We start from the raw sequence: 107,898 nt of genomic DNA, 5'->3' as shown, positions 1-107,898 counted from the left end.
AGCCAGATAAGAGCTCACTCCAAGAGACCTAGCTCACGCTCCGGAGAACATAATTTCATAAAATTTTTTTTCCCTGATTGGTGCGGTCAATACCTATCTAATAAAGCTCAAACAGACGAAATATGTTCAAATGTGGCGGACCTACAAGCAAAAACTGCTTGCCGCCCTGTGCCTGTTCCACACCAAGGGGTCTAACTCACGAGTCGGTCATCCGATTTCCATAAACTTTTTTTTTGTCGATCGGTATTGTAAATAGGGTACGGACCCCAGTATTCGGCATAGTTTAGAATATCGGCCACAACAATGGGTTTCATTGGGTTTCATTGTTCTAAACAATAGATGGCCGATATTCTAAACTATGCCGAATACTGGGGTCCGTACCCTACCTTTTATTTGACGTATCACTTACAAGTTTAACGTTTAAATGTCCGGAGATATCTTCGAAAAACCGTGAAGCACTTATTGGGCCACAGCTCGGGAGGGGTCGATCCAAAATCACTCATCTTCGAACTTAGCCTGTCTTTTGACATTACCAAACGGGGAAAAAAAGAATTTTCAAAATCGGATGCGTTTTACTCAAGTTATCGTGCAGACAGACGGACAGACGGACAGACGGACATTTTTTTTTTCGCGGATTTGGCATCTCTAGACAACCACAATAGGTTTCCCCTTACTCAGGGAGTCCAATTCGACGTGTTACAAACGTATGCGTAAACCTATAAGACCCCAGTACTTCGTACGGGTCTAAAAAAAATTCAGAATTTCTTTCGGAATTATTTGAACTTTTTCTGTTAGAATTTTCTTAGAATTAAAATTCACAAAAAACAACATCTATCATTACTATTTTAGTTGTCCTTCCTTTTCTAACTCGTGATCCTTCTGTGTAAACTTCGTCTTTACTAGAGTAAATGACGACAGCCTCATTTAAATTCAATAAATTGATTTGCAAGCTTTAATTATTTTCTACTCTACAGGCAGCCGTATTTATACATGTATAAACTATCAACAATGTAACTAAGGCGACAACTCTACTTATTGTGATTGACACGATGAACTTTTCAAAATTATTACACAAAAACTGACGAAGTTAAAGTTTACTGCAGATGATCCGTTGATATGAAAATTACCAGTCAGTCCTGACGGAATTAAACACATTTTTTATTTCAAACTAGAAAATGTGCATAGTCATTTCTGTTAACTTCTGAGTAGAATAGAATAGAATACAATGTATGCTACGGACGAATATTGCGCAAATGCAACTGGAGAAGTGCAAAAATCGGGCATATCCTCTGCTTCACAACAACAACAGCCAATCTAATTATGTCATATATTTCGAATTAAATTCCATAAATATGACTGTGCGGTACATGTTTCGTTTATGTTCAGCTTCAATTTATAATTATTACAATTATTGTCACAGTTGTTTGCTACCGTTGTGGAATACGGTATATAGTAATCCATATTCCGGGCTATAATGAGACGTAGTAATTGGATATTCGTGTGCAAGTTTTGTGTCATAAACTCTCCATTGCAAATGTAAACAGCCACAGTGTTTCCAATTTTTTTGAATTTTTAAAATAATTATTCCATAGCGTGTGCTTGTGGGCAGTTCATGCGACGTACTTAGTGTGCTCGTTGTATTTAGTGTGCTATAATTAACATATTGTTGCTGGTTTTCGGTTATAAGATACACAGTCCTTGTGGCCGATATGAAAAAAAAAATCATTTTATACTTCGATGCCATCATTCAAACGAAGTGTAATAATTCATGAAACACGGAGAGGTCGATCTGATTCGAAAATGTTGGTTTGTCATTCGGAAGTTCGATTTAATGAAGTAATTCATAGCAATGCGCTATCACACAGTACAGTACGTGAGAATTTTTCATTTGACTTTGTTGTATTGGTAATAAGAAAATTATTTATTACAAAAGTTAAAATTCAGAAAACTTATTGAATTCGGATTCCCTAAACACCCGACGCGAATAGAAAATCAACGAACTGTTGTTTTGTTTTTTTGTCACGGATTTCTATTTTAAATTTAACGAATAGAATTTCGCCATGAATATTGGATGAGCTAGATTACAAATATGTTAATTTAGAAATGCCCGTTATTATGTTACATGTTTGCCGGTAATTACAAGCAATTATACGATTTACTGCAGAATATTATTTTTATTCAGAATAATAATTTGTATCGATTGAGTCTGGGTGGAAAAAAATGTTTGATTATCCCTTTTTGATATCGAAAGCGCAACATTTTTATATTCTCAATATTAGGCGTCGTTTAATTTTAATAAGTTTGGCGTCCGGTGTGAAAGCAAAGACTCCATGTATTATTATAACGTTCGTACAGTGCCTTAGGAAGACATTGAGTTGTAATTTAACTTTCATTAGGAACTTGTTTTTAAGGCTTATTTACATTTACGTTTAACATACGGTTTGAGATCAGGTAATCGAGAGTTCATCGCTTTTTTTTGTCGATTATGTGGGTCTCAACGTAGCGGACAAAGTGTCAATTATTGCGCAAAGTCAATACACAAATTCCAATGTTTTTTTTTTTTTAACTTGCAGAACAGCATGTTGTTTTGTTGCAGACAGTTTAAAAAAAAACATTGGAATTTGTGGTTATCTGAATAACATATTTTAATAGAAATTACTTTACTAGTGAGAGAATGTGGCCATTCCCTCACAAGTGAAAAGTCTTTCTCTCGCTCGTAAAGTAAAACGCCATACTGTACACGTGAAGGAATTTGATATCTCGTATCACGATGAGTAAAAGTACCTCGGGCTGACGCCCTCGGATACCTCGGTTGTAGATTTATGCAAAGTCAACAAAATAAATCACAATATAATAATGTGGTAAACTACGCCCTCTATTAAATGTAAAATAGTTATTTATGCGACCGAGTGATGAATCGTGCGTTGCGACTGACACGCACAATATGACGGATTGTGATGTAGGTTGGAAATTCGATAAGTGGTTGTCTGTTGTAGTTGCCAATTGCAGAAGGTATAGTGCGCAAGTCGATCTTTGTAACACTTCTCCTCAATTTAGGATTACTGCTACAACAATTGACTTTGAACAACAGGGTCCACATGGTGTGTGTGCCTAAACTTTTCGTCACTGAGTTGAGAAAGAAACGAAAAACTCGTGTCTTACCTCTTGTAATTATCATTTAACATTTTATTCTTTCGATGAAGCAAGGACTGATTAGACAGTAATTTCAACCAGTACTATTCATACATGCTATGCTATAACACTCCATACGATTTACGTCAAACACTTTGAATCCTTTGATGCATAAGAGTTCTTTCCGTTAAAATGATATTTAAAAAAAAAATTCCAGATATGTACTCGAGCGTGCCATCCAACGATTGGTAGTATATAGCGAATCGTAGATACAGCCTAAAATGTAAACATGTTGCTAATCTCCTCTTGTATTCGAAAAATTCCCACACGTGAAAGGTTATGTATGTGCTATAAATAGCGATATCGAGTATTTCTGACTATAATTCAATGTAACACAAAGCAATGATTTTCATCATGTATACCGAAATAACGGATACACACATATATATACAGTATACGTTGTTATATTGGACCGAGCCAATCCCACATCTTAATATGTGAACCACCTAAATCTATTATTCTATTTATAATAAAGCTCACACTGCCATATATTCGAATACAATTTCAACGATATAACTATGTAAGTATTTCAGGATATTCACAGAAAAAAAGAAGGCCAAAAACATCGACTTATTGAATAGTTTTCGGTTCAAAACGAGCATAATTCTCAGGAAATTTTCCACAGTAACGTGGCAGTAAACTATTAAGAAACTGTAATAATATCCGAGCTGAAAGTGGTTAAGGAATCTTTATAAGTGTTTTAGATTGTAATGAAACTTTAGAGCACCATTGTTCGGCCATATACTTTTTTAACGGCATTTGTATCTAGTCCGGTATACACACCGCTACATGCACATAATCAAAACACGTAAAACGAAACTATGTAAAATGTTACGGAAGCCTTGTTCAGATAATTTTGCTCGAGCTTCTTAAACTTTTGGTACATGTACGACATGAAACAATTTCTGACGCTGAACGAAAACTTGGTGTTATTAATTATCCCAACAATGTTTTCTTGTTTAACAATTAACCGCAACCTGGATCAATAGAACGATAACCTGTTGAACTTATTTAAATGAATCGCGAAATATTTGTGACGCGAAATATTACGGAAAGCCGGAATAGATCTCCGTTTTAGACACGGTCCTAGCACAAAAATTTGGACAGAAGAGAAGGAAAATAATAATTCATATATCATATATCATAAAACTATGATCACTATGATCGATTTTGTAAAATGTATGAAATGTTAACAAAAAACGGAAAATACTGAAATGTATGGAACGCTTGATAGCACGATAACTTGAGTAAATTCTGAACCGATTTTCAAAAATTTAGTTTCAACCGACGAGGAATTAAATTCCTGAGGTCAAGTTCATAGATGGTCAATATCGACCTACTGATCTGGGAGTTAGTCCAAAAAGAGTTTTTTCTGGTTTCTTGATAGCACGATAACTTGAGTAAATCTAAACCGATTTTGGAAATTTTGGTTTTATTTAATATAGTCTTTGGTCGTACATCCCTCTATCTATGCTTCTAGGCTCCTTTCTATTTCATTATTTTACGGACAGTAGGACATACAAATTCTAACAACGAAGCGAGATCGGCAGATCACTCGAATCTGATGTTGTGGTCACATTTTACGGAAATCTGTGAGGAATCATTCATAAATGACTTAACGCTTTTTCAGTGCTGTCATCAAAATTAAAACTGAGAAGCTTAAACTATGTTAAACCCCTCAATATACCCAAATGGTGGTATAGAGCATAGTTTTAACTTCACCGAGCGCTTATTTATCGAGTTATTTAGGACTTAATTTTGATGACAGTACTGAAAAAGCGTTAAGTCATTTTTGAATGATCCCTTCCTGTTATTGTCATGGACTGCGAATATTTTTGGGAAATCATTTACCCATATTTTCATTAAGGACATGCTTGGAACTTTATAGCCTCTGCCTGCCTCCGCTATCAACATTTTTTTACTGGCGGAAACAGATTTGTTAAACAGTTTTTCCTGCTCTATCCATCCTCGTTTCTGCCCGTGAAGAAATGTTACAGACATCCGCCCCTTGTAATAGTATTGCGTGGCCAGTTAACTGCGATCAGTTTGAGGGAATAGAGATTGTATCATACAATTGAGAGATGTAGGTTGTATGAAACTCGGTGCAACGTACTATATTAGGTACACGACCACGTGTGGCAATAACAAATCGAGTACATAGTACTGTATTAGGATCTAGATGTGTAATTATGACACGATGCGGATCTTGTTTTTTTCTTTCTTTTTGTATTAAACAAAAAATAAACAAAAGAAACATTTTCATTCTTTGGGGTTTCCTTTGTTTTTAGTTTTGTTTTTCTGTTTTTTGTTTCAATTTTCTGTTTTTGGGTTTTTACTTTTGTTTTTTCTTTGTTTTTTGTATCTAAACAATTTTAATTTTATTTTTTATTTTCTTTGTTTTCTCCTCTTTCTGATTTTGATGAGTCGTAGGTCTAAGTAGCGATAATGTTTTGCATTAATAAGTTGTCTCAGAGTCTGAATTGTTCAGTTTTACAGCATGAACTATTTGCTCTGAAACATGAGTACCGTCTGTGCTTTCTAGTTTTCATGGTAGACTAATTTTAATGAATGTTTCATTAAATACATACCTCCGCTATTTAATAATCAGTAAAAGTGTGATTTGATTGACACAAACCGGAAAAACTTTTCAATAAATCATTTCCCAGATTAAACAATATTAAATATTCATAACGTTCTACAAAATTATGTACATATATAATGCGTTTAATTCATCGCATAAACATAATATTGATTGTACATGGCCCGATATATGTATGTAGATTATCGTTCCCCATACGAGCATACACAAACCATTCTATATGTTCATTCTCATACGCCATATTTACACTCATTGCTAAACTGCTAGAGATTATTTGAAACAGATCGTAAAGCCAAAAACAAAAAATAACCGAATTTCCGAAAGTCATATAAACAAGCGAGAGATATTGATACATATGAATGAAGAACAGTGCATGCATCCCTTCACAAACATATTTACTGAAAAACATACACCAGCTAAGGTATTGTGTATATATGTTGGAGAATACAGATTTTCTACGTATATTTTGTACCAATATTTCTCGTAATGACATAATAAATAATTAATGGATCATCGAAAATATCATCCACCACCGGCCAGTCACCATATATAACCAACCGTCCACGAAAATACATATACGAATTGTGTAGTAAATAGTATAGCCCGTATATCGAAAGCTATTGTAATAAAACTAAAGGGCATGCATTTAATATATATATGTACGTATATATAGATGTGATGGAGCATGGGTCGACCCATTCCCGATCGTCCTTGCGATTACATTAGACGATTTTGTAGGTTTAATTAAATATCCATCAAACATTTTAACGATCTTTTTGTTTTCTTCGATGTTGGTATGCATAGCCTACATATTGCAATTTAATGCACTAATGTCTGTTACATGCACTAATTCAAAAATCGATTTCGATTGTTTACACAGACGTTTTAAAATTCAATAGACATTTTGTTACAAATAAATTGAAATTATTTTTTTTGTTCTCATGGAAAGGAAATGGAAAGGCCGTTAGCCTTGTGACTGTAAAGAGAATTAATTAATTTTCATGATGATGCCACATGTTTCGTTTTTGTTCTTTTTGCCACTTTATCGCTTTTACCGGCATTCGATGTACATTTCGAGTAAAAAAAGAATGATAAAACTTGGTATCGCAGGTTATTGGCAAATTTGAATCGAAATTGCCATTTGTTTATTAAAACTCGATACATAAAATTTGAAGACGAAGGAAGAGGAAAAAAATGTCGTTTTCACGCAACATTTCTAGATTTTTAACGGAGCCTATATCGTCTTTATCTCCATTCTGAATTTTTTACAATATTCGCTAACAAAATAATGAGATAAAAACTTTTTAATAACAAGATTTGCTTGAGTGATTCTGTTTTCATCGTCGCTTTATTTCCATTCTTCTTCTTTTTTATTTTCATTTTTTTTTTCGTAGATGATTTTTTGCAACAAATAATTTCAAACGTTATTATCATCGTTGGTAGATGACAAATCGATAGGGTACAGAATATTTTCAAATTTTTTCTTTCTTATTTTTTCCATTCTCTACTAAGAAAGGTAGATTTTATTGTCTACGTTGTCTATTTTCCGTGAAATAAAAGCCGCATGAAAGAGTAACGATTTTATTTTTACGTCGAATTAGAGGTGTGCGCCGCATAACAGCCAGGCTGTTAGATAGAGTTAGATATTAAAATAGAATTTAAAAAAGGTTAAATGTTGTTTGAATGTGGGCTGTTAAAAAAGGACACTTAGAGGTGCACGCACGCGATGGCGTAAATCCATCTTTGGTAAATTATTAAAAAGTGAGATGAGGGAGACTGCCATTTTTACTAGCAGTTGACGTAAAAGTTCAAAATTGTAAGTAACATCTTCATTCAAATTAGTTATATGGAAAATCAGCTCCAATTTTTAAGTAGACTTATAAAACTATAAATGAAAATCGCAATTTCCCTGCTATCAGGAATTTGCTGAATCAAAATAGTTTGAAATAAAGCCGCGGAACTGGCCAACGAGTATTACAGCTGACCTCAGCCATATTAATAACTGTTCGGTTACAATAAGATAGAGAAAGCAAATTAGTTGTAGAACTGTTCATAAATTACGTAATACAAGCGGGTGTCTCAGACTTGTTGGATGACAGTCCCTACAATTTTTTGAAAAGCCAAACTTTGTACGTGACAGAGGGAGGAGATCTTAGCGTTATGTAATTTATGAACGGCGCAGATGAAAGTGTGCAGATAAAAACAATTACTTTCAATTTTTTGGTGTTGGGCCTTTTGCCTATTTTTGTGATAGAATTCACGAGAATTGCTAGACATTTTCAGTTTTCGCTGAACGGTTTCTCAGTGTATAATGCACATAATCTTTTACTTCATTCACCTTATTTTTGACGCTTATAACATCTATCGATTGGCGAACCCAAAATGAGCGCTTGTGTTTGTAAATTTAAACGCAGTGAAAGTGGGAAATTGTGAAGTGACTGGGTATTAGTAATGTAGGCTGTAAGTCGTACTTTGACGATTTCGATATCATATATTTCCCAGTGGTTCGAAATTTTTCACGCAGAATCAAATAGAATTTTAAAATAAATTACACCTGTTTGTCGACCTCCAATTTTGTTTCTCGATCGGCGCGCATCTCTACTACTGCATAGCAACAATTTAGAAAATAAAAAAGAAATAAAAATTGGTGAAACGCAGGCTGGCAAAAAAGAAACCCGAAGATATAATCTTTTAATTCAGTTGGCTGGTTCGAAAGTTATGCGACAAAAAATTAAATTGAATCCGTAATCGCAATTTGATGTACGAATCATATCCTGAATCAATCAGAACACTCGCACGACAACACTTTCGGAGACACAAGACATCAAAAATTGTCACTACACATATTCACGCCATTTGTTCACTTTTGAACGATCTCAATCACATGGTGTTCTTACTGTCCCACATTTTTATTGCAAGAATGCCAATTAATTTGTAGTAGCTAGCTGTAAGCTACACTTAGTCTGTTTTGTATCATTTGTGTCATAAGATGCAACATTGAGGATAAGAAGTGCGTCACCCTTCGACTACAAGTAGTCGGTTATAAGGTATACTTATTGTAATAATAGCATAACAAGGTACAAGGTAACGATACAATATTAGGCTGACTTTATTTAATTTTACTGTAACTTTTCGATCAAATTACAGTAAGTAGGCAAATCTCATTAACATTTTCTTTACACTTTCTACTATAATTACACGTTGTTACTCCTGAAATAAAAATTATTTTATTGCCAGCGAAAACCATGAATACCGTGGAATCGCTGAACTTATAGGAACGAAAACCGAAGTAAATTTGATTTTTAATGACTTGTCCTTCGAATATAGTAGTTGATTGAGCCATAAAATGAGTACTGATTTATATGTTAACCGCAAGAATAAGGTCGCAATTAAAAAGGAAGAACAAACTAGAGATGTGCGGCCCGACCGGGCCTGGGCCGGGCGGGCTTCAGATCTGTCGGGCCGAGCTTGGATCGGACCTAAAAAACCAAATTTGCTTTCGGGCCGTCCGAAAATGTCGGCCCGTCCGAGTTTTTATCCGGCCCGATCGGGCTTGGGCCGGACGGGCTATAAATACGTTGGGCCAGTTCGGGCCGGGCTTTAAAAATGAATTTCGGACCGGGCTTCGGGCCGGACGGGCTTCAAAAAAACATCGGCCCGCACACCTCTAGAATAAACCTCTTTCCTAGAAAGAAATACGCTCTCTGGCGAAGGTGGACCTTTCCATATCGAAAAATCGACTTTCGATTGGGACTTAAGTAATTTTTTTCAAATATAAACGACACTCAGGAAAACGAAACGTCTACAATAAAACCAACATAACTGATAGGTAAGTATATAGGTTGCCAATCTATTCACATTGTTATGACTTACCTATAATTGGGAATAGCGTGAGAAACGAAATATTTTTTTTTCTCTAATGGCTGATAACAAAGACATTTTTCCAATTAAATCAATCGCTATGGGAATTCGTATAAAGATTTGTCAAGTCACTCTCCAAACACAATAATATCAGCAGTTCAATCTGAGTTTGATTGTTATTTTAATTAAAAATTTACACCATCTACCATTTCATCAAGTTGCACCCTCCACATTTACCTAACAACATAGTGAATTTATACGATAAATTTAACCACCGGAATGCAATCATAGAAATTCAAATTACTGTTTATTGAAATGGTTCACACACCATTTTTAAAATGGAAAAGTATTTTGATTGCAAATTTGGAATGCAATTTTTATTTAGTTTGTCATACACTGTCTCGACGATATAGAGATTTACCATCCTCATCATCATCATCATCATCATCATCATCATGGAACAGCATCCTAAACCAGAACATAAAGGACGCATTGTTATAATCATCACACAAAAAATGCATTTCGAATGGAAGAGCTTTGGGGAAAGTTAAGGACTTTGTTACTGTTCGACTAATTTGATTCTATTGAACGTATTAAACCGACAACTATGGAACAAAAGTACCAGTACGATGAAGAAACTATATAGTTTGGGTATATATAACACAAATAGAAGAAGTTTTTCATTTTAGAAATATATCGTACTATGTATTTATCGCTATAAATATAGTGCTCTACTATATTGAGAGTAACATCTCAACAAATGAGCACAAATGAGGGTGTCAAAACAACTGAAAAATAATTAAATTTTGACTCGACGGATTTAAATCCATCAAAATGGCCATCTAGATTAGGTTCTGAAAGAACAGGTTACATTTGAGTTCATTAAAAAGGTTATAAGTACCAGTGTTTCAGAACCTATCAAAGTTTAACTATTTTCAGTTGACGATTGTCATACTTATACGATTTATATATATTTTCGATAAACGCAATATACAATAATGACCTGATATACTCAATATTTATTTTATTTTATTTATTCATTTTTCAACGTTTTACGACCAACTAACAGGCTATACTCGAGTATAAAATCGCAACCGAGAAGACCCTTACTGTAATGAATTTGCGGTATACGAAAAACAGAAACAGTGTTCGATTAATGGAACCAGCTAATTTTCGTCGTAAGCCAATGGGAAAATAATACCTGTCTGGTAATGTGATAGTCAAACGGGGCTCTAATGAGCATGGTTATATTTAAAAAAAAGAAGAAAGATTCCAATAATGCAGCGTTGAAAGTGTCTATAAATAGCTACCCCCTAATCTTAACCTGGAATGATTGTTGGTGATGGTAAATGTGAAATAAAATTTTACTCGCAACGGATTTGAAACAAAAATTTGTTTAATCAATTAGACGAAAGTTCGCATTTACAGATGTATAAAAAAATCAAATGTTTCCACATATTTAGATACGCTGATTGGAAATTTATGGAAACATAAAGTGATTTATTTCCATCCATCGTAGACAGGAAAAATTGATTTTAAATTTGATTATATGCGCATATATAAACATTTTATTAGATTGTTATGCCTTTCCTTCCCATATTCTTTTCGTGTATTTACCCATTCCACCTCAAACAGATTTTATGTTATATAATATGTTATGTTGTAATATTGTCATCTTGTCAAGGTATGTTATGCCTGTAATAATAAAAACCGATTTTGTGTAGTGCCTGCCTGCGACGAATGGAGTGTGTGTGTGTTTACCTACACAAATGTGGGATTTTCCACGATCTGGTTAATTTTTTTTTATTTTTCTTTTTTTTTGGGTTAAAGCTGTAGAAAATATGTTTATTAATTATTGTTTGTTTTTGCGGAAAATTAATGTCGTGTTGAGTGAGCAGCATTACAAAGACGACAAGAATGTGTGTATAAATCAATGAGAATTTAAAATAACGTATCGAAAATTGATTTCTATGTCAATCGCTTTTTCCCTACGAAATCAATTTATAAATTCCAAATAATTGTTATTGTATGGCCTCTGGCTGTGCAGCCAATGCAGCGGACTGATTGCAGAATTTTATTTGAAAATTTCGATAAAAATAATTTAAATTTGGTATTGTGCATTTCAGTAATGTAAAGTTTAATGTTTTGGTGTTTGCATGTTTGTTGGTCTCTCTTGACGCGTGAACAACCGTTCATTTCATCAATGAAGTATTTTTTAGGTTCCCTCAAGGGTCTCAATAGAACAGCTTCGTGTACAGACAGTAAAAAGGGACTCTTAATGTCAAAAGTAAAGAGACGTCAAACGTCATAACGTCAAAATAAAGCAAAGTTCACGTTTTCGTGTTAGTGGTGTGTGTGATATAATTTTTCAATGAATTTCGGGTCATAATTCCTCTAGGTAGTCTACCTCTATGGGTTCCCTCAGCATTTAAAACATTCTACATAACTCGGATGAAAAGTCATGTTTTCGCGTTTACTGACCTCGACTTTGCCTCTGATCAACAAACTTCACGCGAAAACTCGACTTTTCAATTTTTTTGTCCTTGTGACTTAAGGGTCCCTCTTCCTCTCCACGCTGTTTTTCATACATTGAAATGTAAGGCAGCACGCTTTTGTCATACCCTACCAAATAAAACACCAGATGTCAATTGTCAACCCGTGGTGAAGCCGAGGTCGACAACACTTCGTGTGCGATAAAATACGAGCATACCTGCCGTGGTAGATACATCCGCAATTTCGGGTAATAATGACCTTTCTAATGCAACATTACACATTACCTTATTTTGTACCAACAATTTTAAATTTAGTAGTCAATGCTTAGTATATACGCTTCAACATTACTCTGTCTGTAGCCAAATGGCTGCATGACATTCAGAAAAGTTTTAGTGCGGGGTCGGGGTTCAAAATCTGGTCTGTACAAGATTTAAAAAAAAATTTAGTCTTCGTTGAAGATAATAGGTTTTGTAGCGTTCGAAAAACAGTTGTTATTTCACTGCGTGCAAGAAAAAGGTTATTATTTTACTCTGCCGTGACCAAAATTATGCATTATAATTTTGGAAATTTTGCAAAAACTTTCAAATTGTGGGGTGCAACAACTTGAGTCGAATCAACATCTGACTGCTTCGCGTGTCACCGCTATTTACGTGAAATCAACGTTCTCAATGTACCACGCTAGCATGTAATTTGTATTGCATTTTCGGATAGTACTCGCAAATTAAAGAGACACGTACTTATTTTTCCCATGAAAAATCTCAAATTATGAATCATCGAAAGTTTCAAAAACTCATGTGGAATCCTCATTTTTCATTCATTATTGGGAATGTTGTAATAGACATTTGTATGGAAAACGTAAATCGGTTTATTTTTTCTTTTTTTTTAGAAAGCCCTAAAATAAGGGTCTCTTTATTTTTGGCGTGGGGTAATTTGGCACACGGTGCTAAAACAACGCATTTTTCTACTACTTAAATTGTGAGCTCGCACACAATTTTTCAATACCAACATTTTGTAAAAGAAGTCATAAAGTCGATGACAGGGCTGAAAAGCATTTGCAGCATTAAACTTACGCGCGTGAGTTCACCTTTTACGTAGTTCAAAAGTGCGTTCTTTTTGCACTGTGTGCCAGATTCCCTGATGCCTTATTTTTCAATTTTAAAAACATTGATTTTTTTCGGAAAGAACATTCATCGTTGGTCATAATCTAGAATGACACGATGTCTAGCCAATCAAATTACGATGATGCAACATCCCAAAAGATAACATGTGTGTCATCAATGAAAACCAATTATTATGCAGGTTCACGGAACATCCCTTCAACCCGAACAAAAGAAATATCTTTTCAACTTCTCTCCTTAGCTTTACTTTCATAATAGCCTAATTTCCATCAGCGCTGGTAAATGCTCATCAATTTAACCGTCGATAAACTTTACATTTCCACATCAAATCCATAAAAGTTTTAAATTATTGTAGCGTCGGATCTCCTTTTTTGGTAAGTTAATCGAGATAAACAACACACTGTGTGTTGGAGTGATTGTAAGAAGTAACTATCCTGTCAACAATGATCAGTTATTAATTTATTTGTGGGTAAAGCTGGTTTTCTTACAAAAAATTTTATTTTCGCTAAAGCTGTACAGACAATAAGTGTCAAATTTAACCAGACCGTTAAATGCTGACAAGAATTGGGCTATTGTTTTTTCTGTATTACTAATCAAGAGATAATGCGAAACCTGTATACTAAACTCGTCATTACCAGAACACTTGTAGAAGTGTCAATTTCGGTGAATAAATAATAAAATCGAAAACACATTCCTGTTTTGACTAAAATCGATCATCTGTGCAAATGAACTAACTAACTTACTGCTTCTGTTCTTACTTTGCACACGCAATTCAATTTTTTGGCAAAAATGTTCCTAAAAACATTGTATATAATCCGTTGTCAATTTTTCTTATTGCTCAGTTTAACGGCATAGTTAAGCTGTACGACTCGAATTCGCAAAAGACTTCTTTTTTTCCCTCAATATTTTGGAATAACATAATTACTTAAATATGAAATTGACAATTGTCTTGTGTTTGATGCTAGTTGTTTGTGGAAAATTCACTTCCTCAACATTTATTTGTTTTGGCGATAATTGGTGCCCAGAAAATTTTTGCTGTAGTAAGTGAATAGTAAAGCCTTTATTTAATCAGTTGATTTGTCAATAAACTAATTTTACAGAGCCTTCTTTCCTATTCCCTTGGAAAAGCAAATGCATACCATTTACTGCTTTTGCTGGACTAGAATGTGGAGGAGCATATCTGTGCAGCTGTGTAGCACCTTTGGAATGTGTAGGGCGATTTAATAACCGTGGTGTTATCGAGAATAGATGTGAAACAACTACAACAACCACCACCACTCCTTCTACAGAAACTACAACTACAACCACTTCAACTACTACTACTACTACTACTGCTGCCCCCGCTTAACTTCTACTTTTATTACAAAAATTCTATAAACGTAAAGCTTTAATAAACCGTTAGAGTATACAACACATTTGATTATTGTTCTTAAGTAAAAAATTTAGCCTGTGAAAACATGAAAAAAAGTAAAAAGTTCGTTCTACCTCGACGCGTGCACATAAAGGTATGCTCCTAAGTTCTCGATGAAGTAAACAAGGTTCACTATTATCACAGAACCCGTAGTTTAAAATCAAAATTTCTTTCTTCTTTTTGTTATTTTTTGTACTTATGTTGTGTATCGAAGGGTTATTTACATAAGTCCTTGTTGTCCTGATCAGTTAATAAATGAAATAAAATGATGAAAATGTTTTTTTTTGTATTAATCTTGTACGTTTTGCTGTATAAAAGTCATTTGGGACAACTCACCTTTCGAAAAATTATTTAACATAATTTTGCATATATAAGATTGTAATACGGAGCCTGGTGATTCTAATAAATAATTTAAAATTTCATTGTTCGTTCACTGCGTTGTACGACAGAAGAATAAAAAAAAGTTTTTTGAGGTCATAACAGCGAAATAACGAGTATCGAAAAGACAGTGGTATAGCTCATCCCAGCGTGTTCACTTTTGCAATTTTTTATATTGGATGCCGCGGGGACAAAGTTGTTGGAAATGTTTTCGAAATTCGAACTGGAACACTCTAACAACAGATAGATCTAAAATTCGAATATGGTTGTTATATATGCAACAGGAATCGTATGCTGGTATATTATCGCCTCGGGTTGACAAGACATCGTGTGCGATAATATACCAGCATACGATTATTGTTACATAAATAACTATTATGCAATTCCGAGACGGAATAAACGCCAAAACATGGAAACATAAATTATGACACAAAAACCATATTGCCTAGCCACTGTTGAAATCCTGAGAGACTTCAGGGCAATGCAAATGTTAACAACGACAAAGTCAGTTAATATCTGACACGTCTAAACAGGCAGTGGTAAAAATATTTCCAATGTAATGAGACTAGTCTAGGCGAATCACTCCGTGCAATAATCTCTTTCATTACTTTATTAAAAACAGGCCAGAAACAGTTCAATTCCGTTCCGGAATTGCATAAAACAATATTACGACTTTCATCATGTAAAGTGACCAACATAACTAACCAAATTTTATTCATAAATCTAATCCATTAATTGTTGCAATGATTGACAATATGATTCACCAAATTTTTATTTTATAATTAAATTGAGAAATAGAAGTAACTTTTAAGGAATGTAGCGAGTGGCATTGACACAAAACTCTGTGTCTGATACTGCGTTTTTGTTAAAACATTTGTTGATAGAAGAACAATTTTAAGCAGAAATACATCTGTATTTGTTATGATTTTAAAACTTTTAGTGACTATAGTGTAACTATAAATTGTATCCTGCTTGTGTCGAAATATTCAAATAATAGAATATAATAGTTATTTATGTAACAAGAATCGTATGCTGGTATATTATCGCATTAGATGTCAGATTGCCAATCCGAGGCAAAGCCAAGGTTGGCAGCATACGATTCGTGTTGCATACAACGTTTTATGCAATGTAGAAAATGGAACAATTACTGAAGATAATTGTAGTGTGACATGAGCAACACGTGGCTTTTATCGCACTAGTGCGATAAAATACGTTCATACGACATTGCACACAGGAGACGTAAGTTAGAAATATCATCACTGAATTGAATGAATTCCATTTAAAGAAAAACTTTCTTTTCTGATCATTGACTTTCAGTAGTTCATAAAAATAAATGGACATATTCAAGTGTCGGCGACATAACAGGCTCTACGGTAATAAATAATTTCATATGCGGCTACTGATCCTCTTCCATTGTTTCAAGTAATTTTGTTTTTATAAAAGAATCGCCGGTCAATTTTCACACAATTCGGCTGTTTTCTTTTTATGACATCATTTAATGTTACGTTCTTCATTTATTTTGCATGCTCCAATTCTAATTTACGTTTTTTTTTGCGAAATAATCATACGCTCTCACATACCCTTGAGTTTTAGCCACGAACAAAAGTTTGATTTATTCAAAATCGACATTGCAAAACAAATCATAAAATTAAACCAAATGGGACACAAGCACGAAATTTGTTTAGGAAACGTAACCAAAAAAAGTGAACTTTTGATTTGTTTCTGCTGACTCATGTTACCATAAGTGCTTTTTTTCTATTTACGGATACTTGGGACAATATTAAAGTGTGACCGAAATGCGGAAAATTAAGCAATAAAATATTTTACTTTTTTAAGTGTCAATTTGCAAAAATTGTCCAGAGCTTTTTCTTGTACTAAGTAATTTTTACAACTTTTTTATTGCATACATCAAACGCTGCTTTCGTATTACATTTGCCTTGTGTAGGATAGATAGTGAAGTGGTCATCCCGGGTGGTCAAAAAAGTATATGTAATCCGAATAGCATATACCAAATATATAAGAATTTCAATTGTAGAAATTGATTACGTTAGGAACGTTTTTTTTATTGATTTGTTACGGCGTCGAAGCATCGTTGACTGTAACGAGAAGTATGAAAAGAAGAGGTCCGCATTAAAACATGCAAATAAAGCAAAAACTGTCTATAAACTTACGACAGAGCTTAGAAAGCTTCATGAAATCAATTCATTTCAATGTTCAATGTGGATAAGTTTATTATATGTATGCCCATTGCCCACAGACTTTATGCACAGTCTGTATGCACAGTATGCCGAAGTCGCAAATGAAAGTGTATTACAATATTAAAATCGCTAAATCTAAACTGATCTCATCATAAGAACACAATTTTGGTGGGTTTCGTTTGTTTCTTTCGTTTTATTTGTTCCACACGTATTCCACCACATAGAAGTAGCGTTTGTCTTTACGTTTCTTCAATTCAACAGGTACGTGTGAGTGAAACGACACTCTTTATGCTTCTTTTGTTGACAACATGTAGAATGTTGCGGAACAATTAAAACTGTAGAATGCTAACCAATTGCAAACTTAAATTGAGCTGAGTTTACCACATTTGTATCGCTTAGTGTTTCCATTTACATTGTTACCACGGCAGAGTAAAATAAACCAGGCAGGAGCGGTTCATTTTTGAAACGTCTAAGATAGGACCTAATACTGACACATGGAGGGTAAAAGGTAATTGTGCCTTGCAGCTGATTATATTTTTCTTAATTTGCGTCATTTGATTCTGACAAATATAATAATTTATTTTCATTTTAATTTATTAGTTGTTACTGGTAACCCTCCAACCCTCAAAGATTGCACCACTACTTCGAAGTGTATAAGATGCTGCAGGCACCAATCAGGACAAAAAGTAAGAAAATTGCACGTTTCGAGTTTCGGTCACCTCCAACTGACACAGGGGCTGGAAAACATTTTTGAAAGTGATTTTGGATTCTAGGATTCAATTCCTGTAACATAAATATGATTCCACTAAAACATCGATCTTATTTCGTAGGCTGTTTTTCAAAAGTATCCCTACAAACCTATTGTAGTGCAACTGTTTTTTTTTTTTTTTTTTTTGGAAACAGGGAACATTATTTAATAGTGACAAAAATAGGGTTTATCGCTGTCGATGCGATTATCATTTATTCATTGTGACCGTGCGACCTATATATATTGATTGCTGGTATCAAAATTATTAAAACATTAAAAAAATCCCCTAGCTCTAATCGAATTCAACATGCAGACCATTGCAGATACAGAACACATTTCTAAGAAGACTCATTTATAATGCAAATCGTCTCAACTATAAATAATTCGACTGGCAAATACAGCAAAACCACGACCATAATTTTCTCAAACAGATAAAACTGAGATCTGTTCCAAAGTTCAACAACCGTAAATAAATGTGTGCTATATAGTATACGTCTTTGTACATCCATTTAAAGTTTAAACTGGAAAGTCAAGCAAACAGTTCAATTTTGCAATTTTCCACATTAATCACATAATAAACCTTATGCAAGGACTTTCAAAATAATAAATGTTTGGTACTTAGAAACAGTTCATGGACTATACCTTCATAATCTGAGCACTCCCGAATACACAAAAAATGGAACACAAAATTTTAAAACATAAAAGGTTTACATCACACAAAGCACACCCAGCTATATTTGCCATTACATTTTCTGATAAACACAAACAAAAAAAAATTATCTCCAAAACAAGAAAACAATTAATTAATCCCTTCAAAGCAACCGAAAGAACATGAAAGGTCCTATACAATTATTTACAATAAGTTTAACGCCATCATATAATACATTTGTCATTATATGAATTATAAGCTGGTAAAGTATCTAGCTTTTCATTAACAGAGAAAAAAAGGAGGAACGGAGCAAATTCTCCAAAATAAGCGAAAAAAAAGTTGAAAAGGCATGTCGAAAATGGAATAGGGCAAAATCCTTTTGTAAAAAAAAAGAAAATTCAACGTCTTGTTGACTGCCATGTGTATAGGAATGAAGAGCGTCATGTTTAACATGTTTTCGGTGTTTAAGATTTTTTCTTCTTCGCTTTTGTAAGGTGTTATAAATGTTAACGATAGAAAAGTTAAATTTGTTTTTTTTTCCTCGATGGATGGGAAAAATGTTCACCGTTCACTTTTAATGCATTTATAGTCGGCCCTATGTATACATATAGTTGCACACTCAGAGCAGTCTATTCCATTCGAAATAACAAAATTGTTTCTAAATAGAGACGCTTCCTATTTACATCAAAGCTTATTCAAACCACTAGACAGGTTTATAAAGCATGTACACACAGGAAACAGACGTACTCGAAAACGAACTGGAGCACACTGTTATTCTATAAGCGTTGCGATGTCGAACCTTAATTGAAGAAGAAAATTTTGTTGTGCAGAAAAAGAAAATTGTATTTAACTCATCACCTTCGAATTACTGTTTCGATTTCCGGACTAATTTGTTCGGATTTAAGGCACTATTATAGACTTGGTGCGTTACTTTTCGATAAATCATATAAGAAATTTGTGTGAGGTTAATTTTATTTTATTTTTACTCTCGTCTTCGTCTTATGCTATATGATGTTGGATAAGGCGATACAATCAGGAGAGAGAATTTATCATGATGGCAAACCTTTTTTTTATGTAACCCTGCATATTAAATCTAATATAACAGTCAGGTAAGGTAGTTCCAATTTTCTTTACTTTTCGTGCGTGTGTTAAAAAACTGTGTGTAGATTGTTAAATTTAAGTGGTCTCTAAGGATAAGCAGACCATCAAACTGTGTGTATAAAGGGAAAAAATGTTTTCGTTTTTTTTACTCTGGAGATGTGGCAAAGAAAAACAGGAAAAAAATTGTTAGGAAACATAATATGTGAATTGGCATTGCCAAATATATGGAGTACACGTACGCCAGTTGTGTTAGATGGCTGAAGCAACGAAATATACTTACGCAGCAATTATACTTAGGTGCAGATATGCTTGTAGAGGATGAACACATAAGGTAACTTAGACGATTTTAAAAATTATAATTCAGCTGAGGGCACATAGATTATAGATATCGCCTTAACGGTTTCGTTTTAGAAACATCCCATCCAAATAATTTCGTTCAAACAAATTAAACATTGATTCGAAATGAGATAAAACGAAACATATAAACTTCTGTCCAATGAATCTTAAAATCACATTTCATAAATATTTATCGAATTCGATGCTCTTCACACAATGCGTAGCAAACCCGTAAGATTGTCGAAATATTTCCGTTTATTTGGTTGCTTCATACGAGTGATTGTAAGAAGTGAATTGTGTACAGTCTTTTTCCCAGAGGTAAACCATGAAAATGTTCGTTTCGGAAATTATATTGCAAGATACAAGTTGAAAACATTTTTCCGCATCTATGGAAATTGGAAAAGATTACACATTTCTCTTTCTCCCTCTCTAAATCTCTGGCAAAATTGCTAAATGTAAATTACTAAAAATTGCTGTCTTTGATAAAGAAATAGATGGTAGCGTCATGCACCTTTAACTAATATCAATAGTAAAACCTGTTTCCGAATCTTTTCAACCCCAAAAATACAGGGGGGTTATAAATTACGATGTGTGGTTTTCAATATAAAAGAAGGAAATGTGTGTGAGTACGAACTATAAATTACGTGTTGGAACAGTACGTATTTAACTGTTTGGGTACTTGATATAATCGAAATTGTTTTCGTCAGGCTTAAAGCTCACGTAAGCGTATTCGAACAGTAAGTAATAGACACTGTTTGTAAATTAATGGTATCAATTTCCATTCACCATAATACGACACGCATTTATGAATTGAAAGTTAATGAAAATAACTGATGATTCCTTGAAAAAAAGTAGAAGAGAAAAAGAAAAACTGAGGAAAACATATCCCAATCTTTTTCCCTTGGTGAATTTTCTATTTTCAAGATGTAAAATCTCCATTCTATATAAGATACGTAATGTGAAGAGACGGCAGTGGATGAGAGTTCTATGGTTCAGTTGCTTTGTGGGTTTCGAACGATGCCCAAAATTTTTTGTTTTTTTATATTTCTTTTATTGGTTGCTAGAGGATGTGTGGGGTGGGCCTTACGGGCTGAAGAAAATTTATGATTTGATTTGTATACATATATATTTGTTTAACAAAATCTCCTTAATTTATGGTATTGTAGTTAGAGCTGTTGCTTGAGCGTACGATCAAACCAATTTTTCTCTATATCTTTCTCTTTTACTATCGAAATAACCTATACCAGTAAGCATAGTCCTTAGTCACCTTTGCTTCTTGGACAAAAATGTGTCACTAAGTTCTATGGGTTTTTTTTCTCTTTAGTTTCAATCTTGCATTTATGCAAAATCTTGCAAAAATCAACAGTCAGGCCAAACACAAATTTCATCGTCTAAATTACGTAACTGTTTTGATAATTATAAAAAAAATCAGATGCATGCAAGTGGCACTTTTCCATTTAACCACTCCGTTGAGAATTTATATTGGTTGAAAAGAGATTGCGTGACAATAATTTGCAACCACAATCCTAATCGACGTTGTGCTAAATGGAGTGATAGATTTAATGCGTTTAATGCTTAGGTTTAAAAAGCAGATTTTCTTAAGCAATTTTTGAAATTTTTGAACGTTTTACAGGATTCGTCTTAGAACTCAGCAAAAACCAATTCTATTTTTTGTATCAACAGAAATTATCACGCTTCGAATATGAGTTTCCATACACAAAATTTCTGACTTATTTGCTCTAAACTTTCTGAAGCTTTTGTTGTCCTAAGCGCGTTGGATTGTAAATTTTTTTTAAACCGTAAGACGTGAACGTTACGTCATTTATTGTTTGAGACATTGTGGAAAAATCTCTGGTTTGAACAGACATCTTGTTATGTATAAGCACAATGAATAGTTTATTTCTGTCATCACTGTCGATAGCAGATGGTTGACAGCCAAAGATAAAAATGAGTTGACAAACGTCTTTTTATAAACTCCAACAAAGTTATTCAAGCTGTCTCTGCCATTAACTATTTCTAATGAATAATTTTGCAACGCTGTATACGTAGTATATCATCTCCAATATGAAAGATATTTATAAATCATGAGCTGAACTTCGTCTGTAAATAAATAATTAAATTCAAACTGAAGTAAACTATTAATTCAATTTATAATACTTTAACGGTGACTTTCGAATGTCGACAAAATGGCAGAAAAAAAATCGTAATTTTCACCACATGCATTTACGTATACAAAACTTGAAGATTTGTTGGAAATAAAGTTCACAAATAAAATATGACTCGAAACGATGCACTCAGAATACTCAGCATTATATAAAATTCAATTATGAAGTCCAGAGAAGTCAAAAGCACATCATGAGTCTCAGTTACATTCGATATAAAATGAAAATAAATAAAATAAAATACAAAGTGGATCCCACAGGTATAGTGGGTATCGCTTTGTAATCCTTCTGAATGTCAACGTCAAAGGATCTTCAAAAGCTTTCGGAAAGAAATGGCTAATTATTATCTGTAAACGACATCTCTAATGACATAAAGAAGCAATGGTCCCCCGTTTATGTGAAAAGAAATGTGTAAGCAGATGAAGTAGTAGATTTTTTATCGAATGATAAGCTAAGCTAGCGAAAAGTTGAACCAATATTATGTGAAAATGTGCCTTAGGGAACGACGGAAGTAACAACAGTTTACATGACTCTTACTCTTTCCGTCTGTAATGGAGCTAAATCGGAGATCTGGTCACGAGAGGAGCCAATTTTAGTAGTTCTTATGGAATTTTTATAATTTTAAAGAATTTCTAATTAATTTTGAAGAACTTCAAGAATTTTACGATTTTATATGGAAATCTTAAAATTCGCTAAGATCTCGAGAGGTAGCTGACTTTCCCTACTATCAGATATAGTGTTGTAAAGGTACGTTGCAAAACTTTCTTTGATTTAAAAAAATTCCACAGTTACCCAAAGACCTATTCAGCACCTATTGTGATTTTTGTTTCGTGTTATCTCAAATTGTTTTTGTCTTAATGTTTACGGATGTGACATATTTGATCTAAAAAATATGTTTAAGAGTCGGAAATTCATGTAATGCAACAATAATGAATCATCTTACAGAGCGAAATTAATACGATGTCGAATCGAGCTTTCAGCTGTGATAGGGAACGTTTTTAAAGCTTTAAGCTCTAAACAGATCAACTTCAGGTTCAACCTGGTTTGACCTGATTTGAGATTCGACCTTGAACACGATTACTACTGTGTTTTCTTCTGATATGTGCAACCGAAAGGCACTGATGTCGCCTATACAAATCATTCTAACTTCGGCCAATTTTTTAGGTCTCCTTAAAGCGATTGAGCTAGTTTTGCATGATCTCATTTTGAGCCTTGGCTGAGTATAGGGATTCATTTACTGAACTACCAATTTTTCGTAAATGAAATCGGTCTCCCTTTCGCATCCAACTTATAATCTTACCATTTTTATCTCCACCTCCTCTGATACGAAATTGTAATAATTTTACTCAACTAAGCAAACTCTTGTACCGATGATTACTTGGTAAAATTTTATTTAAATTAAAATTATTGATTGGCTCATCGTCTATACCATTATGTGTGTATGTAAAAGTTAAACTTTCAACCAGTCAATTTATCATTTTTATTATGGATTTCTCACATGTACGTCTTCTGCGACGAAAAGTTGTTCCGATAATAATGTGAAATATACGCAAAATACATACGTATTGAAAACAAAGTTCCACAATATTTTCATCTTGCTCCCTTCTGTACATCCTAGAAACTTTATACCGAACGACATCAATATCAAACTTTAATGTTTACCTAAGTTAACTTCTGCTTTTCCCGAAGACACAAAACTCTCTATCTTTTGGTATTTTGTTATCTCGCATATGTTTATTAATATTAAAGCAATGGATGGGATCAATATTCACATGTTTGTTTGACAATATTTTATGCAACAGTGTTTTCAAAGAAAATTGTGTTATTCAATTTGTTTTCATCGTCCTTGCAAAATATCTACTACTACACCTACAGTAAACGTTGATTTCAACATTTTTCGGAATATTTTCGAAACACTTTTACATATTCCTAAGTACGTACATATACTGGCATAACGTGCTCTTGGTGGGATATGATCATACGCTGGTTTTGTGTTTTATTCGAATGAGAAAACTCAATACTGTGGAAACTCAATCTGTTTTGTATCGTCGATTCTCCCATCACAAAGACCATACCAGAAAGGTATACAGTAAATGCATAAATGTCCCCGAATCACTCACCTTCAAGAAAATATTAGTGAACCAAAAGACAACAAATTTGGAATGTTAGCGAAAACATTATTTTGTGTATGTGTTCGAATCAGCTTTGCCATTCCTTTGAGTTTATGGTTTTGTGGTCAAAGAAAAGCAAGGGGAGATTCAAACTTTTTGACTATGGCATGGCATCCATTTCAGTTAGAAACGTTTTCGATTCAAGAAAAGTTAAACTTACTATAAAGATACGACACCTTTGGCACGGACAGAAGATCTATAGTTATGTCACACTGTAGTTCGTTTGAAAAAAAAGCTTTCTTTTTTCATTTCTATCTGCCCTAAGATTACTATTCAAGTTTAGAATTCTTTGAAGTCAGTGGCAGGTAATTTTTCTGTGACTTTTCTCCAAAATTTGGTTGAAATAGGAATCACTCAGTTTTTCTCATCTGACTGTAAGACAATAGGCAATGGTTGACTCTAGATTTTAAAATTATTTAATTTTCCAGGGCAAGAAAATTTCAAAACGTCAACAACAACATTCAATTATTTACGTATCAAGAGGAGATTGCTTTTTCTTTTATGTAGAGAGTGTCGTGTGGATAACAACTGAAAGCAATTATTACAACTGTAAAAATGTATTTCATCATTTGGTATACAATTTTGATAAAATTAATTTTGCTCCACGGCCCAAGGCCGGATACATCTGATGCAAACTTTGTCAAATGTTATTGCATCAATTATATTTTGGGATTACCGAAAATTCAACTTCAATTTTCGATCAAAAGTGTGCTTGAAACACATACTGTGAAAAGTGAGAGCAGGGGATTGTAACATGATTTGATAAGTTGGGTGCTTCACATCAGAAACAGTAGTATTTTTTGCTGAAATATCCGTTATTGTAGTTTCTTCTGCATAAAAAAAATATGAGACGGATGCAAGAGCCGGATAGTCAGAATTAATTACATGAAAAAACGTTCTGAAAAAAAAAATGAAAATTTAAGAAAATCATAACCTTATCAATTTTAAGTACATTTTCAATTCAATAGCGTTCAATCAAGGCCTCAGCTAATTCATTCAACTATTCCTCATTTGTTGTCACTGTTATTCACCTATACCGCTTTGAATTATTTTATTTTCCACCAATGTACCATTTTCTGAAACACAACAGTTTGATCTCACGCGTAAAATAATTTTGCTAATTTTATGCAATAGACCAAGGTAAAAGCAAAACAAAATGATCGAGTCTGGTTTTTGAAAATTGAATTCCAATTGTCAAAAACCAGACGCGATCATTTTATTTTGCTTTCATTTTATTTCAAAATACATTGGTTTTTTTCAAGAATATTCACGCAATATGACTAATATATAACTACATCTGAAAACTGAATAATGAGATGTGGCGATCATCGATCAAAATATTATCCAACATAGAGACGACAGTATCGACAATTTGCGTGCATGTTCTACATCGATTGACTAAAGACTGTACAAAGGTTTAAAATTGAAAAAAAAAATCATTTGTTTCGGCAGGACCTATTTTTAAGATTTTATTTGAAAATTTTGCATTTTTGCTATTTCCAAAAATTTCTTTATTTCTTGAAGCATTTGGAAAATGTTTTCTAGAAAATAGGTCCTAACACGAAGAGAGTTCTCACCTAAAGCATAAGGAACTAGGGATACAACATTTTATGACTCGTTTAATTACACGTCTTGCCCTTTCACATATAATTTTTTCGCTATTTGAGTAAATTACTGTTAAAATCCCCGACTTTTAGGACTTTTTTTTAAGAGTCACCCATTTCGTGTAATCGTCATACGGCGCTACGATAAAAGCATAGCTAAATCAGCTACACACGCTATACCACATAATACATAAAGTTTTCGACAACATTCGATTGTTCAGTTCAGAATTGATTTCCGAGCGTCAATAATTACAATTTCGATAATTATTTTTTTTCGTACATGGAAAAGCAACGTAGAAAGCTTTAATGAAATCCCTGTAATTACAGCAAATTGATTATAGTGAGACTACATTATTTTCTTGATTGTATTTTTTTGACTCCAGGTGAAATAATTCGCCTGTTTTATTTGTGTACGCTTTTTGATTTAGTGAATTATATTTCGGTATGAGACCGGACTCCAGACATTGACCTGCCTAGGACCAAATTTGTTATTGTTGTCTGTGTTGTAACACCAAGTATCACAATAATGAAACTCGACTTTTCAGCGAATATCGTGTCAATTTTAAAGCTACCCTCCTGAAGTTGTTGCAAAAGAAGTTGCAAAATTTATAAAAGGAAAATGTTTCTTGCAACAACTTTCGCAACTACTTCGAAAGGCTGGGAGCCGGCTGAAGTAGTTGCAAAAGTAGTTGCAAAATCTGTAAAAGGAAAATGTTTTTTGCAACAACTTTTGCAACTACTTCTAAAGGCTTTTAAAGCTCAGGTCAGCAAGTGAAGTCTCATCCGAAATCTATCACACGTTATCTGAAATATGAATATTTCAGGTTATGATAAACATGACCTGACAGGTTTGAATGTGAAACAAGGTTCAGGTAAAGTCAGGCTATTTTTCTAAAATTACCTGACCTTGTGCTATTTGCCGCTTTGATAAAATCTATCAAGAATTGACTCTATGGTGATTGACTGTAAGTAAAAACTACAACAAAAGACTTTACCCGATTGAACAACCTATTCAGAGCTGTATTCAAAATTTCTAGAAAGAACTTGAGTGGCCGATTTAACGTTTAATAATGCGCTGAAGGAGAAACCAGAAGAAACAACAGTCACTTTCATACCTAGGGATGATTAACCAAATGTTAATCAATTGATTTACAAGTGATGAACTAGGAGGTTAAATAAATAAATAAATATAAATTCCTAATTTTATACAACCCCAAATAGTACATTTCGTACCTAGGACTAAAAGTCTTTTTTAGCGTGTGAGAAGTTTCCAGACAGAGCCGAAGGCGAGGTCTGGAATCGAATACGCTAAAATAGTACGCTGTGTTACAAGTATTGTAATGTTGATTTTTTCAGCACTAGACACAAGTTTTCCTTAAGAGCGGAGCGAGTAAGGAAAATTGGAACGTGTGCTGAAAAAATCTCATTAGAATACGTGTAACACATCATGCTTTGTGCCAACCGAGAATTGAAATAGACAAGAGCACAAAAAATCATAACTTTCATTGTAAACAATCACTCTTCAAATTTGATCGATCACATTGCTTTGTATTTTCTCAAACAAATGCTGTAGCAACTCATACAAATTCCATATCAACACTGCTTTGAGTGTTGTAATATCACATGAAACGGGTGCTGAAATAAGTCACTTTACAACACTAAAATGAGTGCTGGAAAGAGTCGTGTTTCAATTCTCGGTGGCACAAAAGACTTTTAGTCCGTGGTACGAATAGTATTTTTCATATTGGACGGAGAAAAAGTCGCACTTTTCGGGTCTTAGGTATGAAAAAAAACTTTTTATGCCAATGCCTGCTGCTAAGGTGGGAATTTTGTTTACTGAAAATTACTGAAATTTACTAAACGTTTTTCAGTAAATTTCAGAAAATCTCGGTAAATTTCAGCAATTTTGTTTAATTTCTGTAAATTCAATTACCAATAATATGCCCTGCACGGCTTTGTTATAGATAAAAAGAAAAACTGAATAGAATTTATGAAAATTTTAACTTCAATTATTCCTTCTATTCTCCCATCATACACAAGAATATAATACAAAATTACCTATGAAGCGCACGTGATTCCCATCTAATAATTATATCTCACATTAAAAACACATGTGTACAGAGAATAAATTTTATGCCATTCAAAAGAATAAAATCAAAATTACCTTTTCCGTGTTTCAGGCGAATAAAACTCCTTATTGTTCCGATTAGACAAAAGAAAGTTTGTTTTTTTTCAAAAAAAAAAAAAATTTTTTTTCAAATGCAACTTTTTTTTCGCTTGTCACCACATAAAACTTTTTTTTTGGTTAATCAAAAACAATTTTTTTCTATTCGCATCGAAAATGAACGCTAAATGATATTAATAATTTGAAAATAAACGGTATGATACATTGCACTCAACTTGTTGAAACACTAGTATATAGTTACTTCACTGGTTTTTATCAGATAAAAAATATATAAAATGTGAAAAATGAAATTGTGTAACACAATTTTTTCTCAATTTAAACTTTTATATTGGATTTTGAATTTTTAATGAAAAGAGAACACCGACCAAAAAAATAATAATAATAAAAATCAAACGAAAATTCTGCTTGGTTAAAAATTAATTTTAAAAATGAACTTAATGCAAAACAAATTCCCCGGTAAATTCAAATTTTTGTTTTATTTTCTCTCTCCCTTTCTTAAACGAATCATAAATATTTCAAATATTTAAGCCAATTTGTTGTTTGTTAAATTAAAATAAATTATTAATAAAAAAATAACACCTAAACATATGCAATCATTTCAACTATTCCATCCATATTTTTCAATTTTACTTCTCTCACAACATAATATTCATCTTCAACGTTCGACGATTAACTGAACTGATATTGGTCATGCAATGAATTTGAAACGTTCAACATGATAAAAACCGAATGTGTGTATATTGTATAATATGAAAAGTCTATTTCACTGTGCGACTCTATTCTTAGTGGTTCCCGTGTACGCGCAGGCGTTTTTACACACCGAAGAAAAAACCAACATTTTTTCCATATAGAAAAAAGAGAGTTTTCTTTTCTATTATTTTTATCATACCATTCACTCGGTGTACATAAAATGATATCATTGAAAATTTTTGCATGGCAATTTTCTGTGTGTAAACAAGGCGCACGCTATACCGAATAAGCTTTTGAATTTTATGTAAACGAAAAGTGTATAAGTTAGGATACGGAACGGATTGTATGTGTGGCTTTGTTGTTGTTGTTTTTTTTTATATTTTGTTTTTATTCTCTACATAAACTTCCAATTCATTCTATACTAGATGGACACTCGGGTTGTTTTTTTCTTCTTGTTCCTTCGTATATGTAATAAAATTGCACTGATTTATAAACAATTGCGAAGAATGTATTTCGACTTTTCCTCATTAATAAACAGGGTTACAGGTGGTGGATAAAGCCTTAATACCTGAATGTGCAAGCAAGTATTTTACCCGATAGATTCAGTTACCATAAGCGGATAATTGTATGTGTTCTTTTTTGTGTGTGTGCTTATAATGGTAACGGGGAAGGTATAACAAAATTACACCATCCACCACTCTACTCTCTATGATCATATGTTATTTCGTATTATATCTCTATACGTATGTATGTATTTCTGAAAAGTGGAAAACAAAACCAAAACCATAAAAATGTTTAGCTATACAAATATTACAGATATAGCATGAAAAGCATGGGAAACTTTTACATTGAAGTTGAAGCAACAAATGACTGTTGCTGCGGCAATGTTCATGCTCGATTTGGGAAAATGCATCAAGTGAGCTTACAGCACCCGAACAGAATTGACGATTTTAAATTTTGTTTTTTTTTGTGCTCTTTCGTGGAATCATTTTTCAAGCGATATAATAAGCTTCATAGTTTCATGCTAATCGATTTTTATGAGTCGAAAGTTTTTGTTCGTTTTTTATTATATAAGATTTTCAATTTGAAATTGGATCATAAATTAAATTTGTATTTAAAAAAAGAGAGCAGAAAATGAGTTGATGGATAAGATTCTTCGTATACATTTATCTTCGTTGCTTTAGCCTTGCCAGCCGTAATTTAAACTTGTTGATCACAACAAATCAATTTCGTTCAACCGTACAGTTCAAAGTAACTAGGAGCACTTTGTTTATAGTTTCTACTTCCAAGCAAATTTAAATTGCTAAAGCAAAATAAAGAAAAGAAAAAATAAAACTTATGGATCCAAACTTACAATAAGAATGTTGGAGAAATGCAAAATGAAAAATACACATCAACCACAAAATAAAAATGAGAAAAATACATTTATATTGATAACAATGTATCGTTTGAATTGAACGAAATTTTTATATTAAAAACAGAATACTCCAAGCGAAAAATATAGCGATACATTTGTTGCACAACGAAATTGTTTTTGAATATCAAGATCTTTGACAGAAATAAAGGCTAAAAACCCACATCCATTATATCATTTTCACATAAGGTCACAGTTTTTAACAAAAAAAAAATGTTTTGCCCTCTTTTGATTTAGAGCGGCTTGAAGGGCCTTAGACCCCAATCGATTTTTCTGCGATGTAAGCTAACTAATACATAAGGCCCTCAAATTATTTTTGAACAAAAATGGCATGTAGGGTAGGTTTCTATCAGTGGCCACGATACATTCTGGTTATTGGATACATATAATGCATAAAAGTAAAGAAAATCCATTTCACATTGAATAAAACGCACCGCCGAATGCACATGGGCCCCGATCTAGACACAAATATTGAAAATAGAATAGTCAATAGTACATTATGTACATCCTTACAAATTTTTATTTTGGCCAGTGGCCAAATTTTACATAGGTTCCAAAAGAGTAGGCTAAGTCACTTACGCCTGGACACCTAAGTTTGAATATTTTCCTAATAAATTTTTAGTACAAAAGAAATTCTCTTCTTAGTTCGTGGAGACATGACTTCGTGACTGAGATGTTTAAATCTGTTCTTTCAGAACAGAGTATTTTACTGAATGATGTTTGTTTTAATGTCAACTGTCATAATTACAAAGCCAATTATATTTTCGAATGCAACAAAATGCCAATTCCTGTCGTTTTTACGTTTCGATTTGCAGGTCTAATGACATTATCGGAGAAGGGAACACATTCCAATTTGGCAAGACTGCAAAGCAATGCCAACGGCAATAACGATGAAGCAACACCAACCACCACATTAGCTGGTAATGTAGCATAACCGGACAAGGTTTATAAAAAAAAAATACGTTAATATTAACGGTGCCTAAGTTTGTGACCCTATCCGGTACATATATGTACAGGAAATAACAGATAATAAAATAAAATGACAAGGATTAGCCAAATTTACCCGGCTAAAATGTGAATGACGACATTATCGCTCTAATAATGTGATGAAGCTTCTTATGTGTGCTATTTTTTTCTTCTTCTCTGTCTTTCCCTCGCACACTCAACCTAAAATCGTTTAATTAAACAATCAAAGAAGAGAACACGCAAAGGAATATGTCTTTCTTAATAACGTTTATAACCAGAGGCACATAGTATAATATACTTACATGGACGAATATAAATTGGTGTCCTATTTAGATTATATTTTCGTTTTGAGCTTGCACAAACAACCAAAAAAGCAGATAATTTGAATACGAAAGCAATTAATGGGCATTCTGTGGTTAAGATTTGCATATTATTGATAAGCCGATACATTTATTATGTATTTTCGAAATGATGAGGGATTCAATTTTGATTTTGACTGAAAATAAAAGCAGACATAATGTTAGCTATGCAAAATGATCGAGGGACACACAGTACAGATCGGAAAATCGTTTATACCAAGCGCTCGAACGCACACATACAAAAAAAGCAATTAAAAAACGTTCATTTCATCAAATCCGATGTTGTCGACTTAATTAAATAATTTGCCCCGAGCAGAATGTTCATTGCAACGGCATGGATATCACATTCCATGGAAAACTGAGTTTGTTTTTGCTTTGGGTCGATAGCAAAGCTTATAATGACACAAAACCATAGGAAAACACATTTTTTTTGTTAATATCTCATTAAAGGACACACTTGAATCAAAAGCTGAACTCTTTTTTCAGAGTTTACTGTGCCTGAACGAGTTGTTTTAGCACCGTCGAAAATTCTAGAAATTCTTGAAATTCCCGCAAATGAAAAGAAACGTTTAGAATTTGAAGAATTTTAAATCTTGAAAATTCTTTTTTAGCGAAGCTTCAAACAACCATTAATGTAAATTGTGCTAAACTTTGCACTAATTCATATACTAAGTCACGGTTGGTTTGAAACGAGATTAAACAGGGACCGCCGACCACCAATAATTTTTTTTCATATTTATAATGAGTGATGGACAAGAACTTTACACAGGAAAAAATTAGCCCAAACCCCTGAGCCGTTTCTGAGAACCAGTGGATGCGACTACCACAAGCAGTCAGGGACAGCCGGAGCACATATTTTAATTGGGATCGGTAGAGGGTACAATTCTAAGATATACTGTGTAAAAATTATTGCTTTCGGTCATCTGCTCTCGGAGCAATAACAGTTGAAAGTCAAAATTTCTCCATTTTCGAAGAGTGATATATCCTTGACAAAGTGACCGAGCCAGCCAATTAAGATTGATTCTAGACACAGTTAAAAAACTCTTTCGAATGGCGACAAAAAAGTTTTGAAAATGGTCTTTTATGGTACATTTTCAGAGAAGTTACTTTTTCCTCTATCCTCGGTGAAATTTGGACACCTCTGTATCTCACTTGCAGCTTTATTTTAAACTAATTTGTCGCGAACATTGTAGCCTGAAGACTAAGCTTTACAACGATATCAAATATGCCAAATATGCTGAATTAAATTCCTGAGGTTAAGTTCGAAGATGGGCTATGTGGGATTAAGGATCTGGAAGTTATTACAGAAAAACAGTATTTTCCACTGTTGCAAATTCAATCAATCGAAAAAGATTACTTTGATGTAATTTGATTTTGTCGGTTAGTTATATCCATCTATCACGCATGATAAGCTATCACGGTGATAGTTGGCTATAGTCAGGTGAAAGTCGGCTATCACGGTGATAGTCGGCTATAGTCAGGGATAGTCACGTGAAAGTCAGCTATCACGAATGATAATTTTCTATAACAGTGATAGTCAGCTAAAAGTAGCAGATTTCACGCTATGACATAAAATATTTATAAAATTTTATGAAAAACCATTTTCTGAATCGTTATTCAAATATATGGAACGACACTAAAAAACAATCAAACAGTAAACTTGAAAACTCCCACGAATGTGGCCAGTTTGCGAAGCGAAGGCAGTAATTCCCACGAGTCATCCTATTTTATTCATGGTTAAAGGTTTTGTGAATGTAGTAAGTACCGGAAGGCTTTCTTTTTGTACATAAGAGTAAGGGAAGAACGTCTACCGTACTATTTTATATTGCACTAAAGTGAAAGAGTCCTCTAATCGTTCTATATTCGCATCTTTTTCTTTTGATTAGCATTAGCAATAAGACTATGACTATGACACTGAATAATCGACAACTGACACGAGTGGGAAGTTTGAGGGCAGAGCGAAGCGAGGGCCGTAATTCACACGAATCCTTGTCTATTTATGATTTATTGTTGTTTAAAAATCTGGCAGCAAATTTACAAGAAAATATAAAACAGAAAAAGTACTTTTCCAAAGAATTTGTACTCAAGCGAAGGTTTTTATATCAGTTAATTGTGATGTTTCAGAAGTTTAACGACGGAAAATAAAATGAAATTGATTAAATATATATTGAAAAAATTGTCAGTCAAGGGACCTGACCCGCCCAAAAGGTGGGGCCCAGTGTTTATTGACATCGTCTCGAATCAACAAAACTTACACGAACTTACTTAAACTGTACTTTTAATTCCCTTGACTGTAAGTCATGGGTTTTACAAAAGAAAATACACCGTACGTAACACGTTCACTATGATTAAAAATGTATGGAAATGTGATGAATAGTAGATTATTCACCTCTGTCCACATGTTTATTTGGACACTTGGGGAGTTATTGCATGAGCCGAAGGCGAATGTTATAACCCCAAGTGTCTAAATAAACATTTGGACAGAGGTGAATACGCTATTTTATATACCGACGGCGAAATAATACAATAATAGCACTTTTTCACTGCTATTATTTCACGTAAAATTATTTCATAAAAAACGTTAAATGTTAAAATTTTCTGCTCTTTTTTAACACGATAACTTGAGTAATTCTCAACCGATTTTCAAAAACTTTTTTTTTAATCGACGAAGTATTGAAATCCTCAGGTCAAGTTCGAAAATGGGTGGCATCGGTTCAACCATCTGCGAGTAATTCTCGAAAGAAGCCTTTCCTGCACTTTGTTAACACGAGAACTGGAGTAATTCTCAACCGATTTAAAAAAAATTGTTTGGTGGAGAATGGAATTAATTCCTGAGGTTAGGTTCTAAGATAGATTATGTTGGTCTAACGATCTAGCTGCTGTTGCTAAATGAGTTTTTGGATCAATTTCAATAGTTTGTTCTTATTATTTTACATTGTCTTGTTAACAAAAGTGAAGTTCACACGAATTTAATTTTTATTGAAGTCATACACCATTTTTTAACCGGGCATTTTCATTTCATTTATTAACGTTTCGAACATCAAGGATCACTCCTTATACAAATACTCTAAGCAATCATATACAGTTAACCATAAATACAAGAATAAAAAACAACTCACAAGTAATTCAAATGGACAGCCTCATCCACTAGCATTTTATAGACAATAACAGTCTAATATGAGTCTAAAATGAAGTTGTGAAGCAAAAATTAAGTATCGTTTTACAACGTTGCAAGAGATTTAGATCGTTCTTCTGAATCAATCAATAAATCATTACCAATACAAAATCTATTGAGAAGTTAAGACAGACAAGGGATCTGACCCACCCAACAGGTGGGACCTAGTGTAATAGTATTTTACATAACTAGGGATAAAAAGATGAAAAGTAGAGTTTTCGTGTGAATTTTGTTGATCCGAGGCGAAGCCGAGGTCAATAAACACACTAAAACGAGACTTTTCATTTTTATCCCGAGTTATGTAATGGATTTTACATGCTGAGGGCTTCGAAAGAAGTGCTTGAAACATGAAAAGTACGGTTTTCGACGCATGCAGCATGTAAAATACTATATCAACTCAATGACGAAAAGTAACAACTATCTACTAATAATACTAACTACTACTCGTACGTGTGGAATGGAAGAAATGTAAAGAGATACGATATATAATAGTTATTTATGCAACCGAGGTGCAAAGCACTGTATTGGGCTCTAGATGTGTCGCAGGCCGATAATACATATCGTGAGCCTAATTAATTACTTTGCATCGAGTTGCATACAACGTTTTATGCTACGCATCTAAAGTTTGCAAATTTTGCATATTATAATGCTGAGTGGCATCAATGTGCATGTGTAGCGAATGTACTGATTGAAACAAATCCCATGAAAAGTAAAAACTTATCTTGAGTTAAGTTTACTCGCAGGTCTTAATTTTTATTTTATTACTGGAATTACTCAATTTACAGGTCAAAAAATGCATTACCCTTGCAGTTCATGACATATGCAATACAGTCAATAATATTTTTCTTCTAAATTTTAAATAAACTCCTCAGCAACATAGCAAAAAAAAGTTCAAAATGCAAAACTCTTTCAATATATTCCGTCAGAGATTTTATACACACGACACCCTTCTACTGCTTCTGCTTTCTCCGGTTTAAGTATTTACTCTCAAATGCATAACAGCTACAACTCTCTTGCAGCAATATTGTAATTACATCATGACGAAAATATTCTGAGCAAGATTAATTTTGATGGGAATTCGCTGGTTGCTGACTATACACCTTTCTATGTAATTTATGTTGGAACGGGTATAAAGTGTCATTTTTCGGTATATAATACTTGAGTGTTGCATGACGAGTTTAGTTGGGTCAATTATAAATGAATATGTAGGTGTTACGGTGTGGAATTGAAATCACTTAATCCTTTTTAATATATATCCAACCGTTGCGTTTGGGTACGTCGAAACTTCTATGATATATTTGTATGTTATAAATGTGAAATGATCGTTCAGATAAATTGGATGTATGGTAATGGAGTGGAAATTTTTGGAAGGTTAGTTTGCGTTAGTAGGTTCACTTGTGTGCACAATGCTGCGAGGATTAACTATATTTTTTTCATACCAACAAAGCTCTCTGAAACTTTTTATACTGTATGCTCCTCCCTTCGGGTGATTGCTAACATAATATGTATGTGTAACACCTCGTAATATTGTAATAGCATACAAAGGATGAAGTATTTAGCTTTAAATCATTTTTTATACATCGGGAATGAATTTGTGCAAATCAATTTAGAGCGGTCTGATGAAAATATTTTTATCATTTCTATGAAAATTTAAACTGAAGGTTCGTAAAGTTATTCATCTTTTGAGGTTACAATTTTGTGATAAAAGAAAACGAGTGTGCTCGTGCCATCGGCTCGGATATAGGTAACTACGTAGAGGTGCCAGTATTTGTGTTCAGTACTTCATTCTTTCAAAGAGAGCGCCTCTTTTCTGTTGAGATACAGTTGCCCAATTATATTATGACTACGCTGGGCAACGAATCCTACATTTACATTCTACACTTCCCACATTCAATGCGTTCAACTCATCACACGAATTTAGTTTAGGTTTTTCATTTTAGTTGATTGGCATCATTGACATACATTGTTCGTGGTGGCACCATCCATATTATTTCATGTAGTGGAGTCCACTACTAGTGGACCTGCTTAGGCTGAAAAAAGGGCTTAATCGTGCATCTTACAAAATCGTGGTAGCGATGATTGTTGGTTGTTCCGTATCGATTCCTGATTCTAAATTGATGTGGGGCCAAGACGGCAGCTCAATAGTTCTCCGGTGAGCGGCCGTTATGTCACTTTTATTTCTATGATTTTTCATTCGTAAACGGGAAGAGATATTAATCTACTTCCAAAGGATAAATTTTAGAGAAAAGTCTGAATTTTTTTTTGGCGGAATTTATTTTTTGACAATAAAATGAAGCTCTTTAAATTTTCTATAAACCTTCTGAAGAAAGTTTTTGCGAATTTTCAGTCTTTCTATAGGTTTCAGGGATTTTCCTTTGAGAAAAAAATATTTTTCCACTTTGACCAATTTTTTCCGCCATTTTGGATTCAAATGTCAAAAAATAAATTCCGCCAAAAAAATTCAGACTTTTCTCTAAAATTTATCCTTTGGAAGTAGATTAATATCTCTTCCCGTTTACGAATGAAAAATCATAGAAATAAAAGTGACATAACGGCCGCTCACCGGAGAACTATTGAGCTGCCGTCTTGGCCCCACATCAATTTAGAATCAGGAATCGATACGGAACAACCTACAATCATCGTTACAACGATTTTGTACGATGCACGATTTTTTGCCTAAGCAGGTCCACTAATGAGTCGAAGGAGTTAAAGAAAAGTAGTAGGTAGCGTCGACACGCAAGCATGTAAAATCCATTACAAAATTCGGAATAAAAATGTAAAATCTCGTTTTTGCGCGATTCACACAAAAACCCGGACTTTTCAACTGCCTGCACAATATGACCATTAGGCCTGTTCATTTTAGAGAAATAGTCTCAAATTCATCTGGCATGGTGTTTATCTGGTCCGGAAGGCTAAAATATTGGACCCGTATTTTTTTTTTGAATTTTAAAAAATAGTTTAAATCTGGGGAGCGAAGCATTTGTTCAAATGTACGAATGCGTTGGTTAGAAGAGTAAAAAAGATATACACCATCATTCTCCTCTCTTCTAACCAACGCTTTCGTACATTTGAACAAATGCTTCGCTCCCCAGATCTAAACTATTTTTTAAAATTCCAAAAAAAATACGGGTCCAATATTTTAGCCTTCTGGACCAGATAAACACCATGCCAGATGAATTTGAGACTATTTCTATAAAATGAACAGGCCTAATGACCATTTGAAATAGGAAAATGTCATTTGTGAATAGAGCCGGCGCGAGATTCCTCGTTACCAAATGAAAATTGATTTGAAAACTTCTGACTACGTCATGAACATTGCATTTTTAATAGTGTAAATAGCAAGGAATTATAAAAATCTAGAAAAAGGTAATCGGCTGTACCCCCACCTGTCAATGCTTTGCCTTGGTTCATGACATGAATGTTTTTTTTATCATTTTCATTGTGCAAATGTCAATGAATTTTGTTGTGATTTAAAGACAATTTGGTGTTATAATTCTGATTTTTAATTTTCGTGTGTCGGATTTTTGTTTCAGTTCCTGAAGTTCCTGTAAATATTTGTGTAAATCTTATAGTTAAAGTCACAATAAAAGCGTATGCAGAAAATACGCACGTCCAGACTTTGTACTGGTTGTTTTTTGAAAACGTCAACAATCAATGCTTGGATCGTATTTTCCATACAAATGATTCGAGATTCGATGTGAAGTTATTTTAAAATCTTTCTTCTCTAATTCCTAATATTGTTATTGCAGCGAGAATGTTCCGTCGATTTCAACATTTCGGACCTTCAACTATTTTCAATTATTCGCAACGAAGCCTTCTTATCAATTTTCAAAACAAATCTTTATTTTGAAACTCTTTCCAGATCTGAAAAGTTCAAGGACATGCTTGCGTGTCGAAAATCGTTCTTTTTATCGAATTCGATGGAACTTTCGAAGCCCACAGCATGTTAAATCCATTACAAAATGCGGGATAAAACTTGAAAAGTCTCGTTTTCGTGGGTTTACTGACCACGGGCTTGTCTCGGATCAACAAAATGCACACGAAAACTTTAATTTTTAACTTTTTAACTATAACTATTACATGTTGAGAGCTCCTAAATCAATTCTCTTGTCTTCCCTAATAACTTACTTTTGACCTAATTATGGGTGAGAGTACCTAATGTAATCTCGATTTTTCTTGATCGTGAATAATTCAAATGAAGAAATTAAATTTTGACCCTAGGACTCAAAAGCATGTTTTGTTGATGTTTAACATGTAAAATGTACAAGTTAATAAAAAAATGTTTTCTGACCCGCAAAACTTTATTGACGCTACCTACTACTTTTCTTTAACTCCTTCGACTCATGAAATAATATGGATGGTGCCACCACGAACAATGTATGTCAACGATGCCAATCAACTAAAATGAAAAACCTAAACTAAATTCGTGTGATGAGTTGAACGCATTGAATGTGGGAAGTGTAGAATGTAAATGTAGGATTCGTTGCCCAGCGTAGTCATAATATAATTGGGCAACTGTAACTTCACTCTGGTAAATATCGATGAAATATAAAATGGTTTTTGATTTGTGAGTTCGTGTAATTTGTTGCTATTCCCATATACATTTCATTTATCAAATGAAAGTCTTAACTTTCATTTCTTAAACGATCAGGAGCGGAATCAGAAAGTTATCTGACCCAGATGGTTGAAATTTAAGAACGTGGCGGTTTTCGATAAAGATAAACTGTATTTTCTCTGTAAACTAAGTCTTTAGTGGAAACAATTACAAACCACAAAACTTCCAAGTCAGAAAAATAACGTTTTTCTGCGAAAGCTTAAAAAAGCTGAAATAATTCTAGAGTTTTGGCCAAAACTGTTCAAACTGTACTTGTTTTTACCTTCGCGTCTTTAATAGAAGTAAAACTTTTGGAATAAACTTCTTGCTTTATTTTTCAGAGCAATGAAAAGTTGGTAATTATTGCAGAATGGTTTCACCGATTGATCAATGGTGCCGTTTTATGAAAGATGAAATTATAATAAACGATTTCTAAACTTTTTATATTCAAATCGTGTCGAAAATAATGGCAGTAGCTGCAGCCATAATTATGCATTCAGTTGAAGAAGTAGTAAGACTATAAACAATGCAATAGTGTGTAGCCAAGAGTGGCGTTTCTTGCTTGAGCCGAGGGCGATGGATGCAACCACACAAGGCAAAATACAAAATTCCAAACAATTACGTAAGTTATTTTTCGACACTCATCACTGAAGCATTTGCACGTTTCGGGCTAAAAATGGAAATGTTTTAAGTGGTGAAAAATTTAAATTAAAGAGAAACGGTTGTCTGATTAAATTTAGCTATAGTATGAACGATAATGCTGATTACTGTATCAAAGAAGCGACTTCCAAAACCAAATTCTAGCTGCTACTAAGGGTAGAAGTAATTTTACTGTTTTGCGGTACAATATGGACACTATATACGTACACTGTGTACAGATATCCGTTCAGTCAAATTCAATGTGGTAAAGTGCACCTCATTGGTCAAAATAGCATATCCATTAAGGTTAAAGTGATAGTATTGCAAATATTAATATAATTAAGCGTATTATGGTATTCTCGAATGGTCATGCTTAAATAATGAAGTAAAGCCGTGCGGTATGCAGTATACACGATAATATTAGATTACGATATTGCTATTATAGCCAGAACGGTTGTGCTGCTCCAGTTAATATTGTTATTCGGTGAAATGCTATATTTTCGGACAAAATTTCATATCACATGGTGATGTAATGATATGACATGAAGGAGTCATGAAATTATGAAGTCCACATTTTATCCATTTCTTTAACCCTATATTGCAGTTTTACAAGTCATTGTACAAGGCTGACTCTCTTCGAACTGTCAGTGATACAAACGGCACCAACGGCACTTAAACATAATAGAGTTCAGTACTTCATCGTAGCTTCAGGTTGTTTTAGCGTGTTGAAATGTACAGCAACCAACCGATACGAAATATTTGAAGAATATATTTTTATCTACCTAGGTGAAATAATAGCAGTGAAAAAGTGTCATTATTTCGCCGTCGGTAGATAAAATAGCGTATTCACCTCTGTCCAAATGTTTCTAAATAAACATGTGAACAGAGGTGAATAATCTACTATTTTGTAAAAATCGTTCATGTCCCATTGACTAGTGGAATTACGACAAATCCACTCGGCTCTAGCTATAAATTTACTTATCTTGGGAAACTGGTGGCAAACTACTAAACGATCTGCTCTAAGGCGGAGAAAAACTTTCACCTATTTATTACTTACAGATAAATCATTCGCAATTTACATGATCGCATGATTAGATAATATTTTGATGCGACACTTAATCATTTTTACAATGACATATTATTTTGTAAAAACCTATCATTTGACTTAAATGTGCTGCCTTTAGACGGATTGGGAATGTTATCTATTAAGTGTTAGAGATTATTTTCGATTAATAAAATTACAATTCCATGAACAGCACCAATAAATCGTAGATTCAGTTATACCTCTTCTCTTAGGAAGAATGTTCATCGACTGACACATAAGCATTTCATCAACATGAAATCGATTATCGTCGGTGTGGCTACTTTGTTCATCATTCAGATGTTCTATTCACCTGCCGATGCCATTCCACAACTCTCTAAACATCCAGTCGTACTTGTTGTATCTTTCGATGGATTTCGATACGATTATTTGGAAAAAACGGATACGCCAAATTTAAGAGCTCTGCAAAGGGAAGGTGTCACGGTACCATATATGACACCGCAGTTTCCATCAAATACATTCCCGAATCATCACTCGATCGCTACTGGTCTGACTCCGGATAATCATGGTGTCACTGACAACACATTTTACGATCCACTGCTCGGTAAGAATCTCAGCGGATTCACTGATGATTGGGAATTTTGGAATTATTCTCCGGATGTACTGCCCTTCTATGTGAGTGAAATAATTCAAGTTTTATTAAATATCTTCTTTTACGGGGACATTGCACTGCATTTATTTAAATTATTTTGATGTGACTACGACAGGGCCTATTATTTGTGAATCGATTTTGGGAATATTTGGGAATTAAAACCAAATAATTGCTCCTTTTGAAGATATTCTGCCTAAATGTTTGGTTTTGTCTTTTTTATTGTTATCAACCAGGCTTTATAAATCATGTCTAAATACCACTGACTTCCCAAAAAATCAAAAAAAAAAAAATCCCAAATATTCCCAAAATTCACAAATACAATCGCTAAACCAAACTGATGTGCATACGTTATTTTGCACCAGCTGGTCCCATATGGAATTGTATGTCACCAGCTGGTGCAAAATAACGTATGCACACCAGTTCGGTTTAGCGATTGTATTCCCAAAACTCACAAATATTCCCAAAATCCACAAATATTCCCAAATAAGAGAAGACGAAAGAAAATGATTGCAGTACTACCGATCATCTCTTTTCTAGAATCAGGGCCGACTAAAACCAGATAAATTTATGCGAAAACAATTTGTGGACTTGGATGACAAGGTTTTAGAAGTCAAAATAAAAATTTTGACCCTCGGACGTAATGTGCTTACGTGATTGAGCAATGTAAATGCACCTTATAATCGAAGTGTCATTTACATTGCAGTAGCATGTAAATTTTTTGGGGTTCCTCCATCGGCTTTAAACAGGTCATTTTTTGTATTAAAAATTTGATAAGAATAATATCCACTGATCGTTCAATTTTTCAAACGGCAGCAGCATGCCTATTGCTAAGTGAAAAGATGTCTGAGTCTCTATAGACGACACCATCAGTGCAATTTTAGGGAATTTTTGGGAATATTTGTGAATTTTGGGAATTAATTCCCAAATAATAGGCCATGTGTGTTTCTTTCTTAGATTAGGAACGAACTAGCCGGAGATGAAAGATACAGTGGATGTTATATGTGGGCCGGATCTTCGACACCGTACGGAGCTGATAATGAATTTCGACCAACGCACTATGTTGCATACAACGCAAGTATTCTGTGGTCGGAACGGGTAGACACGGTTATTGAGTGGATTACCGACGCAGAAAAACCGGCAAACATGGTTTTCCTTTATTATAACGAGCCAGATTCGGCCGGTCACTCCTTCGGCACAGATGACGACCGAACTGTCCAAATAATTCAAGAGAGCGATGATCGAGCAGGAATGCTGTTTGACAAACTTAGGGCCGCTGAAATTTACGATCAAATTAACATTATCATTCTGGCTGATCATGGAATGCAAACTGTTACTCGCGAGAGGATCATCACTACCACCGATATTATTGATCGAAACTTATACCAGCGCCTTGGTTCATCTCCAGTTTATCATATTTTACCAAATGATCCAGACGATACTGAACGAATTTATGAAGCATTTAAAGCTGCATCCTACACGAATGGATTTTCCGCTTATAAGAAAGAGGAACTCACCCATTTGAAGTACAGTAAAAATAGGCGTATCATGCCCATTTTACTTTTGGCTGATCCCGGTTTCGCTTTTGAAAACGTCAATCCCAATCCTAACTACGGAGTTCATGGATATGATCCAAAATTTGTGAACATGAGCGTAAGTGTGTACCAACAAACGATTCTATTCAAACAAATAATTTCACATGGAAAACAATTTGCAGGCCCTATTTATCGCTGCTGGCCCACAGTTTAAGAAAGGATATACTTCCCAACTTCCAGTGAATAATATCGATTTAGTGCCATTGTTTGCAAAGATTATGAATGTGGCTGATGTGCCATCAGACGGTACAGTAGAAAGAGTTGAATTGCTTTTGGCACCGATCGAGACACCAACGGACGCACCAACCGATGCACCAACTGGCGCACCAACTGACGCACCAACTGACGAACCAAATGACGCACCAACTGATGCACCGGAAGATAATTCTGCCGTTAGGTGTGCAAGCCTTACAACGATTATGGTTGCTATTACACAAATTGTTGTATTTAATCTTTGAAAATGTGAATGAAAGAAAAGTCATGCCATATCAAATGTTCAGTGTTTCGTCTGTGTTTCGCCTCGATTTTTTAAAATTATAAGTTTACAGCAGTATTAAGTTTACGAGTGATTTCTAGAAATTTCTAGAAAGTCTGCCCTCGACAAAACTCGATAGCCATGAAGTATCGAAAAAAAATCGCCAACATTTTTTTCATCGACCAATTTATTTTTCGAAACGTCTTCTTTACGAAACCCTTTTTTACGTAACATTTTGTGAAAGGAAGACGATTCTATGACTTCCTGCCGCATTTTGTATATCTCACTTTTCATGAGGGAAATATTTTTTTTGGGTATTTGAAGTTTGGCGATTATTCAATCGGAAGTGCTATGGACCCGCATTTTTCATCACTGACAAAAAAGAATAAATACCACTTCGTGTCCAGATAACGTGATTTTCTATACAAAAAAAGTTCCCTTGAGATAAGTTATCTGCCGCAAGGTAATTTTTTGAAATCTTTTTTGTCAATGAAAATTTTAGAAAATACTGTAGTGTAGTGCGAGACACACATATGTCAACATATTCCAACATTTAGATGAACACCCAGAACGCCCGACCCTTAAAGTATTTTTTAAAGTTCTAAAGAAAACATAGGTTTAACATTTTAGCTCTTCAGACCATCAAATCCCATTTACAGACATACTCTCCTTTAAAATGAACATACTGCCTGACAAGAGGTACCAGATCCATACGTTTTTTTTTACTTATTTATTTATCAGTGTCTGCGTCTGCATATCATACTAACCTTGAAACTTGAGACCTATCAGATATAAGATTGTGTAATATATACTTTCTAAAGTCACTTTGTTCCAGCATGGCTTGCAACGCCGGGTTAGTCGCCTTTTAAAATGAACTTTCCTCGCGAGTGAATAATTTTATTTGCTTACGAATTCTGGCTTTTAAATCAAACCCGAGACACGTTATACTAGACCTAACAACAAGCAACATTTCACCACAACATATTAATGTTTTCCCATATTTTTTTTATACAAACAGAAAAGTCTTTAATGCTATGGTGTACATTGAAATCCATTTTTATATTCGCCCGAGAAAAAAACATACATTAAAATGCTTTTAACTTTGTAACGCAAACTTTAATTAACTCAACGTTCTTTTTTTCGGTGAATGTTTAAAACCCCATACTCAATTGGATTTTATACCCGCACAGATTTCACTTATTGATGGATAGCGTTATGCTTTTTACTCTCTCTCGATATATATTTAAGAATACCTCGATTATGCATTATCTGCAGAAGCTTAGCTGTTTAAGGATATCAAGAACGAATGAATTATTCAAGACATATTGTAATTCGTTGCGATTGGTATGTAACGGACAGACAATTAAACTGTTGAGTAAATTCAGCAAAGATAAAGTTACGATTTGAGTATTTAAACCCAACCCGATAACACCCATATGTTCGTTCAGTATTAAAATGGACTAATTTTTTACCCACAGCCAATAATGTGAAAACCAAATTACCTAGTCTTAATGAATGTTATTAAATATGACACCCTTTCGTCACGAATTTGGTGTCTCAGTTTCTAATATGTAGCATTTTGTAATGCAAGCAGCATGACGAACACGAAAATTGATAGGATTGAAATATTACGATTAAAATAACAGGTTATGGCCTGTTGTACGCGTATTGAGGCTTCACCGCCTTCACGATCAATCGACCATGACCTGTTATTTTGAAACAATAGTGTCAACTTATTTACGCAGTGTTCATTTCATAGTCGATGCTGTCAACTATTTTTCAAACATTTCGTAGCAAGAAAAATTGCCCAAGCAACAATCTAATATACATGACCCAATTTAGAGTTAACTTTTTTTTTGCAAAATTCTAATCCTGTTTAGTGTGCGAACACTGTGCATAAACCAAATTTTTTTTCTCCATATTTTCGAAAGGAAAATGAAAATCGATGAAATTGAATATTTCAATGGTAAAAACCAGGCTAGTGTAAACATGATGGTACTGGTACGTACATACGTAAAATATTCAATTTAAAGCAATGCGAACATCACTTTACATGCTTTAATATTACGCTATGTGTGTACGTACACCTTACAATAAGACACACACGGATTTAAAAAAAAATTTCAATAAAAAAAGCTTTCAAAAGAATCTGCGGTTGCCAAATTGTGTAATTCTATAGATAATTGCTTCGATATTTGCTGTTTTGACTTTGGACATGGGAGAAGTTTGCACAAGAATGCAAAATCAGTAGAATTTATGATTTGCAGGAAAAACTTTTTTTTTGAGGTAGATTCTGGCTCTAAGCGAACTTGATTTTTAATGTCGAAAATTTTAAAATGTTTCTTATATCGTTAATTACTAAAGTTGACTAGGTAACGCTGTCTCTTAATTATTAATTTTCTGTGATTTCTTTTATTGCTTGAATATCTTCAGAAATGAGTCGAGCAAACCATTTCCTCTATCCTCTGACACCAACGATGTTAACCGATATGATTAAAAAAAAAATATTCAAGAAATAAATTTAGCCATTTGAAAGCTTAGAACAATAGATCGGGGGCTTTGTGGGATAATATTTAAAAATTCATTACTAACGAGGTTTTATGAATAGATGACAAGACACGACAGAATAAGAACAAGACAGAATACGTCATAAAAAGTCAAAATATTTTATTGCCTGCCCCGTGCGAAAATTGACTATTACACGGCTGTTTACCCCCCGCGAAAGTGAGTCATTACACTAGGGATGTTTGGGGTTTATTTCAAGTTGACAGTTCTTTCAAGTAAAATTTGCCTTGCTTTCATTTTATCTTTTTTGTTGAATGAATCGATCGATCGAAAAAGAATGTAAGAAATGTCGCTAAAATAAAAATTTTTTGATAAAAATATTGATCGATGAACACAGTTATTTCAGAAAAACTTGTTACGCAAGTAATCTGGTTACAACATACTTTTAGAAGAATTCGCAACACAGAATTGTCGGCCATATTTATTGTAACAATAGTTTTGATGTTCCGAAGTAACACTTTATGGCCGCACATTTCGTTGTACTTTTCACTTGTAACACTAAATGCTTTTGCTTATAGTACAAACACTACACTTTGTTGCACATTTTTTTGAAAACATTAAAAAGGACTAACAAAATAATTGCACAAACAATGCGTCTTCATCGATACTAACTGCGAAAAACTATTCAATATTAACATGTCACCAACGCAATTGTAACTACTGTTGCGACAATACTAATGTAACATGAGTGCTGTTTTCGGGATCAATTTTTTAGGAGACGTGTAGCGTGTGAGCCGATTTCGTCAGTACACTAGATTTGTTTGTAAACGTTTTATCGTAAGAACAGATTTATTTTTGTTTTGTTGGTTTTGGTATATTGAGATACTGAATTTATGTAGAACTTCTGCAGAACAGCCGTGTAATAGTCAATTTTCGCATGAGCAGGCAATAAACCAGAATACGTTGGATGCTGCGATTGTGGCCGTATAGGTAATATTACTCTGGAAAATCTAATCGTTCACCTTCTAAATTTCGCGACCATACGGTTTGGAATCCGCCCATATCAATGGTACCTTTAACAATTATAAACAGCATCGATCCAATCATCACCACCGTTTGAATGCAATCTGTGCGCGACGTAATTCATTGCTCTCGGACACAATTTTGTAGAACTCGTAAACTTACTCGTGTTTTTGAGCAACAAGCTTCGGTAACTGTTTTCTCGACAAGTGTAGTTGCAAACTCTACACTTGCCTGGAAAACAGTTACCGAAGCTTGTTGCTCAAAAACTTACTCGTGAGTTTGCTCGTATCACAAAATTGTGTCATTGTGTAATGAATTACTTTCGCAGCATCCAACGTAATCTACTATTATTGCTTGCATGAGTGATATTTGCGTGACACTATAGTCAGGGAATCTCTATTTTCGCGGGGTACAGCGAGATGAAGAAGAATGCATCATCTGAAATATTTTGTGCCAATTTTGTGACAATAATTGTTGATGTTTTGTGTTTTTGGACACAAACTTTGCGGTGGCGTGAGTTCCATGTAACAAGAGCATTTAAATTTCAAAAATAAAAATAAAATCACAAAATTGAAAGTGTCGGCCATTTTTGTTCTAGACATAATTTCAATGGATGTAATGAACACATATGGCAAGCTACGTGTTATATTCGAAAACACTGAACACTTTGAAACAATTTACTTCACTTCACTGCAAAATTTTTAGTCTAAATAACAAAAACAATGACAATATGCTACAAACTGTTGCGATCGTTGTGACTTCTATTGAGACTACTGTTGTAACAATAGGATGCCTTGGAAGAAACCTATACCAACGTAACATTAGTGTTGTTTTCGGGATATTTTTTTTGTAGTGAGCCGATTTCGGCGTTTTACTTATTCGTTTGCAAATGTTGTAATCGGTATCACAACAAAGTTTTGTTTTGTTGGTTTTGTCTACGGATATAATCGTATTAAGAGAAGTTTTTATTTCTGCGGTAAGAAATGGATATGTAGGAATCAATTTTCGCATGGGCAAGCAATAAAATAGAATACAGTGCATGCTGCTGGCATGATTCCTTAACCCTAATCAATTCTGAGATACTCACAAACTCACTCACTCGTGTGTTTTGTTGAGCAACAAGCTTCGGTAACTGTTAGTTTCGACAAGTGTAGTTACATACCTCGCCTTCGGCTCGGATATGTAAACTCCACACTTGTCTCAACTAACAGTTACCGAAGCTTGTTGCAACACACTTGTGCGGTTGCTCTTATCTCAAAATTGTTCCCCCATGTAATGAATCATTTTCGCAGCACTGTAACCTACTATTATAGCCTGCCTAATGTCAAAGTTAGGTGTTACATTAGTAGCGAAAATGATCCATTACACGAAGAATATTTTTGGTTAATTTGACGTGAATTCTTTTATTCAAAAACTTGAGGTAAAGTTAACTTTACTGCATGAATCCAAAACTTTTCCTCAAGTCCTCAAGTTTTTGAATGAAATACCTTACTTGACAATGGGGTAAGTGATGGCAGTGATGAACATGTATGTTTACGGATCTCAGCTACGCCTCGATTGGCAAATTTCACACGAGAAGTATCAATTATTCCATCATTTGCCCCACTGATAAGTAATGTGCTATTCAAAAACAACATTGTGATACTCGCAGACTCCTCGTTTGTTTCTGAGCAACTTGTTTTCGGTAACTGTTTTTGTGCGTATATCATTGTACCCTCCGTTAAAAAGTGTAGTTATACAACTATATGAATTTTATTGAATTCACCCACGATATGCACTATATTAACAGTTTTATAGTAGTTATGACACATTTTAGCAGATATTGGTAACAAACACTTTAAATTAAAAATTGACTTCTTCTGCAATTGAACCAGAGACCTCTAGTTCATGAGTCAACGATCTTTCTAATGTTGCAGTACAGTAGTGTTCGTTGACATTACTGTTGAATCGTACTATGAATGCCGTAAACGTGTGTGGCGTGTAAGTTACGCAGAGCACGGTAAAACGTAACGCACATAAATAAAAATATGTCGTTTTTTAATAAAATTGAATTTAAGTTCGTAAATCACGACGAATTAGCTACGGCTTGATGGCAAGATATGGACTTGGATTATAAAAATACGAATTTTACTAAAATATTTTTTTTGTTCACCTTCTTCGTGTTAAGAAATATATAAGTGATCCAAATTCAATGTTTAAGACCAACATCCACTATATACGTTTGAAATATGTGAAATGCGTTTAACTTCCGTCCCACTCGGACGAATTTTACTCATACCCCCGAACTATTGTCTGAGTTTTCTTTTTCTGCGTGCACCTTGGGCTATGTACAAACTATACCCACTTGACGAGAAACAGTTATCGGAGCTTGTTGCTCAGAAGACACACCTGTGAGTTCTCTTGTATCACGGAACTGTTACCTTATGTATAATGAATTACTTCCGAAGCATCTTCAATTATTAGATATAAGAAAAAGTATTGCTAAAAATAAAAAACACTTGGGCTTCGACATATTTAAAATATAATGTCCATGCAATACATTATTATCATTCGAAAAACCTTAAAATCTCAACTTAAGAGTTGAGAGGTCTTTGTGTCTTAAGAATTAAAAAAAAAAAAAAACAAACATACAAGGAATTTTATATAGAATTACTTCACTAACTTTCACTAAAACATCAACATCAACGAATAAAATGTTAGTATGACATATGGTGAAATTTAGAGAAATTTTTTTTTGTCAAATGGCAGAGTTCGGGTTTCATTCTGAACATAATTTTGCGTCAATTTTCCTCAACATCCATCGACCACTTGTGAAACAATTTGTTTTTTGAGTGAAAACCATTAGTTCATAGTTCAACTGTAAAAATGTAAAAAAAAAACAAAATGATCTCGAGTTTGGTTTGGTATATTTGATCCGAAATCACTATGTAACTAATCTGTACAATGCAATTTATGTACCTACCTAAAATAAAAGTTCGCGTTGGAAAATTAGATACAAACGTTGATTAAAAAGAACGTGCGTTGATGTAAAATGTGTTTGCATTTTAACAATTGCAACGTTGAAAACATTGAATTTACCATGTTTACCGAGCATCGAAGCGAATTATTTCAGGAAAATTGTTGGATGCACTTTTTTTTAATTTTTTATTGATATATTTGCATAAATGGATCAGAAGGAAAATTATATATTTTGTTATGCCTCTAAATGTAAACCGCGGCTTATGATTATAGAGTACATCCACATAATTGCCACTTGTAAATATACACATCACCATATGTATAATATACCTCTTAGCTTTGAATTCACTAGTTTTAAGGGTAATTTCCATGTAGGACATTTTATGACAAAATTCGAAATTCAGGAAGCAAATATAGGTTCACATTTCACTTCATCAAAGGGATCCAATTTTCGTTTGATAGAATATATGACATGATATGGGTGGCTACATTTCAGTTCGGTGCAAACCGAATTCTCTGCATAGAAAGCAATTATTCATGGCCCAATAGTACACAACATGAGACGGTTTATATTTAAATGAGTTGTCACTTTTAATTCGTTTGATGGTGAGAGGTCAATTATTATTTTGTATCTGAACTTGTTGGATACATTTAAAGTTGGCTGTCGAATTGATTCTGCCGAAAACTGTTAGATTTTCAATCAATTAAAGTTTAGCGTTTTTTGAACAGATGTTTCTTTTCACTGATTATCTGATATTATTAAGCTGTGAATTGATTCACCACTTGTGGTCAGAGCGTAGCAAGATGGAATTTTCGACTTTTTTTCCCTCTGTGAACCAACTATAGCGATTTTTGTGACGTGGTGGATGGTAGTAACTCTGGTTCAGGTCATCAGTCTCACCCACACCTTACTGCATTTTATATCCTAGTGGCATAACATACTTTTAGATTTCGGGCCCAAAACGGGATTACAGAAATTATCTCGGGTTTTCGGCCTCTTACCTGAAAAGTTGTATACACATCTGTTGTTGACGGCTTATTTAAGGCACGTTCACTCGTGAAATTAACTAAACAAGAGATACATAAATAGCTGTTGACTTGTGAGCAGAGTCAGAGTCTACTTTAGGTTGACCACACATATCCCGAAAATTGTTTCAAATTCTCGACTGACCTCTTTACAAACATATAAACGAATGAAATTTATTTATCATTTGGACATTTTAAAATGTTATCTTTCTTTTCATTTTTATTTTATTTATTCGTTTCCACAATTTGCACATACAAGTGTAGCTGACTTCCAATTCGTTGTTTGCATTTTTATCGGTTTTTATGATGCGGGGGATGAGATATTCCTCACGTGCACATATAGTAGAGGGAGACATATTGTTCAAATATGTATTTAAATCGATTTAAATACAAAACTGTTCTAGTTTTGAGTGATATCTGTTGAACATTAATAGTAGTTTCTTGAACGGTTAATAGTTATTTGTGTATCTGTTTTGGACGATTGTTTTTAGGCAATTTCGCGAGTTGAAGCACGAACGAAGTGAGGGCTACATGCGAAAGTGCCTAAAATCAATCGTCTAAAATAGATACTCAAAAAAATTTTCATGTTAGGGGTCGAAAACCCGAGAAAAATCTCAAAACGCCCTCATTTTCGGCCCCGACACATGAAAAATAGATTTTTATACGTATTTCGCTGCAGTGTTTTTTTAGTTCGGAACATATTTGAGTTTTTTTAGAGTTTCAAAAGTCATCGATGTTTCCAGTCAATAAAGTGTTTTTAGGCTATGTTATCTTGGCGTATAATTTGAAAAATCCTCCAGCGAATTCAAATTTTGCGCCAAAATATCAAATACATCGATGACCTTTAAAACTATAGTAAATCTAAAATTGAATTTTATAAATGTGAACAAACTGTACGCTCAGATCAAAATCGAATTTCAGCATGTATAGTAGATTACATGAGCGCTTCTTTCCTGTGATCCCAAAATTTATGAACCAACCTTGGAACACCTCTCTTATATCGAAAATAACCCAAATCCATCGAAAAATTAGATGGAAGTTAGGAAGTGCCAAAGGAATCATCTGTCATCTTAAAATTTAGGAACAAACCTTGGAACAACTCACTCATCTCGAAAATAATCCAAATTCATCAAAAGACTTTTTCCGACATTTACCAATCACTATTCATGATTACTAGCTGAAAAAAAAAATTCTTCTGATACACACACACACACATAAAACACGCTAATATATGGCATTTGTATGGGCCAGGAACCATTGCTCCCAAAAACGCTACCCCCATTTTTTTAAAATCTTATTTTGATTTAGGGCCCGAGATTGACCTATAACCAAAATTTCAGGAAAATCGTAAGATACGTTTAGCAGTTACGAAATCGTCCTTTTTCATAGGAACTGACTTACTAACGTAGCCAATTTGAGTTATCTGAAAATTCGAAATTTTGCTTATTTATCCCTAAATTCCAAATATATAAGTTTAAGGGTCATTGGAGTTAATGGAATGAAGTCAAAAAGTTGCTGTAAGTATGCTCCGCCGTCTCAAAAAAAAATGTGTAAACCTTTTTGGTAGTGGACCTGCGTTGCGCCCGCTTACTAACGTGCGGACATGATTATGCACCTCTGTCTTAAATGTTCATTTTGACGATTCGGAAGTTATATTCAGAGCCGAGGTGGTACATAATCCGAACCGTCAAAATAAACATTTTAGTCAGAGATGCGTGTATACGCCATTTTATCTGTCGAGATCTGTCATTGGCGCAATTGGTCATCGAATGATGCGTACAGAATCGGTCATTGGCAGAAACGAAATGTGGGAGGATTGATCGCCGAAAGTATGAAACATATGGCCAATGGCGAAACATGGTCAAAATGACGAAACATGGTTAATGGCAATACTGACACAGGAGAATTGTTCGTATCCACGAACGAGATAATAGTAACTACGGTAGGCTGCAATTTCACACATCACACTAGCCCTCTTAACAACGACCCCAAAATGAACATTTTTTAAATTGATTTTTGGAGTACACATTTTCCACTTCAAAATGTTGGCCAACACGACAGTGACCATGTTCTCGTAAAAATAAGAAAAATGTGATTATTTCTTGGATCTCTGTTTTAAATCAATTCAAATAAATCAAATAAGTTAGTTTAAAGTTTACACTCAAAAATCATTAAAGTGAACCAAGTGAACTGTCGTTCCAACTCTACCAACTGAAGAGATCTATAATACATACACAGCTGCATTTATTAGGGGGAATTCCCGAATACAGCTAAGAGTCAATGATAGAGTAGGGTATAGTCAATGAAAGTATATTTTCATTGAGTATATAATAGTCTCTCAGTTTCATTGGAAGAAGTAAGTAACATATTAATATAAATTGATCCAAATTTTTGCGTTTATGATCAGTACAGTGTATCACTTTGAAATTTGTTTTGCATGGCAAAATGCCAAAATTGGTTTTTATACGATTTTACCTGGTTGTTTTAATAACGTTTATGTTAAAAACGTGACGGTATTTTTTTTTGGCATATCTTTTAGCATATCTTTTCAAAAAAAATTTTGTTTCCAAAAAATATTTTTGTTTCCAAAAAAAAGTTTTGTAGGTATATAAAGAATTTTGGTTTAAAAAAAAAATAGTTTTGATTTAGTATATAAGGAGTTTGGTTGAAACAAAAAAATACTGGTTTCTTCTACCTACATATGAGAAAAAAAAATTAAGTCCTAAGTGCGAAGCGAAGCGGAGGGCCGCAATGCGAGCCGGGCGCCGGAACGGTGTCGGTAACTTAGGAGTTATTTTTTTTTTCTCTCGCATCGTCTCATAATTAGCCCGTGTAATTCGTTTTACATAAAATTTAAATTTACAAAACCAAATTATAGACGGCAAATATACATAAAAACAAATTGGACAATAAAAGTTCGATGGTTCAACTGAAAATGATTTTTTCCTTGCATCTAATCTCTTTTATCTGCATTCTCCAATTTTCTTTTACTTCTTATACGGAAATTATTTCCTTTTCAATTTTAGAAATGGCGAGTGGTCAAGACATAATTCCTTCAGAGTTGGTTCGCCCGTGGACACCAATTTTTTCTAATCAACTAAATCAAAACGCCGATATTACTGAAGTGAAATTCGTTGCATCGTATTGTTGGTTCAACCCAGACCAAAGTGTGGGCCCACCAGAAAATCCAACACTAGTGATTCCAGGTACTGTAAACATATTCTTTCTTCTTCCTTACTAAGTTTTTTGTTAAATAGTCTCTTGGTACTCACTATTCCAGTCATAAATTCATTCAAAAACGAGCCAATAGAACAGTCGGAGCGTTTTCTGCGACTGAGCCTCGTACGAACCAGTAAATCTTTTGCATACGTGACCCTAGTGCGTCTGTCCCCCTACTTTGACCGTACACCTATTGCGTCCGTAAACGTAGTTAAAGTAAAATTATTATGAAATGTGTACATCGTACATATTGTGCATAGCACAATTACGAAGCCCCGTACGACGTTCCTTTCAAATGTAACATAAATTTCCCACAAGTTTCCGAACTTTTCATCAGTAGTGACAATTTTTAGTGAGTTTGTCAGCAACTCGTTCAACATTACAAACTCAAAGCTGTCTTGGGAAGGGATCAGATGATGGCTGCCTCAGACCGCCACTGAATCCCGAGGTCGAAACAGCGTCTTTGCTTCATTGTTTTCACTTTACGTGATCCATATGGGTAAGGGAAGAGCTTTCTGGCTCTGTTGGTTTTTGAATTTGTATACATTTTACCTATGAATTCTTGTTTACCTGTTTCATTATATATTTGTAAGCGTTTTGGCTATGAATAGATCATTGTCAATGTCGTTTGACATGTGAAATGAGCTGTCATTTCCACAATTTTATATCATTGTTTGAGGTTAGCTTTGTGAAATTGACAACTCATTTGACACTTTTTTGAGATAAGAAACCGTTATTTGACACTGATCTATTCTTAAGAGTTTATTCGTAGGCATTTCAGCTTAAGTTGTTTGTAGACATTTCAGTTCTGTTCTTTTCAAATCTTTTCAAAAATCCTTACAAATAAAACAAAAATTAGGAAAAACGGATGAAATTGCTTCGAATTCCATCAATTACACACGGCATCGTAATCCTATAAGCCTATTAATTTGTACTTCGTACGGGGCTAAAAAAAATAAATATGTGACAATTTTTGTAGACAAAGCAATTTCGACTTTATATTTATGATGACGATGTCCCTTGTTGCTACGGGCCTGGGATACCCTAATCTGTTCTTTAATTGAGATATTTAGTGAGCCAAAAATTATGAATATTATGAGAGAAAAGTGACAGATTTAATCCGGTATTTGTCGCCTTTCTCCAGAGGAATGATAACTTGTGGCAGGACAGAACGCGCATGAGAGTGACAGCTTTTCTTCTGGAAGAGAAGGTGAGAGGATCGCATACATCATTGGGCTGACTCTCTCGCAGACAGCCCAGCTGTCATCTCACAGGCGTGCCAATTATCATTTCTCTGCCTTTTTCTCATAACATTCAAAATGTATTAAACACTAAATATGTCAATAACCTTGAATAAACAATACACGTGATGTAATCTTTTTAGATGTGTAAAAGATTTGTCAACATTTTTTACTTTACAGGTTGCATTCCGCGCTTGAGAAGTAATTTGAAATTCCCGTTGACATGTGAAGCAGACGAAACGCCATGCGTTGACTTAAATAGTACACAAGTGAGACACAAGGATCTGTTGCAACCACTTTTTCTCTCAGTTAAAATGTGCGAGCCGGAATTCGAATTTACGGAAATGGATGTGATTTGTGATAGTAGCAAACTGCGGCTACTCATTGAATGGTGTAAAAAACCGAAAACATTTAGCATGGATGCGGAAATGCTTCGTGACCGTACAATGGTTCTGTATGCATTTGAAAACAAAAAGGATTACAACCAACATAATGTGAACAGCTTTCGAAGAGATTTCCATCGTAAAATCACTGATCTGCCAACAGGCTGGGATCACACATTTGGGAATTATCGAATCATCTCATACGTATGCTTTTCATATAATTTGTTTAAATCAAAGAATTCTTTCGACAACATTTTTTATCTCTAAATTTCAGCGATATGCAGATTTAAAGATGTTGGTGCGCTCACCACAGTTCGTTCGAGATGAAACTGACAATGAAAGTTTCGATAATCCGGCATGGTTGTCTGAACCAGAGGGAACATTCAACGGTTTAAAATTCATAAGATCTGGAAAGATTGAACCACAAAAGAATCTTGTGAAACTCCAATACACTGCACCAAAAAAGGCACTTAAAAAAGCAGAGATTTGGCACAAATTGTACTTCTCTCAAATTCCACTTTTGCTTGAGGCATACCGTCGAGAGCCAGTGGGTCGAAAAGCGGATTTTCAATCAATTGACAGACTGACTTTTAGAAATGATTTTGAATATGCAACTTCTGACGCTCGGCAGGAAAGGAACATGCTGTTACAAATGCTGCATGCTATGAGAAAACTTTTGCTAGAAGAACGTGAAAATGGCAATTCGAAGCTGTCATTTCATTTTAAGAAGGGCAGCAGTACCATTCAGGTATTCACTTGCAACTTTCCAAGTCAACTCGAGGGTTGGAATTGCAATATAGCTCGAGAACAATAACAACCAAGATTTCCAATTGCGTCGGCGAATTTTAAAGCAGTCCTAAGCAATTACTAAACTTGTGGCGTTTGCTTTCAGTGGGGCTTTTTAATAAACTTTGAACTTTATGAACAATCATGAGGAACATATTTTGAGAACAAAAGCTTTATTTCAACGTTAAGAAGACACTTTCCTCAAGTAACCGTCAAGTTCTCTCGACCTGTAATCCTTAAAGTTGGGAAAAAATAATTTACATGTTGAACACAGTTAACGGACTTACCTGGACAAATTCGGATTACTATAAATTTCGGAAAATTTTCTACAAAGATCTGCATATTGATTTATGTTAAGAGCAACACTCCAAGGTCACTTGCATTCTGACTGTCGACTCATTATCGTGACCCAATACTCTCTTTAACTGGTCATTTATCTGAAGTTGTTTGGAGTGATTCGCCCCTTTTCATCTTGCATCTGGTCAAATAGCGATTTTCGTATTTACGTTTTTACTTCCTTCTCTGTAACCGATTTTTTGTGGAAGTGGAGGATCGATCGACACCGGGAAGGACGAAGGATTCATCATAATTTTTATCGCCAATGTTAGAATTGCTAGAGTTGCATGACGTCAAGCCACGTCTTCGGAAAGGTGATTCTAGATCAATGTCACTTTCATTACTAGCTCCGTTTAATGATTGCCGTTGTAGTACTCTCTGAAAGTGATAATCAAAATATATTTGGCTCTTCAAACATGATGGCATCTTACTGAGTAGAAACGTTCCCTTCCTTGCTTTTCATTACTACCTGCATCTATACAAGGCTCAACATCAATGTCCATAAATTCCACAAAGTTGTCTGACGACCGTTGTAAATGATTCTCCTTTTCAGAATCGCTTTCAGACTCGGAATCTCCAAACATTCCCAATTCTTCCATATATGGAAGGTATACCGTCCATTATGAATTACATAAAGACCGAGGCAACAACAACGCTGATGGCCAATGATCGATTTCAATTTGAAAAATTTACAAACTACCGGTTTCGCATCAGCTGTTATTGACTACTACTAAAAGAATTCTAGGTGGTGCTGGTATTATCATGACATACCAATCAACGTAATATTACTTGATCGAATCCAAATACAACAATTCAGCTGGATTGGATGCACTTTACTCTGCATTCCGATCGATTAACGTCCATATACGTATGGCTAAAAATATAAACAAAACTGCTGCCAAATGTTTGACGTGATTTTAACTAATTTTCATTCCTTCATTTCACATTGACTTAAGTAATAACGCGAAAAATTACATTATTTTGATTGTACTAAATATCCGTTTTTTTATTTATCAACTTTCTGTTAATACTTGTAACACAGCTGGTATGTATTGAATCTTCTTAATGTGAATGCACCGCCAAATTATTTTTGTGTCACTGGTGTTCGAAAATTTTCGAAATAGTACGTAAACTCTGACAGCACTGATTATATTAGTTCTGGTTATTTCACCTAAGCGCCAGTCTCGCTTGGCGTTCTTTTTTAAATATATTTGTTGTTACAAGTTGCAACTGAAATATCTTACAAACCTTTTTCTAGTATATATTTTTTGAATACACTCGCGCGCTCGCTGAAACATGAAATCCGACATATTTTCATATTTGCGATTTGATTATGGTGTGTTATTGATCCAACATAAATTTAGTCTAAATTTTCTGTCGTGGGAACAATTACAAACTACAACAACAATAAACAAATCAGAAAATGTATTAGACAGTTTGCGCAAATGACGTATAATTTATAAGTCAACCTATAAGTTGGAAATTATCGAAATTATGATTAACGTTCAAAGGCTCATTGTATGACGATGTGACTTACAATTTTAAACTTATTGGTTGACTTATAAATTATAAGTCATCTGCGCAAATTGTCTATTGAATAGCACTTTTCCGCTAGTGTAACACATCACTGAATTAGATTCTGAAAACATATTTCTTGGTCATGAAACCCACTTTTTTTAAAGTGAGCTCTTAAATTTTATTTTCTTTAGCCGTGAGTGCAAACAGAACAATTTATGATCTGATTCCATTCGATTCCACTCCGATGCAAACAAAAGCGAATTCTTACTTTCAGTGAATCAATGCACAGTACATCGATTTGACTGCATATGTACTAAGTTTCTCTTCATAGTGTTAGCTTAGGATGTATCTCCAAATGACAGCACAGCATACATCAAATAAGCCTCCGAGAGCCTTTATGATTGTTTTGCTGGTGCCATGACAGAGTAAAGTTAACCAGAACGGCAGAGTAAAGTTAACCAGGCAGGAGTGGACGTTTGACAAGGGACCTGAATAATCTAGTAGCCCTATATTTTTTGCGAATAAAATTTTTCAATTTATGTCAGTGTTCATTTGAGTTCATTTTCATACAGTGTATTAGGTCCCTTATTTGACGTTTCGAAAATGAACCGCTTCTGCCTGGTTTATTTAACTCTGCCGTGCTGGTACATTCTATTAAGTAACCACGCCTATTGTCGGTTTGCGTCTTTGAATGCAATGACGTAATTTTTTCGCTTTCAAATGGAGCGTATGTATATTGTTCGAACACCATTTTTCTTTGTACTCATTAGTAAAAGTCACATGCAACTGCAACATGTTATGATTACAGCTGTCGATAATGACTGCAGTAATAGGAAAATGGAGTTTAGAAACTAAGGGCAAAATCTATTACAATTTAGTACATACTTTTCTTCATCAAAAGTCTGCTGTCACGAATAAACGAATGTGCAAAACATGTTCAAAATAATGAAGTAAAAGATTTATAAAAAGTTTTTTGAAAATACTTGGATCAAATGACAAATCAGGAAATACAGAGAGCTGCTCCTAGCATGTATGTTAAACGCCGAAAAGCCTCCAACTTTGGATACATGTATGTGCCTACGCTTGCATGTGTTGTGTTATAATTCCTGTCTGCATGACTCCTGTCTTAATGAGAGAAAATCGAAGCGTATTTTGGTTACCTTCAGTCTCAGTTTGGCTACCTAGTTATTTTGCTAGGAACATAGTACTGTGAACGAACACAATCACTGATGTTGACAATCATTGATGAAAAGATCTATGAGAAAAGAACCCAAAATACTACCTTGCGGTATACGTCAGATTTCGCCATAAAAGGAAGCAATTATAGATATCGGCTAAGTGTTATACAGAATTATTACACCACGTTAGTTATCCACAATTTCCATCACTCCAACTTTGATTTTTTCCATCATGTGTCAGATATATAACCAAATTAACATAATTAATGATAGACGACGAGTAATTGTTATTAAGTACTGAGAAATTTTTGTTATAGTTGAAAAAGCTTGAATTATGCAAGAGAGAAAATAGAAATCATACGAGTATGATGCAGCCTTTCAAATTCACAGTGACGTGACCTAGTAGAATGACTTTGCTTCAAAAAACTTACTATACAAGACGTTTGTTGATAGTCATGAATATCGCTGTAAAGCTTAGAACTCAGGCTAAAAAACTAACTATATTTTTCTAATCCAACGAGCCCACAGTAAGGTCCGAGCTTCCCACAGGTCGCATATAACGAAAAAATGATCTAATTAAGCAACGTGCTCGGGCTATAAAACTCCCACTGGCCAAAATAAAAATTTGGAATTAGGTACATAATGTACTAATTATGATCTATCGGTTGAAGTGACATTTGAACGTATATAGCCTCATAATCAATACACAACTAGGCTCCCTTAAACAGACAGGCTCCAAAATATTTTGCTGGATATGAAATTGAAATAACAAAAAAAAAATAGTTTGACCAATTGTATACATAAACGTCGCAGTTATCGACTGTGGTCGCTTATAAAAAAAACTATGACATCACTTCGATTCAATTGGCTCACATATGACCCTTTTGACGGTCATTTAATATGAAAGTGATATCACCAGTTGTATAGTAGCTGTTCATTTAATTCTTTGCTGATATATCATAATATTGCTGATTAATATTCATTGATCACTTCGATGGAATTTTATTTGATAATCGGAGTCTTGTTTACAACATTGACTTGGTATTCGTAAGTGTCAGAAAGACACAGCACTGAGGTAGTCGAATGAGAAATCAGATTTATTAATCTTTGAAGGTAAGAAAAACATTTCATCTCTCCGAATGATTTTATTATCATTCTATTTAAAAAAAACGTAAATAAATGACCAAAGAACTACTGAATCAATGACGTCATTTCTTAACATTGTTTTGTGATTATGTCATTGGCTCAAGGACATCGTATAAAATAATTATTATTTTGTTGTTTACAGTAAAATAATATTATTAAAAACAAGACGACCTTTTGCATAAATAATGTAATGCTCACACACCTCATGCTCAATTAATTTTGATTAAGTGCAGATTAAGTGTAGTTACTTTTTCGACATAAGATCGGAAAAGCTTTTAACTTTTCACAAACGGAAAGAAAATCACCAGAACAAACATGTGCTTCGAATCTGTTACTTCACATAATTAAGAACATATTCAACATATTGACACAAAATCTTTTACTTCATTAATGTTAACACGCATTATTGCTGTGTTAGACCTGATTAACCAGATCCCACTTACTGTTTTCTTTGTTGATAACAGTTGAAAAAGACCATGCAAATGCCATAATATTTGCTATAAGAATGTAGACAGAAAGATTAAAAGAATTTGAGTTTTAATCAGTGAATGAGTAATTTCGACGGATGTCGCTTTTGGTGTTCACTTTATAAAGTTTATACCCAAAGTAAATGATCAAGTTGAAGAATGTCGTATTGCAAAGCAATTAGCCACGAAATCATATTATCTTTGTTCCAAGTACTACAACAGGTTTATCTGCCAGCGCTGCTCAGCGGGACGAAATGTACAACAAAATTTAGTGGAGAGTCACTAACATCAAGAAATAAATTAACACGAATTCCATCGTGCATAGAGACATAAAACATCCTTAAAATCTGATTACAACGCAGCAACAGAGCATTCTTGTTGGAATGTGGAAGAAAACATAATTTTATGGTCGACATATAAAAGTTAGATGACGTTGGTAGGGAAACAATATATAGACCAGACGGCGCTACCGAACTCATATAAGTGGTGTGAGTTTTTTTCTAACCTTTTCCTCTGTTCATTGCCTTTATGTCAACGTAGCTGTTGCAGTTTGAATGAAAAAAATGTGAATTCTAGTAACTGGATTGACTGTATATCTATACAAATGACTATGACTACTTAATTGTGAGGATCTATGTGACTGTGCGTGTGCACCCAACTGTAGCCAACGTTTGTGCAATGACTAACCGAAGCCTAAAATAATAACGTCTCACTCGAACGTGAGATTTAAACCGTTTCCGTTCGGACCCTAAAATCTCTGATAACCAGTCAGAATTCAAAGAATTTAACTTGCTCATTGTATATATACTGTTCTTAGCTTATTTGTAATTACGTAATCATCAAAACATACAACGCTGAATTGAATATTTTTAAATTCAAAACAAACCGTATTCAAAACACATAACCGCGTTTCGCATATCACGTTGATGTATTTTTGTAGTATACCGAATGAATTCCCACAACATTTCAGTAAAACAAAAACGACGCGATAATACGATATTGCACTGCTGCGTATTATTATAGTTGTGTGTGGTGGCCGCTATATACTTCTCAGACGGAGCAACAATAACAGACCGTATATACTTATTGTGTGTGTGACTATTTTTTCTTTTTTTTCTGAATACATTTTGGGCTGGGTTGGGTGGTTTCCGATGCTATTCCAAATTGTTCGACGATTCCATTCATTCAGTCTACGTTTTGTCGTGCCACTGATTGGTATTCTAAACATTTAATAGTCGAATTAATATTGAAAGTGAAGACGTTCGTTTGTCGGTTTTATATGATAAAAGTGCTACATTGATCAACACTAAGTTACCGATTTGAAGTTAACCGAATTTTGTGTAGGTTGATTTGGATTTCATTTTATTTATTTCTTCTTCTTCTTTTTGATGAATCTTAGGATATTTTTAAGATTTAAAAAAAATAATAATTTACTTTGTTGTTCGCGTATTATTTGTAAATTGTCGCGACCATATGTTGTTTATGCTGTTATTGAGTAACATAACAGACTTTTTTTAGTGTGATGTAAACAAATACACATGGTTTTTGTGTATCAGACCATACTGTCCAACCAAAGATAATGTTTGAAGCTACGGAGCAATTCGTATTATCGCAATGAAAATAAATTCTACCTGAACGCCAATAACTGTCGTATGAGTTATCTATACAATATCAAATTAATTTAGTTCTATTAACAATCGATTTAAATTGAATTTTGATGAGCAATAAAAAATTGAAATCGCTGAAAATAATAAAACGATGACGAAATGTTTCTGACTAATAGCTACCTACAGCTGAAATTATACTTTACACTTTTGTCATTGTATCATCTTACTATCACTGTGGTCTAAAAAAAATACCTACTGACCATCACAGAATTCAACAAAAGAAATTTACGAGAATTAATCGAAACTAAAAGTGAAAATATTTTTTTGTGAAATTTTTCAAAATTTGCTATTATTCCTCTTGTTTTTGATCCTTTAAGGGAAAACGTTCCAATGATACAGATTCATAGATTTATTATAAGAATAAATTACAAACTCGGGCTGTAATTATAACATTTAAATCGCCAAGAGTTTAACCTAGGGGCGACTTTCCCACTTAATTTACGTCAGCGTGTTAGCAATTTATAATTCTCAATGATAGCGAAAGGAAACGTCTCTTGAAACCTTTACCGATATTCTTTACAACTAAGACTAAAGACGATACGGACTAACAATGTAGAAAGTTTCCAAATATTTTCCCGAACATTCTCATAATTTTTCAAAAATATTTTATGGAAAAGTGGGAAAATTTAGGAAAAAAAAGTTTCCAAAAATAGTTCCTGGTAATACATCACATTCGTATACCGATCCAATTCTGACAGAGAAAACTCTAGTACTTCATTTATTATATTTTGTTGGGTAAAAACGCGGGCAAATATGTTATGATGCTGGACTGTGACTTCGAACCCTAAATTTTTCATTAAAATTTTACAATCCGAATAAAATATTTACGCGTAATTTACGAAAAACGGGATCATCAATTGTTTATCATTTAATTAATGACTGACCAACCCCTAACGACCAAGTCCAACGACCATTAATTGTATACGTATACGAGTTTAAGCACTTTTTTTTCCTTTGCTTATATATACACTCGATTTACTTTCCATTTCCTTTAAATGGGTTCATCAATGTCTCGTACACACCTTAACCATTAAATGCTTTGTTACCTATATAGGTTAATTAATTGTAATATCGTTTCAGAAAATTTTACTTTGAAATTCAATGCAAGATTTTTCCATATCGTGTTGATGTTATTTATAGCATTTCCATTATTGTTTTACTGCCACGCTGATATGCTCTTCGGTCTTATGTAAATAAAATAACAAGAAAAAAAAAGAGAATAAAGAAGGAAAAAAGTTGTAACGTCGTATAACTTTTTAACTTTATCACTCAAATTAAATCCGAAGTGTGTTAAATTTTATGACAAATTTTTATATATATTCCAACATATTTGTGTATACATCATAGCATCATCACGATATACAGCGTTGGTTTTTTTTTAATACTGTTTATGAAAATAAGTGCATTCAGGCCAGAAGAAAATTTGTCAGGAATGAGTCATTCGATGTGTATAACACAATTTTATTAATAGACATTTTCTCATCGGACACACCAAATTTTCTTTGGAGTCGATGATGACGATGATTTTTTTTTCCGGTTAAATACATCAATACAATACATTGTGGAGAGAAAAATCATAATAAGATTTGTAATCGTGAGTCTGACGACTTCTGGCTCGATTTTGTTTTAATGTTGTTTTTATTTATAAATCTATTTCCAGTTTATACGATTTGTACGATATGGAAAATATTATTCATTCGGTTTGTATATAAAGAAACACAATTTTTTTTTGAAGAAAAGAAAAATGGATATTCGTGAATTGTTTGCAGATGTTAGTAGGAATATCAAGATTATTTTTGGATGTTCGAAGTAGAGCAAATGTGTCTATATATACGCTCACAATTCTTTTTACTATTTATTCAGTAATTTCTTTTGGTTTATGGCTGGGGAGATTAAACGAGTTGAGAGCAATAAATACTTTCCGTCCGAGTCAAATTCAATATCTCGATATTTTTTGTTTAAATAATCGTGAAGCTTCGCTGAAGAAATTGTGTTTTATTGATCGTCAAAAAAATTGCTTCAAACTTGTTACCATACTCGATGAAAAGTGAAATGTTACATATATTCAAATTTAGGCGTTAGAGCAGTTAGTTATATACATAAACATTTCGTTTAACAAATGAAAACCTAGATTCTGTATCTTACAGTATTTCGTTGAAAGACATAAAGTAAAAATCTAGTTCTTCATTTTTTGAACGAAATTGAATAAACTACAAACTACAACAACTCTCTAATTAGAACAAGCTGCGTTGCATTTAAATTTTAAGTGTATGATGGTTCCTGTTGATTTCCTTCTTTGTATAGCCTAATAGCCTATCTGCCGATCCGCAAGAATCACTACATGTCCTGTTTTTTTTTTGTTTTGCTTAACGTAGTCTCATATTTGATGATGCACAATATTTAACTTCATTAGTTTTCCTATCTTAAAAATTTTAAAATATTAAACCGTTTTATCCATTTACACGTTTTCCGAATCTCTTTCATGAACAGCAACTATTACAAATGGCTCTGCCTAGCTAATGAAAGTAATTAAAAATAAATATGCATTCGTCCTTGAGCGCCTCCAAAATCGTGGGCGAGTATCCAAGGTATTATTATGTGAATTCTACTCGACCTCGACAGTATGCAGTTGTAAAATTATTTCACTTGCACTTTTTAGTCTAGACTGAACCACAGTCTTCGTTTTGCTACTTGAGAAATATAATTAATTTTTTTTTGTAAATAGAGTCTGTTAACAGTAGACTGAAATTGAGAGGATGAACCATCGTGACCTTCCACAATGGACGAATAAAAGAGATTTGCTTGAAAAACAGCGTGTAATTGAAAAATTCAAAGATGCCTATTTGAAGGATTGCGAAAAAAAATCAAAATAAAAGAAAGGGAGAGTTAGTCGAGTTTTTCATTAAACCAACATTTGGTCGTACTCTCGTAGGCGTATGATATTTTCCAATTGAAAAATAAGAGAGAGAGAGAAAGCTTCCTTAGATTCCTCTTGATTCGAATGAAGCGTGACGTGGCATCTCTAAAATCATCTCTAAATTGTCTGATATAAAATCTTTTACTTCATTTGTAAACCGTAACAGATTAACATCAGAATAATGGAACGATAAATTTTCTACTCCATTCATCTCTCGAGACGAAGTTATGCAATGATAAAATGTAAATTTATTCCACGATTTTACCTTGGTAGCCAGCCAGTTGATAATTGCTCATGAAAATTACTTTTATTTCACAACGTATACCATCCAATTTATTTGTATTTTTGCTGAACACAGCCGAGAAAGTAAGAAGAAGTCCATAATTGGCAACTTGTTTGATTGTTAATCATTTATGTATGTGACACAATGTCGGTTCACGCCTATATAAACATACTTTCAGCAGCAGGTAAATTTTATGCTGTGAAACTTCATATTTTAAGCTTTTGCAGTCACTAAATGAATTTTCTGTATTGATTCAGAGTTGGGAAAAAGTAAATATTCTAAATTTGTATAGAACAAACATATAATTGGGTAGAGAGAGAGCACAACTTTCGCTTTATGGCTCAACAAAAAAAGAGTGCCAGTTCTGACTGTATAAAATTACATTGTTTGATATGAGCATATAGTGGAACAGGTTCTATCATTTCATCGTTCTGTTTAAGTTACAGGTAAAACATACATCATTTCCATTCAACAGTCGAAATTTGTATCTTTTTTGTATTGTATTCTAAATTAAAATCTTATATCCGTTCTGTTATCACTAGCAGAAGTATTACACTTACTATCAGCAATAAAACGAATCGCAATAAACAATTTTAGTTAAAACAGCCGACAAAAATATATTACGTGCCAATTGATATCAATTTTTTTCTTTCAACAAGCACTTTGCCGAATACTGGAATGTTGGAAATTTATGCGTTTAACGTGTCTAGCACAAATCGCTTAATGGGCTCTTCCTATTAATAAACTTACTCACTTTTTAGTGGAACACTTGAAGCGATTTTCTATTGGCATAAGTTTTATAAGTAATATTTGGAGAGATCTAGATAATTGTTGGGAAGACAATCATAATTGTAAAAAATATTTTGAGATTTATTGTGAAACCATTGAGGAGTTTAGTTATTATGCTCCTCTGCCTGCACACATAGTAGTGAGGAGAAGAGCAATGGGACCAAAGACACAAGTTCGTTGAATTTTTCAACCTAAGCCTAAGCCGCCAATTATGTATATAACGTGACATATTTGGTAATAATTGTCTAAATTCTGTAACGCGTCTAACGTAAGAGCTAAAAAAATTAATATGTTCAACAAACTAGTTAAGAAAGGGACAAGGAACAAAATTTGTAGAGAAAATTCATTAGTACAAATTTTAGTTTTAAAGTTATGCTTCATTTAAATAGATGAAAATTTCCCATAAATGCTGAAATTAGGCGTAAAGTTTAAAATTAAATTTTTCTTTAAGTAAAATTTGTTCAAAAAAAAATATTTCAACGAAAGTGTCCATTTCTTGGGAACTTTCTCGAAAACCTTTTATTTTTTACACGAACGTAATGTACTATTACTATTTTAACGGAATTGTGTGGGCGAATGTTACGCCTTTATCGGTGTTAGACACACGCTGGACAACTATGAAATATTTACCCCGGTTAAATTTTCAGATTTTTTTTATGAAGAAGAAATCTTTGGAAAGCAGGGGGTCATAGTAATGGCTAATTAGAAAATATTGGAAATGTTTAAGTCAATCAGAATAAGGCCTGAACTCACCTGGTAGTGACGACAAAAATGAGAGCTGAGTTTTGATTGTCCCACATATAACAAGATGCTTTTTAGAACAAATGAAGTACAAGACTCTGATTTAAATACGTAAGCCTTCGATTGCAAATATAATTTGTAACAATGGTGTCACCATTATTTTCATCGAAAATTCATTCGAATTCAACGTTTCTTATCTTTCGAAGAATAGTTGGTGTGCAATTGTTTAAAATGGAACAATAACCAGAACCAAATGTACAATTTTGATATCGATCTATAAAGAACATATGGTGTTTCAAAGTGAATTTGTTACCAAAAAAAGTGTGAAAATTGCCCTTAGATATAACAAGTTGTGTAAGTATTTTGCATTGGTGTTTTATGTTTTCGATTTTGTGATTTTTTTAGTGTTTTTTATCCATAAAAAAAATGTAAATTTGAATTTCAAAATAACAAAAAAAACTTTTACAATTTGGATATCTAATGGCGATTTCCATTAATTTAATTTAATTAATGTAATTTATTTGCGGGTGTTGTTCAGGCATTATGTCATTGTTCCAAAATAATACCTAGAAGAATTTTATACCATCCAACGAAAATATTCATGGAACTCGTCTATTAGTCATATTCAAACTAACACGAAATCATAAAAAAAATTCTTTTCAAGCAAAACACATTTCCTATCCAATTTATTTGATCATATTCAAGATATCTATTGACTTTTGGTTATAAATATTACAATTTTCAGCATAAAATATCACAAATATTACAAAATGTCACATACCGTGAAAATAACGACAACAACAACATCGAATTCCAATGCCATCATCTTAAATTCTGGTTATTTAAAAACCGTGCCCGGCCTCTTGAAACTTGGAGAATTGGTAATGGAGCTTTCATTTAAATAAATTTTGAAATTGACTGGAAATTTTTATTTCAAATTTTCGAAAATATTTATTTTATCAGATTCTTGGCATAATTAGCGTTGGCATCGTAGCTTATTACTACACGAATGGCTACAATGTTTATTTTAAAGGCGATTTGTTCTTTTTCCTCATGGCAACAACATTTATGATATGCACATTCTGTTTGCTGTTGTCCTGCCTTATTTCTTGGAGCACCGGTGGTCTCATATCAAAAACGATGTTTGTACGTATACAGAGTTTATTTGATCGACACACACGATCAGAACTACAGAGAAATAATTTGTTTTTAAAATTAGGAACTTATCTATCATGCCGTTGCAACGATTTTGCTGTTAGCGTCGTCCGTAAATTTTCTGGTCAAAATCAACAACCACGTATGGAAGAACACAGTTCATGAAGCTTATATGGCTGCTTCCGTAATTATTTTCTTACTGCCATTAAGTTCGGTTTGATGGAAATTTATTGTCTCGTTCTTTACAGATTATTGGACTTATCAATACAATTTTGTATTTGTTGAGCGCAATATTTGCTCAACGTCAATATCGTGGAATTTAAAAGACGATTTGAAATCAGATATGCTTACTATATCGATGACAAGAAATAAGTACCTACATTATCAATCTAACAAGAGATTAGGAAATACACAAAACTGCAAAATCAATATGGAGTGGAAAAACTTTTTTTTGTTTTTAATTTTATTGATTTGCGTCATATATTTTTATAATTACAATTATTAAACGCAAAGCTTCTGCAGGAATCAGCAACAGCTGAAGTTCACCAGCTGATCAACAAACATACTCTACTCGTGTAAATATAAAATCAAAACACATTCTAAACAACGAGTTTACTACAGTCATACGAGATATGTGCGCTGCGCTCATAGATGACCTTAACGTATGTATTTAGTTTGCCTTTGAATTGTTTTCGATACAAAGTTATTGTCTTTGTCGACCAGCTGGAGATGTTCAGCTGTTGCTGATTCTGCACAAGCTTTACGTTTAATAATTGTACACAAGTAGCTTTTAAGCTTTAAAATTTAGGTGCAGCCACACAGCCGAAGCCGCTGAATCTCACCCAATTTTTTATTTTATTTGAAAACGATTAATCTACATCTTTGATTGGCTAGAATTTTGTGTTCTTAAAGTTGGTCAGTCTGACACGCTGTACTATTTCTCCGTACTATTTTTGTAAATTTTGGTCACTTGGGGGGGAGTCAAAAATTCTGAGTGTGACGTCATATGTGAACAGCCCCTTAAATATGTTAAAATTGTGAGTTGTGAGCCCCTAATTAGAACCTTCTTTTGTTTTTTGTTTATCCGATAATCGCGTAAAGTAAAACTAATTTAATTCTATGTGGAAACATCATCCCCCACTTTTATTTCACCAATTTCTCGTCTACGAAGACAGTAATTTGATAGTATGATAGTAGTCAGATTATACAATTTTAAAAACGCAGATCTAGACAGCCACCTATGATCTTATCTTTAACGATCAAATTAACCTAAGAACCAGAAGCTATATTGAGCTACTTTTGACCTTCGAGAGTAGCTTCTTGTTATTATAATTTGTTTATACAGTCAAAGTTTACATTTTTTTTTTTTTTTTTCTCTATTTTTCTATTCTAGTCATCATGTGTGCCTGTTACAAATTTTTTCAAAAATTAATATAATTTTGTTACGTGTTTTTACATCGCTTGCTTACTTATATATATGTATAACCAATTTTACAAATAAAAGTTACTTTTAACTACAAAGAAACAAATATTTTCTTTTCATTTTAAATTATTGATTCAATTAAAATCATCGATTCTTTATTTGTTTTAATTCGTTCAGAGGGACCCCCTGCACGTGCGAAAAAAATATCACTTCATTTCGTCGAGACCCATCTGCTAACATAAAGGGGATTTTGCCGCTTTATGGTCTTCGTATCGCTTCAAGTTTGTGTTGAAGCTCAATATGGCGAAATATTTTTTATGTTTCTTATGCTTGATTTCCACCTACCAAAAAAGTACTCCGAGTGAGTTCTTTAAATTTTCGCTTTGCTTACTGGACAGCTCGCTCTCTCACGCAGTACTTTTTGTTAAGTGGAAAACATTACTTAAGTTTGGGCTTTCATACAAATCCTGAAAGATGCATCAATTTTGTAACGTTTTAACCGATAATTATTTCTCTTCCTATGATAGAATATAAAGGACCCGGGTGAAAATGAAATATTCAATTGGTCGAAAGTAGCCATCTCTCTGCTCAAAATCTATTATGTTAGGACTAAGGTTGCTCCTTTCCATTAATTTTTTTTTCTTCACTCAGGATTCAATACTTTTATAAAATTCCATAGCAAAATGTTCAATAAATGTGACGAAATTACATAAGACATTATATGCAACACGTTACGAAAGTAGAAGTTTTTTTTGTCACACGATGTGTTTATCTCGCTTCGCTCGTTTAATAACTTCACATCTAGTGACAAAAACAACCACTTTGCATAAATTACTCTTCTGAAAACTCGATTGTTTGAAACTGTACTTTTCCAGGTTACAAGTTCGCGCTAATGCACGAAAATAAGTCAAACACAGTATTAATGCATACAAAGTTGCTAAGCCGACTGGTAATTCCAGATTTTATCAACAGGTTTCTAAACTCATATCCATCAATTTGTCTTGACGAAAATTCTTTTCATAAATATTTACTGAAGCTAAGTGCGAAGGCGATGAATCGTTAGTGGAAAACACAAAACATGGTAGCCACCAAAGTGCGCTGAACTACGAATTTAAAAATAGTTTTGCAAAAAAATATTTTTTCTCTCTCAAAAATTTGATCAACAACTTAACTTTGATTACAGGCATAAGAAACTAACACGATGTCTCACTCAGTAACCATTACACGAACAGTTACCACCTCCAACACAACATCCACATTGGTTGTGAATACCGGCTACCTGAAAACGGTTCCTGGTCTACTTAAACTTGTACAATTGGTAATAATTTTGCTTTAAATTTAATTGATAAATAAGAAAAATTAGGACGAACGAATTCCGTTTCACTGTAGATATTAGGTGCCGTTTGTGTAGGATTAGCATCGTGGTATTACAACAATCGATATGATTATACTCCATCGCTGTTCTTCTTACTGATGGCCACGACATTTTTAGTTGGTACATTCTGTTTGCTGGTGTCATGTTTATTTTCACTGAGTACAGGTGGCATCATCTCCAAAACCATTTATGTGAGACTGCAAAAGCAACCATACTTTATGAGTAAAATTTCAAATTAATATTTCCATAAAATGTAGGAGTTGATCTACCACTCGATCGGAGCCATCCTGTTGATAGCAGCATCAATCACACTGTTGATTCACGTTAACAAGAACAATAACAGTTACTACCATGAGAAATTCTTGATAGCTGCGGTAACTCACTTAAAGTCTAATCAATTTTCTCTAAAGGTCTGATTATCTATTTCGGTTCACAGATCATCGGTCTCATCAATGGCATACTGTATGTGGTTAGTGCTATACTAGCTCGACGATCGTACCGTGGCATTTAAAAATTCTCAACACTTCAGAACAAAACAAAAATTTAATGTTAATCTTAAAAGAAATCTTCATGTCTAATCGTCTAAGCTGGATTCAGTTAAATAAGCGCTTTTGCATGTCTAATGCTTAATTTACTTAAGTTACTTAAGGATTTTACTTAAAACAAAATTTAAATTTATTTTTTTTTTTAACTTTTTTTCACCAATTTGTGTTTTTTATTGTAATTTGATGAATTTTGAAACATCATGATTATTTTTTGAGTATCTAGTCACTGTAGAGAACTCATTGAGCTATTATATGAAAGTTTTTTTTTAATTGTAAATTTTTTTGTTTTAAATATTTTCACCCTCGATTTATAATAAAATATGAGAAAAAATTCATCTCAACATCGCATCGATTTATATTTTTATGGAAAAGAAAAGTAAACCTGTCCGTACTTAATGTACTCAATGTAAAATGGAACAAATAAATAAAATAAATGGACAAAAAACTGCGCACGAGATTTTTTATGAATATAACAATGCCTTACACAACACATCTCGTTAAATCTATGTCCTGATCAGGTCTGGTTTATTAAATTAGTAGTACAGCTACGTCAACTATATTAGAAATGTTTTCGCGATTTCTTGTTTTTCTTCGTTCCACACGTTCCAATATGTTAAATGTTATTATGGTACTCATTGAATTTCGGACTTGCTATTTCTACGAGCACACGAGAGCACACAATAGAACACATGAATTTCTTGCTAACAAAATTGAGTTAAGTGTAGTTTTAGTAAATAATATTCATTTTTACATGACAAGGTATAAAAATTGAAAAGTCCAGTTCTCATGTGAAGTTTGTTGATCCGAGACGAAGTGGAGGTTAGTAATCACCCGAAAACGAGACTTTTCAACTTTTTATCCCAAGTTTTGTAATCGATCTCACATGATGGCTCCTAAACCAATTTTCTTGTTTTTCCCTAGAAATGTAATATACCACTGTCGACCCTAGGGATCTCAAAATCATGTAAAAGAAACAACGATACGGTAAACTATTCAATTGGATCAAACTACGAAAAAAAACTCAATTTTTCAGCTGTTCTGAATTATCCATAAGATTACAAGCGTACCTCAAACTCATGATTTGTATTGTAGATTTTATCTGCATTTCGAGTTGCAACTTTTGGTTGAAGACTTAGACTGGAAATTACGTAAATATGAAGTACCCGACATTGGGTGGGCAAATTAGCGCGAAGAATTCGAATTTTTTTTATTACACAAATCTTTAAAATGGAACGATTACCTTGGGTGGGATGAAGTTGGAAACTCTCAGAGACCGGAAGTGTACTCCGAAAAGAGTGATTTATTCCAATGGATGAAGACATACGCAAAACGTTTTCGTGAAAAAATATTTTCGAATTCACACAATTTTGACACTATTCATAAAAAAACAGTAGAAAGTTGAGGTTTTTTCCCTTCTCCTAAGCCACACTCGAAAAAACGTGTCTGCACAATTATATTTTTACAGTAATCAAAAACAAAGCTTACATGTGTTGGTGTAAAGTAAAACTACAAGTAAAATCATACGAAATATGCATCTTATAAGATTAAGGATTTGAGCACTACTTCACCAGGACCGTCAATGATTGACGCTGTCAGCAGGTCATTCTGTCACTTCACACGAACAATACTTTCATGGACAATGTAATTGAACATTTAAATTTTCTACCAAATGATTTTGATTCTTAAATTTCGTATCTCAAAAGACCGCCTCCATGGTTACGAATTTTCGAATATTTTTGCATTCAGATTGTGAAGGGCATCTACACTATCACTATCTTAACATAGCTTTTCTAGATAGCGAAACCATCAGTGCCGCTTTTAGCTTTTGGGCGCCATCGGACAATTGGGAAAACAGGCGCCAATTTAGTAAACCAAAATTTTTTTTAAGGACTTCGGGCGCCATTTTCTTCTGCTCCACTTCGGGCGCCTCGGACATTTGCCCATTTGGCCCATATGGAAAAGGCGGCACTGGAAACCATTCAATAACTTATCAGTGGAATAAATCATGTTTTGTTGTGTACGCGCATTATATACATGCATTAAACGCTCTGTTTCAGGGTATTACTCTTTACGAGATAAATAAGACTAGGATTGTTCTACGGTATAAGCGCGGGAAAAAATGATTTGGACACTTCTTGATCGCTTTATTTGCCGATGTCTAGGATGGAAACAAAAAATGTAGACACAGAACTCGGTGTCTTTTGTTGAATGATTGGATGCGTTATATGGTCGTTTATTCTTATTCTGTCTGCTACCATTATATATTGTCGACCTATGTTTCGAACCTTGCGGTGAACTTATCAAAGCTGAGCTGTTATCTCTAGATTTAAATCATCATTTCCTTCAAGTCTATTCCTATTTAATTTTATTCACAAGTTTGTTATATTAAATATGAAGCCTCTAACAGAAGCGATTGTTAATCTTGTAAATACACTCGGCCAAGAATTACCACATTCCGGAGACCAAGACGCAATACCAACAACACGTTGAGTAAGACCATCGAATTCGATGAGTGGACCACCTTCGTCACCGAGACAAAAGTCTCCTGTTGTGGTTGCTACTGTTCCTATTGTGCAAAGATTGCTTTAAAATGGAAGAGAAATTTTGCATAAAAATCGGCAAATGTTTTTTCATTGCAAATGATTTACTTCACAGTAGCTCCACCAAAGGCACTTAAAGTAGTGTTGCATTCGGCATGGTTGATGAATCTTACGGTGGCCATTCTTAAGTTCTCCGAAAGAGTGATGTCCGAAGACTATGAAATTGTAACGTAAAAAATGTTAATGAATCCAACCAGCTGTTGCGCAATTTATGATTAATCCCGGACTATTTAGACACATGATTTTATTACCTGAGTCATTCCCCATCCGGTAACATTTAACAAAGATTCATGTTCGGTTATGGTACCTTGTAAACCTAACGCTATCGGTTGAATAAAATTATTCGGTAACACCAGCATTTCAATCGTTTTTATAACTGCGACATCGAATTCATAATTCAAATTAAAGTTGGGATGACGAACAATTCGTTCGGTGCGAAACAGCTGTCCGAGGAAACGGTTGGTGCTACCTCCACGCAGTGTTATCTGAATAAACACACTACTTTATAAGTTGCTTCACTTTGCTATCCATTCAGTTGGAATTTACCTGTGATGGAACCGATTTAATTACACAATGGGCAGCCGTTATTGCCCAGAATTCGGATATTACCGAAGCCCCACATATGTGATGACCCAGACGTCTGAGTGAAAGCTACGAAAAAAAGGGTAAACTATCGACCTAAATAATTGCAAGTTGTTGTTACCATAAAAGGAACTTCTGTGATGTCCACTTCACGTCCATCAATAACAGAGATCTCGTTATCGTTCAGCGCCGGAAGACATTGAACGTAAAGTAAGCATGCAATGATAGCGACAAGGGACTTCATTTCTTAATGTCGAAAATAGGTATATGTTGATGGTTCTTTAACGGAATACTGACTCGCAAACAAATCTTCCAGAACGGCGTCCAAATGATTCATTATCTTAAAAAAAAAACTTCATGTCGATTGTGTGTGAAATGGTTTGTACAGATTTGGGAAAGTCCATACAATTTTTTAATCGTTGTGTGTTTCATATTTGATTCGACGAGGCAATTATATAAATACTAGGAAGACGTAACAATAGAAACCGCAAGAGTTTCAGATAACACAAAGAAACAAGGCAGACACTAGAGCTACACGTATATATGTGCACAGAACGGTAGCAGCTTCAACTTGACCTTATAGAGCACCCAAAATCCCTACATTGTACTAGTTTGTCTGGAAGAAACCTTTCTAGTCTTACTATCATGATAACTTCGACCAAAGGTACGTAACACCTTCGGCAGGTACTAGCTTTTAAACGTATACTTTAATCTTATCCACTTCATTCTCAATGATATAGCAGAGGTATTCGGTGATTGTTTATCGTATTTTGAGGAAAAACTACGTTGTGTACGTTAAAAAATGTCTTTCGATTAGATCTTAAACGTATGTCATCTGACAATACCATGCTTTCCTGTCTTTGTCTATTTTAAGATTGTGAAGCATTGTATTGCTCTGTACATCGAGGTTCCGATGATTGGTTTTAGCAGTGATTCAACAAACAAATTGGGCAAAATGAAATTTAAACGGAGTGATTTGGACGTGTGAATTGAGTTTGGATTGTTTGTCACAAACAGAATCAGCTGACAAAGTAAATTCAGTACAAAGAAACAGATAAAAAATACGAGCAGTTGGTCAGTCGTTACAGAAAGCATTGATTTTATTACATTCTTTTGTAATCAATCGCTGTCCTATTGATGCCTACTGATGAGGATTTATTTACTGAAAATAAGAGAGTTTACAACGACTCTAAAAAGACAACATAATCAAGGGCATTGATTAGAAAATAATACCACAGGGAATGGGTAAAAATCCAAAAGTTATCGGCATTTAAAAACCTTTGTTAAAAAACACGACAGAGTAAAGTTATTTTAGAATTTTTGCTAGCTTTTCGGGAATCTGGTATAAAAAAGTTTTTCATCAAAGTTGTGGGAAAAAATGCACAAAAATTGATTTGAATTTTGTGATATCAGATTGACTCCTTTTCGATTTGACCAATGTACGAAATTTTCATCCAAATTAATTACGGCTATTGTTTTGTGCATGATAAGCGTGACCAAAACGATGCATACGCGCGCAGACTACAGTTAACAAATTTACATTTGATTTGGATCACAAAATGCACTATGCAATTGTGTTTTGTATGAAGTGGAACCTCTACTAGTACTACTTTTATCGGTAGTTTATTATTTTTTATTGGTAGTATTAGTATTGGATTTTTCTATCGGTCGAATATAATATCCCTAGCGGAATTATGTTACTCAGGCACAGAAATGTATTTTGGCTTCACAAATCAACAAAAAGAAAAACGACACAAAAGTTTGAGATGCTTTTATTTCCTATAATAATATACAATTCAAATAAATTCGATGTTTGGAACTTAATTCAGTATACATCACATCGCTGGACAAAATTGTACGATATGCGATGATTTGGCTAAATCTTTGGTTCCCACATCATCTGGAATGTAATGCAAAAAACAGGAAAAAAAACAAACAAACAAAAACCTCATTTTGCAAAGTCAGGATGGGTAAAAAGTGCAGATATTTTTTTGGGACGCTGTTGATTGCATGTAGTCATTTTGATGTTGGTTCAAACAGTTTCCCTTTTTATGCAAGTGTAAAGCAGCCTCCAGTGCAATACTTTAAATTCGTGCGATCTCTTGCAGTGTTACATGGTTTTGGGTTTGTCAGTACAATGTCAGTAGCATAACAATGTCGATTAGTTGTCTTATCAAAGACAGTTGTACACCCCATCCAACACTTTCCTCGATCACAACCTTTTTTACCCAGCGCATTTGCATTAGTCAACACCATCATCATTGACATCACCATCAGCATACCGAAACCTCGTTGGAAAGTGGACATTTTAATATTTGATCTGGGATATTGATTTAGATAGAGATCTTGAACATTTTCTTTTATGTAGAATATATTGTAGTCTTACTCACCGAGTAAATTCGAAGATTTTGTTCACAAAAGAAACTCGACGGCAACGTTGAAGTTAACGACACGCTGGTTTGAATGAAGTTTCTGCCAGCTATCGCCAGCTTATATTTGAAGCAAAAGTATAAGTAAACCTTCACATTCATTGCAACGAAATTAGGCCGACATGGTATACACTGATAGAAAAGTTGACGTGCTGGATGTGTTGTGTAAGGCATGCCAAACCAAGGTTCTGAAAAAACAGGTTAAGACACCCAAGGTTCTGAAAGAACAGGTTAAGACACCCACGAGGGCGGCTGACACACAAATTTTGACAAATAGATGCTATTTATTGAACATACTCATTACAGATTGTTTGAAATGTCAACTTGAAGAAAAAATAGTATATGTTGCATTTAATATTTTTTTTCCTGGAGTACCAAAGTCACATTCCGAACAAAACATAACAACAAAACTGAACAACATACCGGTGCAAAAGCATTCCATATTAATGCCGAAAGTAATCCGTATGAATGCCTAAAGAAGTCCGTTCCGTGTGCATGTATTCTCACAAATGTCGAAAAATAAGCAATCTGTAGGAATGCCGAAAGACATCCGAATGAATGCCGAAAGCAGTCCGTATGAATGCTGAAAGCAATCCTTAAGTATAGTTTCCACTTAAAAAGAGCACTCCGTTTAGCCTCCGTTTACATGACAGTTGTAAAATAGAACAAAGGAACTGTCACGTAAACGGAGTAAAAAATTGAAATAAATTCAATTTCCACTCCGTTTGCGTGACAGTTCTTTTGTTCTAATTTGCAACTGTCATGTAGACGGAGGCTAAACGGAGTGCTCTTTTTAAGTGGAAACTATACTGTATGAATGCATTGTCACAAAACACTAAAAACATTACATTCGCGTACATACAACAACTTGACACATTTGGGAAAGAATAAAGATAGGATCGAAAATGACATAAGCGGGAATGAAAATTGAGAGAAAATAGTAGGGGAGAATGTTGCTCTTTCGGTACTAAATTTGGTGAGTGAATGTGACGGTTTTGGTACTACAGGAAGAAAAAAAGTTTTTATCAGGTTGACATTTCAAACAATCTGTATTGAGTATGTTCAATAAATAGCATCTATTTGTCAAAATTTGTGTGTCACCGCCTTCGTGATCAACTCAGATGTGTCGTAACCTGTTCTTTCAGAACCTTGAAGACACCCACGAAGGCGGGTGACACCGAAATCGATAAACGCACTCAGTATGTACAGATTGTGTTAAACTTAAAGAAAATGTTTTTTTAGGAAAATTCGTAATTTTGTTTTTGTTACGTTGCATTTTTCATATAAACTTAGTAGCAGCTGAACCCAATTTGTGTGTCACCGCCTTTGTGATCAACTCAGAGTTGTCTTAACCTAGTTCTTTCAGAACCTTGTTCCTTGTATTCGGATGAACATTTTTAGACCCTTACGAAGTACTGAGGATACGTTTGTAACACGTCGAATCGGAGTTCCTGAGTAAGGGGAAACCTATTGTCGTTGTCCAGAGATGCCAATTCAGCGAAGAAAAAAAAAAGTCCGTCCGTCTGTAAACGGATTTCAACTACTTTTGCGTTTTTAGATCGGCATTGATCATACCTATCAGGGAAAAAACGTTTATGAAATGTGGGGTAGTTCCCTTGGAGTGAGCTTATATCCGGCTACTCGGCCGTACAGTGAACGTGAAGTATTTTGTCAATATATCGAGTAAACTTTGATCGAATTTCACGAATTTTTTGTTTGAAAGGTATTGACGATCGTAATGCGGCAGTACTATTTTATGTCCAATAAAAAATTACAGTCGGCTGTCATTTTGAATTTTACTAAAAACGATACGATCGGTAAAAATGATACTTAGAAAGGTACTGATCATTGGGAAGTGATTGGTTACGTGTGTGTGGTGTTTCAAGCATCCCATATGGACATCTATATATAACTATATACTGCTATATTGAGCTATTTTCAGCCATATTTATCGGTAAATTGTTTATTTATAGGTAAATATTGCGGTATATAGCTGTTTAAATAGGAATTTATCAATTTTGACTTCGTACGAGGTCTTATGCTCATTTTCTTTTCTTGTTTCTCGAATTCATCAAACCGATTGTATGTACATGTAGTGCCGGGCTTAAACCTCAAAAACCTTTTTTTAAGTGTACTGCTATGAAAATGTTTTTCTGTATACGTGAGAGTGTATTGGTGAGGTGTCATATGAATCGGTCGAGCGGGAAAGTAAACGGTCGAGCGGGAAAGTAACGGTTGGGAAGGAAAGCACCAACACACTCTCACTATTACAGAAAAATATCTTTCAAAATACCCCAATACACACGCGGTGTGTATTTCACTCGGGCTTCGCCCTCGTATCCATACACACCTTGTGTGTATTGGGGTATGTTGAAATATACTATTGTTTTCTGTTGGAGATAGGCGTCCTCAAATGCAAATGCAACATTTATCTAAACACTTTTCAAGCACCGGTTTATAAAATGAAAGCAAAATAAAATGATCTAGTCTGGTTTTTGACAATGGAATTTCAATTGTGAAAAACCAGACTCGATCATTTTATTTTGCTTTTACCTTAATAAAACTTGAAACGTTTTGAACGTTAAAAATGCTAAATGTTTTTGATAAAAAGAATTGTGGCGTATTAATTAATACATTACGGTTGGTTCAAACTAAATTCGAAATAGCAAAAATGCGTCCGTTTCACGCTTTTTCTCAGGCGCACTTTTTATTTTGAATTTGAATTTTTCGTCTTTTTCAATTTTTCGTTGTTTTGCTACAGAACGTGTTCAATTTTAAGTTTTAATATTTTATTTTAGAATTTGTAGGCTCAATACTCTAATTTACGACCGGGCAAATAAAAGAATCAATAGAAATAAGTAACTTTTTTGAAGTTTTATCAGATTTATGTCGTATAGTGCCCGGCTTTTAATTTTGTGGTATAATGGCCGCGCGACTTTCAATTTTGTGGACTATGCCCTTTCAGCTGTTTGATTAATTGGACCATGTGAACAAACAAAGTAAGTTAATTTTATAATCAGTAGTAGATAAAAGTAACAACAGTGGTTTCTTAATTATCGTTAACAATACAACTAAAGAGTGTTTGTTGACAACGTGCGCCATGGATATTAGGGTGTAGCGTTTTGCAACCTTTTTTTAATTTTTTAAGGCCTGCGGGTAGGTTTGGACCACTGAACACGAAAATACAAAAAAAAAATTTTTGAAGTTCGAAGCTCCCATGCGCACCTCTGAAAACTGACTTTTTTGGTCGCAAAGCCATAGTGAGATTAAATCTGCCGGCTGTACGGAAAAATATATCTTAAGTGTATATGATAATTAATCATAGAGACCTCGGCTTCAATTTGACATACTTTAAAATTTAAAATTAAAAAAAAATTGAGTCACCGTTGAACAATTACAAAAAGTGCTCCCGACCATGACTTTTTCAGAATTTTTTTGGACTTAAAGCTTTCTAAAATATGTGACTGGAAAGGAATATAGTCGTGTAGTAGCTCATTTTAAAGGGAATTTCAAGAGCTTTCAAACGAATATAGACTCGACGTAAAGATTCACCGGGTTGCAGATTCGATGACCTTCTAGTGTGTAGAAAATGGTACGAGAAAGACCATATTTTTTTTATTTTTCACAGAATTTATACAAAAACGGTTCCAAATTGTTCTTAGCATTGCTGGCGTTAATAATGCAGCAATTCTGGGAAGAAATAACCGACTTTTGGGATAACTTTAACTCGTATCTTTAAGATAATCGAAAAATCATCAAATCGACATTTTTTTTGAAATTTCTATTAACGCCAGCAATACTAAGAACAATTTGGAACCGTTTTTGTATAAATTCTGTGAAAAATTTAAAAAATATGGTTTTTCTCGTACCATTTTCTACACACTATAAGGTCATCGAATCTGCAAACCGGTGAATCTTTACGTCGAGTCTATATTCGTTTGAAAGCTCTTGAAATTCCCCTTAAAATGAGGTACTACACGACTATATTCCTTTCCAGTCACATATTTTAGAAAGCTTTGAGTCCAAAAAAATTCTGAAAAAGTCATGGTCGGGAGCACTTTTTGTAATTGTTCAACGGTGACTCAAATTTTTTTACATTTTAAAGTATGCCAAATTGAAGCCACGGTCTTCACGATTAATTATCATATACTCTTAAGATATATTTTTCCGCACAGCCGGCAGAACTAATCTCACTATGGCTTTGGGACCAAAAAAGTCGGTTTTCAGAGGTGCGCATGGGAGCTTCGAACTTCAAAAATTTTTTTTTCGTATTTTCGTGTTCAGTGAACCATTCTGCATCGAACCTACCCGCAGGCCTTAAGAAATTAAAAAAAGGTTGCAAAACGCTACACCCTAATGGATATAAAAGAATCGAAGGTAAAACTGTAATATGGCGCAAAATTTGAAAATAAAAATTTAAAAAATAACAATTTTCTGTGAAAAGATATTGTTTCGCATGGATATCATGCTTTAGATGGAAAACATGTTTCAGATGGTAGATATATTTCAGATGGAAAACATGTTTCAGATGGAAAACATGTTTCAGATGGAAAACATGTTTCAGATGGAAAACATGTTTCAGATGAAAAACATGTTTCAGATAGCAAACATGTTTCAGATAGGAAACATGTTTCAGATGGAAAACATGTTTCAGAAGGAAAACATGTTTCAGATAGCAAACATGTTTCAGATGATAAACATATTTCCGGTGGGAAACATATTTCAGAAAATATGTTTCAAATAGAAAACATGTTTCAGATAGTAGACATATTTCACATGGTAACCATATTTCAGGTAGAAAGCACATTTCAGGTAGAAAGCATATTTCAGGTAGAAAACATATTTCAGATAGAAAACATGTTGAAAATATTATTATTATTATTATTTATTTCAGATGGCAAACATATTTCAGATGAAAAACATGTTTTGTGTCGAAATAGTATATTATGTTAAAAGAAACAAAAAGGTTTGTTTTTGAGCCAGGTGGTGAAAACGTCCGAGGATGCAACACAGAGAATCGTATGAAATCCTTAGCAATATGAAAAAATGACATGAGTGATGTCACCGTGACGAAAAGTAGAAGAACAGGTGAGAGAAAAAGTTGTTTTTTTGGGTCTATACCTGGTGAGTGAATGTGAAGTTTTTGGTTCGCCTGAATGAAAACTTTTTTTTCTAATTTCAGCTGAATATCGGAACCTCATAAAATGATATATGAATAGAATTAAAAATTTTGTTTTGATTCTACCTTCTAGTCTTTTTATGTCCATGGCATTGAATGTCATCCACATCATCAAACTTCTCATTGGTTCTTACTTTTCCTTTGAATTTCGATGATTTGAGATCTTTTGTTTCATAACCCAGCTTTAGGCATTTCGTCAGAATTACGATATTCCGAAAGTCTTAGCATCTAAATTACTCTAATAAGACTAAAATGATTTTAGTTTCTAAAGCATCTAAAGATTAGCATTATACGATTAATTTACCGAATTCAGTTGAAACAAATATGTTCGCACGATGTTAGACACATTCGACTCTCTTTATTGTTAACGATAATTCCTGTCAGAGTTTATACCGGTATTGATAAACTTACCTTTCACGATTAAATTTAATTCAAGAAACTTTTAAGCTAGGCTTTGTTTTTCTTCCATAAATGATCTCATTAGAAGACACACTTAGAAGCTTAGTATTGAATAGACAAATACTAACACTATTCATCCATGAAACATTTGCGACAAAAATCTGATAAAACTTCAAAATATGTTATTTCAATTAATTCTGTTATTCGCACAGTCTCAAGTTCTAGTATCGAACTTCTAAATTATAAAATAAAATATTCAAACCTGAAATTAAACACTTTGCGTAGAAAAACAATAAAAAATTGAAAATGACAAAAAATTCAAATTCAAAATAAAAAGTGCGCCTGCAAGAAAGTGTAAAACGGACGCATCTTCTGTTATCGGCCGATGCGCCATGACATCGATGACTTTTAAAACTCTAAAATATTTCAAATATTTTCCGAAATAAAAAAAAACGACTGTAAGTTCGTTACAATTCTTTTAGTATATATTAATAACCAATTACCAAATTTGACGAAAAAAGAAAGTTTGACGAAATTTGAAAGTTTGACGAAGTTTGAAAATTTGACGAAATTTGAAAATTTGACGAAATTTGAAAATTTGACGAAATTTGAAAGTTTGACGAAGTTTGAAAATTTGACGAAGTTTGAAAATTTGACGAAAATCGTTGTGTGTAAGCTTTGGCTTTCCAATGATACCAAATATGCCATGAATAATTCTCAGCAAAAACTATTTATGACAAAGATTTTCCATCGAGGCAGGGTTAATAGCAAATTTAGGGCTATGGAAAACGAAATTCACAAATATCACAAATGAATGTCTTTGAGTTATGTCTAATCGTCTTATATGAGTTATCCGACGTACAATATTTGCTTATTTTTCCATAACAAACATTAAAATAGAAATTTCTTTCGTTTTTTCCCTAAATTTGCTAGTTGTACGCCGAAAAAAAGAGTTGCAAAAGAGTTGCATGCTGAAAAAAATGTTTCCAAAGGGTTGCACGAGGAAAAAGAGTTGCAAATGCAGTGAGGTGCCCCTCGCGTTTAGTGAACTCTTCAGTAAAAAAATGTTTTAAAAATTGTACAACATTTATTTACGATTACATTGTTACCTAGAAACTTTTAAACTGTAACTATCTGTAGCCCCGAAAGTATCTGTAGGCCCAATACGCATCGACTCCATGAATAATTCCCACAAGTGCTCCAACATACTGTTTTTGGGAAATAATATTTAAATAAATCAAAGCAAATATTTACTTTTATATGCGGATGATGTTATCGACAACAACGACAAAAATGAGCGATTTAGATCATGCTTATTTACAAAAAGATTGTTGAACCGAGGCACCGAATATCATTTTCGAATTTTTTCGACGTAAAACGTTATTCTGAGACGTTTTTTATAAAGCGAATGAACCGTCTTTCCTACGGCTGCAAACATTGGTGGAACAATACTGGAAAACAATTTTATGATCAGGATACAGATATGCATCGGTAAAAGCTACGATTTATGATCATGCCATTCCTAATTAAATTGAAGAGAAAGATTGTAATATCAATCTGAAGAAAATTCATATATCAAAAGAAGTAATAGACTCGATACTATACTGGTGAAATGGTTGTCGTTACGTCTGTGTGAAAGAATGGTTACACGAATGGAAACAAGTTCAATCGAGGCATTTAAAATCTAATTAAATTTTTGATCTTCATACATGAGGTAACAATTTTGTGATAAAAGCAAACTACCAGGTGTGTTTTTGAGCAGTAAGCCTCGGTTACTGTCTTTTCGGCAATTGTAGAGTGTAAATATAAATAAATACATATCCCAGCATAACATAAACATTCACAAAAAATGAAACGAAAATATTCCAAATGCCATTGCAAATTGCTACGTAATGTTCAACTTTCGCACAGAGCACACAGTAAAACAATTGTTGTATTTCTTGACATAAATAGGATATTTTGAGCATTGAAACACGTACTACCAGTTAATATCGTACGATCATCAGAAATCACGAAATTGGTCGAAATCAGACCGCAATTTTATACGTTTTTAGTGCTGTGATGTGGCGTTCTTTGTTTGCTGCATCATTTTCACAAGGGTAAAAATTAGTTGCGCCAACTTTTCTGATATATTGAACTTTCATTAAACGATGAAGGGATCACAGCGTATATTCATTGAATGTTCTACTTCTGTTGTTTACACTATTTTCTAGTGTTTAAAATACGAAATCTGTTACTTCATTGGTTTTGACAAACATTTTACTACATAAAACATACCACTTGCCACAGGTCGACGTTGTCGATAACAGATGAACATCTATTACAATTCAATACAATTTTATCGCACATTGTCCATCTACTTACGTAAGTGGCAGTCATTGCTGGATAAGCCATATAGCCGCTTTGTATAACAAATCTTGGATAAAGCCATACGTTAACCGCAAATCCCATATAAGACGAAGCACTTAAGTAGAAGAAACAAGACACAGCATTAAAAACCACTTCCTGGAAGGACGAAACGAGCATGTCAACGAATTTGGAGCACAATATTGTAAACAGAAACAAAAAATATTTACAAAAAGTGATTGTCTGATTAACTGGAAGGACTTGGAAGACACCACATAACACAATAACAGTATTGACGCTGTTGTTAGGCATGATGCAACTGTCGTTAGAAAACTAATGAATGCTTGACCGATGTCATTTGCATATGGTAATCCGAACCGTATCAGTAATGTCTGACACAGCGATCCGAGAATCACTTCACTTAATTTGAATAAACCATTTTTGGTTGTTAGAAATTCCAGGTTAACACAAGTACATATGCGACAACAACAAATGTTAATTCCACCACTTCCGGTGTTCGAACTGATTTGATTCGGCATTCGAATCACATGAGCCGGCATTTTGAGTGTATTGATTTGATTTTGCTTTGGACTGAAGACTTAAAATGCTCTTCGTCTCAATGTCAACGTGCCACTGAAATTCTTCGCGTCGCCGACTAATTAAGAGACAACACAAATTGTATGGAATGAAAAATCTAAAAATAAATTTTTTCATTCCGTTTCAACGGTATTTTACAACACAAGGGTTCGACGACGAAAATTGTGTACAAGAAAGTAAACAAAACTCTAAAAATAACATTCGCTGTGTGGGTCCTTTCATTAAATTTATTCTTTGTTTCCGATCTGTAACAGATGTTGAGGCATTTTGTCAATTGAACCATTTCGTTGAAAGGGAAGTCACTATAAGTGTAGTGGATAAAGTGTATTAATGATTCTACTGCAATCAGATAATTATTCCCATCAATCTGGTTCTATCTACCAGATGAATTGCAAAGACTGAGTACAATACTTAGAAATTAGGAATTATAGTACATTACCATACCAGTGAAGTAATTCAGCCCGATGTACTTTTACTCATCGTGATACGAGATATCAAATTATTCCCTTGACTGTAAGTCAGGGTCTTATGCCGGAAAATACCCTAAAATGTTTGTATGAAAGGTTGTATGATATGTTATGAAAAACGGAATTGTTTGTCCCAATATTTTGTTTGTAAACACGATAACTTGAGTAATTATCAACCAATTACTAATTTTATTTTTTTAATCGACACAGAATTGAATTCCTGAGGTTAAGTTTGAAGATGGGCTATGTGGGATAAAGGATCTGGAAGTTATTCCAGAAAAACAGTATTATCCACTGTTGCAAATTCAATCAATCGAAGAAGATTACTTTGATGCAATTTGATTTTGTCGATTAGTTATATCCAGCTATCACGCATGATAGTCAGCCATCACGGTGATAGTTGGCTATAGTCAGGGATAGTCACGTGAAAGTCAGCTATCACGGGCCAAAGTAGTAGATTCCACGTCATGACATAAAATATTTATAAAATTTTATGAAAGACCATTTTCTGAATCGTTATTCAAATGTATGGAATGACTACAAAACTATCAAACAGAAAACTTGAAAACTCCCACGAGTCGTGCTATTTTATTCATGATTAAAGGTTTTGTGAATGTAGTATGTACCGGAAGGCTTTCTTTTTGTACATAAGTGTAAGGGAAGAACGTCTACCGTACTATTTTATATTGTACCAAAGTGAAAGAGTCCTCTAACCGTTCCACATTCGCTTCTTTTACTTTTGATTAGCGTTAGAAATAAGACTATGAAACTGAATAATAGACAACTTACACGAGTGGGAAGTTTGCGGGCAGAGCGGACCGAGGGCCGTAATTCACACGAGTCCTTGCCTATTTATGATTTATTATTGATAAAAATCTGACCGCAAATTTACAAGAAAATAGAGAACAGAAAAAGTACTTTTCCAAAGAATTTGTACTCAAGCGAAGGTTTTTATATCAGTTATTTGTGATGCTTCGGAAGTTTAGCAACGGAAAATAAAATACAATTGATTAAAAATGTATAGATTGTGGATTTGAGCACTATTCCACAGGACTCTCAATGATTGACGCTGTCGGCAAGTCGGTCATTTCTGTCACTTCACCGAACAATATTTTCATGTGATCGAAAATTTAATTTCCTAACAAAAGATTCTAATTTTTAAATTTCGTATCCCAAAAGACCGACTCGAAGGCAGTGCCATCGCAGATTTTTCCGGTAGTGACGATAATAATTTCCACAATATATTGAAAAAATTGTAAGGGACCTGACCCGCACCCGCTTTACTTTTCTAGCGAGGGAAGGGGTCTTCACATGTGGCCATTCCCTCACTAGTAAAGTATAATTTTTAATTGATTTTTTTTAATTGAATTTTATCTGCCTAGAACGGTTTTACCCTCTAGTACAAAACTGTTTATGTCCAAAATTATTTTACCGATTTCGGTTATGTAGCACACCTGCAGCTCGGCACATAACTTCCAAATCGTCAAAGTAAATATTTTCGACAGAAGTCCGTAATCTGCTGTAAACGTGTTGCAGGCACCTATAGGCCATTCCATCTGTTCTGGTCAGCGATGACTAAAATAAGCTTCGAGCTCTGACCTTTGAGAACTTATACATCTAAATGTAGTTTCCCATGCGTGGTCTATTTTGCAACCCATTTACTAACGTAATCCTAGTAAGTTAGGTGAGCGATCCAGCATTTTTTGAGCCCGACCAAAACCGAAATCTTTATTGTGATTCTTTGAAAAATCTAGCACGTGCTTCTCGCATACGCTTCAACATTAACTTTTCAGTAACTGATGGAGAAACAAAGTTCATAAATTGTACAATAAACTGCATCAGCGAATGTGGAAGAAAACCATTGGTATTTCGAGCGTAGCCAACATACCGAATAGCTGATTCAACGTATTGCTTCGGTGTTGGAACGTTGAAGCTACCACCTTTAACTTTGGTCATATTTGTACCTTGAAATCATTACAAATTCAAATTTTCGTCATGAAAGTAAGCTACGAAACTACATACCAACACTACCAGTCGTTAATGCTTGTACGGTAATTCCTTGTGATTCGTATTCAGCAGCGAGATCGGAAGAAAATTTGGCAACAAATGCTTTCGATGAAGAATAAATGCTCATGTTAGGACAAGGAATGCAAGCAGATACAGAAGAAATGTTTATAATTAAACCGCTTTGCCGTTGCACCATTTGCGGTAAAATTAAACTGCACATCATGGGAACGGATGTGATGTTACATTTGATAATGTCCAGAATCATTTTGTCTCTATCGGGAATATCAAGAAAGTATTCAGGTGCTAGATGAAACATCCCAACGTTGTTAACCAGAACACCGATTTCTATTCCGGCAATTTGTTGCTTAATTTGATCGTAGATTTCTGGTCCATCGGTAAAATTTATAGCAATGAGATGGGTCTGGACGTTGTAGGATTTTGATATCTCCTTGGCTACATCGTGAAGCTTAGTAAGTGATCGTGAAACCAGAACAATGTTAAACCCACGATCTGCTAACTAAAAAAATATTGATGTAAATGTGAAAGGTGAGAACGGTTTACTGTTTCCTTTAATTTATTTTCGTTGCTTTTCTTACTGATTTCGCATATTGTTTGCCGATTCCGTCAGTTGCACCCGTAACCACTATAAAATCGAAATTTCGCGTATGAATTTCCTCTTAATTAGAGATAAGATAAACCAAATAATCGAAAGTTGCATAATTTTTGCAATATTTTTGTAGAAAACGTACATGCCCACTTTCCGTATTTACGAAGGTCCGTTGGTTCCAAAAATCTTGGTCCAACAATATTCTCATATATCCATCGAAATACTCCGAAAATTAGCTGAATACCAAAAACAAACACGGAAAATGTTTTAAGTAACTCGAAACAGCACGACATTGCGAAAATTTATTATTTCTATCGAGGCGGTGAACAAATCACTGATCACAAAGCAAAATAGGTACCATTCACAATTCGCGCAGCGTTTTGCAGGCAGGGTCGAACTGGCTCAAACATGGTCTTCGGGCATAACAGCGCATTCGGGTGTGTTTTTGAGTTTGGGGCGAATGATAATAGTCTGGAAATGAAAGCTGCAAAACTTTCAAAAAGAAGTCAAACAAATGCAAACTCCAGTGAGCGATCCTTGTTCTGCCGCCCTACATTCATATCTAAACATGCTCCACATGCGCCACTTCATAAAATTCAATTTATCTCAAAAACCGTCCGCCGACTTTTTTCTTGCTTTAGGCCTAAAATGATCAAGAGAAAAAATGAGGCCCTGCAAAACTGCATAACACTATTGATCTCATCGACATACATTTGAACATAGAACCGCAATGCAGTCTGAGAAAAATAAGAAGTCACCTATTCAATGTTTATAATTCAACTTGATCCATATCTTGAAAACCTTATCAAAGGCTCAATCGGTTTTTCATTTTTTTTTCAATATTCAATTTTGATTACAATTACTTTTCTGCTGATGACTTACATCGACGAACAACCAATTTTTTTTATTCAAAATATCTTCTCGTACTTTCTAAACGCGCTTTCAGTAGAAGTGCTTCTAGTGATAGCTGCCGGCATGACAAATATTTGAAATTACCATAAGGCTTGATTTCCACTTACTAAAAAAGTACTCAGTGTGAGAGACAAAATTGAATTTTTTCAATTTTCGCTTTGTTTACTTGACAGCTCGGAACTCACAGCTCACAGAGTACTTTTTGTGGAAAGCATACTTAAGTTTCCAAACATTTACTTCATGTGAAAAAATTCCAATTTTTTACAGTGCCAATTATGTATGATAACTGTCCAATTTCAGTACTCCATTTTTTACTTCTCTCATTTTCATATAGGTACTTCCATTATGGAGAAATGAAGTACGCGAAATAGAGAAATAAAGGAGCCTATAGAACCGTTTTCTATGAAGCACTAAACGAAACTTTAAACAAATGAAGTAAAACATTCAATCGTAACGTGGGGAAATGTTTGCCTTTTATGAAAAGTTAAAAAACAAAATCAGTTTTAAAATTAAAACTCTATTTTTTCTTTTGACTCGCTCTTGAAGATCTTAAAGAAAATGAAACAGTATCAGCGTTACTATGAAACATTTCATTGCTATTGCCCAAGTCTGAGGACTTGTAATATTATGGGTGGTTGCATATCACTATTGTACTTATTGTAAGGGACAAGACAATTTTGTGTTCGACCCATATATTTGTGTTCCACTTTCTTATCTAATCTTCGGTGATGACGAGGCAGATAACGAAACGGTCATTTTATTTACATAAATTGATAATTCGTCAATGCCTCAACATTGAAACATAGATACTGAAAATATATGAACTCAGACCATGACAAGCGAAAGCTTGTTATCTCACCTGAACATTCGTAGGAGTATTAGGTAATGAGGAAAGAAAAAACTTTTGCAATTTAGTCAAGAACTAAGAGCTAATCAAACAAAACGAAATTGAAAATGTCTTGTTGCTACGACCTCTTCAAAACGTTTTCCGTTTTTGTTATTGGATTACAGTTGGTTTTTGGGGTATTTCGATGGATTTACGGCAATATTGTCGGTCCCCATTTTTTGGAATCCAAAAACCTACGACAGTACGGTAATTGGGCATGTAAGTATTTGAAAGATTTGGCGAATTTTAGCAGTATTGCATAATAATTGGTAACATTTCATATTGTTATAGTAATAACTGGAGCTACCGACGGCATAGGCAAACAATATGCGAGATCAGTAAGAGCACTTAAAATGTTTCATTGAGTGAATTGACTGTATGAGTTCCGTTTCAGTTGGCAGAGCGTGGATTTAACGTTATTCTCGTCTCGCGGACACTGACAAAGTTACAAGACGTCGCCAAGGAGATCTCACAGTCCTTTAATGTCCAGACGAAAGTCATTGCCGTTAATTTTACTTCTGGCCCAGAAATCTACGAACAAATTAAACAACAAATTGCCGGAATAGAAATCGGAATTTTGGTTAACAATGTTGGCATGTTTTATCAAGGACCTGAACTATTCTTGGACATCCCCGAACGCGACAAATTGATTCAGGACATGATCAAATGTAACATCACTTCTGTTCCAATGATGTGTAGCTTGGTGTTACCGCAAATGGTGCAACGGAAGCGCGGTTTAATCATCAATATATCTTCAATTGCATCTTTAATGCCTGGTCCAATGATGATTGTCTATTCGGCATCGAAAGCTTTTGTCACAAAGTTTTCCAATGATCTTGCAGCAGAATATGAATCACAAGGAATCGACATTCAGGTGTTAACCACAGGAGGTGTTGGTACCAACATGAGCAAAATGGAAGGAGGTGTTGTCGGTATGTCAAAAAATTATGAATTTCATCGATTTGATTACTCATGATGACTCGGTCAAATTAAAAATGTTTTAGGTATTCCAACTGCAAGGCAATATGTTGAATCAGCACTGCGTTATGTGGGGTACAGTCGACAAACAACTGGCTTCTTTTCCCACTCCGTGATTGTGATCATAGCCAAATTCATTACCTTCATTTGGCCTAAAGGAAGTGAATTTTTAACTAGAATGGCCATGACTGCGTCACGTGATAAGCAAATCAAAGATGGAACTTATAAACGAACGAAATGAAATAACAAGATTGACACAAATTATTGAAAATAATTTAGAAATTTACGAAAATTAAATTTTGTTTTGAATAGCGAGTAGTGAGCACTGAACTAGCTTCATGTCGATTTATCTTTACCATCAGAATCTTTAGCACATCTGTTAACTTTTACGCACGGCTATTATCTGTTATTGATAATGACGACAAAAATAAATGGTAATCTCTGCATTTTCACAAAATTGAAGTAAAAGATTTGAAATCGATCTCTTGAAAATACTTAGATAAAGTGAAGTAATAGATCTAATAGCTCGATATGCTTGCCGTCTGCGACAGATTAAAGGGCATGATTAATAATTACAAAAAATCTCAACCACGGTGTCCAAATTTGCGATAGGACCGTGAGATTTGCGGTATTTTAAGGCTACGAGCTTTATCGACTCTCATCGGATCGCTGATGCAGATTGGATGTTGTAAGACAAAAAAAAAAACATTTTCTCTATGACTTATTTGAGTATTCATGACTGGCGAGCCACACCTCGCCTCATAGTATGCAAATACCTTTTGGAAAGTTAAGTGCTTAATTGATATCTCGCCTAAATGTAGGCTAGAGAAATGTACACAAAGTTGGGTTGAGCTCTTTGAATCACTCAGTGTCTGTGTGTCCATGGTTGGAGTCACAAAAACACTGCAACTACCCAACCTACCAACTGCATCCCTAACGCCACCTGTTTGCTCATCGAATGTACTTTCGTAAATCAATTTGTAATTTTCTACTAAATTCTTTATTTGTATTTATAGGGTTCAATAATATAATTACAAAAAAAAAATCTTTGTAGTAGGAAGACATTTTCATAAAAATTTGCTAAAATAGGATCTATTTACATAAAACATTGTTGCAGATTTTTAGTGTTACAATTGATTGAGATTTTTTTTTTAACTTTTATTTTATCGTATAACATTTTACGTCTAAAATAATTATTTTTTTTTGTTCATTTAAGTTTGTGTAACATTTACTTTTTCTATATATACTTTTAGCCTTTTTTGTAGTTAAACGTTTTAGTTCAATTGGTTTTTTTACTTTTAATTGTACCTATGACATAGGTCCTATGTTATACTAAAACAATATTGACAAAACGATTATTGCATTTTGATTTTAGAAATAAAATTTGTTCGAAAAAACATCCAGTGAACGTCTTGTAAATTTCGCGAAAAAAAATCTACACGAAAAAAAAACGGAAAATATACAATTATTAAACGAAGCTTGTGCAGAATCAACAACAGCTGATCTTCACCAGCTGATCAACAAAGACACTCTACTTGTATTATGTACAATCAAAACACATTCTAAACAACGAGTTTACTACAGTCATACGTGTTATGTGCGCACGTAGTGATGACCTTAACGTTTGTATGCACTGTATGTAGCTTGCCTTTGTATTGTTTTCGAAACAAAGGTATTGTCTTTGTCGACCAGCTGGAGATGTTCAGCTGTTGCTGATTCTGCACAAGCTTTACGTTTAATAATTGTACGTAAAAACGTAATATTTTATGACTTAAATGTTCATTCCACTTATGAGATGCAGTTATTTGAGCTTCGCTAGCAAATCGGTATCTCCTGAACGTAAATCGGTAGTCTCCGCTTTTTTCGTGTATTCGGACCACTTCACAGTAAATCAAATCAAATAACAATCGTTGCTCAAGTGATGATTTCATTCAAGTGAATGGATCAACATAAATCTGTTATCAATATAGTCAACCTTTTAGAAACGGTAAGCTTATCGTAACAAACTCAATAAATCTGTTACTTAATTTGTGTAAAGTGTTTGATCCATTTAATATAAAATTACTTCAATATTTTTCCGCAATTTAAGAACACTAGCCTGAACTTATCATTTATTATTATCGTCGATATCGATATGATATGACTAGCCGATTCTATTAGATTTAAATCTATCTGACTTAATTCAACCGAGGATGTTGAAATGAATTCCGTTAAATTTTCTTGTTTGGGAGTTGTGGTTTGTATCTACAATCCACTTGCTAAAACTAACAGAAGATCGCACGACTCTATTTCAATGTGGATTACAAGAACCAGTCAAACTCCCAAATTACAATGGCGTTCGGACAAAATAACCCCGGACGAAATAAATCCGGACATAATGTCCCCTGGACAAAATAACCCCGGACAAAATAACCCGGACAAAATAACTCCGGACAGAATAACTCCCAAATAAAAAAAACGATATAGTTACTCGAATATTTTCAATACACTCAATATATTCGAATATTCATGAGTACATGGTCGATATGTTCGAATATAGTCGAGTACATAGTGGATGTATTCGAATATATTCGAGTATCTTGTCGAATATATTTGATATATGCGAATATAGTCGATATATTCGAATATAATCGATCATGTTTGCTATATGCGAATATAGGCGATACATACATACTAGTATGTAGTCGATATATTCGAATATAGTCTAGTTCTTAGTCGATATATTCGAATATAGTGGAGTGGAGTACTTAGTTGACATATTCGAATATAGTCGTTTATATTTGATATATGCGAATATAGTCGGTATATTCGAATGTAATCGGGTATATAGTCGATATGTTCGATGATAGTCTAGTACGTAGTCGATATATTCGAATATAGTCTAGTTCTTAGTCGATATATTTGAATATAGTGGAGTGGAGTACTTAGTTGATATATTCGAACATAGTCGTTTATATTTGATATATGCGAATATAGTCGGTATATTCGAATGTAATCGGGTATATAGTCGATATGTTCGATGATAGTCTAGTATGTAGTCGATATATTCGAATATAGTCTAGTTCTTAGTCGATATATTTGAATATAGTGGAGTGGAGTACTTAGTTGATATATTCGAATATAGTCGTTTATATTTGATATATGCGAATATAGTCGGTATATTCGAATGAAATCGAGTATATAGTCGATATGTTCGATGATAGTCTAGTATGTAGTCGATATATTCGAGTATAGTCTAGTTCTTAGTCGACATATTCGACGATAGTCTAGTATATAGTCAACATATTCGAATATAGTCGAGTACATAGTTGTAGTCCATATATTCGATGATAGTAGACATATTCGAGTATAGAGTCAATATATTCAAATTAATAGTCGATATATTAGAATGTACTTGAGTATATAGTCGATATGTTCGAATATACTCAAGTATATAATTGATATAATTTAATAGATTATATGCTGCGCCGCAGGCCGTGGAAAATAAAAAAAAAATAAAAAAGCGGGGTCGAGGGGCGGCAGCCCCCGCAGAGGGGGGTGAAGGGGGGAGTATCCCCCCTTCAATGTCGTCATCATTTAGTCCAGGGGTTATTTTGTCCTGACCTGATCGGGGTTATTTTGACCGGGGTTATTTTGTCCGGGTTATTTTGTCCGGAGTTATTTTGTCCGGGGTTAATAAGTCCTAGAGCCAATTACAATACATGACAAGTTTCACTTTTCTAAGAGTGTATCGATCAAGGTTTGACGTCATTTCATTGACCTTTATTAGATCAATTCATATCAGTCGGCATTGACAAATTTAACTCACAATCTGATAACACATATTATGCACCTGTGTCCAAATGATTACTTGAACCAGTTTTTGATTGTGATCCCAAGCCGAAGGCGCGAATCATAGTCCAAATCGTCAAAATAATCATTTGGGCACAGGTGCATATCATGTTTTATGTATCGATGCACAGATAAGCCCAAACTCCCTCTCCGCGCTGATGTACTGTTAGTCTTACCACAGAGACATGTAAATAAATATATCTAGCTGAAGAATATAAGTACAACCCTTTTCCTGCCTTACTTCGGACACGTATGGTTGCTACTTGTCGGACGACGTACATGTGACACGTAGCCACGGCCACAGTCCGAAGTAAGGCAGGAAAAAGACAATTATCCGAACGAGACAATAATATTCTATCGGTGTAGCTAGCAAGAGTCCAGCACTCCAGCTGATGTATTCCCATCAAAGAATTTCGAGAAGGATGATAAATTGAGCTCTTCGAACTAGCAATTGAGTTCCAAACAACGATGTAAATTCGATTAAGAACATTATTATGAGCAAAACATTATTCTAGACCATAACAAAAAAGTTTTTAATTTTTTTTATAAAGCTGATTTTGTGTTCATAACATGTAAAACCCGATGGAGAAGGGTCATTTGCCAAATAAATAAGGACATTTTGTTTACATCTTTGTTAAATATCCCGATTGTTCTATATGTTAATTTTCGCAATTTCGACTGAATAAAATGATGGCGCGCTGCACGCATGTTGACGAAGATTTCAGACTTTGCTTATTTTCTTAATTTTTCTTTACTAAATTAAAAATTAATTATGCAAAATTTCCATGCATAATTTAATGCAAAAATGCTTCAAATAACGTTCGGCATCGAAATAAAATATAAAAATGTTTTGTTTGGAACTTAATTGTTAGTTCAATTCCTGTCAGAGCTAATTTCACAATTAAACCCGAGCTTACAGTTAGCAAAAAATCGTCCAATTCGTTATAGTTCTTATCTCGTTGTGCATTGTAACAAGAATGTGCATTCAGAAAAAGCTAAATTGTAACTTTTTCACGATATACTTCTCTCTGTAAATGTATTTAACTTGTCCTCTCTATACTGCACATTTTATGCTTTGCATGCAATTATAAAATATGGAAAAATCGTTAGTTAGAAACATTTCGATGTTTTCTTAATTTTTAAAATTCAATAGACCACGATAGACATGTTTGTATTTGGGCGTATGAAATTTCTGTCGTTTTCTCGATCTCAAAATTCGATTATTGAATAAAGTGTAGAATGTTCCTGAGAGTCAGATAATTTTGAATATTCACAGTTTAACCTTTAACATACAGCAAGAAGGTTTACCATCTATTACTTCATTTGATGAAAGTATTTTCATGAGATGGACTTCGAATCTTTTACTTCATTTTTTTGAACTTGAGTTTTTAAGACCGCATAGACGTTTATTCTTGAAATCAGTTTGCTGCAACGACACCAAAGTTCTGAAAGAACCGATTATGTCATCTTTCAATGGAGGACACATTAATGATGTGCTACGATTTTCATGAACACTGATTTATAGCTATCGCAGAGTTCCTCAAGTTATTGTAGTCACATTTTGGGTGTATTTCTGAAGAACTGTTCCTTTTTACAGGGGAACATGGTCGAACAATTAACATGGTTTACGGAGTGGACGAAAGAAAAATCGATCCGATAAGAAAAAATAGTGAAAAATTACTTAGCCCATGCTACGTTAGAGAGATTTAGTTGTGCAAATTTCGTAATTACTTTAGTACTTTACTCACATAAATTTAGATAAATTCCGAAGTGGTGTGGGTGTGTGTCGGGTATTTAAGTGACGATTTTGATTCCTTTGTACCATAAATCAACAACCAAAGGTTTGTGCATAAAAGTTTAAATATTTTTGTGGTTGGTTGCGGTTTTAATTCAACTAATTACACCGATAAAATGTTTTTTTCCACTAATTTGTTTTTGTTTTTTTCTTTCTTTTCTTTCTTCTTTATAATATGCGCACATCTTACAAATACTCAACAATATCACACTTAATTGAAATATTAGGACAACTTGCACCGACTACATTATTTCTACTACGATATCTAGGCTGTTTTTCCGTTAAAAGTTTTCGAAATATCGGCAATATGGCTGTGTCACCATCCAACAGTTCCGATTCCGAACTGGCACCGTACATCGACGATTCGGTTTTCGTTCGATGCTTACGAAGCTTGTCGGGCGCAACATTCGGCGATGAATGATGATGTGCATGAGCGGATTTGATCAATTTCCGTGTCTGTGTACAATTGTTGACGGTTTCGCGTTCACGTTCGCTGTCCGTTTCACTTTGGCCCATCAGCACTTTCGATTTGTGTCGATGTTTGGTACGGTTCTTTTCTGATACAGATCGTTGGATTGGTGTCGTATTGTTCTGATCGTATGTTACAATGTGACCGTGCTCTTGACAACGTTGTGGATTCGGATGGTTACGCGGTGATTGACGCTGTTTGGCATGCGATAATGTTTGGGTGTCCCATAAATCACTTTGTGATACGACGAAATTACTTTTCAAGGCGGCACCCATCTGTACACTTACTCTGCGTTGCTGTTCGCCGTTTAAGTCTGTGGCAAAAAAACAAATTTAATTTTCGAACGGAAAATGGTAGAAAAATGGGAACCCGTTTCAACATACTTTTCGTGCTACCTTTATTGTGCGGACAAATGGTATTCAATTCACTGTTAGAATGCGTCATTGTGGCAGAATTAAATTGGGTGTTGATCTTTGTGCGAGAAGAAGAGAATCCATCAGCGTCCTGAATGAAGTCGAATTTTGTGTAAAAACTTGACAGTGACGACGTCAATGTACCAAAAAGCTTACCCTTCCTCGACTAGTCGGTGATTGCATGGTCTTATTCTTAATGTAGTGATTGCTCTCCCTGCTCTCTGACGTTGTAAGCACTTTATGATCAGGGGTGTTGTCAGGAGTTTTACTTTTCCGGCGTTGATGTGCCTTTTGTTGCGTATCGTTACTCTTTGGAGGTACCTTATTATCGGCAATTTGTTGGGTTTGAATCATCGGCTGCATAACAGGATCAATTTGAAATTGCAGATTTTTCGCGCTAAAATTGGTATTGGTCAATCCAAACAGTTCTTTCTCTTACATTCAAAATCAAAATATTTTACTTTCGACTGTCCGTTGTAACCGTTCCGTTTTCCTGTTCAGCATGCGTCGATGTCACACTACCTACGGATGTCATTTCAGTTATCTCCGTTGTGCTTGGCAAATCTCGGCGAACTGTTGGAACTGACAGTTTCGATTGATTCAGCAACGGTTCCGATTCGCAACTGACTCCATCCAACCAATTGCGTGCTTCAGGTCCCAGTTTACGAATCAATGCCTGGAAATGTCATTTCGTTCAAATTGAGGGTCTGATGGTATTTCGCTGGTAGACTCCTTTTCGGTACTGACCTGTAATTCGGCTTCTTTTTCCATTAACGCTTTACGGAAGCGACAATTGTTCGACTTTACGTCTCTAAGACGTTGCTCCAATTCGCACACGGATGAATCTCTACGATTTTTCGACATTGGACGCAATGTGGCTCTGATCCGTTTATCGACCGTCCCTTGAGGATTTCTTTTCATTTCAACCAGCTGAAATTGAAATTGATTTTTTTTTTGTAAATTCGCATTGCCATCCTTCTAAAAGCACTGGGTAATGGAAACAACTATACTAATGGAATTACTACCAATCTTACTTTCGGAACGAACACCAAACACAATGTGCCAGTCGTACAAAAAATTATAAATAAAGAGATCAAGATAAACACGGCGTCTTTGCGATCAGATAAAACCAATGCAATGGCGGCGCCCATGATGCACATGATCAAAACATTGTAGACTGATAAGCCAATGTGTTTGGAGTCGTTTAGAGCTGGTATCGATACGTGTCGAGTTTCCCATGCCAGAAAAGCGCCGAAAATCTGCCAATGAAACAGTGGTTCAAAATTTTAGTTTTTTCTTTGTTCGGTTGACGCTAGACTAGTGATGTACTCACCAGAAGCACTCCTTTGTATGCGTAAATGATTCCAATGAAGATGGTTATGCTTTTCGACTGACAATATTCGTTTTCTTGCACAATCAGAACATCTTCCAAGGATGGATGATGCTGTGAAAGAATTTATCTTAGCAAATGACCGTTTACTAAAACACAGGCAATGTAAACCACATACCAGCGGTTCAATTTGTTTCGTGTCGCGATAGAAGGGATCGGCAATCTGCCATGTTGTCATTATAACTAAATCGATAGCCAATAAAATACCAACCACCATAAACAGTTGGTAATCTTTGATCACTTTTTTGTTCAACTTAACGTCCGTGAAGATGGAATGCACCCGCCAGGTCTATCGGAAATTAATTTTGAATTTTTGTTATCACGCAACTCTTACGGAGACTAATCTCACCTTTGAAAACATTGCACCAAAAGCCAAACTGAATCCGGCCATTAACAGCCAGGCTCTTGCTGTACAAATATATGGAAATGCTGATATGCTGCTCAGGCCACTATCAAGTCCCAAAAATATAACGCTCAGATACGTGAGCATACATCCAACGATAATCAAATTGTTCAAATGTGGACTGGACATTTTAATGTATCTAAAACAGAACGAACAGTCTTAACGAACTGCATCGTCGTACCATTCCATCAAATTCCAACCTTTGATTACGATATTTAATATTGAAGACCAGGAAAACGGTTGCCATCAAAATTCCCAAAGCAGAACAACTTGCCAGTATCGCATAAATCGTCAAATTCACTTGACTATGTTCAATGATCCTCAATGTTCGATCTTTCGGCGGTGAACGACCAATCTATAAAGTCACAATGATTTAATTGTCGTCGTGGTCAGTGTTTGTGATAAGTTTTCGAATTCGTTACCCATTTCAGTGGTTTTCCTGGGGAAAAGTCTAAGCGATTGTGAATGGAATTGTATTCGCCAATTTTTTCTTCGTTGCCAAATTGGAATTGTTTCAGTAAAATATTGGCACGACGTTCGTTGTTATAAAATCTCACTGGACCCTATATTTAGACATAGTTATTCGAGAGAGTTTATTTAATATGGTCACTAGACTGCAGTTAGCAGTTCATTTCATTTAGCAGTTTGCGGGAGGAACAAGAACTTTCTAGGAAAGGTGCCAACCATGGAAGAGGCAGCAAAGGAGAAAACAAGCTTCTGACTATTTGAACTCAATAGGCGATTCTCATAGGCTACTCGTCTAAGTATGGTACAATCCCGAAAGCTCAACAAAAGCTTCTAAACGAGAAAAATATGCTTTAGTTCAATCACTTACAGTGACGCCCTCGAAGCTTGTGTTTTTTAATGCCTCAAGGAAAATGTTTTCCCAATCCTTAACACGGTATTCAAAGCGTGACAAAAATTGATCCTTCCGATGTGCTACGTATTGAATAGCCAAAGCTGCCGCCCAAATTCCATCATATGTGTAGCCATGGAATCTAGAGTATTCACCACCTCGTCTGCTATCGTATTCAGCCAAATATTCTTCAGCCGTCTGTGTACAAATGTTTGATAGGTTAGTTAAAGGATTGAACTCTTTTTAACCGTGGCTTAGCGTACGATTCCCGAAACGGTGATATCACCCGTTGTAGACAAAGGTAGCAGATCGGTTAAAATCGTTGACTCTAAAGCAGTCACCAATTCTTCCTGCGAACAGTCGCTGGTAATATTCCACCATTCCACGGAGTACGTTCCCATTATGAGCCATTGATAGGAGCGTCCGTACATTTCCAATCGATAAGCTTCGCAAAAAAGTTTCCTCGCCCAATGCTCGTTGAAATTACCCAAAATGATTCTAACATCTTTTTCCGCCAATTTCTTCAACGCTTCACTGACATCGTTCACAAAACTTTGCGTTTCGACCACTTCAAAGCCCATTGCATCCAGATCAGCTACCATATGATTATGTGGCAATGAATATCTCGGTTCATTTTGATAAATTGTTCCGATACGGGTCCAGTTGAATTCCTTCAACAATGCCAAACGCGGTGCGTTGAATGCATTTTCGGATGGTACAACGCGGAAGAAATTCGGGAATGCGTCTTTGGTGAACATTGGATGCGTGTCGGCGTAAGACAATTGGGTTAAGTGCCAATGTTTGCTAGCTTTTGCTATTGGATCGGTAACATGAGTACACGCCGCACCAAATAACATTAACTTATGGGGTCCGGAGTGCATCATATCGAAAAATGATTTGACTCCAACCGCAGCGTTACACTGAAGAAAAAATTGATGTAAATTTAAGAGGTTGGTGAATAGGACAGATACGGTCTCACTTCTGTATCATTCCACCACATATGAAGCCGATAGTTTCTTAAAATATTGGAATGTTCGTTGACGTGATCAAGGGCTAGTTTGACGCTAGGCATAACTCCTCGGCCTAATGATGCAATTATATGAGTACTAGAAAGGAACGAGTAATCAGATGTTAAAAATTACCTGTAGCTGCATTTTCAACACCATCTCCGTACGGAAAGAAGCCAGCAATATAAACATCTGAGCGATGACTTGAGCTAGGTCGTTGTGCGGATATGATGAAAACCATACAGAAAATCAGAAACGTCGCAACATGAGTCATGATTTTCTGCTTGTTTCTGTAAATTTAATTAACTTTGTTAGACTGATTTATACAGATACTATTTTTGTGAAAACATTTGATCATATTTTCCTATACCTTCCCATATCTTCTAGGAAGATTTTTCCTTAATTTTCCCAAAAAATTAGTTTTGTGGAAATTTGGAAAAATTTAGGAAAATTTGGGAAAATAAAAAAAAATGGGAAAATGTTTTCCCAATAATAGTCCCAGGATATCATAACTAAAAGTCAATTAATTGGCTCAAGAACCACCAAAAGTAAGGATGAAAGGTGGTGATTCGAAGCAGGTATCAATCGACGTCGAAGTTAGACATCGTCTCTGTGTCAAAAAGTAGAAACGAGAAGGGAAATGGGTAACATAGGCTTCTGGTAAATATGCGTACGATTGTTTTTCAAGATTTTGGAAAACTATTTCCTCAATAAATTGGTACTCTTGAGAAAAAACTTTACTCGAGTCGAATCGACAGCAGAAATCTGCATAATTTATTTTGTTCCCTCTCACACAACAAAAAAGTAATAAATTTATGTGACAAGAAGAGTAACAATCTTTCAGGGATTACATGAATCTTCATTCTCAGTAATCACAACCGCAAACACTATACTTTCAAATAAGATTTGTTGAGTTTCTGCAGTCGGTAGTACTAAATGTGATAACGACAGGATGTCACAGCTTTATACCGAACCGTATCATTTTACTAAAAAAAATCAATTCATACTACTACGAAAGACTGAAGCGACAAACACCGACATTACATCTCAAATATATTTAATATCAAAGTTTCGATAATGGATTGAACGACTTTTCTTTAACTTTCTATTTAAAACTCGGTCACATTAACCAATATATACTCAGTAAACTACACATCTATATATACGAACCTCTAACAAGGAAAACTAGGTAAGGATAAAAAATCTCTTGTCTAATTGCGTATGCCAAATCGCGTTTAAATCACTGGTTCTGATTTTATTTGTTTTATTGAAAATATAGATTGAGTCTTTTATGTTCACATTCTGCGTTTCATAATTGTGTCCATCATCGGTAATTCGGTACACTAATCACAACACTTTTTCAACTGCAAAACAAAACACCAAATCTTTTCAGTTTTGACGAAAAAACTTTTTTTTAATTCCTTAGAAAATCCTTCCTACGAGAAAAGCTTCGAAAAGCACACCCTTCGTTTTTTTTAAATCGAAATTATTTTGATGTATTTTTACATGTACGATCCAATCCCGAATTTTTACAGCGTCTGCGCCCTTATCAATTATTGCAATGACAATATATGTTATAAAGCAAGAGGGTTGACTTGAAATGCTTGACTACCTACATAAATGTTTGATGTTGAACAATTGATTGCTGTTCAGAATGATTCTCATTTGATTTTATTCAGCTAAAAATACAGTAACTCACTTCGAACTCACTGGATCACTGGAGAAAAAATCAAAGCAAAATACTGTAACACGATTTTCAGGATTTTGTCGATCATAGTCGAGTATTCCGATGTTAGAAATGTTGTATAGGTGCCAAAAAGGACGTATTCACTGTGAACAATGTAGAACAATATAGCATTGATGATGGAGATTAGCCTCAAGAGTCGTATCAGGTATCTTGGTAACAAGAGAGAGAAAATATATAAATTTTGGAAATTATATCTCGAACTGGAGAATATGTATTTACTGCTAAATTGTAACCGAATTAGACATTTTTGTAATTGATTTTCCCCAGTAAGCGTAAACATTGTCCAAATATATATAGAAAAAAACGTTCGGGTCTATTTAGTCCGGGTGTGAGGGTTGCGAACATTTTTTTACCCAGGATGTCTTCTGTTTTTAAAAATCCCACGTCACCTGATGGCAAAGCAATACCAATATCTTTCGTAATTTTTTCTTCTTTATTTCAACGTCAATGTATTCATGTAAAGTTCATAGACCGAGAGACTGTGTGACTTCCACAAAGCTTGAAACGTTCGCCACATTACGGGATAGATCAGTGGTTTCGAACTAGCCTTCCAACCAAATGATCTGGGCTGTCAGACAGTTCTTTCAAGGTAGCCAGCTTTTTGGCCATTAACCTACCCGATACGAACAATGTTTGCTCCACAATTTTTGTCTTCGAGCGCTAGCGGGGACGAATGAGTAAGGAAACGCCCAACCTTTCAGTATTTTTTTGTTTTTGCTCAACACAGTGTCTGCTGTAAAATTTATTTTGCATTTTTGACATGTTGACCCCAATTTCGATTTTTTTTTTTACAATGTGTGGCAGCTATATATGTGTACTCGTTAGAGCCCTTCTAGCACTCAAAAGCGAAAGTTGTAGAATCAAAAATGTCCGTCTTATTTAGTGTAGCGTAGTTTAAAGTAGAGCTGACTGTGACGAGGTTCAAAATCCGACAGCTCCAGGCTAGTATCCAATCTCATTTTTTAAGCCCGCCTTTCGGTGTATCAAAAACTATTTTATTAACCTGTTACAGACGGTAAGCATATGACCAGTATTATTATTGGGTCTATTACTTCCATCGATTAGAGCATTTATAATCTGTTGAGAGGTCAAACATATATTACGTCACTCAAAAACATGAGACTAGAGATACTTTTTGTATAAAATCTTGAGGTTTTGTCTCATGTTTTTGCGTGACGTAATATATATATATTATCCCTGATTTCAAATCTTGTACTTCAATTTTTTTAAACATGTATTTTCCTATGTAAAGGATCATATTACCCTTGTCACTATTTTTGTCGTCGTTATCGATATCAGATGAATAGCCGTATGTGACAGGTCACTGAGTATTGAGTTTACATGAGTAACTACGCTTTCAAGTATACGTGTAGAGAGTCCACCTAGCTGTTCACTCGAAACGTCTTGCCAACAATTGATATTAAAATCCTTGCCACTTATCACTTAGAATCGTAAAAGCAATTTATTTTTATAAACAATTAATCTTTTCTAAAAAATATTCGTTCACAATTTATACCATCAAATATTTCAAAATATTTTTTTCTTCTTTACGAGGGACACTTAGGTACTTATTGAAATGCATTGGCTGTGTTTTTGTAGTTCGTTTGTTTCAACTAAATAAAATAGATGTGACTCAGTGCCTGAAATAATTGGTTTCTCAATTAAATGAAACTTCTGGTTGATCTATCGAGGATTATTTTTTTCAATTTCTATACCTCTTTGGCTGACAACCTCTTCTTGGGATCATATCTAATCAGACTGTCCACTAGGCCAATTTCATCCTTTTTAGTACATGTCGGAAATAAGGATTCCCATTTTTTACGTTTAGTTGGTGGAAAGCTGCAAAGTCAGAATTTTTAAATCGTTTTTAAACCAAGGTCAAGCCCAAGCGCTCAGTTAAATTTCCAACCTAATTTTGTTATAGTCAGGAAGTGTCGTCACTTCCGGCCAAGAATGAATTGTCGGTGAGCCTAGCGTTTGTATTACAATGGCTAGTTGTTCGATATCAGTTCTACCCTATAATCACAACTTTTACGTATTGTATCGTGCCGACACGGATATATCTACCTTAAACAGGGGAATGGATCGCAGCATTTCCGCAAATACACATCCAGCTGCCCATGTGTCAATGCCAGGACCGTACTTTGAGCTACCCCATAGCAATTCTGGAGCTCGGTACCACCTGCTTGCTACCTTTAAAATTATTGTTTCTTTGTTGATAAAGGTTTATAATTGCTTGGGCTTTCCGAACGCATTACCTGAGGGGAATAACACTTGTCAGCGTTAGTCTCGTCAAATACTCGGGATAGTCCAAAATCAGCAATCTTCAATTGATTATTACAGTTAATCAAAAGATTGGCAGGCTTAATGTCCTATGAATCAAATGTTTATTGGTTGAAAGTGTAGCATAAAAGAAAAAAAAAGAAAAAATCTTACTCGATGTAGGATACCAAGACTGTGCATGTAACTCAGTCCTTCTAGCAACATTTTCATGTACGAACGAATACTTGAACGACTCAGTCGATGAACTGGGTCCTTAATTTTCGTATGCAGAGTGCACGGCATGTATTCAAACACTAGCCCCATCCCTGACGCATCCGGAAATATGTCTAGCAGTGATAGAATCTACAATATTTACAATTCTCAGCACAAAATAGATCGAAAAAAATATGAAAATTCATTTACATTTCTGTGATCACAATACTGCAACACTTTTATTTCCCGAATGGCATTAATTGATAAATCACCGTGCCTAGTCCGTAACGCTATTTTCTTGATAGCCACATCTTTGTTGGTTGTTAAATCAATCGCTCTAATTACAACACCATGAACACCTTCACCGATCCGTTTTATTAACTTATAACGGCTTGGTGCATAGTCGTCCATTTTTCCTCTGTAGGAAAATACGTAACGAAAATTATTTTATTTCGTTCCTTTAGCCATCATCAATGTCAAATTATTTGAAAATGCACTACGCTCGAGGGGAGTTATTGCATTTTCTGTTGTTGATTTGTTTATCAGAATTATCGCTAGGAAACCGAATATAGACGACAGGCGCATTAGAATATGGTAGGTAGGTCGTTGTAAGTAGACAAATAAAAATGTATTCAATGCGTAACGATGGCATGTTTTTGTTTGTTTGTATAGAGCTACTTGCGAAAAATATTTGAAAATTAAGTATACTTGCGGTACTACAGACATATGATAAGATCAAGCTCAAGTGACAGTGACAATACAAAATTAAACAATAATAATCACTGGTTTTTTATAGCAATATTGCACGATAAAGTGTGAAAATTAATGAAGTAAAAGATTATATAAAAAAATCTATTGAAAATACAGAAATAGGAAGCGAAACAGGTTCAATCTTGTGATGTGCAGTTGTGTAATCGTTAGCCTTTTACAGACGACAAGTGGACAAGTGAACTATCGAATTCTTCGTTTTCTTTTTTATCAAGATTTTTCAACAATTCATTACAATAATCTTTTACTTCATAAATGTTGCTTCCATTG

The 107,898-nt window shown here is 34.3% G+C and overlaps 11 protein-coding genes and 1 long non-coding RNA gene across 13 annotated transcripts; 6 read left to right on the top strand and 6 right to left on the bottom strand.

The window, feature by feature from the left end:
- The first annotated feature begins 14,005 nt into the window (after window positions 1-14,005).
- On the top strand, window positions 14,006-14,668 carry LOC119069074. Its single transcript, XR_005086273.1, has 2 exons — window positions 14,006-14,303; window positions 14,364-14,668. It is a non-coding gene; the product is annotated as an uncharacterized LOC119069074 (long non-coding RNA).
- A 16,420-nt stretch (window positions 14,669-31,088) lies between these two features.
- Window positions 31,089-43,787, top strand: LOC119069147 (ectonucleotide pyrophosphatase/phosphodiesterase family member 5-like). The gene is made up of 4 exons (XM_037173051.1): window positions 31,089-31,230; window positions 41,300-41,760; window positions 42,692-43,387; window positions 43,452-43,787. Exons 1-4 carry the CDS (start codon window positions 31,089-31,091, stop codon window positions 43,785-43,787), a joined length of 1,635 nt encoding a protein of 544 aa, XP_037028946.1.
- Window positions 43,788-53,629: 9,842 nt separating this feature from the next.
- Window positions 53,630-57,241, top strand: LOC119069148. The gene is made up of 4 exons (XM_037173053.1): window positions 53,630-53,672; window positions 54,343-54,522; window positions 55,957-56,363; window positions 56,434-57,241. Exons 2-4 carry the CDS (start codon window positions 54,345-54,347, stop codon window positions 56,971-56,973), a joined length of 1,125 nt encoding a protein of 374 aa, XP_037028948.1. The 5' UTR covers window positions 53,630-53,672; window positions 54,343-54,344; the 3' UTR covers window positions 56,974-57,241.
- On the bottom strand, window positions 57,049-58,335 carry LOC119069156. Its single transcript, XM_037173060.1, has 2 exons — window positions 57,713-58,335; window positions 57,049-57,659 (listed from the first exon to the last, which is right to left on the bottom strand). Exons 1-2 carry the CDS (start codon window positions 57,878-57,880, stop codon window positions 57,456-57,458), a joined length of 372 nt encoding a protein of 123 aa, XP_037028955.1. The 5' UTR covers window positions 57,881-58,335; the 3' UTR covers window positions 57,049-57,455.
- A 4,442-nt stretch (window positions 58,336-62,777) lies between these two features.
- Window positions 62,778-69,595, top strand: LOC119069153. Its single transcript, XM_037173058.1, has 5 exons — window positions 62,778-62,930; window positions 68,733-68,868; window positions 68,951-69,133; window positions 69,207-69,326; window positions 69,391-69,595. Exons 2-5 carry the CDS (start codon window positions 68,758-68,760, stop codon window positions 69,463-69,465), a joined length of 489 nt encoding a protein of 162 aa, XP_037028953.1. The 5' UTR covers window positions 62,778-62,930; window positions 68,733-68,757; the 3' UTR covers window positions 69,466-69,595.
- On the top strand, window positions 62,778-72,931 carry LOC119069154. Its single transcript, XM_037173059.1, has 5 exons — window positions 62,778-62,930; window positions 71,749-71,883; window positions 71,955-72,131; window positions 72,198-72,314; window positions 72,377-72,931. Exons 2-5 carry the CDS (start codon window positions 71,767-71,769, stop codon window positions 72,449-72,451), a joined length of 486 nt encoding a protein of 161 aa, XP_037028954.1. The 5' UTR covers window positions 62,778-62,930; window positions 71,749-71,766; the 3' UTR covers window positions 72,452-72,931.
- A 1,891-nt stretch (window positions 72,932-74,822) lies between these two features.
- LOC119069151 (trypsin-1-like) lies at window positions 74,823-75,948 on the bottom strand. The gene is made up of 5 exons (XM_037173056.1): window positions 75,789-75,948; window positions 75,632-75,736; window positions 75,337-75,570; window positions 75,134-75,240; window positions 74,823-75,068 (listed from the first exon to the last, which is right to left on the bottom strand). Exons 1-5 carry the CDS (start codon window positions 75,909-75,911, stop codon window positions 74,855-74,857), a joined length of 783 nt encoding a protein of 260 aa, XP_037028951.1. The 5' UTR covers window positions 75,912-75,948; the 3' UTR covers window positions 74,823-74,854.
- Window positions 75,949-84,732: 8,784 nt separating this feature from the next.
- On the bottom strand, window positions 84,733-86,861 carry LOC119069152 (protein singles bar). Its single transcript, XM_037173057.1, has 3 exons — window positions 86,251-86,861; window positions 86,039-86,179; window positions 84,733-84,882 (listed from the first exon to the last, which is right to left on the bottom strand). The coding sequence occupies exons 1-3, from the start codon at window positions 86,578-86,580 to the stop codon at window positions 84,805-84,807; spliced, it is 549 nt and encodes a 182-aa protein (XP_037028952.1). The 5' UTR covers window positions 86,581-86,861; the 3' UTR covers window positions 84,733-84,804.
- Window positions 86,862-88,774: 1,913 nt separating this feature from the next.
- LOC119069150 (very-long-chain 3-oxoacyl-CoA reductase-like) lies at window positions 88,775-90,005 on the bottom strand. Its single transcript, XM_037173055.1, has 4 exons — window positions 89,841-90,005; window positions 89,688-89,734; window positions 89,107-89,608; window positions 88,775-89,048 (listed from the first exon to the last, which is right to left on the bottom strand). The coding sequence occupies exons 1-4, from the start codon at window positions 89,989-89,991 to the stop codon at window positions 88,813-88,815; spliced, it is 936 nt and encodes a 311-aa protein (XP_037028950.1). The 5' UTR covers window positions 89,992-90,005; the 3' UTR covers window positions 88,775-88,812.
- A 1,422-nt stretch (window positions 90,006-91,427) lies between these two features.
- On the top strand, window positions 91,428-92,761 carry LOC119069149 (very-long-chain 3-oxoacyl-CoA reductase-like). The gene is made up of 4 exons (XM_037173054.1): window positions 91,428-91,715; window positions 91,788-91,834; window positions 91,891-92,428; window positions 92,501-92,761. Exons 1-4 carry the CDS (start codon window positions 91,565-91,567, stop codon window positions 92,713-92,715), a joined length of 951 nt encoding a protein of 316 aa, XP_037028949.1. The 5' UTR covers window positions 91,428-91,564; the 3' UTR covers window positions 92,716-92,761.
- Window positions 92,762-96,851: 4,090 nt separating this feature from the next.
- On the bottom strand, window positions 96,852-104,129 carry LOC119069040 (gamma-aminobutyric acid type B receptor subunit 2). 2 transcript variants are annotated; one of them, XM_037172908.1, is made up of 16 exons: window positions 103,809-104,129; window positions 102,774-102,928; window positions 102,611-102,714; window positions 101,895-102,551; window positions 101,611-101,829; window positions 101,198-101,338; window positions 100,976-101,130; window positions 100,722-100,914; window positions 100,491-100,661; window positions 100,316-100,426; window positions 100,008-100,241; window positions 99,730-99,912; window positions 99,444-99,658; window positions 99,139-99,379; window positions 98,953-99,073; window positions 96,852-98,882 (listed from the first exon to the last, which is right to left on the bottom strand). In XM_037172908.1, the coding sequence occupies exons 2-16, from the start codon at window positions 102,910-102,912 to the stop codon at window positions 98,287-98,289; spliced, it is 3,480 nt and encodes a 1,159-aa protein (XP_037028803.1). In that variant the 5' UTR covers window positions 102,913-102,928; window positions 103,809-104,129; the 3' UTR covers window positions 96,852-98,286. The 2 variants fall into 2 exon arrangements, with proteins under 2 accessions (XP_037028803.1, XP_037028804.1); XM_037172909.1 differs by having other exon boundaries at window positions 100,017-100,241; window positions 103,809-104,128.
- Window positions 104,130-105,821: 1,692 nt separating this feature from the next.
- On the bottom strand, window positions 105,822-107,374 carry LOC119069352 (cyclin-dependent kinase 20-like). Its single transcript, XM_037173426.1, has 7 exons — window positions 107,071-107,374; window positions 106,822-107,010; window positions 106,644-106,757; window positions 106,453-106,578; window positions 106,295-106,401; window positions 106,101-106,224; window positions 105,822-106,025 (listed from the first exon to the last, which is right to left on the bottom strand). The coding sequence occupies exons 1-7, from the start codon at window positions 107,269-107,271 to the stop codon at window positions 105,999-106,001; spliced, it is 888 nt and encodes a 295-aa protein (XP_037029321.1). The 5' UTR covers window positions 107,272-107,374; the 3' UTR covers window positions 105,822-105,998.
- Between the last annotated feature and the right edge of the window lie 524 nt (window positions 107,375-107,898).

The sequence above is a fragment of the Bradysia coprophila genome, assembly GCF_014529535.1.
Source record: "Bradysia coprophila strain Holo2 chromosome X unlocalized genomic scaffold, BU_Bcop_v1 contig_26, whole genome shotgun sequence".
NCBI classification, from domain to species: domain Eukaryota; kingdom Metazoa; phylum Arthropoda; class Insecta; order Diptera; family Sciaridae; genus Bradysia; species Bradysia coprophila.
The sequence above is the reverse complement of the archived record's forward strand: the minus strand, read 5'-3'. Positions and strand labels throughout refer to the sequence as shown.

Excerpts from the sequence above, each read along its gene's own strand:
- LOC119069147 (XM_037173051.1), top strand. The coding sequence starts at position 31,089 with ATGCCAATTCCTGTCGTTTTTACGTTTCGATTTGCAGGTCTAATGACA. Across the intron at positions 41,761-42,691 it reads CGGATGTACTGCCCTTCTAT|ATTAGGAACGAACTAGCCGG; the intron begins GTGAGTGAAATA and ends TTTCTTTCTTAG. Across the intron at positions 43,388-43,451 it reads CAAAATTTGTGAACATGAGC|GCCCTATTTATCGCTGCTGG; the intron begins GTAAGTGTGTAC and ends AACAATTTGCAG.
- LOC119069148 (XM_037173053.1), top strand. The coding sequence starts at position 54,345 with ATGGCGAGTGGTCAAGACATAATTCCTTCAGAGTTGGTTCGCCCGTGG. Across the intron at positions 54,523-55,956 it reads TCCAACACTAGTGATTCCAG|GTTGCATTCCGCGCTTGAGA; the intron begins GTACTGTAAACA and ends TTTACTTTACAG. Across the intron at positions 56,364-56,433 it reads ATTATCGAATCATCTCATAC|CGATATGCAGATTTAAAGAT; the intron begins GTATGCTTTTCA and ends TCTAAATTTCAG.
- LOC119069156 (XM_037173060.1), bottom strand. The coding sequence starts at position 57,880 with ATGGAAGAATTGGGAATGTTTGGAGATTCCGAGTCTGAAAGCGATTCT. Across the intron at positions 57,660-57,712 it reads GAAGGGAACGTTTCTACTCA|AGAGTACTACAACGGCAATC; the intron begins GTAAGATGCCAT and ends TATCACTTTCAG.
- LOC119069153 (XM_037173058.1), top strand. The coding sequence starts at position 68,758 with ATGTCACATACCGTGAAAATAACGACAACAACAACATCGAATTCCAAT. Across the intron at positions 68,869-68,950 it reads TCTTGAAACTTGGAGAATTG|ATTCTTGGCATAATTAGCGT; the intron begins GTAATGGAGCTT and ends TTATTTTATCAG. Across the intron at positions 69,327-69,390 it reads AAGCTTATATGGCTGCTTCC|ATTATTGGACTTATCAATAC; the intron begins GTAATTATTTTC and ends CGTTCTTTACAG.
- LOC119069154 (XM_037173059.1), top strand. The coding sequence starts at position 71,767 with ATGTCTCACTCAGTAACCATTACACGAACAGTTACCACCTCCAACACA. Across the intron at positions 72,132-72,197 it reads TCATCTCCAAAACCATTTAT|GAGTTGATCTACCACTCGAT; the intron begins GTGAGACTGCAA and ends CATAAAATGTAG. Across the intron at positions 72,315-72,376 it reads AGAAATTCTTGATAGCTGCG|ATCATCGGTCTCATCAATGG; the intron begins GTAACTCACTTA and ends TTCGGTTCACAG.
- LOC119069151 (XM_037173056.1), bottom strand. The coding sequence starts at position 75,911 with ATGAAGTCCCTTGTCGCTATCATTGCATGCTTACTTTACGTTCAATGT. Across the intron at positions 75,737-75,788 it reads TCACAGAAGTTCCTTTTATG|CTTTCACTCAGACGTCTGGG; the intron begins GTAACAACAACT and ends TTTTTTTCGTAG. Across the intron at positions 75,241-75,336 it reads CCGGATGGGGAATGACTCAG|TCTTCGGACATCACTCTTTC; the intron begins GTAATAAAATCA and ends ACAATTTCATAG.
- LOC119069152 (XM_037173057.1), bottom strand. The coding sequence starts at position 86,580 with ATGCCGGCTCATGTGATTCGAATGCCGAATCAAATCAGTTCGAACACC. Across the intron at positions 86,180-86,250 it reads TAATCAGACAATCACTTTTT|GAAGTGGTTTTTAATGCTGT; the intron begins GTAAATATTTTT and ends TCGTCCTTCCAG. Across the intron at positions 84,883-86,038 it reads CAGCAATGACTGCCACTTAC|TATGTTGGAGCACTTGTGGG; the intron begins GTAAGTAGATGG and ends TCCCAAAAACAG.
- LOC119069150 (XM_037173055.1), bottom strand. The coding sequence starts at position 89,991 with ATGTCGTGCTGTTTCGAGTTACTTAAAACATTTTCCGTGTTTGTTTTT. Across the intron at positions 89,735-89,840 it reads TAAATACGGAAAGTGGGCAT|TGGTTACGGGTGCAACTGAC; the intron begins GTACGTTTTCTA and ends TCGATTTTATAG. Across the intron at positions 89,609-89,687 it reads GCAAACAATATGCGAAATCA|TTAGCAGATCGTGGGTTTAA; the intron begins GTAAGAAAAGCA and ends ATATTTTTTTAG.
- LOC119069149 (XM_037173054.1), top strand. The coding sequence starts at position 91,565 with ATGTCTTGTTGCTACGACCTCTTCAAAACGTTTTCCGTTTTTGTTATT. Across the intron at positions 91,716-91,787 it reads ACAGTACGGTAATTGGGCAT|TAATAACTGGAGCTACCGAC; the intron begins GTAAGTATTTGA and ends ATATTGTTATAG. Across the intron at positions 91,835-91,890 it reads GCAAACAATATGCGAGATCA|TTGGCAGAGCGTGGATTTAA; the intron begins GTAAGAGCACTT and ends GTTCCGTTTCAG.
- LOC119069040 (XM_037172908.1), bottom strand. The coding sequence starts at position 102,912 with ATGACTCATGTTGCGACGTTTCTGATTTTCTGTATGGTTTTCATCATA. Across the intron at positions 101,830-101,894 it reads ATATCACCGTTTCGGGAATC|ACGGCTGAAGAATATTTGGC; the intron begins GTACGCTAAGCC and ends ATTTGTACACAG. Across the intron at positions 99,913-100,007 it reads TCGTTCCGAAAGTAAGATTG|CTGGTTGAAATGAAAAGAAA; the intron begins GTAGTAATTCCA and ends TTTCAATTTCAG.
- LOC119069352 (XM_037173426.1), bottom strand. The coding sequence starts at position 107,271 with ATGGACGACTATGCACCAAGCCGTTATAAGTTAATAAAACGGATCGGT. Across the intron at positions 106,579-106,643 it reads ACAAGTGTTATTCCCCTCAG|GTAGCAAGCAGGTGGTACCG; the intron begins GTAATGCGTTCG and ends ATAATTTTAAAG. Across the intron at positions 106,026-106,100 it reads AGAGGTTGTCAGCCAAAGAG|GCACTGAGTCACATCTATTT; the intron begins GTATAGAAATTG and ends CAATTATTTCAG.